The 121,896-nt window shown below is 40.5% G+C and overlaps 6 protein-coding genes across 8 annotated transcripts; 2 read left to right on the forward strand and 4 right to left on the reverse strand.

Moving 5' to 3' along the window:
- Positions 1-5,752: 5,752 nt before the first annotated feature.
- Positions 5,753-31,872, reverse strand: fam20b (FAM20B glycosaminoglycan xylosylkinase). 2 transcript variants are annotated; one of them, XM_025903129.1, is made up of 9 exons: positions 31,658-31,872; positions 30,272-30,624; positions 29,129-29,376; positions 28,946-29,032; positions 28,724-28,833; positions 14,337-14,508; positions 9,773-9,964; positions 6,971-7,030; positions 5,753-6,904 (listed from the first exon to the last, which is right to left on the reverse strand). In XM_025903129.1, exons 2-9 carry the CDS (start codon positions 30,398-30,400, stop codon positions 6,652-6,654), a joined length of 1,251 nt encoding a protein of 416 aa, XP_025758914.1. In that variant the 5' UTR covers positions 30,401-30,624; positions 31,658-31,872; the 3' UTR covers positions 5,753-6,651. The 2 variants fall into 2 exon arrangements, with proteins under 2 accessions (XP_025758914.1, XP_003439940.1); XM_003439892.5 differs by having other exon boundaries at positions 5,753-6,883; positions 31,658-31,871.
- A 984-nt stretch (positions 31,873-32,856) lies between these two features.
- Positions 32,857-103,652, reverse strand: ralgps2 (Ral GEF with PH domain and SH3 binding motif 2). 2 transcript variants are annotated; one of them, XM_003439891.5, is made up of 21 exons: positions 103,299-103,652; positions 82,741-82,845; positions 81,402-81,532; positions 81,025-81,132; positions 80,265-80,315; positions 71,470-71,553; positions 68,551-68,640; positions 68,355-68,447; positions 67,663-67,789; positions 44,840-44,977; positions 43,723-43,813; positions 43,434-43,501; positions 42,993-43,131; positions 42,743-42,894; positions 42,606-42,660; positions 41,897-41,974; positions 40,707-40,812; positions 39,357-39,449; positions 38,434-38,539; positions 37,109-37,200; positions 32,857-37,025 (listed from the first exon to the last, which is right to left on the reverse strand). In XM_003439891.5, exons 3-21 carry the CDS (start codon positions 81,459-81,461, stop codon positions 36,996-36,998), a joined length of 1,761 nt encoding a protein of 586 aa, XP_003439939.2. In that variant the 5' UTR covers positions 81,462-81,532; positions 82,741-82,845; positions 103,299-103,652; the 3' UTR covers positions 32,857-36,995. The 2 variants fall into 2 exon arrangements, with proteins under 2 accessions (XP_003439939.2, XP_005479000.1); XM_005478943.4 differs by lacking the exon at positions 41,897-41,974 and having other exon boundaries at positions 103,299-103,650.
- Positions 46,877-65,496, forward strand: angptl1a (angiopoietin-like 1a). Its single transcript, XM_005478942.4, has 6 exons — positions 46,877-47,189; positions 56,253-56,500; positions 56,624-57,244; positions 60,133-60,326; positions 61,463-61,733; positions 61,823-65,496. The coding sequence occupies exons 2-6, from the start codon at positions 56,311-56,313 to the stop codon at positions 62,008-62,010; spliced, it is 1,464 nt and encodes a 487-aa protein (XP_005478999.1). The 5' UTR covers positions 46,877-47,189; positions 56,253-56,310; the 3' UTR covers positions 62,011-65,496.
- A 554-nt stretch (positions 103,653-104,206) lies between the features above and the next one.
- On the reverse strand, positions 104,207-105,988 carry coa7 (cytochrome c oxidase assembly factor 7). The gene is made up of 3 exons (XM_003439890.5): positions 105,594-105,988; positions 105,352-105,492; positions 104,207-104,863 (listed from the first exon to the last, which is right to left on the reverse strand). The coding sequence occupies exons 1-3, from the start codon at positions 105,697-105,699 to the stop codon at positions 104,418-104,420; spliced, it is 693 nt and encodes a 230-aa protein (XP_003439938.1). The 5' UTR covers positions 105,700-105,988; the 3' UTR covers positions 104,207-104,417.
- Positions 105,989-106,025: 37 nt separating this feature from the next.
- zyg11 (zyg-11 family member, cell cycle regulator) lies at positions 106,026-116,032 on the forward strand. The gene is made up of 18 exons (XM_019351829.2): positions 106,026-106,477; positions 106,566-106,731; positions 107,001-107,212; positions 107,298-107,615; positions 107,759-107,872; positions 107,978-108,094; positions 108,178-108,318; positions 108,572-108,748; positions 110,577-110,641; positions 110,865-110,964; positions 111,069-111,119; positions 111,251-111,412; positions 111,602-111,649; positions 111,757-111,954; positions 112,049-112,101; positions 113,087-113,184; positions 113,285-113,485; positions 113,557-116,032. Exons 1-17 carry the CDS (start codon positions 106,454-106,456, stop codon positions 113,473-113,475), a joined length of 2,235 nt encoding a protein of 744 aa, XP_019207374.1. The 5' UTR covers positions 106,026-106,453; the 3' UTR covers positions 113,476-113,485; positions 113,557-116,032.
- On the reverse strand, positions 115,941-121,687 carry echdc2 (enoyl CoA hydratase domain containing 2). Its single transcript, XM_003439889.5, has 11 exons — positions 121,351-121,687; positions 119,367-119,434; positions 119,165-119,252; positions 118,995-119,081; positions 118,778-118,870; positions 117,864-117,920; positions 117,695-117,757; positions 117,472-117,596; positions 116,553-116,603; positions 116,433-116,480; positions 115,941-116,206 (listed from the first exon to the last, which is right to left on the reverse strand). Exons 1-11 carry the CDS (start codon positions 121,589-121,591, stop codon positions 116,129-116,131), a joined length of 999 nt encoding a protein of 332 aa, XP_003439937.1. The 5' UTR covers positions 121,592-121,687; the 3' UTR covers positions 115,941-116,128.
- Positions 121,688-121,896: the final 209 nt, after the last annotated feature.

Raw genomic sequence — 121,896 nt, forward strand, 5'->3', positions numbered from 1 at the left:
TCTTCCGTTCAAAATTGACGGAACGAGTTCCGCCTACTTAAGTAGGAGATTTGATCAAATGATGTGATAAAAATAAAAAAAATATTATTAGGGGTTTTTTTGGTTTTTTTGTGTGTGTGTTTTTTTTTTTGTCTGTTTGTTTGTTTTAGTAGCAAAATGTGCTGAAAATAAGTCCAGAGATCGATCATGCAGAAAATATATCTGCTGTTATCGCCCGCCGCCGTGTAGTTTAATGTGACAGCTGCACATTAAGGGTGAGAAGTGTTAGACCCGATGCATTTGAACATCACAGGGCATCTGAGCTCTCAGATATCACGCTGTAGTATACTCTAATGAAAGATAAGCGGAAAGCGCTTCAGTTATGCGGGCAGATCAAAGACGAATATTATCTACAGAATATTATCGGGTACAAATAGCCTAAAAAAAAATAGTCTGAGCAGTTATCTAATCCGTGCTGTACCACCTGCATTTCCAGCTGTGATTAATTCAGCCAGTTACTTGCGCGGATAAAGGAAACTTTGTGAAAGTCTTAACTAATCTCGCTCCGTATAGTTCACCCAGACACAAGGGGAAACTTAAGATAGCAGCAGGAGCATTCATAGCAACTTTCCAAACCTGATAGTGCATTTTAATGGTAACTCTTATCTTTTAATCATAGTTTGACAGTTTGTTTCTGCAATCTCCTTTCTCCTCTGAGTACATGCAGTCCCCACACTGTTTTAAGACATATTAATAAAATTGAAATAATAATAGTATAATAATAGTATCAAGCTTTCAAAAAGAGCTCAAGAGCTAGAAAACGTCTGGATGAACAGAGCTGCTTATAATATTAATAGTTAATAGATACAGGAGCATTAAAGAGTTTTACTCGGTATTGAACTGCAAGCGTTTAAAAAATCATCCAAAGTGTTCTTAAAGACAAACCAAGTGTGCGCATCCTTGCCCACGAGCTCTCCACTTAACCTCTCCGCTCACAGCGTACTCACATCCTTCGGGAAGTCCAAGTAAAGGAAAAGAGTGGCAATCAGGCAGGCGGCCACGACCACGTTCTGCACGGCGACCACCACCGCGAGCGTCCCCGTGCGCTTTCTCCGGTGGATCACACGGCCTCCCTCAGCATCCATCATCCTCTGTTCCATCAGTGCTCTGAGCTCCCTGCAGGAGCTCAGCGAGGCTTTAAACGCGAGTGGGCAAGAGCAAAGGAGGGGAGTGACTGGAAGGAAATCGCTCACGGTCTTAACTTTATTGTGTCTGAGATCGTGTGGGTGGGGGGGTTGCAGCGCGCTCGTGCCATGTACACGCTGGGGATAGACGCACACGCGCACACGCTCACAACGTGAGAGAGAAGCAGGAGCGAAACCAGCGCACCGGGAGCTGATTGGTTGTCAGTGTGCCGATTTGCGCCACGACGCTTGCGATCCTCAAACACGAAAGGAGCCGAGTGAATCCTCCCACATTGTGTGCGCTTCAATTAATGTTCCCATAATATTCATCAGAGGGTTCTGAGAGATTTGAGCACGCCGAGGAAGCAAAGAAAAAACATTGTTTCTGGGAAACGAGTGATACAGTAATCTGGCGCTCGTGTCAGTGATAACACACCTGATTAAACTAAAAAAAAAAAAGTAAACAGATACTTTATTCAGCGTCTGTTTCGGGTCTCCCAGACTTAAAGCCACTGATGAGCAGAGAGAGAACAGAAACGGCTGCTGCCACCTCTCAGTTCAATTTAAATCGAGTTTATTGTTCTACATGTGAGAAGGCAATGAATAATGAAGCTAATAAAGCTCATTAAACTCATTTTAACAGTTTTAAAAAAAAAATTGGGCAAAAGTGTGGGCTTTACTTTGAAATTGACGGAGACACGTATGCCTACCCCACCAAATTTGCAAATTTATCTTTGCATGTCCTACATTTTTACAAATTACACCACAAATATTACGATTATTATTATTTTCTTAACTAAGATTGTGCACTGGTCTGCCTTTGCTGTGTCTGAGGTGCGTGTAATTTCCAACATCGTCCTGAAAAATTAAAGATTTGTTGATGGCCTTGTGAAAAAAAACAAGAACAGAACAATGCTATTTTTGGTGTATTTAGTATTGTCCATCTCTCTGAGGCCTATATGATCGAGCGCTATTTTAAACATCGAAAGCAGACGAACTGTCTCTGTTGGGTTAAATTAGAAGTGGCAGCAGTTTGAGGTATTCAGAAAAGTGGTGTGGACATAGATCCCCAGCATCCTTATCACTGACTTTTGAGATACACATTAAAGAATTGTACAGTAAACGGACTGGTTCTTATATAGGACTTTTCTATTCTTCTCGAGCATTCAAAGTGCTTTATTACAACTTTTAATAGAATTCACACAAGCACCTTTTGCAACATCTAAGGGCTTTCTATCTAACACTCATAAACATGAATGCATCAGAGAGCAACATGGGGTTCAGTATTTTGCCCATGGATACTTTGGGACACAGATTGGAGCAGTCAGGGATCAACCCACCAACCTGCCAATAAGTAGATAACCAACTCTATCTCCCATCACCCTCCCCAAATGAGAAGACTGATAAAGCAGCTGCTGAACTTGGCATAAAGATTGAAAGAAATGGGAAACATAGCTTGGCGGAGGTGGTGTGTGGGGGGGGAAATCCTTGGCCTCTACAGTGAGGGTATCTTGTAGCTCTTTAGTGCTGTGGGAGACATTTTGCTGAGGTGGTTTAGAGTCCAATAGTCTACCAAGAAGTAAAGTTATTGTTAATTAATACAAAATCTATACCTTAAAACTGTCATTAAAATTTCCTTCCTGATGGGTGTTGGTTTCAGTGACAATAACAATGGCCTTATTTGTAGAGCACAGCTTTCATGAAAAGGATGTGAATCATATGCCATGGCATTTACTAAACTGATCACTAGCAGTTGTTAGAGCGGTAACTTTCTCGCCATCATCGCCATATATTTGGATGAATGATGTTGAATCAGTTTCGCACAGATGCATGATCAGTTTCTGAAACACAATAAATGTGTCAAAGTGGGACAACAGTCTATATTGGTTTGCCCTTTGTCACTTGTCTTTAACTTTTTAAGTCTATAGATACTAGGCTCTGCGCTTTTTCTATTTAAAATGGCGGAAAGTTTGAAAGCACGTTGTTTAATTTCACTTCTACAGTGAAAGCAGCGTGCAGCCACATCCTCTTCCTGCTGACCCCTTCAGGGGTCATGACAGCAGATCATCTGCCTCCATCTCAGCCTATCTGCAGCATCCTCTTCTGTCACACCAACTCTCTACGTGTCCTGCTTAACTACATCCATAAATCTTCTTATGGAAATCTCATTCTTTGTGATCCACATGTTTGACTTGCCCAATATTTTACACCAGATGGCCTTTTCCTGATGCAGCCCTTCCCATTTATCTGGGATTGGGACTGGCATTAGGGGTACACTGGCTTGTGACCTCCCTGGTTGCTGGGTTAAAGCAGTGTGCAGCACAGTTATTTTAAAAGAATGTGCTCCTACGAAGGGTAACTATTGCTACTTCTGAAACTATTGTTGTGGTGTTGAAGTCTTAAAATAGCATATAGCCCTTTCATTGAGGTTTTTTTTTTTTTTTAACGTTGAAATGATGTCCTTCCCACTCTCAGGCTGCTCTGGGGTCATTTTAATCCAGAAAGTCACTAAGCACAGCCAGTGGATTTATCATCTTGGGACAACCACTCAACCGGTTTCTGTGCGGCATCGATCAGCTCAACAAACTCTAAACCTCAAATGACAAAATATTCTGATGAGAATACAAACTACTTAAAATGTAAAAAAAAAAATCGATGAATTCTTCTCTGCGCTAAAACTACACGTTGACTTTTATGTGAAGCTTGAAGATGAGTCAAAATGCAGTGCATTTACTTCAATATATGTCGATTTACCGCAAACTAGCCGCTGCGCAGTGGGCCTGGAGACCCCAAGGGTTTGGAGCCTACTTTATAGCCCACCACCTCATCATCTTGCTGCTAGTGTTGTTTCCCCACAAAGTCATTCGTTTAGTTTGACTTCAAACTGTTGTGGTTTCCTTGCAAAATATCCTATGTCGCTAACCTCGCTGCCTCATTCAAAGAGTAATGTACAGTGTGCTTGTGGTACTTACAGTGACTCAGCTCTCACACTTTGCAGCTTTATCTTCATCTCCTACACATTTAGGTTTTGATATTCCTGTAATAGGTGTTGGGACTTCTGAAATGTTTGTGACATTCAGTGCCAAGTTTGCACTGAGAATCTATAAAGTTACTAGATTATCCTAGAGGGACATCTAGTGTCAGCTGTAATGAGTTAAAGGACTATTTACTGTATATTTGTTCACGTTACGTTCACTGTAGGCACAGGTGACGCAACAAGCAGGAGAATAACTAATCTGATAAGAGAAGTGAAAATTTGGGCTACCTCAGGAAACTTGAGCTGCTCCTGTGTTAGAGCATGCTCAGTATCTCTGACATAGCATGACCTGACATGCCCCAACATGATAAACATTGTGGTTTTCATGAAGTTTCAATGTTTTGGTATATGTCCCAAGTAAAACACCTGCTTAGCATAAACGAAACAGGTGTCCTATATCATCTGACTTGTTGCACACACAAACACGGAAGAGGCTGGATGTGGCAGCAAGACGAGAAGGCAGCTGACGGTGAACATCTGCCTGTGGGAGAGGGGGGGACCTGCCACATGGTTTCACAATGAAGTGTCCGCCCTTGTGGGTACAGAAAGCACAACAAAACCCAGACCAATCAATGGTTTAAGACGACACACTTGTCGACATTGTACCACCGCTGCCAGGACTAACAAAGATGAAGTAAATGTCAAGTGATAACTACAAGTAACAGTGGTGAAAGATGATCTGTAACAGAAGCATATGTGGACATGGGGAAATCCATAACCAAAAGAACCGCGGCAACAAGCATCAGATTCAGAGGGATTCTTTTTTGGACAAGCTGGGTATTTTGAGTTCAGCTCTCAGAAGGATGAGAAAAGCTCGTGAAGAGCAGTGCGATCATCAGAAGCCTACACACATCCTTTTACATCCCCCACCCCGGAAAATTTCTTCTAAAAGAAAAAGCAAACAGAGATTAAATGCTTGCTGGTGTGTATATAAGGTGAAAAGTTGAAAACAAAAACACAAGTCAAACATGTCACCTGCCCTTGAAGTCTTCACAGCATCGGAGGATCACAGAATAAAGGGAGCCAGATGGCACTTCTCACAGATGTGCTAACCACAACTGAAAATACCCCCCCACACACTTTAATCATTAAAATACCCCCCTCTCTCCCCTCGATGTGTGCAAACTGCACTCGCTCCTTAAAACCCAATATCTGTTAAAATCTAAGGTCACCATAAGCGAAACCAGCCTTTAATCAAAGCTATGGCACAAAAATCAGACAGTGTGACACAAACTGTTTTTTTTTGACTAATATGTAACTGCTGCCTTAAATTTGAACTACATTTAGGACATGAGAGGTGATTCAAATTTGAACAATTCAAAACAATCGTTTACAGAAAGTGAGACGAGGCAACACGAAAACCAAAACTAGTTATAATAAACTGAATGTTGGTGTGTTCCAGATATGACCTGTGACACATTTCAGGTCAAATCTGACTAAAAAAAAATATCCAAACTAGTAAGAGTAAAGTGAAAGTCCCTTCCACACATCTGACCACAGGATTTGAACTTTCAAGTGCTGAACACAGAGAAGAAAGTTTGCCTGAGAGAAATCGGAATTAAATAACCCATAGTTTATTGTTAAAGATGAACACACACACACACACACACCCACACCCCACATATCTGACCTCTCCGTCATGATCCTTCAAGTCGGTCATGTCAGTAGCTTTCTTATTTGTGACACAATATGGCAGTTATTCATCTACACACACGCGTACCCCCGGACACAAACACGCAGCTTTAACATCATTTAATTTATAATCCACAAATTTATATTCTTTTGTCTCATAATTCTACATCACTAGTTACTTAATTATGTACACAGAATTGAGTCAGTTCTCTATTTCTTCGAGTTATTTTTCAATTCGAGGAAAGGGAGAAAAAAAATCAGCTCAAAAAAATATTTTTTTTAAATTTCCTGTCATTTCTACAGAAAAACATTTTCAGTTTCCTGGACTGTAAACTCCAAACTGCTTGAACCAACAACAACACACAACTGGCTCAATTTAACATTCCCTCCTCCTTTCTCGAGTATGTTCATCTCCATCCTTTCTCCTTAGTCGACTGTCAAGGAGAAGCGTGACCAGGAGAGAGGATTTGGCACAAGGCATGAGTGTCATCTAAACCAGTAGTAATAGAAGAAGCGGTCCTTACAGCAGATCATGTCCTGTAGTGCACAACACAGTCCTGAGAGAAAGTTTAAATGGTTAACGGTGACACAGTTTCAACTCTTTGAATCCCATGATTTTGCACCTTTTAGAGAATCACTTGAGTGCGAGTGGTCAGTGTGACAAACAAGGGACAAAGAGGGAGAAACTTTTATTCCACCCTGTCACTCTGCTGTCCCTTCTTTAAACACCAGAGCTGATCTGTTTGGTCACTCGTCTCCCTCCAGGTCCAGGCTGGAAAGTCTTGGCTTTTTTCCCCTTCCTTTCTCCTTTCCTTCCTTTTAAGGATGTGGTAGGTTCATTCGGTCCTCTATTAGGGTGTTATCAGGGCCCTGTGCCTCCATGCACTGCTTTATGGTTGCTATAACTCCAGATAGACGCCTATCCAGGGCTGCTAGGTGTGGTTCAGCTAGGACTGGGTGAATGGGATCAAATGCCAGAGCCTGCCGCATGGCTGAACTCAGAGCTCCACTTCGCAGCAGGTTTAATCTATTCCACGTGGACACACGAACCCTACCGACAAAGGGAGAGAGACTACAGACTACAGTAGAAAAAAAATCTGGTAAACAGGAAATTATATTTGGCAATTCTCTGACTTACATGCAGCACTGGTAGAGTGGTGCCAGAATGCTTCGCTCGTCCAGAGCTGGGTTCCCGAAGCTGCATGAGGACCAAAAAGAAAAATCACAAAAGATTTTAAAAAACTAACATAAAGCACTTGAAGCCCCAGGCCTGTCTGCTCTATGACAGAAACACACACACTGAATTTGCTAGAATAGCAGTTTCCCTGTTTCTGAAGAGCTCCTGAGGAGTTATTAGATTCTGGGACAATCTAAAACCCGCAAAGCTTTCCAAACTAGAGTCTGGATCTGAGTCCAGCCATGTCCAAAACTAGCATGACCTTCAACAAACAGGAGCTGTATATTTGATATCTTTACATACAGTTAAATTATGGCTAAATGCATTTATTCTTTTAAGCCTGAGAGTGTCAGGCTTTTAAGCCCTTTTCTAATTAAATTTGAATGTAATACTTACAGTAACACAGTAATGTGAAAATAAATGTGCACAGTTTTTTCAGTTCTAAGGTTTTATGTATCAGGACATAATAAACAAAATCATCTGGTGTTTAAAAAGTTCTAAAATTATTTAAATAACAAACTCAGATGAACAACAACACTTGACATATTACACTGTGTCATCATTTATGCAACAAAAACTAGGGCGGAATGCAGAAACAGTGTGTGTCTTATTGAATTAAGAGAAATTATGAGGGCAAGTAGTCTGCTAGTCAAATGCACTTGATTAGCTGATCATCAGCGACTGTGAACACCTACAAAAAAAAACAGAAGTCTTTTTAGTTTTCAGGTCTGGAGCATTTAGGCGTGTGATGCCAAGGAGGAAAGACATCAGGTATGATGTTAGGAGAAATTGTTGCTTCCTGACGATCTGGCAAAGGTTTAAGGCCCCCTGCAAACAATTTGAAGCCCATCATTCTGCACTGAGAAAGATTCACAAGTGGAAAATGTAATTTTTCATTTCAAGTTTATTTATATATCTCCAGTTTGCCACAGCATTTGCCGTGAGGGATTTTATACTGTGATGTAAAGATGCTACAGGCTCAGGGAGAAGCCATCATCTGCTGCAACTGGCCGATCATCGGAAAGAAAAAAAGATCACAGGGAATCAGGACAAAGTACTCAACAATATATGTGTGTCAGAAACAGGGGTGGACGTCGCAGCAAACTGCGAAAAACACAAGTGTTACAACTCATAATCTACATGCCTCAATTAGTATGTTACATGTAAATGTAACTTAATGAGATATTTGCCCATAATGCACAAAACCACGTTTGTTGAAAATCAAGCATAGCATATGAGAACAACCACCTCATAACAACTGACAGCACAGTGGTGGAGGGGCAATGACAGGAAATGGGGAACTAGCAGTAACTGGTATACAAAGGAGTTCATGCTTGACTCAAAGTATTGCAGAGTCAAAGGTGATGCCATCCGTCCAACAGCTAACGCTTGGCCTAAACTGGGTCATGCAACACAACGAGCAGAACAGCAGCAACTCTACAACACAATGGTTGAAAATTCAAAGAATCAGGGTGTTGCAGTAACCGAAAAATCCAGACCTCAAACTGATTGAAATGCTGTGGGGTGGGCGTTTTTTTTTTGTTTTGGGGGGGGGGTTAGGGGGGCTAGGCCAGTTGTGCATAAAAGAATGCATTTAAACCTCAATAAAGTCAGTCAATGTGGTAAGCCAGTGGGCTCAAATTCCTGCACGATGAGGTGAGAGACTGATAAAGTCATACAGAAAACCACTTCAAGTTATTACCGTTAGAAGTGGTTCTACCAGCTAATGATCGATGGCATGCAGAGTTTTTTAAACACGGTTTCTGGGCTTGAGCTTAGCTTTTGTTAAATAAATAAATAAATGGCACGCCGTAATATGCCATGTGCTGTTGAAAGAAGGTGTAGTTTGTTTTGACCAAGTTGGTAAGAACTAAAATGAATTCCACACTTAGCCTTACCAATGCTAGTCAGCTATATGATAGAGAGCAAGAATCCATTGCTTCCAGCTTAATCTGAAAGAGTTCAAATAAAAATCCAAGAACTGGGCCATTATTGGCCTGCAAAGAGTACCGGCTGCAGGGTATTTTCACTGCATAGAAAATATAGATTATACTCTTCATTAAAAAAAGGAAAGACAAGAAATTACTCAGCACTTCTATTGGTATACATTATTCCCAGTAAAAGGTTTGTTTCTTACCACACTTAACCTCATCCTGCCAATACTGAAAAATGCTGCTTAGAAATTTTCCACTGCTGGGTTTTGATCAGCAAAAACAAAAATAACTTCAAAGACGGGTTAACATCTCAAAGTCCTCACTTCATGGAAGTGGGTGTTCTTCATGAGTCAGTTATAAAGTAGCTTCAATAGTGATAAGTGAATTCTTGTAATAAAAAAAAAAGAAAAAAGAAATAAAATAAAATATAAGACGAGCACTGGAAAATGTCAAAAAAAAAAAACAAAAAACACCCTGAAAATGAAAATGTAACTAATAGTCTGAAAAATATTCAGACTATTGTTATGAACAGAGTGCAGAATTTTCCAGTAAGTCGGTGACACTGATTTATTTCAAAAGTTATTGTTCTGACAGAATCAGCTGCAATTTTACATAAGATTTCTGGTGAAACTTGCAGTTTTTCTTTACTGGATGGACAGTATTCCCACTTAAGTTTGGAAATGGTTAAGTAATTCTAGCCAGTGTGAAAAAGTAAACATTCATCTGAGAAGGGAAAGTCCCATCTTGGATTCCCGTTCTCATGAAGAGCCCCCCCCCCACTAACTAACAAAAACAAAAAACAAAAAAAACCACAAAACCCACAGCTCACCTCTTGGCGTTGTCAAGAAGGATAAGCATGCTGGCACCTCCATCATCCTGGAAACTTTCGTAGTGATGACGATCAGCATTTCCAATAAGGTAATCAAATATCGCAGTGTCAATGACATCTAGCAGCCTTGGCCCTGCATCATATGGGGGCATCTTCTTCACTGCCTCACAGTAGCTCTCGTCATACTCCCACCTGAAAAATAAACACACATTCAAATCATCTGAAGTAAAATTTTCGCAAACCACCATATTGTCAAACAGGCAGAGTGCATAACCACGCCCCTCACACAGGAAAAGAAAAGAAAAACCACTTCAGCTCATTTCAGGTTTTTATAAAGCAGGTAAAATAGCCAGAATTATTAAAAAGTGAAAAGATCCTAAAAATAAGACCAGGTTCCTTTTCTTACTGCTGTTAATTTACTCACTAATGCGGCATCACAACGCCAGACGTTCTCCAGTAAAGTGAAACATTTAACAACACTTACATGTAAGAAAATGCACGTGTCAAAATGTAGAGTTAATTTGCTGAAATGCAATCAAACCTCTGGCATTGATGGCAACACAATCCCTTAATTTCAGTGGCATTCACACAATATTTTGAGACCAGTGAGAGTGACCTATCATAATGAAAGCCAACTCCCTGTTTTGGTTTCCTTTGGTCAATGACTCTCAAAATGTGGGGATGCCCCCATGAGTGCAGCAAAAACAACTCATGGGGGCACGGATGACCATGGCGGGAAAAAAAGGGAGTGAAACCAAGCTTTATAATTTCCTTCAATATATGACAGTCATGTGTTGTTACTGGCATGTGGAACTTTATTTCACTAAAAGTTCCACATGCAAAAAGTTCCACATCCAAGTTGGATCCTCTTTTATTGTTAATAATTGACAAAAAAGGGCAGTGCAATTTATTTTGTTTCATGGGAAGATACAGTAGTTGAAGTGGAGAAATTTCTAGTAAGTCTGTAGCACTGATTTAATTTTCAGGTTAATGTTTCCATCAGAATTTGTTGCAAATTTCATACAACTGCCAGTTAAACTGAAAAACTAAAAACGGTTCCCCACTTCAATCTGGAAAACCCCACTGGTGTGGAATAAAGCTGCTGCAGGTGGGACATGAGTGACCACTGGGTGGAAAAACTGACAACTGCCAACAAACTGACAAACTAAGTCAAATGAATATGATTTTTCTTTTGAAAGTGCAAATAAACTGTTTTCAGATGTAATCATTCTGAACTTTACTTCACTAAAACTCAAGTAGCATTTTTTATTTTGGGGGGATAATGATAAAATGTGGTTGGGATCCAATGGATGGCATGCCAGAAGAAGTTTGAGGACCATTCTTCCCATTTGACATTGCATTGTCAATATTACAGTAGTAGAATAAACTGAAATAAACTGAAACAGGAGGAATAATGGGTCTAACTTGAATTGAGCAACAAAACACAGACACAGTGCAGTGTAAAATTCTCGAGCAAACCCTCATTTCTTTTTGAGTTTGAAAAGGCTACAAACTACACGATGAACGACTGTTGTGTCCACACTGCACCTAAGACAACTTAGAATATCACACTGGTTCTTTGCTATTTTTAGGCACAGTTTGACAGCATGAAACAGTATTTATGCACCACCAAGGTGACTCCCAAAAAAGCTAATACCCCAAAACTTGGCATCTCTCTGCAAAGCGCTGTTAAAAATTTCAGAAAACTGGACATGTGGAGGACTAAAGAAGAAGTGGCAGGCCTAAATAAAATCTCTACAGCAGAACAGTATCTGAAAGTCATGTTGCTAAGAAATGAGTAGGGGGGGGAAAAAACTCCAGGAAAAACCTGATGCAGGACCTCAATGGTAAATGGACTGGCTCTTATAGTACTTTTCTACTCTACCTGAGCACTTAAAGTGCTCAGAGATGCATCTGAAATTTCAGTTGATACGTCTACTGTTCATTGAAGCCCCAAGCAGCCATTCTCATGGAAGGGAAGACAAAGAGAAGAGGATGAGGTATACAAAATTACACAAGACCTGGACCAAAAACAAGTAGCAACAAGTCTTATGGAGTGATGAATCACATTTCTGACATTTTTAATCAATGTCTCATATGTAAAACTTGATGGATTTACGTCAGACATATACAATCATATTTTAATCCACCACGCAATACTGTCTGGAATGTGTCTGTCTGGCAATAGCTATGCAAAAATAATCATCTTGAAAGAGAACAGAACAAATAGCACTAAACGTCCAAAGAATAGCTTTGAATGTCCTTCAAGAAGCCTGGCAAACTATAAAGAAATATGAGGTAGCTCAAGACTTTTGCACATGAGTATAAGGCTGCTAAGTGTGAAGAATAGATCACATAGCTAATCTTCTGATCAAGCTGTATGATGATCTAACTGTAGGATGGCACTGTTTAGTAGGGCTGGGCCATATCATACCGTTCACGGTAATACCGGTGTAATTTTGAGCAACAATAGGAAAATGAAATATCGCGATAGAATATGGGTAAAACGCGCATGCGCAGTGCCTATGTTTACATACGCACATGGCGGCGACGCAGAATGAGAAGAGCGAAAGTGGATCGTTAAATGAAACGGATGAACCAGAACTGGTTTGTAAAAATGTTGCAACTTCAGTGGTGTGGAACTGGTTTAGCTTTCGTCCGTCAGATACACAACAAAGCACTACTTTTGGTAGCGCATGCTAGCGGGCCGTCATTATTACCGTGTTGTTTGGAAAATACGGCACACTTAAAATCAATCCTTTGATTTTTCTGAAAATCGACAGTGTCCCTTATAATCCCGTGTGCCTTATGTATGAATTCTGGTTGTGTTTACTGACCTCGAAACGATTTTATGTGGTGCACGGCGCTCGAAAATCTGTCAAATGTTTTAGTACGACTTTGCTAAGCTACGAACCCGCACCACTTGATGGATTGTCGGAGCATTACGGCTATTGTAGGCAGGAGCCTCGCGGAGTGATACGTACTGTGCTTCAACATAACCTCTTTTTAAGTTTTGTGGATATTATACATGGTTATGCTGAGGATATGTCGGCCAATTTCCACTGGAAATGCCTTTTGGTTAAACTGGCAGCAAGGAATTTGCACTGTTACATTTTTATATAACTTTAATGCACATAAAAAACAGCTGCTTGTTTAAGTGAAAATACATTGATGGGGTTTTTTGCACTAATAAAGTTGTGGAGTTGTAAAGTATTTTGTCTAGTGTCAATTATATCGTCAGTTATATTGTTATCGCAAATTTTCAAATATATATCGTAATAAATATTTTTGGTCATATCGCCCTGCTCTACTGTTTAGCATTATAATTAGCTTGCTGATGTAATCTACTCTGACTGTAGAAATCCCGTGTGCTGTATTTAGAGTTAATAAACATTTATGAGCAATAATAATACTTACTTATCAACTAGTCTAATTTTCCCCTACTTTCCCCTACAGTTCTCCACACAGAGGTTCAAAAATACCAAGTGCTTTCATTGCCAGCTGAAGCTTGTTCACTCATTTTTTCACACCAGACTAAGTACACCAAAGCTCTGGAGCTGAGCTTGCTTTTGGTATCATTTTGCTGGCTGAACCGTCAATGCAAGGTCCAAAAAGAGATAAGCAAAATGTGAAGGAGGCCATCATTAGGTTAAAAACGTAAAATAAATCTGTCTATTCTAGAGCAAAATTTTGTGGTAAAATCATTGTAAAATTTTACAAACAATGATCATAAACAACTGATTAATGAAAGCACTGGGCAGCTCACCAACACCAAAAAGCCTTAGAAAACACAGAAAACAACGAAAATGCGCGTATGCAGAATTTTTTTCCTTTTGTTAAGAAAACCCCCCAGTCAAGAACACTCTTGGGGAGGTAGGCGTATCATTGTCAAAGTCTTCAATCAAGAGATGCCTTCATGAATGGAAACACAGAGGGTTTACGAGAAAGTGTAAACCACTGATTATACTCAAAAGGAATGACACCCTACACTTTGCCAGAAAACATCTGAAAGAGCCAGAACAGCTCTGAAAAAACAAACAAAAAAATAAATAAAAAATGTCAAAAATAATCTTTGGATAGATGAACTCCACATGGTGGAGGCAATGTAATGGTATGGGCATGCGTGACCCCTAGTGGAAACGGGTTACTAGTGTTTAGTGATGATGTGACTGCTGAGAGCAACAGCAGGATGAATTCTGAAGTGTGCAAAGCTATACTCTCTGCCCAGAGTCAGCTAATTGTTCCAAAACTAGTTAAAAGACACGTCCCAGGACAAACAGATAATGACGCAAACATACTGGAAAAGCAAGAGTTTCTCAAATCAAAGAAATTTGATATTCCTCAGTGGCCAAATCTGTCACCTGATTTCCTGCAACACGTGCTTTTTAGTAACTGAAGACATAATTGAAAGCACATAGACTCACAAACAAGCAGCAACTGAACATTTTACTATTTAATATGTTGGCAGCAACAACAACATCGAAATACAAGAATTAATTGAAGTCAGAGGATTTCCCCTAACTGTAAAAACCATTGCTTTTTGGGACTCACGCTTGACACCCACCTTGCGAGTTTCCCCTCTCTGTATGTGCGTCCCCAAGGGTGTCTGTGTTTCTGCAGTGGCCAGACATCTGGCAGCCAAAGGGTTAATGACCCCTCCATGATTTCACCCTCTGCACATGCTGGCTCACTCTCCCGACAGTAGTAACACTTCCCATAGAAACATGTATTATTGCCTGGGGACACAGGGAAAAAAATTGAACCAATAAAAACAAATCAGCTTGGCAACAATGACACAAAAAATGCAAACAAAGAGGTAAAAAGTAGCACAACGGTGGAGGGTGGGTGGGGGACAAAATGCTTAGGTTAATTGGGTTAGTTCTTAGTGTGAGCGCGCACACACACACACACACACACACACAGATTAATCAAACAACCTTATCCTGTGCTTTCAGATGTAAAGACCTCAATGACATTTGACAAAGCAGTTTTGCTTAGGGCAAAAACCATCAAAACATCCCTGAAACTGCAGTGCTAGTCAGCACCTTCAGGCACTAAAATAAACCATGAACAAGTGAAACAGGGTTTCGCTGCTAAAATCTCACACAGATCATGACCCCAAAGTTTCAAGTACAATAATGAGAACCAACACTTTTTGTTTTAATGGAAAAAGATGTGCTGAAGTGCAGTCTCACCTTGAATTCTTTGGTTATAACAAAATTATTGCTTTAACTGTTCAGAATTTTCTTTAATGCATAGTGCCCCATTCTTCACAGGCTTAAAATTAACTGGACAGACAAACATAATTTTTATATAAGGATTGTTTTTATTATTTGGAAAAAAAATTCCATTGCAGTCAGTGACCATCTTAAGTCTAAAACCCATGGACATCAACAAATGCTGTTTCTCATTCCTTGAGATGCTCAGTAAAGTTTCTACTGCAGCTTCCTTCAGATGCTGCTTGTTGTTGGTCTCTCTGGATTTATCTTCATCAACTGGAAAGCATGCACTATTGGGGTGGGATCAAGTGACTAATTTGACCATTGCACATGATCCTGTTTCTTTGTCATAAACTGTTGGGTTGCTTTGTTTAGTTTTGTAGCATTTATCTGAATCTGAGCAGAGAGCATAAAGCTGTATACTTCAAATGTCGTCTTACTGCTTCTATCATCATCCTCATGAATAAAGATTTGTTGTCTGGATCCATACATGCAAACATGCGTGCTCTTTCTGTAACATTGCTATGTTTGACGAATGGTGTAGTATACTTTCAATTATTTGAAGATTTAACTGAAGGCAGAGAGACCCACAAACAAGCAGACAGATCTTTTCAGATGTTTTCTGGCCAAGTTTAATCTGTCCTTCTTTTTATTGAGTATCAAAAGAGATTTTTCTTAACCAAGGAAATCATGTCCTTATCCTTATCAATTGTCTTCTGTGGTTTTCAAGCCTTTTGCTAGTTGTTAGCTGGCTAGTACATTCATTCTTTTTAAGAACATAAGAGTGGCCAAATCAACAATCAGTTAACATTTTTTTCTATCTTCATGATAGCAAAAATTTCGCTGGGCTGCAGACAATCCCAGAAAGAAAGATACCAAATGCCAATTCAACAACAACAACAACAACTAGAATCAACTCCAGACCTTTTATCAGTCGCATCTGTAGTAAATCTCACATGGCCATGAAACTGTTTTTCAGTCAATTGCCCAATTACTTTTAAGCCTCTGAAAATGGGGACTTGAGCAGTTAATGCAGTACTTTGTTAACTGCTTGAATTAAAGTTCAAAAAAAAGAAAGAAAGAAAAATCACATCTTGTCATCTCTTTCTGAGCCTGGTTCTGCCGGAGGTGTCTTCCTGTTAAAAAGGAGGGGTTTTCCCCCCCCACTGTCGAACACCTGTTTCTTTGTATTATTGTAGGGCAGGGGTCTAAGGCTACGTTCACACTGCAGGTCTTAATGCTCAATTCCGATTTTTTTTATCAAATCTGATTTTTTTGTCTGCTTGTTCACACTACAAATAAAATGCGACAGCAAACGCGCTCTAGTGTGAACGCTCAAAGCGGCCCGCATGCGCAAAAGAAGACGTCACATACAACGCACTCTGTTTAGACCCAGAGCAAACAATATTGTTTGACTGATGGCCCTTAATATAAAGACTTCGGACTTTACGTTTCCCAGTTTTTGCTTTAAATTATTCTGTTATTTACATAATAATGTAAATAACCTAATAATTATCCTTATTGCTGTTTTAGAGGAGCGGTGCTTCAAAGGATAGTTGCAGATTTCTGTCAGAATCTGCAGATTATACAGTACAAATAAAATGTTCACGTTGTCTTCCCAACAGTTTCACTGACATCTACGCTGGATGGCCAGGAAGCGTTCGCGATGTCTTCTCGGGCGCTTCTCCGGCGCTGATAATTGGCGTCTGTCTTGTGTCAGTGACGTAAAAGACGGATTTAATGCGACATGACCGTTCAAACAGCAGTCGCTTTCTAAAACATCAGATATGTATCGGATTCAGCACCACATACGAAAGTGACCCAGATCGGATTTGAAAATATCGGATTTGTGCCGTTCACACTGTCATACCATGATCGGATATGGGCCGCATAGGGTCAAAATTCAAATGGCTAAATTACCTCCTCAACATGTCTTGCAGTTCTCCAGAGGCCTGGTAATGAACTAATCATTTGATTCAGGTGTGTTGACCCAGGGTGAGATCTAAAACCTGCAGGACACTGGCCCTCGAGGCCTGGAGTTGGAGACCCTTGTAAGGTCTTTACCTTACAAAATACAGGCAACCATTGTTATTATTGGCACTATATAAATAAAAATGAAAATTGAATATCATATCATGAATGTAAACATAGGAAGCCTGAAAGCCAGAAAAGGCTTACCACCACAACCCACTGGATGGCTCTGCATGATGAAAAAAAAAATAACAGAAGAGGAGAGCATATTTGATCTTCTCACTGTGACTTGCACAAGGAAACATGTTGCCACCAAGGAGGTGTACTGATGTCTTTCTCTGTGATGACAGTATACTGAATGAATGTGGAAAGAAAATTAGAGGCATGTTCTGTAAGATCTCTTAAGCTGTTCTCACCCATTTTATAAATAGACAATTCAATATATGTATATGATTTCAAAAAGCTGTGCTTTTTTCAGTACATAAAAAAAATATACAAAATGTGTTGTTTTTCTTTCCTTTTTTTCCAGTTACTTTGTAAAACTTTTAGTAGTCTGACACGGAACCCGACGTATTAGCCAGAGGTCCCTTTACTACGGTTCGGAGCTGCGGACTTGTTTTATATATGGGCGGAATAGTTTTCTATTGAGATCGCTGCAAAAAGTGCAGCCTTACCTCATGTTCACCCTACTGTTACTCATTTTATATTAAGATTTAAAAATCTAGTTGGTATTGGTATGGCGAGTAACCTTCAGTAATAATAATAAATCACACAGCAATAGTACATTCATGTAGTTGTAAAAAGCATGATAATATATTAAGTAATCCAAAGTATTCAGAATACGTTACTCTCATTGAGTAACGTAACGGAATACGTTACAAAATACATTTTGGGGCATGTATTGTGTAATCTGTAGTGGAATACATTTTAAAAGTAACATTCCCAACACTGGACATAAACCGGTCTGTGGCGCAAAAAAGGTTGGGGACCGCTGATCTAGGGAATTCCAATCATTTTCTTTTCTTTTTTTTGATGTTGTTGTAATTTTGCATATCCTATTAACAGATCGGACACTGTATCAGACACATGTTAAAAATTGAGGGACTGAGAAAATGCTAGACACAGGCTATCAGCAGTCTACAAACCACTGTTAGGTAGTTCTTACGAAAAGCGAAAAAATAAAAGTGAACTACATAGAACACGCATTTCCACAGCACGCACAGACAGATTCATAAATAGATAACCACTTGAACTTTATTCTGTAGTTTCAAATGTAATGACCTTTCAGATATTCACACCAATGTAAAGTATTAGGGGCATACCTTTCCGAATCATTTCAAAACCCTAATTTACAATCAAATGAAATACAAGGAATCCATTTTCACTTTTAAAACCAGAAAAACACACTGATTAATTTCTGCTGGGTATCTAACAGGCAAATCATAAAGGAAATTTCTGCAGAAATTCAAAGAGATACCAATAAGACTTTAAAATATTCATTTCAGTCTACCAAAGCGGTAAAGCGGTTGGTCTTAGAGTCTGGTATTAAGTTCTGAATATTTAAACTATTATTTAAACTACCATTGAAAGTAGATTAGGAGGGCTTAGAAACCACCTATAAGCTAGTCTACTTATCCTCCTGGCCCAAAGCTGACCTTGTGGTACAGCACAAAAAATCTACAGTTTACACAGGCTTACCAAAACTGGACAGTAGATTGCCAGAAGATTTCCATGTTGCCTGATCTGATTTGTGCTGCAATTTTGGATGGTGGAGGTGTTAAAAAAGATGAAATTTAAAAAAACAAAAAAAAACAAAAAAAAAAACACACATGGACACAAACTTACAGGCTACCCAAGTATGCTACCATAAGATAACAAGGCATGTCACAAAGCTCAAATAATCTTAAACTGGTTGCTTCAACATGATATTGAGTTCACTGTACTCATATGGCCTCCACAGGCACCAGAGCTCAATCCAATAGGAGAGATTTGCACAGTAAAAGTCAGCAGAAACTGTGTGATACTGAGGAATGTTTTCAGCATCTCGTTGAATCTATCTCACAAAGATTTAAGGCAGTCCTAAAGGCAAAAAGGGAGTCCAACCTAGTGCTAACCAGTGTTGGTCAAGTTACTTGAAAAAAGTAATCAGTAACTAATTACTGATTACTTCCCCCAAAAAGTAATCCTGTTACTTTACTGATTACTTATTTTCAAAAGTAATTAATTACTTAGTTACTTAGTTACTTTTTAAAAACACGATTTACAACCTGAATAGGTGATAAAGCGATAGATCTTTCAGCCCAATTCTACTTTTTCTGCATAATCCATCATACAAAATGTAATCAAATGGAAAAGTCTCTTTTTAAAACTTGTTTTATTAGTTTTAATCTTTTAACTTTATGCATCAAGCAAAAATTAAATTATATGCAACATTCTCTGACTGGAAGAAATTTGTTTAACATTTAAACCTATTTTCTGCACATTCCAGCACATAAAATAAAATATGTTTTTGTGTTTACACTCACTCTTTCAAATAGATGAAAGTAAAACACAGCAGAAAATAAATAAAATCAAAGACTAGCGGTCCTGTTGCTCTATTTTCACCTATAAAGCAGGAGTGGGTTAGGCGGAGGTTTACCCTGGTGCAGGTGTGCCGCAGCGGTCAGTGGAAGAATCCGCAAGTTTCTCTGTGAATTTCACATTACGTTGTAGCGCACTCGGTGCTTGCTTGGAAGTTTATGGGTTTAAAAAGAAGTTTTCTTCCCACGCAGTGAACAGTGGACACTAATGTTTTTGTCACTTTTTATGGAATCAAACTCAAAGTAAGGTCAGTACTTCCACGCTTTAAGCGCTGCATGCTCATACTCTCCCGCACTCGATATATTATCCATTGTTGATCTGCAGACAGCTGTTGTCACGAACGTCGCACTCGCTTACGTCACTGTCATGAGACATTCTCGCAAAAAATCACGGATTTAGTAACGCAGCGTTCCTACGTGAAAGTAACAGTAATCTAATTACCGTTTTTGCAATAGTAATCCCTTACATTACTCGTTACTTGAAAAAAGTAATCAGATTACAGTAACGCGTTGCCCATCTCTGGAGCTAACTAATTTACATGTTCTAATGTCATTTTTACATGGCAAGTTACAAAACTCAAGGAAAAAAACCCTTATTCTTCTTGCTTTAAAATAAATTAAGATAAATTAATAAAGCTGTATTCTTCATGCTGAATGTGTGAATCAGTGTCAAAGAGAATTACACTTATCTGCAAGGTCACATTAAGCTTTTATTTTTTTACTATTGTAAAACTAAATGGAACAAATTAAAACTTCCAAAAGCAAAAACGTATAAATGCATATAATTTAAAAAAAAAAATTCTAAAATTATTTATAAATGCCCACCTGTCTACCAGTAATGCCATGACTGTTTCATCAACTTCCCCATATATGATACAAAGTTCACACTAGTCACACTAGGATTTCGTTCCACAAGCACAACATAAAAACTGAGTTAATATAACTGTTCAAAGGTCCAATTTTATCTCCATTTATGTCAAGGTCTGAGCTAACAGCTGCTGTATGATGTGAATCATTTACTGCTGTTATTTTTACCTGTACCATCTATGCAAAATCTGCTGCTACATAGGTGTGAACATTTTAGTTAAAGCACATTTATGTTTAATTCACTGTGAACTGATGGTGTGTGATTAAATAACACTGTCTCCACTTCTGTGTGCTCAAAGGCGGCTTTGTGAAGAAAAAGTCTAACACTTGGTGATGTTTGTGTACTCAGCTCGTTTAAGACAGGCTTTTGACAATGAATTCTTAGGACAAATTATCTCAATTACGAGATCAAACTTGTACTCTTAATGTGGTTTCAACTCTAATAGATGTTCAGATATCGACTTCTTCTAGCATCTATGTTTGCTGATGCAGCTGTAAAGGTTTCGCTCACTCACATCAAAGACTAATATTTTCTCACCACGGCTCTTGGTAATCGAGAGATCATTTTGCAAATTTTTAGCGGGTTTTTCCTACAGAATGAAATTCCATTGAAAGATGTCAGAAAATGTGTAATGTTTGTACAAATCTGGACAATAAAACCAAAACTTCATACATGACTACATGAAGGTGGGGGCAGGCCTCTTTAGCATCAAACAACTCTTTGAAGTTCTCCTTTATTAAAGACCACCAGTGAGAAGTAAATGACACATCTGTGTAGCTGCCGTTGCCCCGAGTATGCAGCTTTTATGCTGTACCATTCAGAGACGACTCACGATGAGTTCATTGAAAGAAAGAATTGGCTTTACATTACAAAGCCAACTATATGAATGGCCTGAAAAGCTGGTAATGAAATATGGGGAAAAAAAAGAAACCTAAACAAAAACAAAACACTTTTACACCGTGTTAATGACAAAACCAAACAAGACACCAAATTATGATTTTTCAGGCAAGAAAATAAATAAATGAATGAATAACTACAAACAGAAACAAAGGGTCATTTATCACACAAACTACAGACTTTTGGGATTTAGTTATTAATTTAGAATTGATTACCCATAAAAAAAAGAAGAAGTTGTATACTACCAACATAAATGACTTCCAAGCTGTTTAAACACTATAAGTGGCTTAAAAAATACAAAGAAATGTTGGGACATGGGTAATAAAACAGCTGGTTATGACTGGATATATAGAAAAAGAGAATCCCAGAAAGATTTATTCTTTCAAAAGTAAAGATATTCTGTTAGTGCCTTGTTGACACTGGGCTGCACACCCTTTTGCCTTCAAAACTACTTTAATTCTATGTGGAATAGATTCAACAATCCTAAAGGTGCTCTGCTGGAGAACTGATGCAGTTCAGTCATGTTAAAGAAATAAGCTTGTATAGTATAGTATATCTCTATGCTGTAGACATACCTCCCGAGGAATGTAACACATCGGCAGCCCACAACAACTCTGATTGGCGTGGAATGTTATGGCGTAGGGTTAAGAGGGGTCGCTAGCAACGTTCTAAGTTGTCATGTAGATTTCAAACTGCAGCCTAATTCAGGCATAAGGCACCCAAACGCTGCCAAGAAAATATCTCTACACCATTACACCATCACTGTTCATATAAGTCAGGATGCATCCATGCTTTTGTGTTGTTTATGCCACTTTCTGGCCCTACCATCCAAATGTGCCCCTCTTCAGAATACCTTGGTTATGGTATCCTGGTTAGTAACTGTTACCTTCCTATCAGTTCAAAGCAGTCTCCTCATTTGCCTCCGACCTCAACAAGGCAAATCCAGTGAGAATTGTTGATCACTGGATATTTTCTCTAGAGGTTGCTCTGCAAAATTCCCAGTAGATGAGCAGTTTTTTAAACTCTAAAGGTGTCTTTTCCTAGCCATTCATGCTTATTTTGAACTTACATTTTACATTTACATTTCACTTACAAGCTTACATGCTTAATTTGAACTTCAGCAGGTGACAATATCTACATGCCCAAATGCAAAGAACTGCAGCCATTTATTTATTTATTTACTTTTAAATTGCTAAATGGGGGAGTAAACCAAAAACCAAACTTGTACCTCAGTGGTAAACCATTATAAACACTTCACCAAGTAGGGGAAATCAATGCATGGCCTGATGGTCCATCTGTAAACACATTTTGTTACTGCAGCCACAAAACCAAGTTTAAAGTTATGCCAAACGTGGAGAAAACATACCATTTTTCCAGAAAGTATTTACAGTAGTTGACTTGTTCCTCATTTTGTCAGTAAGTATTTACAGCCTTTGCCATGACAGTTAAAACTGACCACAGGTGCATCCTGTTTCCACTGATCACCTTGTAGATTTTTCCATAACTTAACTGATCCAAGTCCACCTGTGGTACTAAGTCCACCTGTGCTAAATTCAGTTGAGCGAAGATTATTTGAAAGTCACACACCTGTCTAGATAAGGTCTCATAGGTGACCGCGCATGTCAGGGCAAGGAATTGTCTGTAGACCTCTGGGACTGAATAATATCAAGGCACAGATCTGGGGAAGAGTACAGAAAAAAACTTGCAGCACCGAACGTCCCAGTGAGCACAGTGGCCTCCATCATCCATAAAAGGAAGAAGTCAGAAAACCACCACAACTCTCACTCGAGCTGGCCACCCAATCAATTTGAGTAATCAAGGTAGAAGGTTTAGTGAGGGAGGTGACCAAGAACCAGATGCTCATTCTGTCAGAGCTCCAACATGGCTCTGTGGAAAAAGGAGAATCTTCCAAAAGGACTATAATTTCTGAAACATTCGACCAATCCGGCCTATACGGATGGACTGGCCAGACAGAAACCATTCCTTAGTAAAAGGCACATAACAGTCCACCTGAAATTTGCCAAAAGGCATCTGATGATCTCATAGACCATGTGAAACAAAGTTCTGTAGTCTAACGAAAAAGCTCACTGGTCAAGCATCATGTCTGGAAGAAACCAGGCACCGCTCCTTACCTGGCCAATACAATCTCTACAGTGAAGCATGGTGGTGGCAGCAGCGAATAGCAAGGGGTGTTTTTTGGCAGCAGGAACTTCAAAGACTGGTCAGGGTCGAGGGAAAGATTAATGCAGCAATGTATAGAGACATCTTTGATCAAAAACCTACTCCAGAGCTCTCTGGACCTTGGAGTGGGGAAAAGCTTTATCTTCCAACAGGACAAAGACCCAAAGCACACAGTCAATATAACAAAGGACTGCTATGACACCACTCTGTGAACGTCCTTAAGTACACAGCCAGAGGTCAGACTTAATATTGAGCAAAAGCTCTGAATACTTTATGTAGATAATTGATTTTTGTTTTTTATTTAATTTAATTTTTTAATTAATTTGTAGAATTTCATTATTGAAATACCATTAACTTGCTTGGAAAACAAAAATGTAACTTCAGAATGGAAACAGCAGCAGATAATTTATTAGTAAGTGAAAGATAATCACATTTGAGATCTCAGAACAAAGCAGTGAGCCACAGAAAACACCGTACATCTGCTTTCACAGGTAGGTAAACTGACTTTTGTGGCTTAAATTTCTTGAGTTCCCAGTTTACTAAACGTTTTTAAGGCGTGTCTGACTTTGCATCCAATTTATCAATCATCTCTGCTGGTTCTCATCTTCCAATTAGAAAACGACAGTAATAAATTTGATCTGATTTTATGTGACTATGTGGCAACACCAGCAGACCGGACTCGGCAGGACTGTGTCCTTGTTTAGTGCTCTGAGTGCAAAAGGCACACACACACACACACACACACACACACACACACACACACACACACACACACACACACACACACACACACACACACACACACACACACACACACACACACACACACACACAAAAAAAAATACAAGAAAGGTGAGTGAGAATGAGAGCAAAAGTGATTTACAAAGAGTAAAAACTGAAATCATAATGAAAAAGAAAGTGGACAAATGAGTCAAATAAAGAAAAATTATTCATTCAATAACACTGCATTTAGCAGTGGACGATCTGACCAAAAGATTATATTAAAATCTTTTGCTGTACAACTGCAACTGACAGATTTAGCTGACCAAATGATTAGTCGTGCATAAAGCTGTATGTATGTGAATGTATCTTAAAGCTAAATGTCAAGTTAGCACATTTCTGCATTGTGTTGTGATTTTATCTGAAAAAATTCTGGCCAGAAGTGATGATTCGTAGCTTCATTACAACATTCGCAGCAGCAAAGTCACTATATCAAACTGCTGGTTTAAAATTAAAAAACCCCACACATACACACAAAAAAAAACCCAAACCAAAACATTCGTGACTTACCACTCAGCTATGTCAGAAAAGGATAATGGTTACACACAGTCATCATTTTTCCTATCCTCCCTGCTGTGGCTAATGTGGGTAACACTATTAGCAAGGGTGGGCTGTATCTATTTCAGTCTCTCACTAGTTTACAAGAACATGGCAAATTTTTATAAATACAGACGTGATACAGTGAGCTTTCATTTTTGCTTTTTCGCAACAACATTTATCTGATAAGTGTGCTCTGTTTGTGTAGAACATGATAAGACCACATTTCCACATGCTGAAATCGGCTGACAGGGTTTGATAAAAAGCTATTACTTTTTCCTTCCAAAGACACGTCTAACCCTTCACCCATGTTCACTCATTGCGTTTCAGATCGCCCACTTATATACCTATATGCTGTTTTAAGTGCATGTGTTCCCATTGAAAAGCACTGGTATATACAATATCATCCAAAAAGTTTTGATCCAACATCACTTCTTTACAGTTTCTTAGGAAAATTGAAAATATGCCCCGTTTTATACTGAAATATGTGCAGGCAAATGGAGATGCGGTACACGAGGCAAAAACAGAATTTGTACAGTTCTAATGAGATTCAAAGTCAACACTCGGTATGACCAAGTACACAGCAAAGCCTGAAGCAAACGCCCCATTAGACAAGAGAAGACTACTTAAAGACTTTAAGTAGAAGTACTGTTTTACCTCTCTCCTGACCACCTCCAATTTGAATTAAAAAAAAAAATTTAATTACAGTAATGTACTGAACTTGTGTAATTTGACATACCTCAGGCCTTTCCCCCCCCATTTCCCCCTCATAAGAATGGCTTCCTGACCGCCACCCTTCCAATGAGACCATTTCTAATGAGGTTTCAGTTCATCTACTTTATTTAGGTTTCGCTTCGACTGTCGCTTCTTTTTTCCCCCTCCACTTGTCCAGTTTCCTTAGTTTTTTTTTTAAGAACACACTGCATACCGTGCCAAGATATACCAAGCTAATAGCTCTTCAGAAATTCAAGGGAAAAAAAACAGAGTTTAGATCACTTTAAAAACATTACAAGAAAGCATAGTACTGTATAGTGCATGACAAGTACCTGGATTTTGTACTTATAACAGCCAATAAAGATAAACTGATAGGCTGTTCACTGACCCTGAATGATCACCACTGTGTGTACATAGCAGAAAGACCATGAACATATTTAAAGTAGGAGTGGAAGTCATCGTCAGTACTAACAGAGTCAGTGGATGACACTTTCGTAGACTGATCTGGAAGTTTGTATCGTTATGATTACCTTGACAAAAAGCCAAAGGGGGGTTTCCATAAGTCGTTGGAATGGAACACAAATTAAGCTCAACAGAAAATTAAAATGGCATTGTACTGACACATTCTGTTCAGCAACAGTATTTTCACTGACACCACTTTTATGATGTTTAAACAGTAAATGCAAGTTGCCAAAAAAGTAAAAGCCTAGCATTAGGAGCTGAGAAACAAATATAAACTTAATAAATAATAAACATTAACATTCCACTAAGTGTCTTCAACTCGTATACACAAATTCAGAAACTTATTATAAGAGATCATTTAAAGAAATTACTATGAGTCTATTTTGAATGATCAGTGGAAAATTCATATAAATTCATTTAAGTTTGCTACATGGAGGGAAGATTTAGGATTGGTAAGATTGGAAAATAGCCTGTGTTATAAAAAAAGGAGTGCTGTCAGCGTTAATCTCGTTAAAGTGACGTAAACGCCATAACCGCATTAACGCGACAAATCTCCGTTAGCGAGTTATCGCGGATCGCCCCGTGCTTAGGGCTAGACGGCGCTAACGCGTTAATGAGCTAACCATGCTAACGCTCTGATGCCATGCACTTTAACGAGATTAATGCTGACACCACTAAAAAAAAAAAAAAAAAATAAAAAAAAAAAATACATTCCTGCAATACAAATGAATAACCTAAATATATGTAACACAAAATAAATTGTACAGATTTGCCAAAAATATTCCAGATATTCTTCTTAAATGTAATCGTGTCCAGGTGCACAATATTAGGAGGATGTGCAGATTGTAATGAGGAAGAATCATTTCTCAACATCTGCTGGCTCTTTGGTTTATACTCAGAAAAATATAAATATAGTAAGAGTGAATAGTCACTGGTGGCCTGCTAAATGCAAAAAGAATGACAGCAATGCTACAGAAGAAAACAAATGGACCAAAAAGTATTCAAAGGGCAAAACAAAATACCATCAAACCTGCCACTAGAAAAAAATGTATTTGTGTTCTTAAGGGTAAGCTAGAAATCTCTGAGCATGCATCGGTGCCATTTATGGATTTTATCAGAAAATACCGACTTATCTGAAGAGGATACTGAAAACTGTCTGTGAACACAAGACTGATAAGGGCAGAAGAAGGAAGAGTTTTTTTTTTTTAAATCGGTTGTTTATGCAAGTCTTGTTCTCCGGTTTGTGGCTGTAGAAAAGGAAAATTCAATAAAGACATCCATCCATTCACTTCCGCTTATCCTTTTCAGGGTCACGGGGGGCGCTGGAGCCTAACCCAGCTGTCATAGGGCGAGAGGCGGGGTACACCCTAGATAGGTCGCCTGTCTGTTGCAGGGCTAACACAGACAGACAACCATTCGCACTCACATTCACACCTATGGGCAATTTAGATTGATCAATTAACCTATCCCCACAAACTGCATGTCTTTGGACTGTGGGAGGAAGCCGGAGTACCCGGGGAGAACCCACGCAAACACGGGGAGAACATGCAAACTCCACACAGAAAGACCCCGGCCTGATGGTGGAATTGAACTCAGGACCTTCTTGCTGTGCGGCAACAGTGCTGCCCTTAATAAAGACATTGTTAGGAAAAAAGCCGAAAGTCAACATTCATGAGTGGGGTATTTACTTACTGCATTTTATGAATAGAGTGAAATCAGAGCCGTCCATATTATTATTACTGTGCTGCTGGAGCCTTCTGTAGCATTTTTAACGCAGTAATTTGAAGTAAAAAAATAATAAAATCCTTTGTATATTGTGCCAAATTAGAACACTTCATGCCACTTTATATTGTAAGATAAAGACCTTGAAATAAAACAGAGAAAACCCCAACATTCAGATGACCCTCTATGAGCAAGCACTGGGTGACAGTGGGAAGGAAAAAAAATCCCTTTTAACAGGAAGAACCCTCCAGCAGAACCAGGCTCAGGGTTGGTAATAACTAATACTCAGTGCATAATGGGAAGCCCCCCTGCAGCCTAGGCCTATTGCAGTGTAACTAGGAGAGTATTCAGGGTCACCTGATCCAGCCCTAACTGTATGCTTTAGCAAAAGGAAAAGTCTTAAGGCTAATCTTAAAAGTAGATAGGATGCCGGTTTCCCAAATCTAAAATGGGATCTGCTTCTACAGAAGAGGAACCCCAAAACTCAAGGCTCTGCCTCCCATTCTACTTTTAAATACCCTAGGAACGACATGTAAACCAGCAGTCAGAGAGTGAAGTGCTCTATTGGTGTGGGGTGGTCTTTATGGTCTTTAGTTTAAGATGGGGCCTGATCATCTCCTTTTACATCAAGACCTTATATGTCCAACGTGTCACTTCTTGTACACTGTATACGTGTCAAACGGAGAGAGGAGGTGGCAGGTTGATGACATCAAAACACAATGGAGGAATAGAGCACATAGTGTTCCAGTTTTTCTGGTTCTGGTCTTGTTTAAAGAAGACGAAGACACACACACACACACACGCACACACACGTTACAGGTTTTATTGGTAGGGAAAATTCCGAAGTAGAACAGTTAGTGCATCACTCTTTATTTAATGTCACTGCTTTTATAATTTATCAGAAAAGTAGACCATCTGTGATGTGAAACTTTCAGCTGTCCACCCTTTAACCACATTTCCTGTCTGCTATGTCAATGATTCCATTTTCTGAAAGGAGACACAGTAGCTCACAGACACTCACCCTGCATGAGAAAAGTGCTGAGAAGCTGGTCTGTGGCCACAGGTTTGATCTCAGTTCGCAGATTGACATATCGACCAACCACCAAAGGTGCTCTCCTGAACCCAAGGATTCTGCATAGAGGACAAAGATTACAAAACAGGACCAAAGATTATGACACGCTTGACAGACCACAGAATGTTTTAAAAAAAATGACAAAGAACTCAAAAAACCATGATTACAAACCTGTCCAGGTGAAAAGCAGCTACCTCCGCATTGTGTCTGTCATAGCCTGCGTATGGCTCTCCTTCGACCACATAGTCTCTGTTGTACCTGAGCCAGGGTGGAAATAAAAATAAAATAAATAATAAAACAAAAGTAAGAAGAATAAATCAGTCTTTGACAGAAATTTTTTTTATCAAGCCTGACCTCTTGGGTTTGAAGACCACTTTCTGTCCTCCGTCTAGCACCAGCAAGGCTTTGAGCTGTGTGCCCTTATAGCCCACATCTGCCCGCTCTATCCTGGCAGAGCTCAGGGAAGTAAGCACAGCAGCCAGCTCTGGAGTCTCCTCAGGGTACACCTCTCTGGGGCCCACCCATTGGCTTGCTATCTCCCATGGAGACTGGAGGGTGTTGGTAAGGCGAGCGCCCCGAGACAGAGAAAGACCAGCTTCCATCTTTGAGGGATTAGTAATATTAACACAGCGCATGAGACAACATAAGATAAGATTTTAAGTAATGTAATTTAATTTATTATTCCTTAAACTTAAACAAGACAACATGTTTTAAATGCTTTATAACACTGTTGGCTATGACTCTGCATCCAGTTAGTGATCCCAATGAAAGCACAATTTTTAATGTACAGTTAAGGTCAGAAGTTTCTATCCACTCATCATGGGCATGAGTGACACAGTCATTTATGTCTTTTAATGATTTCTTTGAGCTGTTCTTTTTCCAGAATTATTTATTTTGGAATTTCTCTAATCCACATAGGATTAAAAGTATACATACACACATATATACACTCAAATATATACATACACCTTGGCTAATATTTTGCTAAATGTCCCTTAGAAACTTGCACGTCAACCAGAGGCTTTTAGTAGCCAGAAGACCTTCCCTACCTCACAAATCCTCAATTCTTCTGAGTTCCTCAGACTTTTCCACTGTTCTGAGTATTAGTCAATTCAATGAGTGGTGTCAAAGAAATCCTTTTTATGCTGGCAAAGAGAAACTACCAGTCTATAGGTCTTGGCCTTGTCAAGTTCAAAGACACCATAGAACCAGCTAATTAATTATTTAAGTAAATGTATGTACACATTTCAGCCTGTATGTATGCCTTCGACCTTGTGTGGATTACAAAAAAATCCCAAATAAATTTAAACTTGTGCATCCAGTTCCTTTTTAAAGTCATTAAAGATGTATGCTAAACAATCACTCCATCCTGTAAAAACAACAGCTCCAAGAAAATAGCAATATTAAGAAATCTAAATTACCATAGCATTCATGTCTATGGCGAGTGGAAACTTCTGATCGCAACTTTAACATGAAACAGCCCACATGCATCCTGACCTTGCGAAACGCTCTGAGGTCCCGCCGGCTGGCTGCAGTTCCTTCACCTCCATCCAGCAGGAAGATCTTGGCCAGGCCCAGCAGGAGGAGCACGGCACACAGCACCACCATGCGCTGTTTGAGCTTCATTTCCACACTGACCGGCCCTGACCTCCTCCTTGCCTGTAGTTGTGCGTTTCCCCCACAGCGAACACCCCTCACCCTTGATGCATGGCCCCTGCAGCTCACCGTCACCTTCCCGCCTGCCTGCACTGTAAGACCAACTTGTCTGAAGGACGGGAGCTTTTCTGCCTTTTCCCTGGAGCTGCAGTCTAAGCAAACAGGCAGTCACCAGCAGGGAGACAGCAGGAGAACTAGGAGAGGGAGAGAGAGATGAAAGATGTACTGTCAATAATATGTGGAGAGAAAACTGATTGATTCGCTGCCTCTCTGGCTCGGTTCCCCTCAGGGCAGAGGATGACCCAGTACTGCAGCACAGCTGAAACCTGTCCAGAATGTGCAACTACATCACGATGGCAGAGTCTGGTCTGTGGAAATGTGTGCGTACGTTCAAAAGTAAGCTTTGTGCCAGCAACAAGCTTACTTACTGTAGCTGCTGTTGCCAGCTGGGCTTTGTTAAAGGTGAGGGCACCACATTTACAACAAGGTGGTTCACATCCCTTCCTCTCCTGCACGAGGATGAGGAGATAGGGTGGTGACGGGGTGTTGTTGTTGAACCTCCCTTTTCTCACTGAAGAAATGATGGACATGTCGTCCTGCTGTGGTGCAGAGGGGGTCCACTCCTGCTGCTGCTGGTTGACACATTACAGTGGCTCTGCCTTTAACGCAGAGAGGAGTTTCCTGAACCACCGTGATGTTCATCTCTTTATCTTCAGCTACACACAAACGAGGCGTTACGGATCACAGCAGCTAAATTATCCAGCTGCCACGTTCACCTGCCCGTCACTTACCTGCCTCTGTTGCTCTCGTTGTGGCTGCCGAGCTGAGGTTAATGTTACCAGGCAGTGACATAATGACAACAAACCGGCCACGAACGAGCTACATTACAAACACCAGTTAAAAAGCTCTATCGACACAGGTTTGGCCACGCAGGCATCGGCGTCTCCCATACAATTGCTCTTTCATGCAGCCACTGAGGAAACGGCTGGCGAGCACTGCCCGCATAAAAAAACACCTAAAATACCCGAAAGCCACTTTTCTACCGGAGACTGCCCCCGTTATGTATTTCTGCCAGGTCACCACGGGCTCGTTCACATCCATGACAACACAGCCAGTCGTTTAGAAAACCGCTGTACACCTTGCTGTGCGTGTTAGCTAAAGCAGCCCGCTAGCAGCACACAGTACGTCGTCTGTTGTGTTTACTGGGTACAGACCGAGCAGACTTACCTTATGCTCATACGCGGTTCACTGTAGATTACGTAGCACACAGCTGTCCCTTCAGTCTTTCAAAACGAAAGTTGATGTTAGTAAATTGGCTAGGTGCTAGAAGTCGCGATGATTTCTCTTTTTTTTTAACCCCCCTCGGAAGCTCCCTTTCCTCCGCCCTTTTCTTCGATTCCTTCTGTGCCCTGCCGTGTCCACTTCCGAAATACTTCCTCCTCCTGCATGACAGCCAGGTAGCCACCAGGTGGCAGTGTTGCCCTGTAGGGCCCGCCCCCAGAAACTGAAACACCGCGTGTGTGCATAGGTGTTGCATATGCATAAGTAAAATGCAAATAGGCTCCTTGTATATTATTAATGACGGATAAAGATTTGTGTGGGATAAAACCTATGAGTGGAACACGACCTTTTGCTGACTTCTGAAGTGGGAGATCCCACAAAAGGTTTGGGAACCACTAAAAAAAAAAAGTCCCTAAACCTTTTTTTGTTTTTTTGGACATGTGAACCAGTATTATTATAGATTTACACTATTCTTAAAAGCTATAGGGGGCATTTGTCAGGGGCCCAAGTTAAGATTTTGAGAACAGTTTGGGGTCCGGGTTTCAATTAGAAACTGATGAGGAAAATAGATTTGGCAGGGTACTGACAACGACCTGCCTTTGCTTTGATGCAAATCTGAAGAAAAATGTCTATCATACAGCCATTAAAAGCTCATAGGTTTAGTGATTCCTGGTCACCTCTTTTTTCCCTCTGAGCAGGTGTTTTTGTTTGACTCGCTCTCATTTTCATTTTCCACCTTGGAAAATACCTCCCTCATACTACTGACGGCAACATTTGTCTATATCTTTTGCATGTGTGATAAACAGGAAGAAGTACGAACGGTCGCAGGTATTCAGATACCTAAAATCACTAGCGATAATGGAAAACAAATATAACACTTCATGAAAGTAGCTGAGTCAAGCCTTTTGGCATGACTTTAGCCTGCTTGCAAGGTGCATGGCGGAGAGGCGAAACTCTAAAGGAGCCAAAACTCAACGGCAACATCCTGGATGAAGACCACAGACAAATGTGTTGCACAAGCAATAAAAGTTGCTCTTCATGCTACAAGTGTTGCAGACGTTTTGACCTTTAAAGACAGCAGACTAACGGTCGCATTTACCCCCCAGTACCAGTAAACGCATGAAGCAACACCTCCACATTCTTGTTGTTTGAGCAAAAACTTTATTTTTATTATGAATTTTTTTTTTCTTGGAAGACAGACCACATAAAAAAAGGGATTATTTTAAATCATTTTATTTGAATAATTAGGAGGCCTGAGAAGTAAAAACAAAAAAAACAAAAAAGAAAAAACAAAAAAACCCCAAACATTTAAACTGTACCCAACAGACAAAACACCTTAAACAAAATAGTTAATACTTTATGTATGACTGACACCTCAGTGCGTTATTACTAATGCAAAGCCAACATCTATAGTGTAGTGGATCTGACTGTAACCTAGCAATGATTAAGAAAGTGTAATAAGAATACAAAATAACCAACACAGAGTAACTGGGGTGCTCCGATTTTGTTTTTCGATATTTTGTTAGACTTAAAAATCTAGATTGCTTTAAAAAATATATGTTGGCATCACTACTACGAAGAAGCCATACTACTAGACATTGTGCTCATCACCAGTTCCAGAATTTTTTTTATTTTATTTTTTTAAAAAGGAGAAGGGAGGAGTGGTTGGAATTGTCAAATAGCACTGTGACATGTAATACGACCAAGACTCACATTCACCTGCACAAATCTGTGCTTCATTTCACAGTCACACACAACCTTCAACAGGACAACGAGCATAAAATTGATGTGAAGTTTAAAAAAAGAAAAAAGAAAAAAGTGTTTATTGTTACTCAGTCTTCACACTAGGCAGCGCATCACTCAGAGAGGTCATAGCACTGGCCACAGTCATGATGCAGGCAGAGACGACACACACACAGAGCCAGGTAAAGGGTGAAGGTAATTTATACATCACCCCCATCAGCTTTGATGACTTAAAATGCAGGCTGCCGTCGTTGCCGTCCTCGGTAAACGCTGAATGAATGCCTGGCTGGTGCACGTGAGGCACCATTTCACATTGAATACACTTCTCCAGCCAACCGAAAGAATAAACATCCTCCCATCGAACCCTCCGTCTCGACAACGAGACCATTAAAAAGACTGATTTAGAATGAGCTTCGCCCAGAACAGTTAATACAGGGCAAGCTGTGCATGTGCAGACAGTATGGTCAGTTTGAAGGAAACAACACAAGCTCGTAACGCAGACACGAAAATGTTCAAGCATGGCATCAAATTTCTTCATAAAAATCTAAAAAGATTATCTTAAAGGGAGCGTGGCTATATTACACTCTCCAAAAACAGAAGTAGTAGTGGTTGATCTTGAAATCCAACTCTAAATTAAACACCTGTTTCCATTACTTTGACCATATGCTGAACAGCGAAAAAAAACAAAAAACCCAAAAAACATGTAAACTCAGATTACAGTGAGGAAAACCACACAAAAGAAGAAAAATGCCTGACATAATTTGGGTTGCTCTCAAAGAGATTATTGTACCCAGATTAATTAAAAAAAAAAAAAATCTGTTCTGATGTCCACAGTTACATTTGCCTTTTTCTTCCACCATTCTCATTTAACATCAGATAAAGCTAATACAAAGAAAGGAAACGTGTGACGGGGTCGCTGACCATCAAGACGGGCTTTGTTTAACATCTTTGCATTTTCTCCTTTTGCACAGACCACAGCTTTAATTCTTCCATAGATGCACAAACTTATTTGACGCACTGCAAATGACATACTGTCTGATTATGTCAGTTAAGACAGAGTAACCAGCATCTTTAGACAAACACAGGTAAATCGTCTCTCAGCCACCCATCCTGCGTCTCACATTTCATCCATTTAATTCACAGCCCTCTTTTGTCCCTTTGGCCAACCAGCAGTACTCAAACATCAGTTAGCCTCCATGGTATGTCACTCTGGGATTTTGTTGCTTCACAAAGTCTCTCCTCAGTGCGCAGCTCCAGCAACAGCGGACACAGATGAGTTCCACTTCCTCTCTCCTTGTGAGTCACCTTTTCTTCAGAATTTCAGCACAGCACAACTCAGTGTGGAGCCGTTGCATGAACTGGAAGTTAGCCACACACACGATTAGGTAGCTGGTTAACCCCACTGCTCAGCAGCGATGGCAGCCTCAAGGGATTGCCTAATCTGGCTTGAATTACAATGTTATTATAAAAATAGAGACGTATGCACAGGCACACATATGCGCACACATACTTTAAGAGACTGTCACATTACACAGGCCTGTTTTTGGCTCCCTCATTCATTCTTCCACAGGTTTATCCACTACAACGTCTCCTTTAACAAAAAGGACTGAAACTCAATGAACCGGACATTAGCCTGGAGAAGAAGAAAAACCCATTAGAAAGCCGTTAGTATGGAACGTGTCCACCCCATTATCTTTTATCAACAGCCTGAAACCTCCGAGTTTAACACACCTCACTAATAGATGGGACAACGGTAGGCTTCCTATTAAATACAGTATGTGCAGTGAAGGGATTGTGAAACTGGGCATAGGATTGTGTAAACATACAGTGTAAACAACTATTAAAAAGGAAAAATTTGATGTTTGACTATTACTGAGCAAAAAAAAGCACCTCACTGTTGTGTACACCACCATCACTCCGCTCGTGTTTTTGCAAAAACCGCAAAAGTCAGCCTGTGGCACACTGACATATACGGGATGTACAGCGGAAAATGTAAATCCCCGGTTTTTCCCAACTGAAACATACCAGTAACTACACGTAATTGCACTGCAGCTCTGGCTTTCATTTCATAAAGCAGTAGAAAAACGTTGATGGCGGTGTCACTTTGTACTACTTATAACCTCGGTGCTTATGCCATTTCCAAAAATTCCGAAGCCGGGCTTGGATACGAAGATGAGGGTCAAAAATAGAAAAACTAAAATTCACATGTACTTAAAAATATTCAAAATAATTGCAAAAAAAAAAGAAAGAAAAAAGAAAAAAAGTAAAGACATTCAAATGTAACAGAAACAATGTTGCTGTGCAATCATCTACTACATAGTAATACTGTGAACTGCACCATCCCGCCCAAGAGAAAAAAAAAACAAAACAAAAACCCCAAAACATAATAAACAAAGATTTAAAATAGACTCTGTATGGCTCCAGGTAGCTTTGAGTGTCTACTCTAAACCAGAGGAGATAAAATCATGTATCACAAGTTTCTGTTGCTCTCTTTCTTTGACTCTTTCACAGTTTCGAGTCTTTAGTGTTTGTGTGTGTGTGTGTGTGTGTGTCTGGTGGACAAAGCATCGCCTTTCTGAGCGGATGTCAGGCGGCAGCGAGCAGACAGCACTGGAGGAAAAGGAGCAACTCTCATCTACCCGACCGTGAACGCGTCTTAGCTTAGATTCTGGGATTATCGTACCTCTGTGGAAAACAGACAAGACTCCTCTGATTAAAGTGAACCTCCCACTCAGCGCAGTTATACCACCGCATACTGAACCTAGACACATTCAGGAAGTGTGGGAATTGTTTCTGCTGGAATTGATTGCGAATAAGAGCCCTTACGTTTGCAACGATGCAATCAAATACGTTTGTTTGTGTATGTGTGCACATGGCAAATATAAATAACCATGTGACTTCGAGCCAATGCAAGTGATTGAAGTGACCAACAATTTAAAGTGTGAATCAAGTAAAAATAAGTCTAAAGTCCGGTGAGTTAGTCTGACAACGTGTGTTTGTTTGCGTGATTGTGTATCCACCTGAATAAAAAGATGGAAAACTTGCTTTCAAGCATGGGGGGTGGATAGTTCACATAGTGAAAAGGAGGTGGGGGGACCACAAAAAAGAGGGGTAGGGGGGTCTGTCCTTCCCCCAAAAAACAACAACAAAAAAACAAACCAAAAAAAAAAACCTGTCAGTCTGTCAGCAAGGAGAAGTCAAATGGCTCCAGTGAAGGTGCTGAACAGAAGACACCGAAAGCCAACGGGAGACATGAGCAGTGGTGCAGGTCCTTGTTCAGTAGTTAATAAATCCAAAACAGTCATTTTCATCCACACGGATTCGCATTCACTGTCAAATACAAACACACACACAGGGTACTCTGGTTAAGGCAGTGGTGGCAGGTGAGGCTGCAGTGAGGCCAGGGCAAAGAATCGGAGAATCGGTGGTCAGGGCTGATGGCAGTGAAAGCTCCCATTACTGAGTCGGCACTCCTTCCCCACCGTCCTCGTCTGTCTCCTCATCCCTCTCTCCTTTGTTCAGCCGCACTTCTAATCACAAGTCACTCAAATGACATCAGATTGGCTGGCACCTGTGAAAAAAGTCAGATTTTACAAAATGCATGTGTTAATCAGCCTCATGTATGTCTGTGTGTGCATATTCGTGTCTTCATACCTGTTGCCTATTGCTCTGACAGGCAGCACTCAGATGTTTGTACCAGAGCAAAGCATTCATTCTGTTCCCTGCCTGGTACTTGTAGGTGTTACCTAGGCAATGGAGACAAACAGAGTGAGGTGCCAGGTCTCGTTTCCACCTGCTCTCTCAACAAGCTGGAAAGACGGCTAAAAGCCTCACTTGACTTTGGTCTGCCTGATAAATTCAAAGCAAAGTCATGTGAAAAAAATCTATGACAAAGTCAGATGATTTGTGTGTGTAAATGCACATTATTAACACCTGTGTATGAACATTAAGGATGTCAGGTATGACTAATCTGCAGGTCTTAAAGCAAAAACAAATAAACATTTTTCCTCCGCCCTTTAGAGATATGTACTAATCTGGATAATTTGGATGTCAACTGCTCAATTTTGCATAATGGCTTTGGAAAATTACTGCCTTCTCTTAAATATAATGAAGCTGGATGGCACTTGACTTACATGCACAAAAGATACATCTAAAAAACTCTGCAGGTAAGTGCACTCTCTGAAATGTACAAACCTTTTTGTAAGCACTTTCAAGTGTTTAGTACATGCAATTTTTCATGTGGGACTATTTTCTTCCAAACTACAAAACACGCTGAAAGCTTAACAGATGCAGCTCAGTCACAAGCTGGATGGATGTAGAAAAGTCCCGCTCAGGTTTTCAAACTTGTTCTTTGAGGTGAATGGCTGTGTAAATAAAATGTCCCCTTTAGTTCACAGACAGCCTCACTGTTCAGCAACATTGTGGACACCACCCACATGTTTGCGTGCATCGGTGCAAAATTTTGATCAAAATGACTGAAGAAAGAAAAAAAATTGTTACCACCTGAATTTCACAATGAGATTGTGACATTTCTAATCTTAGCTTTGGATCAGTTGGCAGGACAGCTTGTATTCAATATGGTTAAGCAACTGTCATTACTGTATGAGTGTTATCTGATTATTTAGATTCCTTCAAGTTAAATTTATAGTCATTCAGAGCATTACAGTCATTCAGTGCATGAAGGTGAGCAAGAATAACAGATAAAGACTCAGAAAGAAGAACTAGGCCCCTCATGAAAAGGACAATAAAATTGACAAAAACAAACAGTTTAACAAAACACAAACTTATTTTGGTCTGGTTTTTCGCCTTCTGTATTGTGAGCATGAAGAGATGCCAAAAATAATAACTGACAAGCTTCAGCTTCAATTTAAACCCCCTGACCCACTTTACAATTTTAATGCATCCTTTTCACACATAGACTGCTCCTTGTATTAATCATTTCCTCTTTGCTTTCTCCCTCTCGCGTGTTCAAGTCTCACCATGCTCAGAGTCGGTCAGCAAGAAGACGTCAGGGTGCTCGGGATCGTCAGCCATCATAGCCATCAGACCGACCACACACACGATCTTGCTGGACGTGGACTTGAACTGGTAAGAAGCAAAGCCAAAACACAATCAACCTTCTCTGTTTACACACGGAAACGGAAGAATTATTAACACAAGCATTGTGTGTATGTGTGTGTGAACTCCCAGCATTGCATTTGCACTCCACAAGGTTCTCATTAGCCTGAGTGACACACAGGACTGCGAGTGATGTCACTGGCCTCATTATTCAATGAGTGCTACCATCTGTCCGTCTGTACCCCCGCTGCACCACGGTCCAAAAAACTTCCTTGCACACTCAAACTCACACTCCCTGCATTTCCTTCTGCTTCTCTGCCTCTTTTGAGCTTCTGTAAAGTTTCAGTAAGTGCTCTTGACCAACTGATGCTACACCAAACCGAACACACACTTACACACCCCAAGCCTACTTGTTTTTGAATAATGTCGACATGACATGAAAAATGTACAGCTCTTTGTTTTCATTTCCCTTTTCCCTCCCTGTGCATACCAAGTACAAAGCACATGAAAAAGAATCATTAAGTGTTTTTCTCAGACTTCATTTTGTAATTAAACTTTTTAAGACTGAGTAAGTAATGGCTATCATATGTCGTCTCCTTATAAAACAGAGTGTGTTTTGGGGTCATTTGGTACGCCGACTCTCACTTCTATCAACACCTGCAGTTTGCACAGTGGACATCTAAGACGTTAGGACGTCTCAGTGTCATTACATTAAGTTCCATCTGTTGTCCTCACCTGCTTGAAGAAAACACCACCTCTATAGCACCTGTTGCAAAAACGCTGCCCATGCATGCGTCACCAGAGTGTTAAAGTTTGTGTATGTGTGTGCGCTTGTGTGTCTTACATGTTTTCTCTCAGTGGCCTTCAAGGATTTGGCAGGGTAGTAGTAGAGTTGGGTTCCACACAGAGCAACCCAGTATTTGGTCCAAGATGCCACCTAGAGGCACAAATTGAAATCTGATCACACACTCTGATTCAACCACATCAAGTCAATGAAAAACTACATAGTGTGACACTAACGTGGTAACAGACTTGATATTAAAGCCACAGGCAAGGAAGCAAGTCACACTCATCTTCATTTACAATGTAATCTGATGCTTGTCATTCACACGGACTTGAACTAAGAAGCTAAAAAACTCTTACAGACTAATCACACCTCCAAAATGGCAACGACCTCTGCTAGCTGGACAATACAAAGGAATGGCTCAAGAAAAACGATACAGAGCCAAAGGCACTGACCCAACCTCTCCAAGTCTCCAGATCCCAAATACTGGGAATGGACATTAGACTCGTGGAAATCTGGAGTTTGGCCCAAGAGGTTCACATTTTAGACTTTTGGGTCCAGCTGTTAGCTTTTTGTGAGATGCAGAGAAGGGGAATGGATGGCATTTCCATGTGTGGTTCCCACTGTGAAGAACTGATGAGCAGCTTTGATGGTGTTGATAGGTGGGTTGGGGGCTTTTCTGGTGAGTCAAAACATACCTTTGGGCTTTGTAAGGGTTACATTCACCCACGAATGCCAAACTGGGATGAGATGGACTGCAAAAGGAAAAGCAGCTGACAAGTGCTCAGCATATGTGGGAACTCCTTGAACAAGCATTTCAGGTGATGACCTCATGACGCTGGTAAAGATGTTGCCAATATTGTGCAACGCTGTTATCAAAGCTAACAGAACCTTAAAATATAAAAACATATTTTAATAAAAAATAAAAAAATCCTTTCTTGTGCTTGTGAAAGACTCAACATGCAATCTAAGGATCTTTTCCTGCAAACTACAAGAAGACTTAAAATTAATAGAAACGAGATAAAGAGAAAACACATGAAAGAAAATGGGATCAAGTGAAGCCATTAATTAACACGGCAGGTGTGGAGCACCAGACTATAAACCATCATCACTACCTATGACAGTCTTTAGTTATTTTAAGTTCATATAAAGCTCCACATTTATTTCCAGCCGAAACAGAAGGGGGTAATCTCAGTGTCACAGGGTCGGGAGGGTGGGGTTAATGAGAAAACATGTGGAACAAACAGAGAAAGATATTCTGCAGGTTAAGAAGCCTCTGAGGTCCCATCTGTGATTGACAGTATATATTTCCCATGTGCTCCTGCTTAGGAGTACATGAAGGTATGGGCAGCACATGAAGGCACGTGTGTGTCTGGTTATCTAGACAAATGTGTGAGTGTGTATTCTCACAGTTGGTTTCTTGCCCTCCTTGAGCACAGTCTTTCGCCTTAACACTCCTTGCACTGTGACTGCTCCAGGGTACAAGTGAACTGCAAGTTCCTCTGACTCAGCTGAGCTGCAATGGGACAAAGACAGACATTACCCCTTAAATATGAAAACATGCATACAAGAAAAAGAACATGCACATCATACCATATAGATTTAGAGATAAACTAATAGTACAGCCAGATGCAATCTGCAAAGCTACCTTTACCTCTGCTTTCTGCCTAAGTAGCCCCCTTTAAAAGAAAAAGAAAAAAAAAAAAAAAAAACAACTACATGTTTGTCTGTCTTGCTTTGACAAAAATGAATTTCATAGATATAAATCTCAACACTGCTATCACAAAAAAAGAAGAGCAAAGACGGGAAAAGTGGTGTGCAGATTGTGTCTGTCTGGAGGATCAGAGCAGGAAGCTCAGTGCAGGAGTCTAGCAAAGCCTGGTAGGGGGGAAGGGAGGAAGGGAGGGAGGGAGGGGGGGGGGGGGGAGAGAGAGAGAGAGAGAGAGAGAGAGAGAGAGAGCGCGCATCCCTAACCACAAGAGATGCCTAATATGCAATGTCCATGACAACTGGACGTTAATGCTCCTGAATATTCTGCTCCTGTCGACTATAGGAATGAGGATTTAACAGTTTATTTCCAGCGACAGCACTGTGACTTTGGAAATTTGCTTTTACCTCCAAGCTGTGAAATACTTTGGAAACTAATCACAAAAAGAAGTCTAGGTTGACTATAAACTCAGGATCTGGAAAGATGATATCTGAAGCATATGGTAATATAGATTTTTTTAAAGGTTTTAATAAGGTGCAGCAAGATTCATCCTCAGACTTCTTGTCTGTTAAGTCAACGCTTTTAGCTTTAGCTGGCTGATGTGCAGACTCCAATACCTTGACTTCAACCTCACTAAGTCTGAGAATGAGACAGGCATGCAAGAAATTCGAGAAGGCAGCAAAAGATAAAGAACCATAAGAATCCTTTTCCCTTCACCAGATATGTGATTTCACCAGCACATACACTCTTATGTCAAACTACAAGATTACCCCAGCAGTACACACACTAAGCACCAGCACACAGCAGCCCCTGGCAGGGACTCAAGGGTGGAAAGTGAGGGCAAGAGAGGCTTTGGCTCAGATCAAGTTTGTTCCGGTCGAGATGGGTGTACCTGCTGGGCCTCAGGACGCCTTTGTAGGGGATGCGGGCCACACGGGTCACTGGGCCCAGAGAGTGATAGAACCGAGTCCTGTTCAGAATAGCATAAGATAGGATAGGACAAAATAGGGGGCACGGGATACTGTTAAGGCTGTGTGGCTCTCTTTTTCCCCATTGTTTTTTTTTTTTGTTGTTGCCTTAATTAAATAGCATGGATTAGGGAAAGATGAGGAGCAATTATTTGGTTAGAGGAGTTATCGATGGATGTGTTTTTTTGGGTTACTCAAAACTTTAAAAAAGGAACAGTGCTTTAAAAGAGGTTAAGATGATTTTCAGGCAAGTAGATTCTTCAGCTGAGCATTTTTTCCCTCATAGTTTTGCTCCAGACACATGTTGGCACGGGGGCTGCTAGACTTAAATGTTAAGCAGTTAATACATTTCAGGCTGCTGGAGAAGCAGAAGCATCTTTACATCTTTGCTAAAGGCAAAGCGCAGCAGTGGACGGATGAGGCATGACTGCCTTGGCTGCAAGGCTAAAAGCATGGCGCGTGTGAGAGGGTTTCAATGGCAGATCGTTTTGCATAAATGTGCCTTGAAGCCAGAGCTTTAAAATTTAGATGATAACATCCAGGCTGGGGATTTTTTTTTTTTTTTCCTTCAATCTGATTTTTGCATGTGGTTATGATGAAAAAACATTGAAGACATGGATGCATTAGCTTTACCTCTCAAAAGCTGGCCAAGACATCTCTTCACTGAGCTCCGAGCCCTCACTGCTCCCTGTATACATATAAAAAACATCACAAAAACATCCACTGAACATAAAAACTCTACTTCATAACTGTAGAGGTGTAAGTATTACCAAGTGAAATGCCACTGGACAGTGTCGAGCTCTCTGCTTGTCCCCTGGTAGGACTGTGGCTTTCCATCACGCTATCATCCAACAGATGGCGAGAGCCAGCATTGGGAAATGTAGCACTTTTAAACTCTACTGTATTTGTCTTATGGATAAAGCTGTGGAGACACAACAAAGCAGACAGGGAGACATAGAAGAGTGGCACCAGTATAAATATGAAAATTATTTCTCATAAAAGATAACAATAGAAACTGACTTGTAGCCCAGACTGTGGCACTTCCTGTGTCCGTAGGGCAGAAGGTTCCTGGGGGATGGAGGTGTTGCTGGGACTTTGGTTCCGTCTGGTGCTACTGCACATTTACGTCCACAGAGAGGAGATGCTGACGCTTCCTGACCTGTAAACAGAGTAAAACCACAACAGAAGAATAGAGATGTTTTTTTTCTGTACACACCATGAACATGACAAGTTAATTCTTTATTATTCTTATTATTTTAAAGAACTTTTAAATTCCACTTTAAGTGAAAAAATGTAGGACATTGAAAGTGAAAACAAAACAAAAACTATAATTTTTGTTATAACTGATATACTAATGTCCAAATTTGAAACTACTTGGACATTCAGTTCAGTTTAAGTGAGACTAAGCAGTCGTTGTGCATACAGTTCATTCTACATTTGAAGATCTGCATTCAAACTCACCGACAAGATCCTCTTTGGAGGCGTTGGCTCGTGGTGTGCTGGTGCCCGGCTCAATCTTCTGTGACAATCTAAAGAAAAAAAAATGCAGCATAAATCAATTGAAAAATCAATTTCAGTACCCTACAATATACTTCTGTAAATTCATCATGATGAAAAGAAACAGGGATGATGTTTTTGGGGGTGACAGAGAAAAAGCAAGCAGTACAATTAACAGCACGAACATCTATCTTTATCACCTTGGCAAGAAATCATAACTATAATTCAAAAGCCTTGTTTGTTTGCTTCTTACTTGTAATTGTCATCCTCCACAAACTTCTGCAGCTCCTCAATATATCTGACTGAGTTGAGATACTTCTGTATATGAGGCAACACTGGTATATCTGAGAAAGAGAAGATACAGGCAGACATGAAATTAAAAACACATGTGTACATGTGAGCCTGTGTAACACAAGCTGCCAGCATACTTTACGTTGGCTAGAATAAGGGTCTGGAAAAAGGATAACATTAGTACTTTAAACCAAACACAGCTCCAGAGCAGCAGCCGCCTGAGTGTAGCTAGGAAATAGCTGTGTCTTAGTTTTAAGTACTTAAATGACCAACACCTATTTGAAACATCTGCATATTTTTAAAGAAGATGAAAAACAACCGTTTTCCAGTAAGCTGTAACCCGCTGTATATAGAATCTTCCTCAAAGGGTATTAGCCAATTTTAAGCAAATATTTGTACTAATTCAAGTGACTCACTTCCTGCTTCACTTTTAGTGAATAACCGTTTGAATAAAGCCTTATGTGGGATTTTTGGTGCTGCAAATGTGCCGGTCCACATACGCGTTTCTGGTTGGACAGGGTTTTCACCTATCCCAGACACGCTCGGGGATGGGAATTCAGACTGTGCAACGCTTAAAGTGGATGACGTAAATGTGTGCCGAATGTTAATTGGTTGACAAGAGGGCTGGAGAGAGGGAAGAGCGAAGTTCACCGCGAAAAAAAAAATCCTTCAAAGATCAAAAACTACAGGATGAACAGCTCAGCCAGTGGCTGCAGTGGACACTTTTCAGGGTTTTTAACAATCAGTTTCACTTCAGCTCTTCGTACGTTATAACTTCTTTGCTTTCTGCGGCTGGCTAATGGACCAACAACAGCACAAGTTAGAGTGGCATGTACCAGACACTTTGTATACTGCCTCCATCTGACAACAGTGCCCTCTGCAGGCAGACAAACAGTTACCAGATGGGACAAACCCTACCCATGCCGGACAAGCCTTGCTTTATTTATCCAACGCTGGGTCTTGATGCAACCACCCCAATTGTAACCACAGTGAGAAACAATCTGCTTTAACCCTTCTCTATATATACACATAAATATACATACTACACCAGCATAGGCATGTATCTGTTGAAGTCTCACCGTAGGTACAGGATCTCTGCAGGTCCGATATGATTCTGAGAATGTTATTCATCAGGTTTGATCTCTGTTCGTTCTCCAGTATGCTGCCCGTGGAGGGGTAGGCTGAATCTATATATGTCAGATCAGAAAGGTACATTCCTGAAAAGGGAGAAAAAAAGCAGATAGAAAGAGATGTCTGTTAAATTAAGAGAATCACAGCACAACTCCCTCATGCACTCATCCTTCAGCAATCCAAGAGCCCCCTGCAAGCCAAACGAGGACAGCGTCCATCTGTTGGAGGTGTTATTTTAACCCTCAGTGGAGAACACAGGGAGTTTTCCTGACCGAACGCAGAGCTCAGCTCATTAGAAAGCAAACATGTAGACACAAACAAGGCTGGACACTGCAACAGAGCCAGATTTCCTTGGGTGCATGATGCAAGTGTCATGCAGCTGTGGGGTTCTTGGAGTCAAATTCAGCTGGTAATTGCACACTGCTTGTTTGATATAGCAAAAACAGACAGGAATAAAAACCCTGGAAAAACTCATTTGCATATACTTTGCTCAAGCTTCAAAAAGACTTTTTCCCTCTGATTTTTCTCCCAGTGGATCTGAACGAGTGCTCCGAGTAGATCTTCTCTTTAGCCTTTCCAACTCATGGCCATCTCTCCCCCCTAACTCTCAGTGCCTATTTCTGTTAGACTTGGAGAAAAGCTGAGATTCTTACTCTCATTAAATAAATATTAACATTAAAAGACAAACCCAGAAGCAGCTTCCCATCATTCTGAAGAGAGTTATTAACAAGTTGAACTGATGGTGCACATTTCCTTACAGTCCCCTCTTCTTTTCAATTTTCTTGCAGAATGTTTCTTTGCCACGCCAGGGTCGAGATTGGGTGCAGATGTAAGAAAACTTATCACACAGCAGACTACATGACACCCATAACCCTCCCCTCCATGGAAAATGGTGTAATACACACAGCACTGCTGACACAGAGCCTAAACACACAATGGCAGGAGATCCAACAGATAAAGGAGGTCACACTTTGTTTTTGGGATATCTCACAACACACACACAAGCAGCTGATTAGAATTAGAGGGAAAGGGTGAGAACAGAAGAAAAAGTTTACAAGCGTTTTGCAACTCAGCAGTGAGTTGGGGAGAAGAGGAGGAAGAGAGAAATCCTAAAGGCTTAACCGCTATAGCTTCTTGTCTGAGAGTATGTCAGGGATAACAGCAGTTAGTCATGCACAAATCCATACTGCCTGGAACACGCAGACAGAAGCATGAGTACAGAAGCTGTGGTTTGGATACACAGGCACTTTATATATATTTACTTGTAGCAAAACTTGTACGAGATGGAAATAAATAAATAATCATGGCAAGAAGGAAGAAATTCAATCACAAATCAGGGAGAAAATTCTTCCAAAAGGGTTCAAGTAAGATCTTTTAAACATTACAGCTTAAACATGTATAAATAACACATTCAAAGTAAATCACAATGGTGATAAAAAGCAAGTTAAGTCCAAATAAACAGAGTAAACCTGGAGTGACCATTTTGCACCAGTAGTGCCACAAATCATTTCTATCTGCCTGCTTTGGTCTCCGACTCTCACATCCAGCTGTTCTCTACAGGAAGAAGCTCCGAAACCCCAGCAGCATTACAATCAGCTTTTCTCGTTGCTACAGGGAAAAGCAAAAGGAGGGGAACTTCAAGTTGTAATTGAGGATGAAGAGGTCAAAGCAGTCCTGGACTCAGCAAAACACCTGAATTCAAACAGGCCTCGTCTCTTTTCTCCCTTATACAAAAACCACACAGGTCATTGTTAAAGATGGGACATTTAATCAGCAGCTCTGCCATTCTCTTTTTCAGTCTTTTTTATTCTTTATCACTATGACATCAGAGGTAGGCTGGGCAACTAAAAAAATAAAAATAAAAAAAATAAAGGAGGGGAAAAAAAAAAAAAAAAAAAAAAAAGCAATCTTCAACACCCACACCCTCATCCCCCTTCTCCTCCCTTCTCTTCCTCCTTCCCCTCCCTCTTCTAGTCTCCCCCATGCTTTGTGAAAAACTCAAGGCATCAGTGGTGAGAGCTCATTCTGTTGAAGTGGCCGGCTTTTGAACCATGCCCCAGTCTGAGCACCAGGAAAGCTAAGTCCACAGGGAGAAGTGCAGCTTTGGGAACTAGGGCCTTGCATTGTGATTTATTGCTACAGGAGGAGTGAGTAGAGGAGAGAACCTCTGAAGACTTGGACAAAGAGAGAGACAGAGACATGAGTCCTGCGCACTGCAGCCCGGTGAAGACAGAATATAATATACACGTGAAACCATAACTGCAGGAAAACATCCATCTCACTACTGGTAACAAAAAGGTAAACGCTGCCCCAGTTTTATTCTGTTTTCAATTTTGATATTGGAATCAGTGAGTGTGTGTGTCTGTCAGCAAGATGGTGTTTTGTGTGTGTGTCTGGGCAGCTGTGAGAGCTCTGGCTGAGAGGTTGGAGAGGTTAGGACGTTTCGTGACTGGAGGTTGCATCTGCAGACAGAAACATTTAGCAACGCTTCTTTGGCTATCCCTGGAGTCTGACTGGGATATACCGTGTACAGCATACTGAGAAGTGTATCGTGTGTACATTTAACATATGTAATGTATATGAGGCCAAGAAAGAAATCTGGACAGAATTTATGATCCTAGTTGTATTAAGAAAGGGCAAAAACAGCTGAAGTCAGAAAGTACAACTATTTCTGGTGTGCAGGGCCATGATTTACATCAGTTATGCAAAACTATTTAAAAAAATATATAGTTAATGAGTTGTTTCATCTAGATGTGAGAATGGAGAAACATCCAAGATCTTAAACTTGCTCTGAATATGACATTAAACCTTACCTGAGGAGAAAGAAAAAGCCAGAAAGAAGACAAAAAAAGAAAAGAGGAAGAAAACTGGGACATTCCAGCAAAACACTTGAGGGAGAGTGATCAGCTCAGATGGAGAGATTTGAGCTCTGCTCCTAGGCCTGTTTATTTTTTCTTGGCTTTTGGTTTCCTAATACAGTCTGAACCTGGCTGCTAACAGGGGTACAGGGATGTAGCCGAGTTAACCTGGTGGAAATCGGGGTTAGGCCAATAAGTTCCATCTGTACATTCAGACGTGGTGACATCTCATCTCATCTCACAGCCCCTTTTGGAAGGTTTAAAAGTGAGCAGATTGTTTCTACGACAGTTTATAACACGACCCTGAACAGGGAGCTTAAGGGAAAAGATAAAAATGCACTGTAAGCCAACCTTAACCACATCCTCTATCAAATAAACCCCATGGACATTAGACACTTCAGTCCCAACCTTGTCATGATGGCAAAAGCTTTGAACCCTAATAACATCAATATGGTGCTCTTCCATATCAACAACTCACAATTATCTTCAAATGTTTTTGCTCACGTCCTGGTCTGTTGGTGGTATCTGTGGAAACATTCTGCTCGCTACAAAGCCACATCTGTGAATGCTGTAAAGGTCCGTGAGAGACACGCAGACCTTCAAAAAGCCAGTGTTTGAAGTAAAAGGCAAAATGAGCGATGGCGAAAAGGCTAAGAAAACACTGCACGAGCATGCTCATTTTTCCGCTTAGAGTAATAAATCATAATATCGATACCTCTAATAATTCAGGCTGGAAAAATAAGGGGGAGAAAAAAAAGATAAAAAGATAAAGGGGAGGCAGGAACAGCTGTCTGAGAAATATCCAGAACATTCCATGCTGAAGCACCAGCATTCGGCTCTACCTGAACCGTGACTGCACAAGGGACAGGCTTTAAAAAACGGGTCATTACTTACAATCCACGCATAAACCAACCATTCTCTTAGCCTTCACCTTAAGAGTTTTAAATCACAGCAGAAAATCTGTTTGATGTCTTTTCTATTTAAAGTTTGCAAAAGTCCCACAACAAGCCAGTCAGGCAGTGCGTGGTCCATCAGAGCCAGTTACCTGCAGCCCTCCCCACCAGTCCCTTTATAGACTACGCTGTAACTCAGCACGAGACTCATAGCTCACCCAGCCAGCGCCAACAAACAGCTGCGGTGTTTGGGCAGCAGGCACGCATCCAATCGTATCTTGCATTTTTAACCCGTGTCAATGCTAGTCTCAACTGATTTTATCTGCAAAACGCAGCCAATTAGACAAGCGGACAAAGATAACATCCTGGATAAAGTCTTATCCAAAAACACTGCTCCTGCACTACTGTGTGCACATGTTAAACCCAACCACAGAACAACAAGTCTGACACATTACATATCTCTTAAAACTCAAACCGACATTATGAGCCACACAAACTTTTAGACTTTATAAGGACATACAAAAACTAGTGGAGGATAAAGTCAAGGATAGTCACAGCAAAGTTTGTTTGAACTCTGAAGCTCATTAATGAGAGCTTGGACACAGCTGAACAGACTGGTCACCGTAGGGAGGAAGAGGTCAGCCAGAAGGTCAGGGTAAATAGACGGGTGAAGTGGAGGCATGTAACTAAGTAGAGCCAGTGGACAGCAAGCGTGTAATGCAATGTGCAAATTTATGTGTTCTTCCTTGTTGATTTAGCTAATAGAAAGCATGTGTAGTCTGAGGTATGAGTTTAAGGCTAGGTGTGACTCAGAAGAGAAATAAAAACCAAGGAAAAGTATGCACGAGTGGCCAAAGAATGTAATAAATCAGAAATTTTTATCCATCCAGCCAAACAAACATTCATATAAATTCTTTTTAAAAAAAAAATATTTTCCCCCTCCTTGCTCTCCTGGATCGCCTGACCTTCCTGAAAGTAATTTTTGCTCCACAAAACCTGAAGCAGCAATCCAGATATTCATTTATTTATCAGTTATGAACCAAAGAGTACGCCAACCAGGACAGGTGAAGCTACAGCTTATCTATCAACCTAGCTAGGTGACGGGTGGGAAATTAATTTTCACCAAGAAACTGGGACTGTTGTGGAGGGTTACATAAATAAAATAAAGATTCAATCAATCAATCAATCAATCAATCAATCAATCGACGAAATTAATACCGAGGTTATTGGTGGAGCACAAAACAGTCCCAGTTTCTCACGTGATCCATTGAGAAGATAAATTAGCCACCTGACTGAGAGAATACACTACAAAGGAAGATGCAAGTTTATGGTATCATCAGTTGGTTTTTTCATGCACAAGAATGAATAACGCCAAAGATGTGTGTGTGCATCGTCTATCCTATAGCAGGGGAAGCAAGAGGAAGAGTGTCATGTAATAACGACAGTGTTGGAAATCTCAGTCATTACATTAAGCACAGCACAGACAAAAGGATGACCCTGTGTGAACAGAGTTTCTGTGCATTTAAGTGCATGTTATGAACGCAGAGTAAGACGGGGAACCCGCTTTCCACAAAGACCAATTGATTTCAGGGGGTTGAGTGGGTGGGAGCAAAGTAGAGGAAGGGTGGGACTGTACACTAATCTACAAATAGACCTCTGACCCCAACAACAGTCTCAGCCCACATGTTTATAGAGTTTCCCCTACAGAAGAAGGAAAACAGATGGGGGCCCGTGGGGCCTCAGGGTGGTTTTGGGGGATCACGCCTCACTAACATAGCATCATCAAGGACGACAGTTTAGTAGCTAGAAAAGCAGGAGGTTGAAATAACTTGTTGGTAAGGGTTGGTTTTATTACAAATACAGGCCACCATCAGCTTAATATGCAAGTTATAACGTTTAGTGGATTGACTTAAGTTCCAGTAAAAACCTCCAGTATCCGTTTGTGGCTCAGGTTTTCTAATAAAAAGAAAATCCTACTGTAATTCTTTGCATCTGCCCTCATTTCCCTTTCAGTTTTACACCATGAACTGATATAAAACATTCCCATTACTTACTGTACCACAATGTAATTTGTATTCCATTTTAGAAGCAGCATTTAAAGTTTCTTCAGTTTTGATGAGGCTTTTACGAGTTTTCCGTGTTTTTAGCACTCCTGTGTGAATGCAGTTTTTTTGTTTTGTTTTTCTTCTCATTAACTGCTTCATAATGTCAGCGCTTTTACTACATCCCCGCTCATGCTGAGTTATCCTCCCAAAGCCATTTATTCACTCACATTTTCATTCTATCCTTCATTAAAAGCAAGTTAGATTGTTTCTTTGTTGGCCGTTCTGCATACGCTTCTGTAACCTATTGTTTCAGCAAGCGCAGGAAAACGTCTGACTTCTCATGTAACTCAGCTCTGTGTGATGTCATGAACAGAAAAAAAGCTGCTGCTGTTGTTGCTGTTTCCACGTTGTTCCTTGAATGAGAATAAACTTCTTTCCTTCACTCATCCCTATTTTCCCTATTTTGTTTTCACGTTCCCTTCTTTTTGTAACCAGTGATGAGGTGTTTGGAGGTATTTTGGACTTATTGTGGGAAAGTCTGAGGAGCAGATGAGGGAGTGGAAGCAGAGGATTTTGGAGGCTGGGAAAAACATTGACTTTGAAAATATAAATAAATTCTATCCAAGTCATTCTCTCCCACTGGCTGGACTGCAATCCATCAAGTGAGAGACTGACACATTAGAAAACCACCATGGGTGCTGAAACAAACATGCTGCAGACTGATATCATACATATGTACAGGAGGTTACAAACTGAAGCAAAAACAAATATAAAGTTTCTCATTCAGGTATTAAGCTCCCATGTGCCACCAACACAGCCTTAAAGGCACCACAGATTTTATTTTCCAACTCTATGGAACATTAAATGAGGGATAAACATCTTCATAGTCATCCCCTTGTATAGAGTTTTAATAGCGCTGCGTAACACGTTGGCTCATAATGTTCTATAAGCTTCAAATCTAGTGACCTCAAAGGCCACAGCATGATTTACATCAATCTCATACGTAAACCCAAACTATGACATCTCCTCATGCAGGGTTCAAGCACTTAGGCCTATACTTTTCTCCTGGTTTATGGAACATGTACTTCTCCACTAGCTGAGACTACAGTTAAACTACTTATGTAACCACTTGAGCAGACACTGAAGCTCATACCATCTGTGCTCCAACATTGAACCTCGTTTTCACTTGGATCAGTTCCACCATCTTGACATGAAATCACAATCAACTGGCTCTTCTCAAAATTTCTGTACATGACGTAGAGCAAGACTTTATGTAAACAGCCTAACAAACAGCACACTTGTAATTACACATCTAACTTTCTCCACGCAGTTGTTCAGATTTTTCCTTTAATTTATCACTTGTCTGTTTGGCATTCCTTCTAATATACACATTCAAGTCACCTGCAACCAGACACCTACAGGTGTCTGACAATCTCCATGCAGGCAGTTTATACTAAATATTTGTAATCGTTTTCTTCAGGTGACAAATGTGTATGTTTTTTGCAATTATGCACAGTGAAACCCAAGGTTATAAGAGTGCCTGCCATATGGCCATCTCTGTGAAGTCAGCCCTAACAATCATTATGCTGTGGATCCAAATATTACAAGCTAATTTTTCCCTACCAGGAGTAAAGTAAGCAGATGTCTTTCTTAATGACTTCTCTGGTCATTTCCTCTCTTACAACAATCATAATATAATTATAACATCAGCCTCTAGATGAACAACCTTAAGGTAGAGGAAACTGGCTGTCATTGTGCCGTCATTGTAAATATAGTACACCAAGACCAATTTGAAAAGCAGTTATTAAGCATGACGCCAATTCGCATTTTGTAATTCGTAATTTTGTTTCTATATAGAAATTTTTCATATGTGTGCAAGTGTGGTGAACACCTTTGTAAATGATCAAAAAAAGAATAAAGTGACTAAAAAACATAAAACAAAATATAGTGCAACTACAGCTGAAGTGCAGAATTTGCATTTATAATAGTGTAATGGTTCATACAGTGGAATGACTGTGGATTGAAAATACATTAACCCACAGCACAGACAGGGACATACAAAAAGAGACATGCAGACAGGGGAGTGCGGACAATTAAAGAGATACTGTAAGATAGATAAGGAAGTGCATTCCCTGCAATGCATGACAGAGGTGCATGAGATCATACTACTGCCAACAAGATGGAGAAAAAAAAAAAAAGGCATGCAGAGGTGACCGTTTCAAATCCTTTGTCAGTCCTTCACTGGTTTAAAAAAAAAGGACTACACATGAGTTTTTGCTTGTAAGGCAGCGCCAACAAAAAAATAACAATCCTATTCATATTAAAGTAGAAAATTGGTTTAAATTTTTTTTATTTGGTATACTACTTACAGTCTAGTTCTCCCATGTGCTTTTAGTTAACTGTGACTGAAAAGGGTGGAAGGAGCACTAAACAGAGGGAGCAAAGAGGAAGAAAGCAATGAAAAAAAAAAAAAGGGGGGAAAGTCAAGAGGATGGGGCTTTCACATTGAAAGAAAGTGCCAGAGAATTCTGTTGAGAATAAAAAGGAATGAGAGTAGTTTATGTATGAGAGGATTTGCCTCAGGTTATGTTCATGATGACTGACCTGAAAGGCAAAAAGGGCCATGACCCATTTTCTACCACCATTACTTTCTTCCATCTTTAACCTCCTACTGTCTCTCAACCACCTGACGATACATTTTAAGTGAAATAATACTTGCAGCCTATAACTTGCACATCAAGTTTGTGACCTTAAGCTAACTTGGTACTACACATTCTTGCTTCCTAACTCCAAAAACACAATGGTTAATGTCCTGCATTAACGGCTGCATCCATTTTTTTATACGCAATGCAGCCTGAGGAGAAACAATCAAGGAGTGTGAATTCATGCATATATGGACAGATGTGTACTACTGCATAAGTATAAAAAGATACGTTACCAGATGTTCTTTAAACACAGGTGAGCTTTGTGTTTTTCTTTTAACAACCCTTACAGGCCTGAACCAATTTAGATGGGTTTTTTTCTTCTTACTCAAAGGGCACTCTGCTTGTTCTGGTGAAACACTCTCAATGTTGTACCTTTACAACACACTACTGACCTCTCAGCATCTCCTGGAATGTCTTTGATATGCTACATTTCCATGAAAAGAGACTAGGCCCCTCATACTCAGAACCACCACACAGAAGGAAATAAAATGAAGGCAGGAGCTGAGAGAGCAAAGGGAGAGAGGAAAGGGACTGTAGGTAGGCGCTAAGGCAGGCAATAATTGATAGATGAGCTGTGACGTTACAGTTCTGTTCATGCCCCGTAAGCTTTTTGAATATGAAGACTTTGTGGAACTGATAAGTGTAAAAAGTCAACCACAGTTTAGGAGAGAAGACACTTGAGGACTGATAGTGCTGACGCTGCTGGTAAAGTCATTAGCAGCTCTCACCAAGGTCAGCAAGGACACAGTACCTGGTTACGCTGTCAGACACACAGGCTGCTGGAAAAACATACAACCATGAAAATGAATAACATCTCTGAGTAGTCATGCACACAGTAGTCAATCATACAGACAGACAAACGAACTTACACATACCATTAAAAAGGTACACACACACACACACACACACGCACACACACACACACACACACCCTGCAGATCTACAGTACTAACTGTAATTCTGTCCGCTTTTAACATTGTTCCAAGTGACATAATTGCCAGAATTCCTGAAGAACCACAATGGCGTCATATGGGAGACATACAGCGCCTGAGTTTCAGGGTGGAGGGTAGGCCTTGGCATAGAGAAAAGACTGACTGTGAAGAGTGATGGAGTGGATTAGGAGGGATAGACAGTCTTGGCCTTGCATAGGACCAGGTCGGGTGTTAAATTGAGCAGTATATGAGACTGTGAGAGCGCTTTTTGTGTGCTGATGAGAAACAGAACAAAACAAACAAACAAAAAAAATCACAAGGGGAAACAGCTTTGCACGTATTATTGATTGATTGATTTCTGACTTAATCTCACATCCATTAAAGCATGCATGTTTGGAAAATATAATTTAAATAAAATATAAATAGTACCTCTACCCAACACCCGTGCTGGCATGTTTAACTGTGTCAAAGGAAACTGCATTAGAGTCGATTTGTGGTTGGTGTGTTTCAGGTGAGGCCAGTGCAAGTAGCCAACCTAGTTACAAAGGACAGTAACATTATGTCTAAGCCGTGGACCCTGTGGACAACTAAGAAAAAAACAATCCTCAAGTAGTAAGTCAGAAGCCAGGTATTTATATTTTAATGTCATGGTGGAACAACGTGGAACAGACTTTATATCTAAAAAAAAACAAAAAACTATACAGCCAAGGGGCACTGAATTTCCTACTGAGGTGCATGGCCACAACATATCTTTTACACCCTCTTAAGGCTGGAGTATTCCCTCAATTGTATGCAAAAGGTTTTTACGCTATGTTAAAAAATGCCAGCAGCTTAGTGAGGTGCTTTTTAGCAGCCTGTGCTGCATGCTAACCACCATTTCCTGTTGCTAAGAACTGAAAAATCCTCAGCTACGGATGAAATCTGTCTCATTACTGTAACTTTACGTTCACACTGGAGGACAGGTGAGACAAATACAGTAACGATACAATAACCATGGAGTAGATTATACTCCTCTATTCTCAAACTACCCATGCCTGTAGCAGATGACATCCCCAGCATGGCACATTATTATTAAAAAGCTTGTTGATACATTTAGCTTGATGTGGGTCTGCCATGTAAGCATCAATCAGCAAGAATCAGGTAACTGTAACACATTAGGTTGCCATTTTCTGTCATATCAATAAAAGTGTATCTGTTGCGGGGAAAAGAAACTAAGAAGAGACTGTGCTTTGCAAGCATCCAACTTAAAATAAATGAAGTTACCATCCATTTTCTGCTGCTTGCTCCAGTATCTACAGTACAGTCCAGAAACTGGAAGTTGATTCCTGTGGTCAACTTGCTGAGAAATACTAAAAAGGGTTCCTGATTCCTACAGTTGGGGGAAAAAAAAAAAACAAAACAAAAAAACAACTTTAAGTAGGATCTTATAGAAGCCGGGAGGATGGGAGTTTGCCAAGTCTCTGTCCAAGACTAAAGAAGATAAACTAAATCCAAGGGCAGGATGAAGATAAAGATAAATCAGCAACAGTTAGATATCATACCTCCTTAATAGGGGGAAACCAAGAGAAACTCTGAAAAATGGGGTGTCTGTCAGCAGGGGAACTAACTAAGACAGAAAGCAGACGTAAGCCAGTTGGCTGGACAGAAAATGTGTTCTCTCTTTCACCATTTCCACACAAATAACAGTCTGTGGGAGCAGTACGTGACAAATTCTCGACTGGATACTTTCCTAAACAATTACAGATTGTCTGCTGATTTTTTTTTTTTTTTTAAGAAAGAAAAAAAGAAGAAGCTTCAAATACTATTTCATCAAAATTCTATAGCCCTCTGCTCTGGAAAAGCAAATAATTGACAGTCCTGGTGTTTTTATTCCTTGTACACAAAGAAAAGGTTGTTTCCTTAACTCCTAAGGTCTTGTGTTCTTTCAGGGAGGCCTGGAGGGAGTACCAGTAGCTGCCCATCTATCCATTCAGTCAGCCAGCAGCAATGCAAGGGCTGATGTGGAGTCTGTGCGCCTTGCTCTGCCTCTCCCTCTGGCAGGAAAGTTACTGCAGGAGCTCCAGGGAAGCCCGGAGGACCAAAGAGCCTTCTCTCCACAGGAGTAAAAGAGCTCCTCTGGATCCTGATGCCAAAAAATGCTCTTATACCTTCCTTGTACCTGAGCAGAGAATCACAGGTAGAAAAGATGCTATTTTTCGAAAAGTACCCGTAGTACAATATGGTTGAACTAGTCTCTCTTTTGCTTTCCATTACATCAAAACAGCTTCTTATTAATCTCTTAAATCATATCTGTCATCAGGTCCAATCTGTGCCAGCACCACAGGCCCAGAGCCAGACAAGGAAAGAGTGACCCGTATGGAGATTGCAGATGTGCGGGAAGTGCTCAACAAACAGCGCCGTGAGATTGAGACGCTGCAGCTGGTGGTAGATGTGGATGGTAACTTGGTGAATGAGATGAAGCTGCTGCGGAAAGAGAGCAGGAACATGAACTCCAGGGTGACCCAACTATATATGCAGCTGCTACATGAGATCATCAGGAAGAGAGACAACTCCTTGGAGCTTGCCCAGCTGGAGAACCGTGTCCTCAATGTGACCTCAGAGATGATGCGACTGGCTTCAAGGTATAGGGAGCTAGAGGCCCGTTTTGCCACAATGGCCGGAGTGGTCAACAACCAGTCCATTCTCATATCTGCACTGGAGGAGCAGTGTATGAGGACGCTGGGACGCAGTGAGTTGCCTGCAGTTCCCCCTCTGGTGCAGGTGGTACCGCAGAATATACCAGTCAACAACCGTTTCACGAATGAGATACAGAGGGACAATAACAACAGGGAGTTCTCCCGTGGACCACGCATCAACCCACCTACAATAAGCCCTTTTGGGATTGACCCTCCACCACCGCAAGGAACGCTTACCTCTGATGGTAAGTACAAATTTAAAATGGCAGGCAAAGACTGAGGAATAACTGAGGACTGTAAAACAGTCAGGAATCTAATGACTTTTAGTAGACTGACGCAGGCTGAGCTAAAGTAAGATGTCTTAAGTAACTGTCAGAAACCGTGCTAATTGTACACACAACTACTAAAGTATAATTAGCTAGGGATCGCAATTCAAAACCTAATTTCTCGCAACAGTTGGTACTGTTGAGGCACAGTTGGCTCATGCTTGGCATGCTACAGAGGCAGTGAAATCATACATTCCTATGATCCCACTTGGCTGCTTGTATTGGCAGCATGACACTGAGCATATGCACTAAATTAGTGGGATGGGGATTAGGCCTCTTTTAACAGCATTAAGAAGACTTGGTATAATGGGAAAAGATATATCTTCAATTGGATAAGTAAAGGGGCAGGGTATAGTTAAAGTAACCATCCACTGGATTTGCCCAACAAGTCTGAGAACCACTGAAACAACTAATCAGATAAAATCCTCTAAATAGACAATGCTCCTTTGTTCTTTTCTTCCCCCCCCCCAAAAAAGTTGACCAATCCTGACATCTGAGAAAGATAATCGCCAATGTGAAACTAATTTGCAAGGTAGACTGCTACTTGGAAACGGCTCCTAAAACTTGGTCCGCGCACTTGTATTTTGACTGGCGATTAAAGTATGGGGAAGAATGTTGAAAGGGGTTATACAATCCCTGAAACGGTGAAACAGACAAAGGGGAAAGCAAAACAAAGCCTGTCTGAAAAATGATGGGTCAGAACCAGACAAATTTAAGGGCCAAGATAAACGTATTTTTGACAGGGTCACAGTTTAACTACATTATCGTCTTCATCATCATCATCTTATCAAGTTTAAACCAATACATTTCACAGCTTATTTGTAAGTTACCCTTTACTTTCAGTCATTTGGTATGCACGTCTATGACGAATTATAAGGTATATATCTATATATATATTGATATTTTTTCTTCAACCTATAATAAACAATGGAGCCTGAACATCCTCGGCTGAACAAACTGTATGAAAGCACCATTTAAAAAAAAAAACAACAACAACAAAACAAAAACAAAATTTACCTTAAAAAAGGTTATCAGAATGAAAAAAACCCCCAAACAAACACATTTTTATATCAGGAAATATTTGAGAAAACATGCACCAATGCCATAAAACTGCATCTAAGATATGGCAAAGTATCCCCTATTCTGCGCTTTACATATGGCAGAGTTTAATAATGACATAAAATTCAGGTGCATACCATTTTGGAAATAATTAAGTCAGTTTTTCTGTTTATGATCATTCGGGCAGTATAATTAGACCTTAGCATTAACATATTTTTGCTTTGTTTTAAAAAGGCATCAGCTTACAGCCACTGCCCTGTCATTGCAAAAAGGAAAAAAAGAAAGAATGAAAGTCTATACAAGAGTTAATGCCTATACAGTCATTTTAAATGTGCGTTAATCAAAAGTGTCTGGTTTCTCATGAAAGCACACATCAATCAGTGAAACACCGTTCTTCTTAAATCACGACCTGTCGCCCCCTCCACTGACATTCAAATAATGACATGCTTCTTTTAAGCTCAAAGAGCAGAGAAGCATATTTTAAAAGCCTCCACATAAAAAAAAAATAAAAAAAATAAAAAAAAAAAATCTCCAAAGAAACACAAAGGTAGAAGACGGCATGAGGTGAGGAAGTGCTCGTGGGAGGTAAAATTGCAGAGACTGAACTTGTAAATGACAAGAAGACCGCGTATCCTTTTAACTACCTCCAGCTATGTACAGTTCCTCATCTACCTCACCAAGCTGTAACTGTCTGCTTAGTTATCAGCCGATTAAAGTGTATTTGAACTGACAGACATACTACAAACAACATTCTGACCATATCCTTACTGACCTTATCCACCAGCTGCTGTTTTCACAGACTCGATTAGTGCTGCTCCTTCATGATCGAGATAAAAAGTTATAATAAGAAGATATAATTTTGTTTTTTCTATAGAGTTTTTATGGATGAGTTTTTCCAGCAGACAAGATAGATCTAAAACAAGGAGGGAAAAGTGTAAAACAGAAAGCCACCACAGGTCCTAGCAGGCCCTCTCCCATGTAGGTTCCATACAAGTATAAATACGCACCGCTTCACCACAGTTTGGTCTAGATGAACCAAACTACTATGCATTATACTGGGTACCTATGTGCTTTCAGAGTCTACCACAGGCCTGTAGACTAGACAGACAGACCCAGCTTGTGTTGATACTGGTTTAATAAATATTCACAGAGAGAAAGAAGAAATGTAGCGGGTTTAGATTCAGCTGCTTCAGCTCAGCTCTGGTGCAGCGCCACCTCATAGCTTTGACTGAAGGTGGAATCTAGGTGAATATTAAATAACAGCTTTGGTGTGCAGATGAAAGCTTATGCAACTTCAGACTGTGGGATGTTTGGGTGGTCTGAGCAAAGATGTTAATTCTCAGCTTTGTCTTCCCTTTTAATCTAGTTTATAATGACTTTCTGTATGAGAACTACAAAGAGTGACATTTAAATCAAGACATATTCTGGTCTAATTACTCAGAAGTTTCCAACTGTGTGCAAGTCAGATCATTTGTGTTGTTGAAAAAATAAAGAAAAATCAAGATTCTGTAAGTTTGTCAAAGATATGGTAATACATGGCTTTTTGGTGCAAGTTACGGCTCATCTTAGCATCATGCGTACCCTTGACCTTAAAATTATCACCTATTAAAACCCCCACTTGGGTTTCTCAATATTAACAATATAATTTATATGCAGATTAAAATATTACAAATGAGTGTTCATCAATATTAATGTTCAAATAAAAACCGCTCATTTATCTTCCTTTTCTACATCATTTACAACACCAGGTCCCTTCAAGGACTGCTACCAGGTGCGAAAGGCAGGCTACACCACCAGTGGCATGTACCTTCTAAAGGCAAACGGCAGTGACCGACTGATCCAAGCCTGGTGCGAGCATGGCCTCGACAATGGAGGATGGACAGTTTTGCAAAGGAGGAAAGATGGCTCTGTCAACTTCTTCCGTAACTGGGAGAACTACAAGGTAAGTTTACTGAAAAGGAGTTTAATGAAGTAACAGCAGGTCTAACAGGACATGTGATAAGAATTTTGTATCTTTCAGAAGGAAACGCCAATGTACAATAAGGGTAGGTTTAGGGCCATTAGCCAAGAATATGTAGCTTACCCAGCAGATAATCATAAAATATATACTGAACCTATGTCTCGCTAGTTGCTTATGCCAATGGCCCAAAATTAAAGTGAAAGATAAAGACAGACTCTGTATCACTCTTTTCACAAGTGCCACCTTCAAGAGAGCAATGCCAACAAAATTAGTAAGTGTGTGCAGCCCACCCCTTTCCTTAACAGCCCAGTCTCTGCGGTTCATTTTAAGGTCACTAAGCAAGCACTTGTTCAAACAGTGTAAATAGCTTAGTGGTGGATTTCCTCACACTGAAACTGCAGCCAAGAACTGAATCCAGGGACAAATGTATGCAATAAGAGAGCCCCAAGGGCTGAGAGGGAAATGCAGCTCTATTCTCAACCCCAGTGGAAATGACCCCTGTGTCTCTACTTCCCATGTCTCAGCCTTATGAGAGAAGATGACTTTATTTTTCCTGTGTCATTTCTACCAAAATACCTGACCTCCGTTTTCTCTGTATGTGATGAAGGCAAATTGCAGGAGTTCTCCTTGAGTCATAAAATTTGGATTCATGTATTAATACGGTCATGGTGATTGGATCAGGGACAGAAAACACTCTTGCAGTTCTCCACTTGCTGCATTCAACTCTCCATCTAAAACACTGCCAAATCACCGCTGGCTTTGCTGTTCAACAAATTTGTTGAGTGAGAAACCGCAGATCACAACCTTAACACATTATCATTTCAATGGGAAACAGATTTGATTTCAATTCACTTGATTGCAAGGAGAACACTCTTATAAACACAGCTCCCTGGCAAGCAATCTTAATAACCTCACTCCATTTTAATGTTTGTGTTCTTTGGAAACGATTTGCCTTCACTGACCACAGAAGCAAAAGATCTATTCATTCACCATTCAGCTAAACCGCAGTATCCAGCTTACGTAAATTAGTACTACTCGTACAAAAGTAGTGACATTGAAATCACAAGTGAAACTGTCGTACTGTCATAATGTCATAATGTGGTGCCTGTCCCCTGCAGAAAGGCTTTGGTAACATAGATGGCGAACACTGGCTCGGACTGGAAAACATCTACAATCTTACGAAACAGGGTGATTACAAGCTGATGATAGAGCTGGAAGACTGGACAGGAAAGAAGGTGTATGCCGAGTACAGCAGCTTTCATCTGGAGTCTGAGAAGGAGGGCTACCGGCTCAGGCTAGGCACCTACCAGGGCAATGCTGGTGACTCCTTTAGCAGTCACAACGGCAAACAGTTCACTACACTCGATCGTGACAAGGACTCCTTCTCTGGTAGGGGAACATATTGGTTACATTAGTTTGAAATAATTCACGCATTACTCTGATCTTATTTTCTGAGCCTGGGTTCTTCTCTTCATTAGGTAACTGCGCCCATTTCCACAAGGGCGGCTGGTGGTACAATGCCTGTGGACAGACCAATCTGAATGGGGTGTGGTACAGCGGGGGAGTTTACCGCAGCAAGTTTCAGGATGGAATCTTCTGGGCAGACTACGGGGGCGGTTTCTACTCCCTAAAATCAGTCCGCCTCATGATGCGGCCAATTGACTAAGACCATGAACCGTGGTTCTTTCAGATGCATCTCAGTCTCCATCCTTCTCTTTCTCTACCCATAAATAAATAAATACTGTAAAGGCAGAAGCAGGAATCTCTGCCACAGCTGAGGAAGAGGTAGTGACATGTTTATGGCCAACAGTCCACTCTGTGGCTAGTTAACTGTTACGCTGACATGAAGACTGATACCACTGCCTTCCCCAAGTAACTACTCTCCACCTCCTATCAGTGTGGACAGTCCATCAAGTTCCCTGAGGCCTTTTAGTATGACTATGTCCTATTTTACTCACTCTTCTTGAGATTAAGTATGTTATAAAGGGAAATTATTATTTACTACAGTGATGAGATTTCTTCTGAGCAGCTAATGGTGACTTATTGAAAGTAGTGTTCCCCATAGGATGGGGCATTGAATAAACTGCGATGTTTAATCGTGGTAGCATGAAAATGAATGCAATCTAAAGTAGTGCTGAGAAGACCTGACCAACAGTGAGAGGAAATAAATAGTTCACCTACTGTCTACTGTTTCTACTGGATTTTCTGGACTTCTGGGGCAACGACCGACCCCCAGCATCCACTCACAAACCCACCGACCGAACAGAAACAGAACCTGTGCAACAATGTGCTTGTTCAATGTGCATATGGCTGAGACCGCTTTAGTATGTAAATATCTTTGGCTTTATTTGTGAAAGTTAATTTAAAAAGGTTGTGATTCTACTCAGGCCAAATGTTCACAATGTCATCACTCTGCCATTCTTTGTTATTTATCAGTGTATTTATATTTAATAATAGTCATGGTATTGTTATATCTAGCCCTGTAACAGTACAATTCTTTACACTTTTCTTATCCAGTGTAGAAATGCATTAGTAGCACTTCAACACACATACACACACACACATGCAAACACACAAGACAAAACTAACCTGGAGTGGATATCTAGTTGACTTTAGGATGGACAAGTTGTGACATGAACTACCAGCCATCAAAGAATTAAATTCTTTCATAAACAAACTGTCTCACTTTTCACTAAGCTTCTTGTTCTAATAAATAGCAGGAGTTTCATAAAATCATTTCCCACACGAATACAACTGCAAGTGTCAGTGTGTAAAATATTAGCACAGCAATTTTATTTATAAAGGATGACAGCATCGCCTAAGATAAGCCACTTTATTGGATCTGATTTAGTTGCAATCCAAGCTGTCATAGCACTGAGTAAGATCAGGGAGACTTCCAATTAAAGGAAGCGAACAGAACAGAAATTAGCTCTGACCACACACGGGGACAGCATTTACAAATTTACAGTAGGTCAGATGTGAGACAAGAATTGTCATTTATGTCCCGTTTAGCCGAAGATACAAAGCCATCTCAAATTTTTCAGAAAACTTAATAAAACAACATAAACTGCCATCATTAAACATCTTCTAATTTGGAAACAAGTCAACAAACTAGTATTGACCAGTCATCTTAAATTATGGCTCCACTAGACTTTTCTTTTAGAAGAACTGTAAGTCAAAGCAGACCGAAGCTTTGCACTCTAAAGGTCCGGGGCAGATGAGGACTAGCCGTACTAGAGCCTGACGCAGAGGACTGTAGGTTACAGGAATCGGTTATGAAAACCTCCCGGCCCCAACCCCGCTGGCAGGATTTTTGATGTGAGATATTTGACACTTTAAACCTGCTGTTTTCCATTACATTAGTTATTCCAAACTCTGATGCTCGTGTCCCACAGCTACCACTACTCAGCAACAGCAAGCTGTTGTTGGAGCACCACTGAGCTTAATTCTGGCATTCTGTAAAAATCTCTCTCCCCTAACAAGAGGCCAAAAACAGAAAATACATGCTACAGCATCACGTTAATAAAATTACACTGGGACTATCATAAATATTAACAAGCTCTTGATCAGTGACATCCTGTTCAGAGAAGTGTAGCACCAAGTTACACGAACACAAAGGATATTTTTAATCTGTTTGTGCAACCAAGCAGATCGCGGCCAACAGCTGTTGGTTCAACTGTGTAATTGAAATCGAAAACTTTATTATTTTTAGCATTTAAAATCAGATGCAAATCAAATAGGTTTTATTTTCTTCCATGTGTACAGTACCTATGATCCTGTATTAGATATTAGATCACTTGTCGAGCAGTGTTTAGCAATACCAAAGACATTGGTGGCAAAGTTTTGCTACTGGTGTACTGCTTTTGCTAGACAAGGTAGAAGGACAGGAAATATTTTAAACTACATGAATGGTTTTATTCCTAGAGTTAACCCATATGTTTCTATGGGCTCTTTGTCCCTACGTGATTTGCTAGAGATCAAGGATGTGAGCTTAGACAGGAGGCAGCAGTGTCTGCCAAACCTAATAGTAGGTCAGAGATCAGACTGTTGCACATATACACAGTTCAGCACAAATGTGTCACTGTAGAGCCAACACATGGCTCTTTCTCCAGACCGTTTATTGCCAGTGATAGGCATCACACCCAAAAATAATGGAAATTGAGCACAGTCACAAACATGTCAAGAAGTCATTCAAATATAGTTTAGAAAACGAAACCTTTTGGTAAGAAAAAAAAAACCAACATGGTCATTTTAGCCCTCTGTTCTAAGTCGGGACTTTAATTTACGGCAACACCCAAATTCAGCAGGTACTGTGTTTAGACACCAGAGAGGTCAATATGCGAACATCAAGAGAAACCAAACTCAAATTTATTCCTTAAACACACCCAACACTTAGCTGGGAGTGATGCTCTGGAACAAGCACTGCGACTCTCAGTCTCCTGCTCATTCATTCCCGTTTTCTCCACCCTCGGAGGAATCGGGAGAATTTACGATTAAGGGAAATGTGCAGGAACAAGAAAGTGGCAATTTCTCTTTCTCTCGAGCGCCAGGTTGGCTCGATCCAGTCCTGAGGCAGCCAGCTGGTCACACATCCACAAGCATCATAGACAAGTTTATACTGTAAGTAAAGACCATGCAAATCCCACATATATGCCCTAGAAAACTCCACCCCAAGACAGAGCAACAAATGACGAATGACAAAAGCTTACCGAAAAGTAAGTTTCCTTCTGATTAACATATACACAATGACGACACAGTTTAGATGTGCATTTGTCTTATTGTTTTACAGACATCCATGATGGAGCACAGTGTGGGAAAATGGGTGACTTAAACTTTCTTTAATGGCAAACAGACTCTTGCGCGCTGCGTATTTGCTTGTGTCTGTTTGTTTGTGCATACTTGAGTGTCCAAGTCTGAATCGCACAGGGGTAGCTGTGATACGAGGCTGATTGAAAGGGAGGGACTGTGGCAGGTTAAAAAAAAGTTATTTAGCCAACCTGAAGTCAAAACAAGAACAAACAGTTCAGCTATAAAACCACACACATGGGCATGAACGTTTTCCTTGCAAACTCGTAAGGGATTCCTGTGTGATGTCATACTGTGGAGCCAGGGGGAAAAAGGAATATGAATATTCAAGGGAAGGAAAAAAAAACACAAACTTTTTAACGTGTCCTAGTGATTCATGTGTTTGTTCCTGCTAAAGGGAACTTTGATGTTTCATAAGAGAGCAGAAAATTTATGCTCAACATTCACTATTAAGCCAAATGGGGGAGGGCGGAATGAATGATGTGTTACGAAGATGCGAAAGCTTCTGAGAAAACAGACATCTTACCGAAACAGGAGGGGAAGAGAAGTAGAAGAGCAAAAACACCAACAATAAATGCAACTGTCTAACAGACAAATGATTGTCGTAGTGACGTAAAGACAAACGCAGGCAGGAAGTTTGGCTTTTCAAACCCAGACGCTTGTCATTAAAGTAACCTTTAGCCCATAAAGATAAGGTGAGTGCAAGGCATCTTAATGGATACTAAACTAGAGATTATTTATTTTTGTTTATTTTAGTGTTTTCCATTGAGATTTTTATAGACGATGATAAAAATCCCAAATATGTGAGTCACTAGAACCATTACAGCCACTTCTGCAGAGAAGGCTAAATTATTGAGCAAGTTCAAAGCTATTTAGAAATGCATCTTCAATCATTGTGGTTATATGGTACACACTGCGTCAAACACAGGCGATTAAAAAATACTACTGCTAAAAAAAGTCTTTAAAATGTACAACATCTAGTCTCCCATGGTGTAACAAACTATTGAGATATACAAGGTTTGAGGTTACCCAAGAACATTACTCACACTCAAATGTTGGAATAAACCACCTTGCACCTGTTGTACAAGCAAATACAATAACTTTCTAGTCACCCATTTATTCCTCGCTTTATATCTACATGAATCAATTTTTAATTTACAGCATATGAGCAATTTGGATAAAACATGTGGTGTTGTGTTGAGTCGGCAAAATTGCTAAAATGGAAATCTGGACTTCCAACTGACTTTTTTTTTAATCCAAAGTTTATGGTTGGAAATAAAAGTGCTTTCAAAGCAAAAATCCTACATTGCATCAGCTTCTCTAGCTTAAACCAGACCAACATTAACTTTTATTTCATCTTTTGCCATTATTGATTTCTAGAAATCAAAATCAGGCAAAAGTGCTAAGCCTGATCATTTCTTTATATTTTGAAAGGAAAATTGGAAATGGGTGTAGTGATTTTTTTTTTTTTTTAAATGAGCAAACATAAGTGGAAATACAGTATAAAAAGACAAAGAGGGTTTGTCTTCAAAAATCAGTATTTGGTATGACCAGTTTTATTCTTCAACACAGTCTGAACTCCTCTAGCTCAGCTTTCTGGTAATTTGTTTAAGTAGTCTTCAGGGATAGTTCTCCAGGCTTCCTAAAGGACTGTTGTACCTCTTGCCTAACCCTAACCCATCGTACAAACCGCAGATGATCTGAATGAAAGTTTTCAAGTTTGGATTCATCACTCCATCAGACCTGTTGCCACGGATTTTCAGTCCAGTTCCTGTGTAATTTGGCATGCGTCAGGCGTTTCTCCCCGTTTCTCTTTCTTAAGAATGGCTTCTTGACAGCCACCCTTCCACTGAGACCATTACTAATGAGGCTTTGGCAAACAGTAAATGGATCAACTGAAAGGCCAGATGTACTTCACAGGTCCTGTGTCAGGTCTTTGCTGGATTTGTATTTCCCCGTTTCATGACTTTCAAATACTGTTCATCTGCTGTTCATCTGAGATATGCGTTTGACTAATAACTCTTTGGATATCAGCTTTGGTGCAAAAGATACTGTCAAATTGTTATCTTTAAGCACTTTTCTACAGGCAGTTGTCACAGCAACACAAAATGTATCCCCATCTCTTTAGTTGAAAATGTTATGAAAATGTTCTGTTCTGTATAGACAATATTTGTCCATCCCTTGGGTTGGATGCCTTTTTGTGCTTACAGGATTCATAGCTCATTGGTTTAACCGGAAAAAAGAGAGAAGAAGAAGAAAAAAAAAATCCATCTGATCATAGTCTGATAGCAATTTAACTAATTATTCCTCCAACTACTATTTCTTCCTCAACACTACTAAAAGAAAAAGCTTTATTTCTTGGAAGTAAAATATAAAGAAATGAGGGGAGGTGCAGGCTTTTTTTTTTTTGCACAGTTGTGTACTTATATTAGACTAAAACTTCACCTTTCGTAAGAAGGGGGGAGTTGCAGTAGTTACCCGCTATGCATGCATGTAGATTTGTGTCTGTTACCTAGGTATGGTATACAAGAAACCATGCTCTGGCTGCTGATGTAGTCTCTCAGGCGTTTATAGTTGTCTTCTTTGGACATCAGGTAATCAAGCCGGTCAAACGTTGCCTTGTCCTTCCGATTCAGTAACTACACACGAAGACAAGGATAAGGAGGGAACACATTAGGGCTAAGATGTACAAGTGGAAAGATTTTACCATAAAAATATTTTTAAAAGAACCTCCTGTGGTTTTGCAGACCAGAGTTCAAGAAATTTCCAGCATTACATCACAACATCATTATGTTATTATGTAACTTCTACATCTTCACTGAGAACACTGACAGACATGTTTGTAAAACAGACACTGATTTAAAATTGAATAATGAATTCAAAATGTTCATCATCCATAAAGATCGTGTCAATTTCGTGTACAGATACTTGGCATTTCACTGAGACGCTGACATCTTTCTAAAAGTAATCAGAGTTCAAGGGAAATGTATTTGTATTTGTTAACGTCTCATTTTCCTTGTGAAATTAAAGTTTCTGAAAGTTTTAACTCTTCTATTCATCATGCCATGTCACTTGTGCTACTTTGTTCTATTATTCTCCGTTTATGTGTCCAGTGTTTTGGTACAGGCTTTAGGGAAATTCCTGCTTATTGACAGAACTCTACTAATAAACTTGTGACTTCAAAGCACAGCAAATATTACTCACCGCCCAAGTTTTGGTTAGCCTGAAGATGGGAGCACTTTGTAACGCTGACACCACTGCCATTACCGCATGGAGGTTGTTCATGTCACACAGTTTCTGTGAGTAGTAGTAGAGTACATCAAACATGCATTAAGTTGAATTTGTACTGCAAACATTCGTGTGGATAAAACAAAGTCATGTCCTGGGTGGACTTGTGTACCTTGGCAGTGCGAATATACAGACTCAGCACCTCGGCTCTGATCTTCAACGTCTGTGCATGGAGGATCTCTCGTACCACCCAGAAACTCGTCTAGAAAAAAAACAAACAAACATAAAAAAATACTCACAAACAAGGACTACAAATGACCAAGTATTACAGAAAACCCATTTCAAGTAAGGACAAAGGGTAGTTCTGCTTCACAAAATCTCCTGATTTTGAATCTAGAGCCAAGACCTGAAGACCTGTGTGACAACTCTTAATTAAAACGGTTATAAAGCAGAGCAGCAGAGCGCATGGCAAACTGCAGAAACGCTACATTAGTCAATTGGAAATTAGCTCTAGAGTAAAAGCAAGACATTCAGAGGAAAATCCAGCTGATACACAAGAGATACACACCACAACTCCTGATACTTCAGCTAAGAAAGTAGGAGGAAACAGGGAATACGTGTGTTTAGAGTATTTGGCTAGACTGAGAATGATGTCGGAAACCTGTCTCTTTAGGGAGAGCGCTGGCAAACCAGAGCTCTGATTGCACATGCACGCAGACAGAGACAAGTCAGTGAATCAATCAGTGTTTAAGCTCCTGGGAGAAGAAGAGAATGGAAAGAGGAAAAAGGAGAAGAGTAAAAGAAGAAGAGGGGTAAAGGGAGGGAAAGTTAGCTTCAACGCCACAGGGCTCTAAGGGCTTCAAAGCAAACAGCTGTCTGCACATTGTGTTCTGATAAGAGAGGAAGACTGACCATCCCTACGAAACACAACTCTTCATCTCTTTCAGTTTCCGAATTACTTTCTGACTTTTCCACTTGCACATTAACTGGCTTTGCCTATGTGGTCAACATTCCTCTGTGTGTGTCCATCTACAAATTAAGTGTGTGTGTGCGGCAGCTTCACTCTGCTTTTAAACAGCCAGGCTGTGCATAAATCCTAACCTATAGCTGTCTCTGCCGACCTTTTCCTGGAAACAGCCCTGAGATTTTGTTTTTGTTTCAAAGATGAGGTGAGGAGCTCAGGAGTGAACAGATAAATTCATTCTCCCTCACCCTGTCCCATCTTATAAACATATTACTATGAGGTAGTACTGACAGGAAACAGAGCCATGTGCTTTTAATTCTCACCGTTTCACATTAAGCTTTATGGAAAAGGATGATGAAAATGGACAGAAGACACACAGCACAGATGGTGGACCCCGACTCCACTGGCGTCCACTTTAATATTCATCTACTGCTTTGAGGAAATGACCTCCCATAAAGAAGCAGCACCCACTTTCAAAATGAAAAACCGAAATCCTGTTACATTTAACGTTTGCCTCATCTGTGCAGTAGAAAAGACTTTCCAGTAAATGACTAAATTTGGTTCCAATCTGGGAGCAAAGCATGCTGTAGCTTCACATTTAGGTTCCTCAGCGGTCTAACTTGATATCTGAGGTCAATCTGGACGGAGCATGGCTCCAAAAATCACGATCCCTTTGGGGTTCATTACAGAGCATGTGCCTGTGTCTGCTTCGGCCTCAAAAACTGTGCAATGATGAGATCACTCATGACAACAGCGCTCCAGATAGTTGCATTCACAAAGTGCTCATGTGTGCCTGAGAGAGGGCTTCCCAGACAGGGCCGTGTCTGTAAGGGGTATGCCTTGAAACAACGATGATGTTTTTGGGACTGTGTTTATGAGCGTATCAATGCCTCCAGATGGAGCTACAAGGCCCCAAGATCTCAATAATCATAAATAAGAGGAAGCAGACAGATCCAAACATAAGCTGATATGTGGAGTGACCAACTAATGACCCGAGGAGAGAAAAATAAAGGATGGAGACGAAGATTTGGCAAACGATGGGAACCGCAGCTGATTATGGTAGGATCCAGTCACTGTTCCATAGTAAAGAGGAGTTAGGGAGGGGGGGGGAAAAAAAAACAAAAAACACAACAATTCTAATTTGTTTAGGTTCATAACCATTACATCTTTATTAACCGTCTGATTCCTTGTTTATTGAATAAAAACGTCCCAATTTGTCTCTAATCCTCCTTTAGTTTTCTGTAAAGTGCACTCATCATATTGTATTAAATGAGCTGGCCAATTCTTTTCTGCTTCACTGGCTCCGAAAGCAGAGTGCCAACAAAACAAAGGCCGGAGGACAGAGAATATGGCTTCAGCTCAAGCAAAGGGGCTTTCTGGGACTCTCTGTCCTCCCAGTCCAGGTCCCATTATCCAAAAAGCTCATTTTCCTTGGCTGCCGGCAGCTGTGTATGTGCAGCTAACATCTTGAATCACCGTTTGGGGTGTGCTATACATGGAGAAGTTTCCACAGCAACGCATTCCAGTTAGATAATCTCATATTTGTACTGGAGGGCAGTAAAAAGGGTCCCAGAGGAATTTGGCAAAAACACTGGAAGTGGATTAAAGGGCACTGCTACCCCTTGAAGCATTACCAACAACTTCCTGTTTGATGATGTCACGGGGTACTGAGGGATCAAGCCAGATGCACTCCTACAAGCACACATGAAAAACCCCATGCATGCCAGAAAGAAGGAAAAGCCAAGGACAAGAAAAAATGAAGGGGGGGGGGGGGGAAGCTACTTTTCCTCAAAGCAGCATCACCTGGGGACCATTTATGATATATATAACTCTGTCACTAGCAGGGAGGAGACATAAGGGACTATAAAGAGCTGCCATGACAAACAGCTTAAAACAACCACCTCTGGGAAAGCAAGGTTGATGATTTGGTACATGGAAGAATGAAAGCAGGGGATGTGATGGAAAGAAGAACTTTATTCCCTCCATTCCTTGATAGCCAAGACACATAAATCTATAAACTTAGAGCAGGACTGTTTCTCATCCTTTTTTTTCCTTCTTTTTCTGCTGAGGCTTTAGAATGACTTGAACTAAAAGGGCAGTAAGGGTAAATGGTGTTCCCCGTCTCACCTGGTTGAACCTGCAGGTAAAGGCCACAACATTTGGAGCAGAGCTGTGCTTCTCCTTCTTGTTCCAGCCACAACTTGACAGCTCCTGAAATCACAGAATCGGGGAAATAAAGATTATGTAGCGAGTCACAGATCTTTTTTTGCATACACCAGCATTTTACTCAATGTATTTAACAGTCTAGTCAGGGTCACACTGTGGGGAGAGTACCAGAGGTAGGGAGCACAACGTAACAGGAGAGGAACACAGACGAGAACGGGAAAACCGCTGAAGACAAGATCGAGGCAAAGGTTCGGACAGATTAATGAACTGCTGCCCAAAACAACATGTTCTTCATCAGTAAAGTCTGCGCTTTCCACTGATACACTTTTTCATCTAGATGAGGAGTAATTGTTGTTGGAATTTCCCCCGCAGAGAAAACAGCTGGCTGAATCCTCAACAAAATCAACCAGATTTTCAAAAATAATTAGTCTCCTGAACAATAAATTGATGGATACAAATTACCTGCTGGTAGGCTTATCCATGTTCTTAACTCACCACTTTCAATATTGGACAAACAACACCTCAAGGAAGGTATTAGCAACAAGCATGCAAGGATCCAGTGAAGAATGAGGACAGAACACTGTAAACAATTGCCTTTGACAACAAATGAGTGTAAAATGAATAACGTCATGCAAAATGTGTGCCTCTCAATCCAGATAAATTATCAAAGTCTTATCAAAGACTTAAAAGGATTCTTCGTAAAGGGGTGCAAAGACAGTCAGGACAAAAAAAACAAAGTAGCAAAAGAGAAAAAAAACTTAAGTGTTAGCTTCTAATCATTATTTTTCTAGTCATTTTTCCTCTTTTTGTGTCATTAAAAATAAATCTGATGCTCACTTCAACCAACTGATGGCAGTTGTGCTGTGGCAAAACCAAAACACAGAACAATGGTAACAATTTAAATTAAGATATTTAGGTGCATTTGTTGCACACTGAGGATTTAAATGAGCACAAGCAAAGCATTTTGCTGAGCTTAAAAACAGAAAGACGCTAAAATGTAAAAGTAATGATGTAAAGAAGTTAAAGAAAAAAATAAATAAGTACCAGAACATACATGTAAGAGGATGTAATTAGCACTGGACTGGCTTTTGTCATCGTGGATAATTTTAATGTGAGCAACTGAAATGCTTGCTCACCGATTTTCTGTCAAAACTTTCTCAATTCATCATTTCAGCACAAAGAGGAGCAGCAGCTTCAGCTGCTTTGGAAAATAATTAGAGTACACGTTATCGAAAGAAAAAAAAAAAAAAAGTGATTTTTGGAAGGTAAACACAGAAAATCCCCTCCTAAAAGACTAATTTCTTTCTGAATACCAGGCCAGAGTGAGCGTGGCTTTCAGCTGATGTCCTCAGCGGTTAGGTAAAGCTGGAGACCACACACTGCACTGCAACAGGAACCCGGGCCCTCGTATGGCCCCTGCAGGCTGTCCACAATCCAGGGACACTGACATAACAGTAGGAAAAATGTTGTGCAAGCTCTCCTGCTAATCCCTGCCAGCATGGCTGACTTAGGCTACAATATAAGCAGCTGAATGAGACTGCTGCTCCCCCACACAATACCCCCAGTGAGGCAGTCAGACTGTCTGGAAGTAGCAATCTCCACCCAACTGCTCGCAGCTCCCTGAACTGGACCGTATCACCGTGTCTACTTCTAAAGAGAAGCTGTGCTCATTCAGCGGTGAGTCTCCAAGCTGAAGCCGCCAGTGGGAGCAAAGATACAACATATCAAATACAGATGTTAAAAGCAGACACTCGTGCGTGGGCGAGGTGATGCTTGGGATCCATTTTGCCTGAGTCAGGATGAGGATACGAGTAAAGGAAAAAGGAGTGCAATGGAGCGAAGATGCAGGCACAGCAGTGAGACTGTAAAATAAAACACTGCAGAAACCTTAACACAGCATCTTCCCACAAGGTTTTATTAGACCACGCGGGGACTCTGGTGTTTAACTGTGCCGTCCCTGTCACAGGATACAGCTAAAATAGTGCCCTAATTGTTTATTTTACATCAGTCCTTTTCAAATAATTGCTTCCTTTTGTCCTGCCATAATGCCAATCATTTTTCTCTCTCCTTCACTTCCACATAACTTTGGTGATGACTCCTAAAACAAACACAGTTAGGAAGTGGCAACGTTAGTGTGCTCAAACCACCACTTGCCCACCCAGGTAGGCTGAACACCTGAAAAGGGGCATACAGACAGACTTTGGAGTTTTGTCGTCACTCAGGAAAGCTACAAAATTTAAACAACTTGTACTAAACCTTCATCACTAAACCACCTGGGGTAGTCTTCTAATTTAACCACCCATCCATGTTTGAAATCATTTAAGTCCAGTTTCCTCATATGAGACCATTAGGCCATTAGGATTTTATTTCCTTTATTTTTCCTAGGTCCTTTATAGCCTCATTTCACACTAAGGCACCACAAACTCTGACAACAGTTGAGTGTTTGGAGAAGGGCTTTCACAAAGCAGCTCTGGTAAAGAGAGGGTTTAAAATTCTGCAGTAAAAGAGTGCAATAAAAGAAAAAGAAAAAAACGTCTGCTACGCCAAACCACAGACAGCCTGTCGTTTCCACATGCTGGTCTGGCTGAGCAGCATTTTCATTAAAGCACAGTCCCGTGGGGCTGATAGGAGCCGGATACATTTACATTGTTGGGTCTGTACACTTAAAGTAAGAGCTGTTAAAGAAATCTGATGTCACCTCTGGCTGAACAATTGATTATATGACCTACAAGTGACAAACAATAGCTGAGGTGGTTTAAAGGGCATTTGTCAACCAAAGACATTAAAATAAATTAGACACCATCATCAGCCACAACAAAACTTTACACAATCTTAAGACTTCTTGAAAAAAGAAAAAGGAAAAAAAAAAGAAAAAAAAAAAGCGGACTATATACATCTTCATAATCACCAAAATTTGACTTGGTTTGTTTAGCAAAAGCTAAATAAAACGATAAGCTGCAGCAAGGCCACCATTTGCGATGCGCTCGTGTGAGCCATCACAGCACTTCCTTTTTTTATTTTTATCTACTCTGTTAATGGAAACCTGTGTCAAGATGCAAGGAAACAGTTAAAGCCCACAGGCCAAGAAAGGAAGAGCTGATGAAGATGAGAAACAGAACGGAAAGAAGAGATAGGGGAGGCAGTGAAACTGAAATGAAGCTTGATAAAAGTAGAGAGGAGACTGTAGAAATAAGCGTTTAAGTGACAGGAGGGCTGATACTGGACTCTGGTTGTCTGTGTGCCTATCGATAATTTAGGATCTACTGATTTATTGATTTGCCATTTTGTTTCTGTTGTCTTAAGACAAAAAATTAAAAATACATTCATCTCAGACAGTCATGAACTATAGACTTGGCAGGAACTCAAGCCAGCAGCAGCGGCCCCCATTACCTGGCTGTGCACACACCATGGAAAGAATTACTTTTCTAAAAGTACGTTTATTTATGTAATTCAGTACATGCATTTTATGCTTTATTATAGTCAAACCAGAAGAAGCAATGTTGCTATAAAGAAGACATCAAACTGCATTTGTTAAAGATGATATATGCTTACACAAAAATCAAATATAATTAAGACCATATTGCAGTGAGACTGGACTAAATCATCTCTGACAATGGAAAATCTGTCCATGTGGTTTTTCTGTCTCTACTACCAAAGCATTATTTTCTCCAGCTTTCACTGTGATCAACATGTCCAGATCATCGTGCTGACAGGCTGCAGTGTAACAAAGATTCCCCCCGGTGTTTGTTGTGCAGCAATTGAAGTTTAATCTCTACATTAGTCCTGTGCAGATCTACAGGGGCCTACAGAAACCTTTACGTGATGCTTCTGTTATAGTTGTAACTGTATGGACAGCAAAAGGGGGGGGAAACGTTTTAGAAAATGTTTCTTTATCTGAAATCCAGTGCTGGAAGAGACTAAGCCAAGATAGGCCTGAGAAAGACAAACATTACTTTGGTCCAACTACAAGTCAGCCTGTTCTGAGGATTTCTGCTCTGGGTTCTCAGACGTGAGGATCTGACATACTTTTCAGCGGTACGTAAAATGCAATCTGATAGTTCCCTGAGAGTTGGAGCAAAACCTGCCAGCCAAAGCCACAAAATTACGTACTTGGCTGTTGTCATGACTGTGTGTTAAAAACAAAAAGGCAACCCTCTCCCTCTCAATCCCCTCTGCATCACTCAACTAGTTTTTCCCCTCAGCTTTTATTTCATAATATCCAGCTGGAGATCTGATTATGAAATTAGAAATACCCTGCTAGGACTGAAAAACTGAGAAAAGGAAGGGTGAAAAAGTCAGCCACTGTCGTTTTATTTCACCTAAATTCAACTATAATTTACCTTTTTTTACTTTTTTCCCCCCCTTTTGTCAGCTGATCAACCATACAGCAAGCAGCTATACATTCCAGTTCAAACAATAAACACCAGCCAATGCTAAAATCCATTAGTAGTCAATACTTCAAATGAGAGAAAAAGATTTGCTACAAGACCCCCACATTCATTCCTCCCGCTCTCTCTGTGATCCATCTTGTCATTTTAATGGCAAACCAACAGCCAAGGAACATAACAGAAATTCATTTGGGGGTTGTAGATCAGTCTGGTGTGCAGTATAGATTATTTTACCATCAAAAAAATAAATATCTTCTGGTGTTTCCATTATTTATACCTGTGCTCCAAACTGAGCACAAAGACACTGATAATGCTCTCAAGCTCTGTTAATTTCTCTTTGCACTTTCCAGTTTAAAAAAAATAAATGCCATTGCATTGATGAGGGTCCATTACGTAGTGGAAGTAAATTACAACAACCCTCAGGTCTGGCAGAGGTTTATGAGCTGTCACTTACGCATCATAAGAAGCAGATGTGTTTAGATTCTGTGTTTGTCTCTAAAGTCTGCTGTGAAGGACTGACATGTTCAACTCTGATCTCTTAAACCTGACTCTCACGTACTTTTCCAATCAAAAGATAAATAGAATAAACTGTTTCCTGTTCAAAGGGGCTGGCCAGACATTATAGCATCTCTCCACACCATTTTTGCTGTATATATCTACGGGTCCCGTGTAATCTTTTATTGCTATTGTGACTTATCTTTTCTTCTTCATCCAGATGACTTGGCTATACCTCTTAGGCTCCTCTCCATACATATGCTTCAAGTCATGACTGAAATACTCAAATTACTGAGAAGCTCTGTTCTGCTATAATCTTGTCTGGGGCAAAAATTGCAAGGTCATGCCAGAATATCTGTTTGTGTGTCATGTATGCATGCAAGTTTCTCTCTGTGGCCTCCTGTCTCACATAAGCGCTCACATTATTATGTTAAGACAGTTATGATGTGTTTATGGAGAGAGGAAAGAGAAAAAGCTAGAACAAAAACACCAAAAGGTCAAGTCACAGCTACTTTATGGTCATTTCAGCCATTTCATGTAGTTGGGGAAGTTATTAGTTAATTAAGTGCAGGACTGGAAGAACAGAGCAGCTCAACCTTGAAACTTCTATTGGACAAGCTTGGATTATCTAAAGTAAATCTGCCATAAAGACATCTATAGGAGATTAAATAAAAAGGGCCAAGGAGAAAACATCAAGTTAAAAGGAGGTCTGGGTCAAACTGACCCACTGAGAATCACTTAATGACAGATGATGAGATAAGAGAGCTGGGTCTGTGGTTACGAACCAGAATGTAAACAACTGTTTTCAGAATCTACATCCTGAGACATTTCAGGTAGAACCTTTACTTCAAATTACTGGAATTGTGGCATAGGTCATTAAGCCGTCATGCAGTATTGAGTCATCGCTTGCCAAATTTAGCTCTTTTCAACTCTGTCCTGTTCCTCAAAAGGAAATGTAAGTTTAAGGGCAGATGAGATCCAGTAATTAGTGCAGACAGGCATGTACAGCATGCAGTGCCCTGCTAGAGGTCATTTTGTAGAGCTCATCCTGTTCCTCATTGAACAAAGGAGCAAATACCGTCCCACTGATGGGTTTTGACCTTCTACAGACCTGTCCAGCTCAGACACGGCAAACCTTCTGGCGATAAACCGAATATTGATTTGCCATCCTGGGGGGCTGGAGTACCTGAGCGCCTCGTGACACTGACGCTAGCCAAATGCAAAACTAGTGAACACTCAGAATAGATGAGAAGGGGAAAAAAATGATAGTGGCCTCCACCCGTAAAGCCATTCCTTTTTTGGGTGTTGTGTCTAGTGGACCTGTTGTTAATTTCATTAAGACCAAAACAGTTGAAACAAATTAACAACCCCCTCTGCTACTTAACTGACCAGATCAATATCCCAGATGTTTAACTGAGTTCATGCTATACATCGATTAAAACGTTTTCCTTTAATTTTCTGAGGAGCGTAGGTTTGGGGGGAAAAGAAAAAAAAAAAGAAAAAAAAAAGGCAAGATTACACAACTTAAGAAAAAAAAAGTAATTTAACAGTTTCCTATTTGGCTAGTGAACAGAGCGAATTGGCAGGAGTGCCTGAACACACACGCTTGTTTTTTTTCCTCCATCATGTGTCTGTGAGGAGGGGAAGGAAGGTTGACAGCACTGGAAACTCTCAGTTCTGTTCAGGCTTGGCCATGTACATTTTTTTTCAGCAAGTTTCCTGAAACAAAAGCACAGTGAGAGCATAAAAAGCCTTACTAGTCCACTCTACCACCTGCCAAGATCCTGCTGGGTCACTCTACATATGGTACACTCAGCTCCCTCTCTCCCTCCAGACTACAGCATTCATCACCCTCTCAGCACGCCCCTTCAATCAGGGCAGTGGCTCCTTTCCAAATGCCCCCTCTAGTTCACTTTCCCTTCGTTCCCACTTCACGTCAGTCTGCAAGGTACTTCACAACAAACCAAACAAGACAGACAAAGCCTGCTGCTACTAAGGAACTTCCGTCTCTGTTCTTTTCCCTTTTTCCACTGCTCAAACACAAACTATTTGCAAGACTCAAAAGGGCATGTTGTACTATATGAAGCCTAATTCATTAAAACGTGGCTTGATATCAGGCCAGAAACGTTATGAGCTGTTAGAAATGCAAATGTTGCACATATGCAGCAGCAGGAGTCAGACTAAGCCACGCTACAATGTGCTTGTGGTCTGTATGCAGTTTTTATAAGATCACTGCGGTCAACCTTAAACATGGGTTATCCATGCATGCTGTCAGGAAAGGGCCTAACAGCCAACAGGGGCGAAGCATGAGGTCCATCTTACACAACAGAATTGGTGTGCAAGAATACGTGAGATACAGATGGCCTTTTTTCGCATAACTGACATATGACAAAGCGTGGGAGCTGTGATCACAGTGGCTTACTATTGCAAAACATGACAGTTAGACATAAACCACATATACCCTATGTATGAAGGGGAAAAGCAAAAACATGGCAAGGGGGAATTCCTAATGTATAATGTGGTTTAAAAGTCTGGGGGCACCAATGGAGAAATTGACCTTGGCCACCACCGCAATTTTCCTACGTTCATTTTTAATTTATTAATCAGTTTATCATAACAAATAATACACTTTAAAATTTTTCTAAAATTGTACACCGAGTTCAAATTTGCTCTGTCCCCTTTTCCTTGATGACAGTTTTCACTTGAACTTACACGGATTCAAGTTTGCACAAAACCTAATAACCCATGTTATCCCAGCATGAGCTGACCATGACCCAAAGCGCTTGGCAGTCTGAGTTTAAGTGCTCCATAAAATCCAACAAGTTTGTGGTCAGGCAACTGTGGAGGAAAGCCCATGACAATCAGCACTCCCTGGATCTATTTTGTAGCGAGGGACTGATATTGCAACAGGCCAGTGACCCCAAACAACACGAAAATGCAAACCAGAGGCAAGAGCATGACTGATGACAGGAATACTGCTGCTCCTTGGAATATACTGACTGCACACTGGCCAAGTGTCTGACTCCAAATTAGGCAAAAAATATCGACAAATTTGAATATTATGACTAGCCTTTTTATCACGGGTTTAATAAATAGTCTTTTTCTTTATCTCAGTCATCTCTTTATAAACACCCTTCTGTTAATGGCACGAATCTCCTGGATTTGTTAGTAGACTACTTTTTTCCAGTCATCCACTAGAAATCCTGGTTAAATACCAGCCTCTCTTCCTAAGAAGCGGTTAAGAGGTCACTACTACAGGGTTTTTAACTCACTGAGCTCTCTATCTGTGATGAAGTAATATTTCTATCTTTCAGTGAATAAAATTAGCACATTCACGTTGTGTTTGTGTGCTCATTTTTGGTTGGCTTTGAATACAACTGATCCAGCTGCCACACCCCTCTGAGAAACCTGTCTATTGTCTTCAATTTTCACTTAAATAACCACCGTTAGTTTTGATGCACCTTTTTTCAAATTGCTATTCTAAACTAAGTGAATGTCAGAAACCAAATACGACAATGCTAAAGTCTAAGATTAAGCTATTTATTATAAACAACAAAGGGCACAAGTTCATTTGTTGAACAAGGCACCCAAGTGTCTCCCGAAGTTATAAAAGCCAAGTAAACTGGACCCTTTAAGCAAATTTGTGGCACTGAGCATGTTAGCCAACTTGGATAAATTAAAACGCTGACAGAGAGTGCAGTCTTACATTTTCAACAATATATGTGAGAAAGTGTGTTTTTAAAGATTTCAAATGCCCCAAAGGACTGAAAGTTGCTCATCAGTAAGGTGAAAAGTTCCCTTGAGTCCTCCCACTCAGTTTAAATAATTGTCATTCCGTTAACATCGTTTTTCCTCTCCACATTAACTGCTCACCTCTGGCTGGATGGCTTTGAACACAGGAGCATCCATGAGTGTAATCTGGCCCTGAAGGAGAGCAAAAAGGCACCTGTTAGATATACTTTGCTCAAACTGAAATATTTATATAAACTAATGTTTGTATCATTTCCTATAAATTCCATGTTGCTATAAAGAAGGTTGTAAGGTTGATGTAATAACAATTCAACAACTGAAATGCTGCTTTTTCTTGTGTTTTTTTTGTTGTTGTTTTTTTTGTTTTTTTAAATTGGGCTTGTGATAATGCCTAACACCACCTTGAAAGACATTAATATATCAGGGATTGATTAAATAAGACCAAGAGTGACCTCTTGTGGTGGAATGGGACACAACAAGACACAAGCACAAGTATTAATAAAAGAGAAACTTTGCAGACGTTCAAAAAATTATGTTCGTTTCATGTGAAAATCCTGTAAGATAAAGCTAGTTCGAGAAAAATGTGACTTTGTTCTGAGTTTCTTTTTGTTTTATTATTATTTTTCCAGAGATGACACTGAAAAGTCGCTGAAAATGGGGCAGAGGCAGCAAAGGGAACTGTCAGCAGCTGCTTACCACTGCCAGACATCATCAATTATTACTGATGCAAACTCTGACCCCATTTCCCCCTCCATCACCCCATCTCCTACTGTCTTAAGTCAGCACATCATATTTTTGCTTATATGCACGTTTATAACCCCTTATTGATGCAGGTTAATCAGAAAAGAAGAGACTGTAACAGAAACACAGAAAATTCACTTACTGCATATTCCTCAGGAGTGACCTTCAGCACATCGAACACAACTGCGTCAAAACTCTTCTTCAGCTCTGAAGATCCCTTATCACTGAGAGATTCTGAGCTGCTGCTCTTCTGGAAGTCACACACACAGAAACATACAAACAATCTGATGGCTGGGCTTCTGAGAACTGGATTACCAAATGACGAAGAGTGGTGATGCTGGTAAGGTTTTGAGATTTGTAAAATGAACACCAAGAAAAACTAAAACATAATATATTAGAATGTTATTATTTAATATGTCAGCTAACTAATACTAATATATAATAGTTATACATGAAAACCTTCATAGTTGAAGTATACACAGGCTGCATTTTAAAACACTGACGTGGATGAGGCCTTACCTCAGAGACTGTGGCAGCACTGGTGGAGATACTGGATTGGCCATTAGGGAGGTCCATCATTCCCACACCATCTAGCTCTAATGCAGGAGACCATTCATCATCCTCAGCTACAGCAAAGCCCGCCCGGCCCTCTGACAGAAAACACATACAAAATGTATGACAGTGAGTAAATCGCGCACGATATCCTGATCATTAATAGAAGCATTCAAACTGCTCATCTTGCAAACAGAGCACCATCTACTGGTTGAAATGGGTTGATTTAGACATACTGTTGCAACTACAAGGAAAAATGTACTCTCTCGAAATTAGTTATGATGGTTAAATGGTTGTGAGGTTCAGCTATTGGTCCAGAATGCCTGTGCACACCATATGGATGTGCACATTTACAGTCTGCCTTTACTACGCTTGAGGAAAGACGGGACAGAAGGAGCTTAAGGTGAGCATTAGGAAAAGATCTTCTGTGAAAGGGGCTTGTGGTCCGTGAGTGTAAACAGCTTACCCGACCAATTCACTGGCTCCCATCCAGGCCAGATTTGCTACCAAACATTTGTCTTTCCTGTTGTTTTCTCTATGCATTGTTCTAAAGTCTTAAATCCATTCTACACTTTTATTTTCAACCTACACAGAACTATGTAAACGTGTGTGTGTGTGTGTGTGTGTGTGTGTGTATGTGTATGTGTAAAGGGGTTATTTAAGCGTTTAATAATAATATGAATTGTAAATATTAAACTGGAGACAATCTAATCCTCGTACAGACATCACTGAGTGATATCGTATTAATATTCTAGCACAATTTAATATTCTTGTCTGCTCAGCACTGAAAACACCTTGGAGACCATTATTAGCCAAAAGCACACTGGGAAGCAATAATGAAAAATAAGGAGCTGCTCAGAATACTGAAGGCCAGCAGAGGCCAGCAGGTGTGTGAACGCCTGACTGCCTACTTGTTTGTCTTTTCATCCAGTGGCCTGTTCCATTAACTTCCTTATACAGTTCTGCCAAGACAAGACAGATATGCCGGCATATCATGTAAACTATCCTCACATTGTTTGACAAAGTGCATAATCCTACAGGAAGCAATAGCTGGCCTGTGTTTACAAGTCTGAGTCTGCTGTATATAAAAATCCTACATCTGTAATTATCTTATTTCCTGGCCCAATACAGATGTGTGTGTGTTGTCCTTTTGTCTGGGTTCAAATTAGACATTTATTAAAAATATCACTTGTGAGGTTAAGCATCAATCTACGTTTTCATAGACTTAATAAAATAAGAAATTAAGTTGATCCTCAGGCAACTTAAAAAGCTAGACATTCTTTAAAGGAAAAAAAGCCACACTTACCAGATGGGTGTCAGATGTACATAATGCTTGAAGTGAAGTTAGGCTGTTGTTCTGTTTTCGTTTGTCTATCGAGTTTTATCGTTCTCCAAGGCTGGTCTCTGCTGTCTGTGTGTCAATGAAAGGAACAAAAGAAAAAAGGGGGAAAAGAACAAAAAGCAACATGATTGTTCTGAACATGAGTAAAAACCCACACAGTTGAAATCCCGTCTACCTCTGTGCCTCCAGACACTTTCCATAACTCACACCAGCCAGTAGGTGTCTCACTACGATCAGGAATAAAAGCATGTGCTAGACTGTGGAACATGGTATATCTCCTATTCCCTCCAGGTTATAATGACAGTCAGTATTTCTGTTTGTTACCTTTCCCTAACACTACATTAAGATTTCCACGATCCAAAATAAACTTCGAACTTTGGCTAACATAAGCCTATAAAGACATGACCCCAAATAAATACATAAAATCAAATAAATAAGACAATGAATGTTTGTCTCACTTGGGTTTTGTTTTTTTTCCCCCCTGCTTCACACAGCCCGTTAAAAATAAAAAAAATAAATACAAACATCTCTGTGCTAGGAAGACAGAAATAGCATCTGTGTACACAGCTTTAACAAGCGCTCACATCTGTCCTCGGCGTGTTATAGTCAAAGTGTTATCAACCAAGAGCAGTGTAAACAGCCTCTGATAACAGCAGGTTTCTGCTCATCTGCTGTCGCTCATTTTGTTCTGTTAGAAGAGCTTAACCATAACCATCCTAGCTAGTTTACATCTAGTTTTACAGCTTCTTCCGATATTCACACCTCCTGCTATTAAGAATCACTTCTGAGTCATTGCCTTTCCCTATCCAATCCCAACTAGCTGGTGCTCCTGATATAAATGTCCTTGTGTCTGACACACCTGACAGTCAGCTGAGCTGAAATGTGCTGTGTTTGGTGACATAACTCCACATAGGCGTGTCGTAATGCTGGGCTTTCTGAGGTTCAAGCCCAGGGAATGTTTATAATGTCAGCTGGCAGAAAAACATGTGTGCACTAATAAGGTACAGGTGTGTGTCTGGGAACAAGACGGGCTGACGTCTCAATATCACAAGTATAAGCCTTGCAGAGGGCACGACTGGAATAAGAAGAGGAAGAGAACAATAACAGAGGAAGAGTGACAGAAAGTAGAACTACTCGTGTTGGAGCTTGTAGGAGAGGACGTGTCGTTAAGCTAAATGTGACTCATAATACTGAATAGCAAGTGGCGTTGATTCAGACTTCGCTCTGTGAATTGGCTGCCTCTCCCTCCTTGTATTCACTGAATTCCAGACTACCTTCTGACATTCACACACTGCAGTTCACACACAAAAGACCCAGGCTGCCTCAGTACTGAAGGGCATAATATGTATTAGCGAGTGTTTTTGTGTGTGTTGTCGTCATGCACATGCCAGCGTATCTGTGCACGTGACAATGCATTCCACATCGTGCACTGACCTTTAACATTCCTACCTCCAGCAGCCATGAAAACAGGTCTTCCATGACCTCCATTTGACATGTCCTAGGTCCTCCTTAAACTGCTCATCTCCTGTCCTTTTAATCCTCACCTCAACCTTATTTTATGGCAGCATTATATCTTCAAGCTGGAAGCGCAGATTAGTAAGAAATGCAAACATACTCCAAGATAAATAAATCTGAGGGTTTGCGCTGCACGTGATAGTTTGTGGGAGTGGAGTGAGAAATGAAAATTTATCAACTATTGATAATCAGATCATTTTAGTCAGTCATTCGTTAGAAGCATGGAAAGTTCCACGTCTTGATCTGGTGAAAATATGATATATACATAGGGGTGGCTGTAACTCTGTTACAGTACCCATACGCCCATGGAACTGCTCTAGATGTAAGATGTATTGTGTAAGACGCCCATGACAAATCTGTAGCAGTGCATCCCAGATGGCCCAGCATCATGGAAACAGTAAACACCTGGCATTAAAATACTCCATGCAGAGAGTGCTTAGACTCACATATGTGTCCTATTTACTTTTGTCGTATGTTGTATGTATGTTTACTTTCTTCTTCTCATTGTAAGGTGCAAACTATCATAGGGACAGGGCTATAAAGGCTCGTTTCAGACCACGGATAAACTGAGGGGCCACTCAAGGTAAGATTAAAAAAAAAAGTTCTTTTGAACAATCATGCAAAGCTACTTTAGTGAAGTCCAAGAATAAAAAGAGGGAGTGCAGGACCGACACAGATCTGTGTGATCAAGGAAAGGTCACAAGCTGTGAGACTGAATAAAGGATCACACGAGACTTGTGTAGCATTTAGGGTTAACAGAAACGCTGAGCCAACCCTGCCAGTCCCCGTCTAAAGAACTAAAGGCCTTTTCTTTGACACCCAACAGTCCTGCAAGCCAAGCATCGTTTCTCAATTTGTTCTCACTATTAAACATTAAATGTGTGCGTCTCTCTCTCTAAGGGAGGTCTTATTAGCAAACAATAATGGAAGCATTTCCTCTGAAGCGCACAATCATTTGAAAACAAGTCTTTTTCTCCTCCGCTGTGCTTTATAATAAAAACTGCAGTACCTCTTCTTCGTCACGGTCTACATGCACAGTACAGACGTGCTTTCTGCTCTGCCTAGCAGAAGTGGGGCTTGATGCGTTTGAAAAGCATGCCGCAGATGCGCCAAAGTCAGAGAGCCAAAGTGGGTCAGTGTGTTGAGGTGTGTACTGAGGGATGTGACAGCCCATTAAGCTGTGCTGCTGTCTCCTTCTCTTTAGTACACAGTACGCATACATACCATTCATGCCGTCCGAGTTTAAACTCTCAGGCAAATTATCCCTCCACCATTCAAATATTGTCATAGGCCTCTTTACCATATGAAAAGAAAATGTTCTGAGTGGGTAAATCTGTAGATGAAACACTTCACTGCACATTCAAATTTTAAGACATAAAACCGCAGGACCTACGACCTGTATTTTTAAATTCACTCAAATAATCTAAACATTAAAAAGAAGCTATAAAAAGCAGCATAATATGGCATCAACAACAGGGCAAATTATACAAAAGCAAATATGCTTTGACAAATAACAGTAACATAACAACTACTCAAAAATACAGCAGCACTTAGCAATGGAAGTTATATAAATTATTACATGAAATAGCTCTATATGGCTGAGTTCTTGCTGCAGTATAGTTTTAAAATATTATAAGTAATATCTTGTCAGCCTTCTTGATTACTTATAGTCACTCCTCAAAATCGCATATCCTCATAAACTCCTATTGCAGACCATCTGCAGCCGAGCACACACATCAAGTGCAAAGCTTGTCTTCCGTCTTGCCTCCAGACTTCTTACATGACTGTACTTCCTGTTCACTACTGCTTTACAGAAACAGAGAAAGTGTTACTTTTAATTTTGCTCATGCATTTTGTGAAGCTTGCTAATCACCAGAGAGCTTGTTGGTGGCATTTCATTTAACGTAATGCCATGGAAGACTGAATTGAGGTTGGTCTCGCTTTCTCTGGGCTCTCATCAAGCCTGCTGGGGGACAGCAGGACAGTATTGATCTGGAGCTAAGAGAGGCCCGGACGATCTCCCTCTCTCTCTCTCACACACACTCTCACACATGCATTACAGCAGCGTGTCGCCATGGATCGATATACACTGCTTTCACTCAGCAGGTTGGCTGTATAAGCAGAAGTTAGTGACAATGCCTGCGGAGGGACAATAATGTCTGTGTGTGTTGTCGAAGGAACACGACTAACAGCCCCTTCACATGATCACTTAACATGCCAGTGATGTTCAGCCCTTCATGAAGGTCAATAATGGGACAGTGGTAACGCCATGGCAGTTTAGACCAGCAGAAGTGGATGAGGGAAAATATTTATAGGAACAGGAGGACCAAAAACTGTCATAACACTACAATTACACTTTGATGTGAACATAAAAGCAAAGTTCTCCATCCACTGAAATTTTAAACACCAGTCAGGGGTGCAGGGAGTTTCTGCATTTTATGACACACACACACACACACACACACACACACACACACACACTATACTTTTGAGTAATTCCCCAGTTTGCTATTACAGCATGCGGTATTCCCGTTGCTCGGTCGATACAGTTTTTATTAAGTTCGCACAAGAGGAAGTGAAGATAATTCTATACCCCAAATACAGCCACTCTTCCAGACAATTCCCCCTGCATGTATCTGATTTATTATTGCAACATAATGCAAACAAAAAGAAAATAGTTTAATGGTGCCGTATCATCTAACAAAAGCATGTTTTTTTTGTTTTGTTTTTTTTGTTTGTTTTTTTCAGAAAATCAATAGGCAACGAACCCAGTGACACCACAGATTTTCCACAGCCAGTGAATTAACAGCAATGTACCATCTACTGTAGTGGGCCATCATTTTATGAGCATCTGGCTCTATTTGTGAGGGGAAATTACCGTGATGTAGTGGAAAGATAGACAGCCGAGGACAAAGAGGGTCTTAAAAAGGTAGGAGATGAAGCACAAAGAAGTCATGATCACTTTTACACTTGTAAATAAACCTGCACTTTTTCAAAACATTTAAACTTTTAGCCTTATTTGAGTCAAATCCCCCCCCCCCAATCCGTGTGCAGTGTCTGAATTTTAAAAAAGGCCAATATAGTTTCATCAGCAACAACACAAAAAGTGTATTTTATATCAGGTAACAAAAGGTATTCAAGACAACTGTCCATATAAAAATTATTTCTGAATTATAATGAATATATCACAATATAAAAGTCATTACCCTCTGTACGTACAATTAAATGCCTTCAACAAGTCTTTCAGTTGGCTAAACATTTTTATGGCCGTCAGCTGATTGTGATTCTGCTCAGCTGATCGGGTTTTTGTTTTGGGGGGGTACATGTCACACATCTAAACCTAATTCTAAGCCAGTGTTGTTGTTGTTTTTTTTCCAAAATAAATAAATAAATAAATAATGTTTTGGATAAACTTTCCTCCCTTGCTCTTTCACCCCTGCTTGCTTGATCTCTACAGCTTTGAGGGGGATAATTAGAGCTCACGCTTTAAAGACAGGCTGTCTTCTGTTTTTTCCTCATTGCACATCCCCCAGTGACACAGGCAGGCTCTGTAGGTACAATGCTCACAGACCTAGATAACACCTATAGTTAACATTTTCCAGTGACCTAGCTTTTACCAACCTTTGAAATCATGAAATACTACAAAAACTACAGCTGCCAAAAGCAAATACAAGGCCCAACTGGTCTTTATCACTGTATCTGACTATCCATCAAATGAACCGAGAAGAGGATAGAGTGCCAAGCTTGTGAGTAGCGGCATGTGGCAGGGCCTCAGAGCGGCAGGCTGTCACGTGTGGGCAGGGAAAGGGCCTACAGTTTGAGTGTATCTGTGTGTGTGTGTGCTGACTTCAGCCTGATTTGTGGCCCAAATGGGAGCAGGCAGGCTGCCCGGACCAAGTTCAACTCTGCTGCTGAGGCCTGGGCGACCTGAGCATGGTGACAGATGAGTGGGGGGAGAAAAAAAACTGGGAGAGGAAGCAGGGAGGGAGAGGAAGCAAAGGAAGTGAGAAGCTGGCAGCAGTACATTTGTCTGTGGTCATTCCCTGCATGGACTATTAACAAGGAAAGGACATGGTAACAATACAGGGCAACAGAGCAGTCAGTCAGCGGAGTAATGCTTAGAGGAAACTGATATGATCTCTATGTCTTCCTCTATGAGTCTCTGAGGGCTGGCACAAGAGTGAAACCTCTTGTTGGACACCAAGTAAAGACGCAAGTGCTGAGTGAAATCGTTATATTAAGCAATATACACATTAGTGATCCTGATATATTTAAAAAAAAAAAAAAAAAAAAAAAAAAAAAAGGGGGAGGTGTGGGTTAACACTAAGCTACTAGTGAGGTCATTTTATCAAGGTTTAAGGTTTCTGGTTCAGCATGCTTAGGTAAAAATTGTATGATTTAATGCTATTCAATACAGTTACCCTCACTTTTTTCAACAATGGTCCTCTTAGCTTCTGTAACTACAATCTGCAAAATCACATATGAATAAGGTTAGCCACTTTCTACTCTCATCAGTAACAACATGGACAAAAAAAACATCTGATAGCTGCATGAACAAATTTTCAGTCAGTATGAAAGCCTCACAGGATTGATAATAAATGTCTATCAATCACAGCTTAGTGACAGACCCTGGTGCATCACAATGAGAGGCATTCCACCACAGATTCTTGCTTAAGGACATGATGACACATCAGTGGGCTGAGCGGAGATGACGTGTGGGTGGTGGCAGTCTCAGAGCTGAATAAAATCAGGTGGCTAATAAACTCCTTTTGCAGAAAGGAACCATCTGTCTGGAGCCAACATGTGGTGATAAGTTGGCTTGATCAACTCTGCCATCTGAACTGCATAATGCAGAGGCATTTTAGTGTCTTATCATGAAAAGACACTTTGGGACTAAAGCGATATTTAATTGTGTCTGCAGAAGAAAAATGATGATGCAGTCTCTTATATAAAGTCATAATCTATCAGTGTGTGGTAATTGGTTTGTGTAAATTTGTAAAAAAGAGACACATGAGCAGGGCCCAAACTCCAGCACAGCGAGCCACTGCACCTGCAATGTTGCACATGTAATTTTTGACCATTTTCAAAAGATGGGTGATTATCCAACTTCTTATTTTTAAAAAAAGAAGCACAAATCCTTCATTCTCAAACTTGGTAGCTCTAAGGTTAAGGTAAAATAAAGCGGCACTATAGATCATAGGATAGTGATCATTAGGCATATGTTGTCAATCCTTTAAATTAAGGCACATCTGTGGGAATCCAGATCTGCATTTTCTTTTGTTTATAGTCCAGTATCATCTTCTCAGACAGTTTCACACAGTTAAAAGGAAAAGAAAAAGTCTTGCTACCTCCACTTCAGGTCCCGTGCTCTTTTAAAATGGGCTGAGCGTTTTCTCAATGTGAAAGAAATGCTTGGTTTCCAAGTACCTCTTCAACGTGGTCCTGCACGAGTATTAGCCAACTTCTCCTGTCAGATGATGAAAACAGGCTGAGGGCTGCTGACGTCACGTCACCAATAAAGCAGAAGCAATGAGGACAGTAGCAGTTTCAATAGTTTCCACTGACTTTTTCCTTTTTCCTTATTCCCAGGTATTTGATTTGTATTGATGGTTTGCAACACTAATCGTTTCATTTCCCCTTCACAAAGGTTGTTATTCCCCTTGTTATCATACAGGGCCAATGACGCATCACGTTGGAAACAATAAAATAAAATTTCCATCATCCGGAGATTGTTAATCTTAACCCCACTTCCAAACTGACTCAAGTTCACATTCAAAGGAGGTAATTGTAGATTACAATCATATTGAAAGGTGGACAAAAAAAATGCATTGGAAACCATTACTTTAGGATGCAAGGTGTGACAGGGTTTTTGTTTTTTTTAACCTTTATTAACCACATAAAGATCTCATAAAGTCTTTGGTTCACAAGTTTATCGGGTAGCTTTGCTTTATCACTGTATTCTCTGTGTGTATACATGATGGAGTCTGGCGAACCTGCTGCATTAAGAGAAAATAAGAACCATTTCAAATACAAGTAGGAACATATATTCTATTATTATAGACTAATTTCATGCCATTAATGTTTCTTAGTTGTTCCATGAAATGTAAAGTAACAGGCTGAAAGACTGGAGAAAGAATTCTAGTCACATGATAAAAAAATGAATCATTTACCTTCAGGTACGCAAGCTTTCAGTCCAGCTTGATGTGAGCACTAAATTTGAAACTACAAAAAGAAACCATCTCCTTCTCTTAGCATCTGTTTTGCCTATGCACAGTTTTAAGTCAGTGCTGTAAATATGTCATCTGAAATTTTAGTCACAGGAGTTTAGTGTAGCGTTTTTTCCTCTCCCTCTCAGTCCATGGCTCCTATTTGTTGTTTTTTTAAAAAGGCCCTGAAAGTTTACTTAACAAAAGGACAAAAACCTGCAAAAGGAACAAAACTGTAAGCGCTGTGGGCGCTTTACTGATGACAAAGCAACACTTACTGTGGCCGATCTTCAGAGCAAAACTTGAGCAAAATTGCTTGGCTTTTATGTTGATGCCCAGATATAACCTGGGTAATAGTTCCTGCCTGAGTTTGAAATATTTCAGTCAAACCTTTTCCTAAAGGTCACCTGGTGTTTGAAACATTAAGTGAACTACTGTTAAACTGCAAGAAAAACTTGCAACCCAGATGCTGAATCTACGATTGTGAGGATTTAATGAAAATCAAATCACACACCAATTCCCATCTTTACAACTTGTTAACCCAGTCTATGATGTTAGTATTAAAGCTGTTGTCATCATTATTACTATAAATCTCTTCCCCCCCCCCCCATTTTCCCCAGAATGTTATGACAAAATGAGCAGTTTGTGGCTCTCTTGACTGAATTTCTTGCAGTCAGATCCCCATTGTGAACATATTTTCCTTCTTTAAGTTGAAAATGCCACATATCAATGGTGGAGCAACAAAGAAATGGTCCATGCACAAAAATGAGACTCTGCCACATCTACACTGATGGTACCACAAAAAGAAAAACACAGCCTTTCCCAGGACTGGATACCGGGTGGGCCCTCACAGCTAAAAGACACTGCATGCTGCAACCTGACAAACCATACAATTATGTCAGCGCAGGAATACACACAAACTCCCACAGTGCTGGTACAACAAAACCTCCTTTTAGACATGCCAAACTCTATATTTCTGCACAGGAACCATAAATGCAGAATCATAGTTACATTTAAAGGAAAACAAAGGGCACAAAGTCTTAATGCGTCTCCATCAACAACTGTTATAATTTGAATTTAATTTGTGCACACGCTCCAGCAATCAGCTTTTGGTGCCAGTTTTTTTTTTTTCTTTGTAAGTATGGCTTTATAAGTGACTGAAATTTTAAATTAATTAGAATTATCCATGAAGGATAATAAGGATAAAACTATTATTTTTCTGCATTGCCTTTTGCAGCACCGCTCTCATCTGGTCTTTTGTTTTTGTCTTTACAGCAAGCACCAAGAAACACTAATACTATTTTTCTATAAATTTCAACAAATGCATATTTCAAAAGACGCAAAAGAATTGTGATCTATACTGACCAAACAAACCATTCAACAACAAACAAGCATTGTATTTTCAGCCCTAAGCGAGCAGGCCTTCCTCATAGCCAAACTTTAACCACAAAAAAAAAGTGCCTTTATGAGGCAGGATGAGATCAAAGATCAAATCAGTGAGCTTCTTTACTGAGAGCGTAAGAAGGATATTCTCCTTCACTGTACTGTACAATCCACTAAATAAGACATTCCAAACAAACAGAAGATTTTAGCATCCTTGCAACAATGAGCTCATCTTCCTCCTACAACCCCATCCTCTTTTAGTTGTGCCTTATCTGTTCAGACTATTGACACAAAAGAGCTGCTCCGAGCCAAAACTTAACGTCAGATTCAGCAGGCTTTTCGAAAACAAACACTCTGCAGGCTAGCTATTGTCAGAGGTACATCCTGTGTGTGAATAAGTCTGCAAAGCCAAGTGTTCGGTATGACAAAAGAGGAAAGGGCTTTGGCTTTAAACACAGACCTTAAGTTTCAGTTTTTATCTACAATTCAAGTCACTTTGAACTTGCTTAACTGAGCAAGACTGAGGTAGCGGGCTTCCCATACAGATTAACACGTACTCACACAGACTGCTGCACGCATGATTTCCCCTTAACATGGCACTGCCCTATCTCCAGGGCCTGATAAAACGAGTAATTACAACTTAAAAAACACACAAAAAAGGGATTGCTGCTGAGAGAGAGAGGCTGAGGGAGAAACGAACAAGTGTGCCTGTGAACACATACACAGCTGTTCGCTCTAAGTCACTAGGTCAGAGGTCACAGGGGAGACTAAAATATGACACCCACACACTGGCCAAGGGGGAGAAAGATAAGGCAATAGAGGACGTAAATAACCCGAAAAAGAAATAAATAAATATCAAACTGAACCCATCCGAATTATTTGCAGAGATGGAGACTCAAGCAGCAGAGGCAGATTTTGCCAAATCTGGTCATTGCTGTCTCTCATACTAATATGGAAAGTACTCTGTATTCCCATCTGATAGCAGCTATGAAAGATTGATTATTTTATCTTTTACTCACAAGACAGAACAATGCAGCGCTGTGCTTCTAGTTAGGGTGTGTGTGTTTGAAAGGGGAAAAGCAAGCCTGTATCAAATGGAAGAAGAGCAACAGCTGAGACTCGAAAAACAGCTGTATCTCTTCAGTCCCCTCCCCCCCTCCGTCCCCTCATCTCCGCTCTCCCTGAATGAGCCCCTCACACCACTTTTCTGATCCTCCTCTCTCTCTCTCACACACACACACACACACACACACACACACACACACACACACGGCCAGGGGCTAGCTGCACACACAAATTATAATATGAAGTGCCTGAGTTACACCGGCACTGTTGGTTCGAGCCGCTATTCTCTCCGAGGACAAGTACAGACAGGATCCATGTGGTACTAAACATTCATCTATTGACTATAAATAGGAATGACATTGTTTCCAGCGGCAATGTCACCCTCCCTCTTCTCTTGTAAATCCTTACAACTCTCCCACCTTCATGAGATTCCAGCTGTAGCACAAAAGACATCCAAATACACCTTTAAGTTTGTTTTTCACGTGAAAAACAGAGTCAAACACAGCCGTGTCCATCGAGGCAGCAACCATTACTGTCAGAAGAGCCAGTTGTGAGGGAAAGAAAAATCTGTATACCTTAAAATGATGGTGACGCATCTTATTACATATAAATGAGTCTGGCATTGCTCACAGGTGTAAATAATTATAGGACAGAACAATTGTGAAGGGGAGGAAAGCTGTATATAGGTTTGGGCCTTCTTTGAAACACAGTACCTGTCGGCACGTTTTTGGACAAAAGTTATTCTTTCAGTAGGGCAAATTTTGAAAACTACAGTCTAATTCAAGTCTACTTTGATAATACATGAAGACATACTGCAGCCTTGGGGTGTTTAAAATAGTAAAAAGCAAATAAATAGGCTACCTTCAATTTAATTTTGACTCAAGTCCAGCTGTAGATCAAGCATTGCAGCAAATCAGCATGCTTAGACCCCTAAATTCTCAATTTTCCTTTCTTTAGATTTTGATCAATTTTGTAAATCCTGGTCTATGATAAGTTCAGTGGCTTGTGAGTGCCAAGTTGTTTGGGCATGTTTGTTTCACAATTTAGACCTGCCCCTTTTCTCAGCACATCTCACTCCAAAAGCCTGAGATGGTGACAGCAAAAACCCTTTCCTGGAGGCTTCACAGTAGTGACAGCCATCTTTATATAGTCTTCTTTACGTTCATATTTGTCTATTCGATCCATTTGTGTCAAATAAAAAACTCCTTGTGACATTAAGGTTTACCATTTTGTCAGTTTGCCTTTTAAAAGTACTGAAGTTTATCACTTTATATATTAAGCACATTTCTGATTTTGTTAAATTCCACCATTTGCTCTCAGAGCAGAAATGTTAGATGTTTTTATAAAAAGCTAAAAAAAAAAAAAAAAAGAAGAAAGAAAACCATCCAAAATATCCATTAATCTCAACACCTGCAACAATTTCGCATACATACAAAGAGGCTGCATAGAATGAATTAATACCCAGACTGACAGTTGGTGATGCAAGATGTGTAACTTCAGGCATATGCAAGCAAGTCTGTGTGCAAGCCTAGACCCAACTTGTGGGAAACCTGACAAAGGCGACAGGAAAGAGATCATTCTCAGTACCACAAATCTAAATGGATTCTTTGAAATGATAGAGAAACACATCTGCCTGGGATATGAATCATCTCTACTCATTTATCAAAGAGGTGCTGGAGAGTTAAAAAGGAAAAAAGAAAATAACAGGTGGAGAGGATACGGCACCTTATTTTCATAGTGTGCTTGAGGTCAAAAAGCCCACCTGCTGACTATCAGATGGGGAGGAAAGAGTAGAAATGAAAACACTGGGAGCAGAATAAAGCGAAAGGAAGATGGAACAAAACACAGAGCTAGAATCGTGTTTGTCTGTATCTGATCTATCGTCTTTGGCCGGGTTCAGGACCAAGTTCACAAGTTTCCATGACATAGCTGTGGCTCAGCTCTCAGTTTTGCTCCCAAAGCCAAAAACACTCAAGGTTCAGACAGATGGATGAGGCTCTGTTGTGAGACCACAAAGACTTGTCTTCAGCGCCGATACAGACCGGTGGATCAGGACAATATGCAGGGGGAAGTGGAAGGGTGAGGCATCTGTCTGTTTATGTTCAATTCAGCCTGAGGGGTAGTACATCAGTCCTGTTTTTGGGGTTTTTTTGGAGAACCAAACATCACAAGTCTGTTTACACTCTTTACTTAAAAAAAAAACCCCTGAGTATACATAATGATCCAGTTTAGTGTGCAGCTTATGGCTGTGGGGATTTTGAAAGACAGTATAAAATAAATAAATACGTTTTATTATTACACACCATCAGCAGCAATACACTTTGCTAGCTACATACTTTCTACAAGTAGTTTAAACTAAAATCGGCGTCCTCAATCTCAACTTCAATTGTGCCCACCATTCCCTTACCTTTGGTGGTTAAATTAATTCTCAAATAACAATATTATCGTGCTTTAAACACTGCTCTAGTGCAGCCAGTCGGTCTTCCTGGTTTTGAATAAACTTTTATGTATCTCCACTTGTGCAACTCCTCTGAAATCACCAGCAACATTATCGCCACAAAATCTTTCAGAATATCTTCAAAGATCTCTCAATTCCTCGTTTCTGAGCAAGAACACGTGCCAATGCTTTGTCCACTAACTAACATTCTGTCTTATTAACATCATAATCCTCAGGCTCAGCAAGCATCGCAAACCTGTTACTCCACCCCGCCGGCATCTTGACACTATGGTAGCTAATGCTATTTGTGAAACTTGCCTATAATAAAGTAATTTTGAATATTTTGTCCTACAGAATCATATTAAAAGAAAACCCTGCTAATGAAAGCTTATGAAGAGCCAGATTATTTCCTTCAGGGTTATTCAAATGTAACCCAATTCCAACATCATAACATTTACAAAGAAATCTTCACATAACTCTTTAAGCAGATCAAGGCTGCATTGCATTTCATTTTGCATTTAGTCCTCCATTGTATTTTTTTAGTTAGATTATTCAGGATATGCTACAACACAGAGGTTGTGGAAAAGTCTCAAAACTGCTTTTGAAATCAGCTTTTAAGACTAAGGCTTTTTATTATAGGATGTCCCTGAACCCAGTTCAAGAGTTTATGACTCCAAATGCCTATAGCCTGACACACCAACCCAGACCAACACCCATGAGTTTTGAAATAATACTGGTCATGGAATAAAGAAATGAAAAGGAAAATAAGTTCAATGAAAATTAATTGCATAACTTTTGTGAACAATTAAGCTTTTGTTTTTTTAATCTTGTTCTAAGTCTACCAGGCCTCTTTCCTTCACAGCGGTGCATTTTTGCCTCTTCTTAATAGCTCAAAGTCACTTGCCGTTTAATATAATTTTGTGACTAACCAGCTGTTAACCTCCAACTAACACAAAACTCAAGGTTTTCACATCTGTGTTTTTCCATTTTTTCTGAAGTTTGATTATTTTTTGCCATTCAGAATGGATGATTTTTAGTTTAATACTGTCCACGATAATAGCACTATAAATGTTTACACAGTACAAAAATGTCATATTGCGAGTGCAAGACCATGCGTTCATGTTCCCCAGTGCATGCAGCAATGAAACAAGCCAAGGTGTGTTTTTGAGCCACAAGTCAGCCTGTGATGACGAATTAGTACCTAAAAAAAAAAAAAAAAAAAAAACAACACTACTCCCACTTAAGTTGGAAACAACAAACGCGTTTTATCACTTAATGCAAAATCACTAGGAAGTACGACCAGGGCCTGAACGGGGAGATGCTAGGCGCTAGTGATGTGCAACCCAAATGTAAACAAATGACTCAACCGGGAACCACTAGTTGCACTCACTTGCTGAGCTTTGTATGACAGGAAGAGCAAACAGTGGATGGAAATTACTGATGCAGTTACATAGTGGAGGTGCAGGGCTTTGAGCAATTGGTTATTATTACAAGCTACCTTTGTCTTATGCTGCATGCACTATAATACTCGAGCTGGTACTGGCACCCTGTTTCAATAGATTCACACTTCAAATTAGGAAGTGTGTCATCAGTGACAACAGCTATCTGCAAAACACACTTGCTAATTTTGCTGACTACAAGCATCATCCTCAGAAATATCATTACTGCAACTTCTATTCAATTAAAATTCTATGATAATTCTGAGGCTATACACATAGCATATACCTTCAGTAATTAGTGTTTATAGCTGTTTAGTGACAGGTATAAAGGAAAAAAAAATTAAAATGTTCCTCAGTTTTAAATAAATAACTATTTAACTGTCATCCTCACTGCAAATGGAGCCATCTCGATTGGAAAAACATATTGGAAGTGTTACTGAACAACAGTGAGAAGGGCCCCAGTCTTTCAGTCGATGTGAGTTCTACTGTAGGCCGGAGAAGTGACCAGTATAGTGCGTACAGAGCTGGAGCAACTGGCACATAGAGTAGTATGGACTGCACACTGAACATATTGATTAAAACTGGCACAGTGTATGCCCAGATTTTAAGTCTTGTCCTGCTAGTTTGCTTAATGATGGACAACAACTAGTGTACTAACAAAGTGTCTCAGGTGGCATTTGAACTCTGAATTTTTGTTCCTGTTCCTCCTATTTAGCTTATAGGAGCTAAAGCATTAATACATCCCTTATATTTATGGAAGTATATTCACACAGATCAAGAGATACACAAAAGGCACTGAAAGCTTACCTCAAAAAACAAAAGCCTGTCTGATTATTGATTCAACAGGTTGCACTTCATATTTCTTATACTGTATTCCAACTGACAACAGCTAAGTGGAAATACTGAAAAAGGCCGCATCTTCAAAACTTTAAGCTGATAATTCAATGCCTGCAGCACTTACTTTGATGATTTCAGCTTTAGGGTGACTTACTAAAAATACGATCAACATACTCAAAGCATAGCAAAAGAGAGATGAAAGCATCTCAGCTCAGTCCCACGCTAGAATGGTTTACGAGAACTAATATTGTGCCGTTATATTGCTAAATCAATAGTCTGTGCCTCAAGAAAGGTCAGAATGAGTCTACATCCACACATGCACTGGTATTTTGCTCAACATTGCTTTTTCAATGCATTTTGGCCTTTCATCCACATATAAACAGCATTTAGGATCACTGAAAACAGAGCTTTTGGAAAACTCTTGGCAGGATAAAGACCTTTGGAAATGTGTACTATTTTTTAACATAAAAAAAAACCAAAAAAAAAACCACTGTTGTACGAACGGATGTAGCCTTAAATATCCATGCAGTGCAAGAAGGCACAAACAAAAAGGACAATCATCAGTTTAACATATTCAACACTGATTGCTGTGTCACAGCTGCAGTGACACAGCAATCACAACGGGCAAGTCTCAACACTCTGGTGAAAATTTCTTCTACTGCAAAAAAACTAATAAAGAAAAAAAAAAAAAAAGATTACCTGATTTCCTAAAAGTCCGAAGTTTAAAATGAGAGTTGTCTTTAATAACTTATTCCAGGTTACTTAAGAATTTATAATCATTATAGTCAAGTAACGGGTTAAAAATATTAATACTCAGCAGCACCGTCAGTAAGACTCCAGCTGATGAGCAGCAGAGCTAGTTTCAACTTTTTGTGGCCTGTTAAGTCTTATCTTCATAGCGTAATATTTATTCATAGAAGGAAAAGGGATGAGCTCATTGTTTATTCAATTTCTAGCAATGTAAGGAGGCATACTGTAAGCAACAGTCAGAGTGCACTCCAGTGGACAAGCTATGGGATTTTTACATTACCAAGTGTCCACTTACGCCCTATGTTCTGTTTAAAACAAACAAACAAATAAATCTTCATATGATATACTCTGATACAGTTATATCTATGACAGGCCGGTGAAATCAAAATCAATAAAATGAGTCACACTCAACAACAATGGATGATAAGTGATAGACATGTTTACGAGCTTCATATTTAGAAGAAGACATAAGGAAGCAGGAAGTGGAGGTGGTGGGGGTAGATAAATGAAAGTAATACAACACACAAGGTACTGGAAGTCTAGCTGCCAGATAACTGGAAGAATGAAACGCAGGCTGACGAGGCAGAACTAAAATAGCGTCATGTCCACTCAAAACGTGAAAGCATAGTGAAAGAGAAAGTGGGCAAAGTTACACAACTAAGCAGCAAGGCACTAGTAGTGTTGAGAGAGAGGGGTGGACACCAGCCTAGTCTTTCATGTGTGAGCCACTCCCATGAAGTGGTTAAATCTCAAGGCCTCCAGCAGCTGCTCGGCCTATTGTACCGTGTGTTTAGCAGGGGGGGTGTGTGAGAGATACAACCACCAGCCAGTTTCCGTTTCAATACTGCCTGTGTCCAATGGCCCCCAGTGGCCTCTACTTCTCCTAAACAAGAGCTGTGATTACAACAGAGCAGGAACCACATGGCAAACACACTCATAACAATAAGAGACACTTTTACACGACTTCCTCAAATGTTGTTCGGTATACAGCAAAGGGAGAAAAAATAAAGGCACGTTGCTCAATCCTACGCAGTGAAACACGGTGCCTGCCTCTGAGATTCTGCATGCATTATCCTCCTCTCTTATCTTCTCACGCCGTGATGTACGCAGGCAACTAGTCAGGCTCTAGCCAAGCTCATATCTACAACACCCACTTCATCAACTAACTGCCAGTAACATTCAAAACACCTCATGCATATAAAAGTTTATCAAAAACACAATATATTATTATCAGTGTTCCAAAACTCCTTGTCAAGCACAACGACCTGTTATATAACTCCCAGTAGTAGCACAGATCTTTGGTGGCTTTGTGGCGTCTGCATGCAATGCAGAAAATGAACACGCACATAACCAAATTTGTACTTGCAGTGACGGTGCCAGGGCTGGGGAGGTATCAGAGGAAGAGTGTGACGACATGTGACTTCGCAGTTCCATCTGCGCTGAATGGATGTGCCAGACACACGCATAAAGTTACCCTGGCAACTGAGCAACGGCGCTGGTTGGAGGTCAGAGAGAGAAAAGGAGAGATGCAGACCAAAACGCTCCTAGAATATGTAGAAGGAGCCCACAAGCCGACTGCTTATTCACTCAGAAAGCTGCACTTTACATTTTCTTACACAGACGCATGCAGGCTGCATCTAGGAACGTTACACATAAACAGCAGCCAACGTGACGCAATGTAAAGCAGAGACACACAATCTGAGAAAGACCAGGGGTTACACTTGATGACGCAAAAGCTCTACAATGCTTATCCCTTTCTCCTGTAAACACACGGCTCCGATTCTGAGAGGGGAGTTTTATTTCACCCACACAGATGTAATCTCCAACTAATCACATTTGCAAGCCTTGGACGGAGCAGTTACGCTGCAGAGCTGAACAGATGGGCCCACGTAGATGAAGCATTTCTGGGATTAGCCTGGCCCAGACGGTGGAGGTGGCATGTAGAGTTACCAAGGGACAGTTTCTAAAAAAAATAGCTGGGACTCAAATTACATTACAGAGAGTCGCTGAATATCAGTGACTGGAAATGGAAATGTATGTGATGATGTTAAAAGTATATCCTCAGTATAACTGATTTTCTCCCTCAGACTGTAAAGGCACTTTGTTTAAATTGTTGGCTTACAGCTTGCTAATGCACAAGATTAAATGGAATATATAAACTGAAAGCAACATGATATTTTTGTATACAGACAGGAAGACACAAAGAATCAGATTAACCACTGAAAAAAAAGAAAGAAAAACTCCCAATAATCATTAAATACAGCATTTGTAAATAGGGTTGCAGATGGACCAATGCAAAGCTCCATGTAAGGTAGAATAGTGGAGCAACTGTATTTTATTGGATTACATTCGTAAGCCCTAGGGATGCACTGATTGTGAAATTCTGGACTGACACCAATGATTAAAACATTTCAGCCGTTAGACTGTGCAGATACCGATTTTGTTAGTTTGCATTGTTTTTGTAATGATTTATTCTGACTTCTTGTGCCAAGGAAATTTATCTTTGTTATAAAATTAAATAAATAACCGTCAGGCCTTGATTACATTATCTTGGATCAATTCATTCAAATTTATTAAACTGGACCCCAGATACAAACAAAAGAAGAACACGAGCCACTGTCATCAGTGAATGTCATCTCGGGGTTTTACTACATATATAAAAGTTAAAAAAAGAAAAAAAATCTGGCCCAGTCACAGAGAATTTGCCCTTCAACTAAAGGGAAAATCACCAGGTCTATAATAATTTAAAAAAAAAAATAATAATAAAAATTTATTAATAATAATAATAATAATAATAATAATAATAATAATAATAATAATTTATTGGTTTAAATGTATTTTAATGTTGAGTAAACTCAACATAAAACTTAAAATATTTTTATGTTGTCAAATGGTTTAAAAACAAACAAACAAACAAACAAACAAACAGAAAAACAACAACAGGAAATACTTAGATTTCTGTTAAGTAAGGTGACAGACTTTTTGCATACAAAATCATGCTCACACACATAGCCAGCTGCCCCCCACCCCCACTCCAAAAGGGCTGGTTTGAGCCATGAAACTCCCTTTTACTTATAGGCCGATGGCAGTCAAGACAAACACAGTCCTACTAAGCCCAACATTTAAGAGGAGCTGACTAAATGATTCAGATGGACCCTTTAAACACACAGACTACTGTCTTGAAGACTAAACTTTCACTGTTCTCAATGCTTCCCCTTTCTTTAATTTGAATTAAAATGAAGTCAAAAACCAAAAGGAATTCCAAGCAGTTTCTTTCTTTGACATTTGGAAGTCTGAGGATCTCCGGCATTTGGAAGGAAATAGTTTTCCAAATGCCAAAGACTTCTCTTCCTTTAGGCTCAACTTTAACTGTAACTACTCAATGACTATGGTCTTAGAACTGGCATGACTGCCACAGTAATACTACCCAATGGATAAAAAACCTTCTGCATATATTTAACTGTTACAAAGGGCTAAGGCAAACAGGACTGTCAGTCATTTCCCCTTAATGCGACACTGCAGCACTGCAAAGGCATGCTAGTCATGTGCGTGAACCAGTAACCTCTGGGTCATATGTTAAGTGTTGGGAACAGCAGCCTCACACAGCCACACCAAATATCATATGGAACATTCCTCAGAGTCCTTTAAAACAGGGCGAGAGAGGCGAGCAACAGCAAAGGGTCACAGAGGACGCTCACAAAGACTGTGCTGCACAGGAGGACTGAGCAGAGGGAGGCTTTGTTTAATAGTGACTCGTGCATGGATTCTGTCTTTATCTCTGGATATTCCCAGTCTCTCAAATGAAAGAACACTGAAATATAAAAATCAAGCATGATGGGCAGCTCTCAGTCCTAGCTTTCAACATTTCAGCTGTGAGCCAAATCTACACACTAAACTTTGGCGTATGATAGCTGAAGCCTTTCACTGCCACACAGACAGCCTTGATCCACAACCACTTTACATTAACGGAGCTAGACAGTTACTTGGAGCATGCAAAGCAGCTTGCTGATTTTCAGTGTGGAAGATAAGATGTAACTGCTTGATTTAAACCTCCTAACACCTGCACTTCCAAGGTTTCCTATCAGTTAGGTTAAGAACCCCGGTTGCCCCCTTTTCTCAGACTCCAAATAACCTCCATGTTCTTCTTTTGTGATTATTCTTAACTAAGACATGCTTTAGAAAAGACAAGATAGACGTTGCTTGTGCACTGTATTGTTCGTGGGTGAACCCACACCACACCCAACGCACTCCCCAGAGGGGTGCTTTGCAGGGGGTTCACCGCCAATGAGCCATCCCGAGCAGAGAGTCTGCAGTGGCCCGTGGCTGCTAAGTAAGCTGTGCTGGTTTAGCAGCACAAACGGGTCGGCATAAACTCCCTGCCCCGAGAGAAAGTCAGAAACACTAATCGCTAACTACCTAGCTCTCCCCACTCTTCTCAAAGGTTTCCATATGAAGTAGCATGATGCATTTACTGTCAACTAGCTTGCACGTTGATCTATTGTTAGCCTCACATCAAACTCCTTGGTACTGCTTCTTGATGTGTGTATTTATGTGTGCGGTGGGGCGACCTGTACATTCACGTGGGTGGATGAGATAAGAAAATAACAGCTAAAATACAATACTGCACCCAGCTACAGAGAGTCTGCGTTACAAATAAAGACGACCAGCCTCACTCGCGCTTTGCTCCAGTATCTCCGCGTCCGCTCCTCGCGATGGATGCCGATTTACTTTGATAAGCATCCTGCATTTTAAAACAAACACACCCAAACCGCTCGTCAAGCTTGACGCTACGTTAGCTAGCTTACTCGACGGATGGGAAGGGATTTCTTTGCAATTGTGTCGCTAACGATGGCAAACTTTGTTTCGTTGTGTTCTGTAACTGTAACTCACCGACGTGCGCCGTTTTGCTCTTTCTTCTTCTGGTATTCCAGCGGGCACATCAGCGAAAGGCAGGCTGCTAACCGTTTTTGTTAGGCTAACACTCCCGGACACGACGATGCGCCTCGCAACAGCTGTGTTCTGTTTTGAATGAGGGCTGAGGAGGAGAGGAGACGCCGCTAACGGGCGGAGCTTCCAGGGTGCACAGCGGGCCGATCTGCCCTTTATCCTCTGCAGTAGCTCTTAATGTACGGAGACCTTTTGCTACTGTTTATATCATCCGCAGGTTGTCAATGCACTGCCAGTTAAAGGCTTGGCAGATGTGATTCACACAGCCCGCCCTCTATTGTAGTGCCGGACTTCTGTTTGAAGGGCTGGTTGGCTTCAAAAGGGCTAAAAGTTCACGGGTTCTCCTCTGACTCCCTCTTGTGGACAAGACACCATTGTGCTTTTCAAAATTGTTGAGAAGACTATTTTTTCACTAGAGTTGTAGTGTTTGTGTCCCCACAGTGGGAATTTTATTTTATGTGATACAAATGGAGTTAGTGATGACTTCTCAGCAGTTTGCACACTTTGCAATGGCATCTGGGCAGGCTGAATTAGACCCTTCGGTGGGGCAGTTTTAGCCCAGGCCACATGTTTGACGTCTCTGCTGAGAATAGTATAAGCTTAATATAAAATCTTCAAAGCAACACTAAAACTAGGTGTGAAATAACCAAAAAATTAGACTTTAGGGGAAAAAGAGAACTAATTGAAATGGTATTAATGATATAACTAAAATAAAATAAAGTGATCTAAAACTTTTTTTATCTGATGGGTATATTTCTTTCAAACTTCTAACTTTATAGGCTCATGTTTAGTCATTTATACACCACAAATCACAGAAACATGGAGAAAAAAAATCAACACTTGCACAGAAATTAGATGAATGTACCATTTTTATTTTTTATGCAAATGTTTTGAATGTACTGATGCATAATTTACAGGCTGTAAAAGGGTCCACTTAATCATGTTTTTAAAAATAATATACATTATCTTCAATCTTTGAACCCTGTGAACAAGGTGGGTTTATTCAAACAAACTATCTAACAAATAATCTAAACCAAAACAACGATGATTCAACAAAGTGTGCTACTCCCCAAATTTAAGCTGCCTTTCCTTTTCTAAACCATGCAGCTCCCTTGCTCGATTTTTCAGCTCCTCTGCTTTCTTTTCATCCTTTTCTGTACCATCCCCAAGTCTGTACATGCGACTTGCATTGGCGCAGCCCCACACGTGTCCCAGTTCACAAGCCCTGTTAGCGTATTTTAGAGCGAGAGCCATATCTGGTGCCAGCCCTTTGGAATTGCCCTGAATGAACAAAGCGCTGAGGTTAAAGCAGGAAGGAGCGAATCCACCTGCGCACGCCTTCTCATAGTACTGCCGAGCTGCTTTCAGGTCAGGTCCTCCTTCCATAGCTTGTCCGTCATGGGCTAAAAGACCAACATTATGGCAAGCGTCTACAGACTTCTTTCCACCAGAATTGCAGGAGCGCAGAAAACAAGAGTAGGCTGCTTTCAGACACTGGGTGACTCCACCTGGTGGAGAAGAAAAAAAAAAAAAGATTAGGGGACTGACTTAGAATTTTGTAATGACATTACTTACGTAGAAGTAACCTTAGAGGTCATTCATGCTAGTAACAAGCTGCAAAATGTATCAACGGATCAAAATTACAAGTAGTACTTAAATGACTGGTGACGATATGTGCACTATATTGTGCACAGTTGCTTCCATATGTCATCACTTCAGAAACTTATCCTGGAAACTTTTCAGCTTTTACAGTTGTGCTGACACAAAATACTGTGACAGGTAAAGAAACCACGGACCAGTCAGGCTTAGTCATTGGCCTTTCATGGGCATTTCTTATAAAATCTTAATTTGAATAAAATAAAATAGCACAATAGTTCGATTTCACATTGAAATGTAGTAGGGTAGATATAAAAATCTAACAGTAACTCAAAGCCTTCAGTATAGTGTTTAGTATTTAAAACTTCAGAAAAGGTAAATAAGGAGGTTAAATATCCACCTTTGCCAGTGATGTGGTAAGCACCGAGTTTATAGCAGCTCTCTCCATGCCCATGCGTCTCACAGTTATGTTTGAGCACTTGTGCTGCAGAATCGTAGTTCTTCTTGACCCCTTCCAAGTAGTCAGCGAGCCTTTGGCACCCTAAAAGCATGAAACAGGGGGCAAAGAGTGAGGAAAACAGAACTGCATAACTACCATGTGTTTCAGCACCACCGATCTGTGAACAGCTCAGAAACTTTTACCTTCAGGATCTTTCTCCTTGTAGCACTGGAAGCTGTACTCCACGCCTAAATTATCCAAAAACTGCTTCACTTCCTTCTCGTCTTCAAAGTTTATAAGTCCAGCCATTTCTCCGCTTTACTTGAACTAGTTTCACCTCTGCAACAATCACATGTGCTCAGCTCCTCACGGCATCCACCGCTGCTGCTTGACCTTGATGACTGACTTTGATATGCGATGCTGAAAAGGGTTTTCCCAAAACGCAAAAGTCTATCTGGATGCTTAACGCTAAATGTGGAGTCATTATATGAGCAAAGAGTGCTTAATGGTATAATAGCGCCCCTTTGAAAAGCAGAAGGACGCGGTCACGTTTGTCTTTCTTCAGCTGATCGCTTCCTGGTTTTGTAACCCTTCCTTACGGGCTTCCGTAGTCCAGCCCCCTTTGTTAATGTACTTCCAGTGCTATGACCTTTGTTTACTGTCTGTCTAGTCGGTCTAGTTAAAAATAGATCCAACTGCTCACAGTGGAAACTACATGCCAAACAGGTTTCTAGCTTCAGTCTTTCGGTCGCTTCAGCAATTGGTCGACATGAATTCCGCCGCATCCGTAAGCTTTCGACGTTTTTGCTCCAGGGGTGATTTTCTACCACCGAGACAGCAAGTGAGCTAGCTAGCTGGCTCCCCGTTAAGCTCCGTTGTGTTCGTTCGTCGTCACGTTCTCCTGGTACCTCTCAGAGTGATCAGCAGCTCCTCAGACTCTCACACAGGTGGACACTGTAAACTGAAACTGAAAGGGAAAGAGGTGTCCGAGACGACGAGCAGGCTGGTTACATAATCACAAGTCTCGGTTGTATAAGCTAAATATATATTTTCTTTTAAAGCCATGGCCTGCAGTTTCCTAAACACGGTAAGTCTCAGGTGATTTATTTGCCTTGACAGTTGTAAAAAATTGTACCCGGTGCATCCACATCTCCACACATCCTCTTGGTTTTCAGGATGAGGCGTCTCCAGCGGCTCTGACAGACCTGTGCCTCACCTATGTGAGCCAAAACCTGGAGTGTTTCTGCGTGAAGCGCCCTGATGGCTCCCTCTGCTTCAGGGAGGCTGTACTCTTCCCGCAGGAGCTGGCAGACCAGCTGCTGGCCAAAATGGCCACTGAAGGTAAACCTTTAAAGACGTTTAGGAATAGTAAAGAGTATTGTTGCAGCTTAGCGCTCTACTTTTCTACATACATAAATTATTCATTAGATCTTCAAAGGTCATCATGATACTCATGAGAATGAAAAATCTTAACGTGCACTTGGGGGAAATATTTGAAGTGAAAGCCACTTTAAATTGATGGCCAGTAAACTATATCCTTGCCCTGGGTAAAAAGGCAGTGTTGTGTAAGGTTGTGCTTGATTCCAAAAGATAAATTCACTCTGCTATAGGTCTGCTGAACGACAGCACAGTGGGTGTGTTTCGGAACTGTGAATACTTGCGGTTGAGACGGGCCTGCATCCGTACAGCGCGGATCTCTGCAGAAGCCTTCCAGAAAGCCCTATGCCCTCATAGACTGCTGGAGTTGGATGCTGCCCGGGTCAATGCAGACCTTACCATTCCTGATATCCTGCAGGGGCTGGCCACTAATAAATATTGTCAGGTAATATGAGAGTGTCTCATTTTTTTTGTGGATAACTGCCCTTTATTTCCACAGTATGAAAGTAATTTAAACTTTCTCCCTGCAGGAGTCCCTCCAGCGACTTGTCCTTACAGGTCTCACCATGTCCTCTCTGGAGGAACCAATCTGGTATCGCTTCAGCGCCCTCCAGGGCTTGCGTTCCCTCTCTCTAGCTAATGTAGACTTCTACGACTCTGGGCTAGGCGACGTGTGTTCCCTGCCTCGGCTGGAGAGCCTCGATCTTTCTAATACGTCAGTCACAAACCTGAGCCCGCTGCTGGGCCTGAAGGAGCGGCTGCGCTCACTGACACTGCATCAGTTGAAAAGGCTGGAGATGAGCACTGCTCAGCTGCTGGGAGTCATAGGCCAGTTGAATGTATTGCAGGTTAGTGGTTTGATTGTGTGTCTAGTATTAAACCTGTTTCTCTGTTTTTGTTTTGTTTTTTCAAAAACATTTTAAGAAAGCTCCATCGCTGAGATTTCGTAAGCCGTGCCTGTTTGTGTGTGTGTAAACCTTTGCACATGCAGCACCTGGACATTAGTGATGATAAACAGTTTACCTCTGACGTGGCTCGTCAACTGCTCGGACAGCCGGGGATTCTGCCCGCCCTTGTTTCCCTAGATGTCTCAGGGAGGAAACAGGTGTGTTCATCTGCTTTAACATTCTTATCGGTTTCTTGGTTAAACCGCAGTCAAAGCACACATATTTTAAAGTTGAGTAATTTCTTATATCTGCGAATGTCACAGGTGACAGATGCAGCTGTTAAGGCATTTGTTGAAGAGAGGCCAGGAATGACCTTTGTGGGACTTCTGGCCACAGATGCTGGTTTTTCAGACTTCCTATCAGGAGAAGGAAATCTAAAGGTAAGTGTAGAATAATCATTAATAGGCACAAAACAAAAAGTGAAAACGTCAGGTTTGCTAAAGTATCTTCGGTGTGCCATCAGGTGACTGGAGAAGCTAATGAGACTCAGATCTGTGAGGCACTGCGGCGCTACAGTGAGAGAGAAGGTTTTGTGAGAGAAGCTCTCTTTCATCTGTTCAGCCTCACTCATGTCATGGAGAAACCAAGACCTGACATCCTAAAGGTAAACACATTATCATTGAACCTATTAAGTTGTACTTAATCTTTAAAAGAAATTATAGCATCATATCATGCTTAAGTAGTGCACATAATGTCTTAACCTTTATCAGTGCCATGTCAGCCACAGATATTCTCCTCATGTGAAGAAGCACTATACCATCATTGTACCTCTGCACACTTCAGTTACTCATCATTCTCGGCTTCCCGTTTCTTGATTATTATTTTTTTTATTTCTTCCTCTTTCTTTTTTTTAATAGCTGGTAGTTTTGGGAATGAAGAATCACCCGTCCACTCTGAATGTCCAGCTAGCCGCGAGCGCCTGTGTGTTCAACTTGACGAAGCAGGACCTGGCAGCAGGGATGCCAGTTCGACTGTTGAGCACCGTCACTCAGCTTCTATTGGAAGCCATGAGGACTTTCCCCAACCACCAGCAGGTAGCTTCGTGGCTGGCTGCTTTTGCTCATTCCCAATAAACAGTTAGTTTATAACAGAGATTTTATTTAGCAGGTTGCAATTGGCTGATACAGTTTACACAGGGAACTTTTCTTTCTTCTTCTGTTTTTTTGTCCATTATGTCACAGTTTCTTAGAAAATGCCTCATTGCATGTTATGATGGCTGTCACTGACACAATTTTCCTTTCACACATTTGTGGATTTCTTGATTTTAAATGTGTGGGTTTTGTAACTCGTAACATAAAAGGATGAAATGGTCAATTACAAAAAAAAAAAAACAGCTAATAAGGAAAAATTGGAAATTATAATTATAGATTATAAATCTTTTTAAAGGGCACAAAGTTTTTCCATTTTAAAAGCATCGAGATTGTCGTTGCTCGACATGGATTTTATAGCCAAGTTTTCTTTCTGTTGCCTGTTTATACAGTAGACATTATTACTTTCACTCTCACAACCTGCTTCTGCATACATTAATAATAAATCAAACTTGGTCAACTAAGTTCCCAGGTAGATGTGCTAAACAAAAGTAAGAAATCAAGTTTGAAGGTGAGCACAGTTTTAGTCCAGTATTCTCGAGGGTAGTGGCGGCAGCGTGTCAGCTTTGGAGAACACTGTGTTAGCTGGGTCGTTTGGTAACACCTGTGAGTGTTGCGACAATATGAAATTTAGAAAGATTTGAGGAACTTCCCACAACCACAATAAGTAGTTTCCCTTTTTTCACAAAACAAAAAAACACACGTAAATAGTGCACTGTGTAACATTACATTTGTTTGTTCCTCAGTAACAAGATTTCCAAATCAATACAGCCTGTAATGGAAACAAATACAGGGATCTGGTCACCAGTAGGAATTAACCATTATAGGAAGTGACATGCACAGCCTGATATTGGACAAAAGGATTTGTTAAAGCGGTACTCATTTTATTCTAACATTATGGGGGAAACGTGCTTTGTGTGATAACTGTTCAGTGTTGTGATGATGTACAGTTTCGGTTGGGTTGTGTTTTAGTCACATGCTGAATAGGCAGTTTTTATAGATTGATGGATAATTTATCTATAGAAGCATAATAAAGAATAAAAATGAGTTCACAGTAAATAAACAACACAGTTAAAGTGCCACAGGTGCATAGTGAGTAGAACTTATGCTGTGTGATAGTACAAGAAATTTTGCTCTTATATAAAAGAAAATAAAAATGGGGTCATTAACAGGTAAGACTGAGATTATGTGAGAGAGTGGTACAAATTACAATAATAAATAATATCTACACTATAATTCTTAGAAATATGATTTGAACGTTACTTCTCATGTTTTTTCTGTCAAACATTTTCCCTTTGGGGTGTTTCAATTAGACACAAGTCTTTGAAAGGTTGTGTTGGGAATCCAGCATTTAAAAGAAAAAGCTGTATCCATCCACTGTGGTGACCTTTTATAAATAAAAGGTCACCAAAAGAACCTTTGTTACTTTTGTTGTTTTTCACTGTGTATTTTCCCCATGTCGTCCACTAAAGAGACTCTGTCCACAAAGTAAAGAGGAAAAAAAATGATTTAGCATATGCTTTCTAAACTAGCTCACATGTTTGCATGCGGAATTAATGTTTCTCCTGCTGTAGCGAGCTTGAAAATGCAGTTTATCTGTGAGCACTGTTATATATTAATTTTCCATTATATTTTCCTGCACAGGCTCTAAGTCAGATATAATATTTAACCAGCCTATTGTGACTAAACAGAACTGATAAGAAGATAAAAATATGGGAGCAGCAGTCTGATAGCTTTTAGGTTCTGCAATCATGACTGTTTTCTCTTTTTATAGTTGCAGAAAAACTGCCTGCTGTCTCTGTGCAGTGATCGCATTTTGCAGGAAGTTCCATTCAACAGGTGGGAAACACCACATTTGTTGTGTAAATATTGATCATTTTGTTATTAGTTTTATTTTTATTTGAATTTTTTAATTTTCATTTTTTTGAAAAGTTGTCAAAGATTTTAACTATAAACATGCCAAAATGTGATCAAAGTTAATTCGTAATTCTCGGTTTGTGACGTAAAACATTTTCAGTAAAGGGAGAATTTAAAATGCTCTGCTTCCTTTTACTGTTTGAAGGTTTGAAGCTGCCAAACTGGTCATGCAGTGGCTTTGCAACCACGAAGATCAAAACATGCAGAGGATGGCTGTGGCAATAATTTCCATACTCGCTGCTAAGGTACATTTGGTGTTGTATTAGTACCACATATGCGGTTATTCATGCATTGAAAGTACATCTGTAGGGTATTTTCTTTGAGTGCTGCAACATTTGCTTTTTTGCAGTTATCCACAGAGCAGACGGCCCAGCTGGGAGCAGAGCTGTTTATCGTGAAAGTATGTTTTTTGAGTTGTTCTTTTTTTGTTGTATTGGTTTTTTTTAATCTTGGATGACTTTCATCTGCCTTTACTCGTTTATCGAAAAAAAGGCTGATTTTCATTACAAATGCATTCTCTCTGCCCTGCAGCAACTGCTCCACATCGTGCGTCAGAAGGCAACTCAGGGCGTGGTGGATGCCACCCTCAAATTTACACTGAGTGCACTCTGGAACCTCACTGATGAATCGCCAACAACCTGCCGCCATTTTATCGAGAACCAGGGGCTAGATCTGTTCATTAAAGTTTTAGAGGTACATGGAAATTATGTGAACATGTAAAGAAAAATATGCAATGCTACATACAGGACAAATTTAAGCAGATTTCTATAGGAATTCATCATTACTCTTAATGATGTGTTCCTCCGTATAAGTACGCATGGCTTCGGGGCAAGATGACTCACTGTTGTTTTTATCCCTACCTCCCCCTCTCTTTTTCTGCAGTCGTTCCCCAATGAATCTTCTATTCAGCAGAAGGTTCTCGGGCTTTTGGTGAGTTTACTTCTCTTTTTTTTTCTATCCCGAAGCTAAACTGAATCTAGAATGCATTAACAAAATTAAGGAATCATTATTCCCTGCTCGCCTCTTGATTGTTGTAGAACAACATAGCAGAGGTTGGGGAGCTGCATGGAGAGCTCATGGTGCAGGGGTTTCTGGACCACATCAGCAGTCTGCTGCACAGCCCGGAAGTGGAGGTCAGCTACTTCGCTGCAGGCATCCTTGCACATCTGACGTCACGAGGAGAAGAGGCCTGGGCGCTCAGTCCCAGTCTTCGGTCCTCGCTGCTTGAGCAATTGGTAGGAATGAGCAAGCTTAATGGGAACTCTTGTGCATAAATACGGTTATTGGAAATGTTGGTTTTGAGCGTGATGCGTTTGTGTGTCTGTGCAGCATGCTGTCATTATGAAGTGGCCCCCGCCAGAGTGTGAAATGGTGGCCTACAGGTGAGATACAGCTTCTATTCAATAATGATGGAGTATTATAAAAAGGATGCCAACAAACTTTGACTTTTACCTTATTTGTCTGTTATATATGACAATTTTACCATTTATACCCTGTGACAAACCTTGGCACGAGGGGGAGCTTATGGTACACTGTGGATAGGTTGCCAACAAAGGGGTTAGCACAAAGAAACAGACACACATTTCCCACATTCATACCTATGGCCAATTAAAATCACCAGTTAACATACCAAACCACAGAGGACATGCAGAGTCCAGAGAAAAAGGCTCCTTCAAAACAGGAAACCTTGCAGAGAGGCGACTATGCTAACTATTGTGTCAGCAAAATCTCAAATTTATAGATCTCAGAGAGCCAAATCTTCCAAACCTCATGTTAATATGTTACATTCAGTTCAGTGTTTTGTTTTTCCTTAATATATTTGGAGACAGATCCTGTAATCTCAGGGCACCTAATATTATAACGCCAAGACCCTACAAACCAATAAATTCAAACATTTGGTGACAGTGGCGGGGAAACCCCCTTTAAACTCTAAAACACCTTTAGTAGAATCGGGCATCCTTTATCCTGAGACAGACAAAATAGGAAAAAAAGGTGCACAGACATGATAAATTACAGACAAGGTAAAGCACAAACTGTAAGCAAGTGTAAGCAAAATTAAATGCCAGTAGTAATAGTGACATTTCAGTATAATGTGGATTTAATGTAAGACATTAAGGACAAGTGCATAGTGCATCCCAGCCTCCAGAGCCTAGCATAACAAACGAAAGGTTCAGGGTCACCTGATCCAGTCCTAACCATAGTGTTTATCAAAAATGACCATTTTAAGCTTGATCTTAAATTACAGATGGTGCCTGTCTCTCCCAAAGTGAGTAGCTGGTTTTACATGTAAGGGGCGCGATGGCTGAAGGCTCTGCTTCCCATTCTAATCCTGTCACACAATAATTGTCATTTTCTTCCCTTCTTTAGGTCATTTAACCCCTTCTTTCCCCTACTGGAGTGTTTTCACACCCCTGGTGTCCAGCTGTGGGCAGCCTGGGCAATGCAACATGTCTGTAGCAAGAACGGTGAGACACAGATCCATGCAAAAATAAAACCAAAGCTTATTCTAGCTTAATGTGATGCCTCACCTACTCAAACCCCTTGTGGATACTTCTGTGTGTGCAGCGTCTCGCTATTGCAGCATGTTGTTGGAGGAGGGTGGTCTGCAGCAGCTGGAGCATGTTCACAAACACCCACAGACCCACAGAGACGTCAAACTGCTGGCTGGGAGCATACTAGAGAGCCTACAGCGCCACAGAGCTCGCACCGGCCAGCCACTACACACACACACAAGTCGCCGCCCACCGCCGCAGTAACCTCACAGAGGTAAGGCACGAACAGCAGCTAGCTCAGCCTCACAGAGGTTGAAGATTGATTATGCTTTCATTCTCTTTCAGAAAATCAGAATCTCTGTTGAAGAAGAGGAAATTAAGCTGGGTCCCACCGTGGATGGGAGGTGGTGGTCACGTGTTTGTGTGTGTGTGTGAAAATATATCTCACACACAAACACGGACTTACAAGAATCTCTCAAAATGTAAACTGAACTAAGGACAGAGGCATTGCAGTTCTTTGCACACAGTAACCTTATTTATTTTCTCGCTTTTTTTTTCTCTTTAAAAAAACCATTTCTCTATGTGCTAATCAAAGAATAAGGAAAAAGTAAATTATGATAAACTGTCTGTCACTAGAGCTCAAATCAAATCATGAATTTGTGTTTGGGCCTTTTTCAGTCAGCTTTTGGCATCAAGAGGAATTGTTTTTTTTTTTGTTTTGTTTTTTTTAACCCGAAACATGTCAGTGCACACTTACAAATCTCAGTTTGGGAATAATTCCCCAAAGCTCAGCTGAGGGCCAATACCCTGATACCCTCATATGTTACAGAGTACTATGGATGTCTGAACTGGTTGATTAGCTCTTAAATATACGCATGCCATCGCCCTGAGCTCAAGCATGGGGGTTAGGGTTTGTCTGAATGCTTATACTGTTCGTTTTAGGAATGCCTGCTTGTTTGTTTATGGCAGTGCTCAGTTCACTGAAACCCCCGCCTCTGGGTCTGCAATACTACTGCTGCTCTACTCGTCATTTAGTCTTTTATCAGCTAATGCCTTTGATTTGATGTGACAGCACGCTTGCCGAGGGTGTAGTCAGTGGGTTCGGGCGTTCCAAACATTCAAACGCGATAAACTAAATTATAGAGAAATCATCTTTTTGAGAAACTCGATTGCATTTTTTCTTTAAATTTTCTAAACATTGGGGAGCCCTAAATCAGTCCACTTGGTGGCAGAGCCAGCAGTGCAGAAAGCTCAAGAGGACAATTTACATGATAAGCTGAGTACTACAGTCACATGTGTCTGTTTACGTCCAAGTATACTTTCCTGGACACAAATGGCAATAATGATGTGGCCAGCATAGTGAGGATAGGTGTACATTTGCAGTGAGTCGCATCTGTTTTCTCTTTGAGAAACTTGTGTATATATTTATATATAAGTATCTTTTTGTTATGCGTCTGAGTGTCTTAAAGACAGACAGCACTTCAGTGTGAGCATGTGTGCATATATGCGCTTGTACAAGTGTCTGCATCTCAAAGAGTGTATGTATTTGTACATAAGGATACTGAAGGGGGTGGGGGGGGGGGGGGGGGGGTCGTTGTTTAGGAGTGATTGCATGGAAATTATTCTACTGTATGTTCCGATGTTTTTTCAGTTCCATCTGATTGAACAAAGGGAAAAAAACTGCTTATACAACAATAGAGTGGAAACATTTAAATTATTTAAAGGCATTTCTCTGTACTAAAAGTGACCGGCTGTGTGATATCTGCATCCTACAGGCTGCCATTTTAACAGTTATGCTTCTGCCGTCTAGAGACTTGCTGTAACAGCTTATGAGAATGGCTACATTTTTGTTGTTCATCTCTTATTGCAGGCCTTGTCATTTACTATGCTGTCAACACATACCTACGAAAGAGTACTGGGGAGACATGAAGCAGAATAAAGTACAATTATTTTTGCATTTTGAGAATAAAGTCGACTCCCTTAATCCACAAACTAAAGGTAGGAAAGTGACCACTAGCTGCCAGAATGGAGGTGATTTTCTGGTCAAATTTTATTCTCAAAATGCAAAACTTTTGCTGAAACACTTTGATAAATAACACTTTCTAGATAATGTGAGATAAATTTGTTTGGCAGGAATGTCAGTGACAGGTCAGGAGATTTGAAAAGATTACTGGATGTATGGTAATATAGATAAATATAGAACATTAGGCTCCAAAATGATACTTAAGCAGCTGTCAGCGAAGCATACACACCTCATCAGCTCAGTGAATTGTGGCCCTATTGTATTCTGTAAATCAGTTGTTGATGAGCTTGCTAATGACGCATGTGTCCCAGGCTAATAGTGATCCGTCTCCACAAGGATAGTCTTAGATGACAGAACTTTTGAGTTTTTTTCCCCTTTCACTTTCTTCTGACAAGTCGTGTAGTTGAGTTGAATATCTCCCTGCATAAAAGGCCAGTTTTTAGTTTTTTCCACAAGCGTTTTAATCAATTGGAAGATGCAGAAAGTCAAGGTACTGTATGTCTGCTGTGATTGTGCCATGTTGCTGCTCAGAATCGTATTTTCAAATTTAGAATTAAAGAATGTACATTGCCATAAAACTGGAGATGACCCATGTGCTGTTTTATTTATTTATTTATTTAGTTTCATTCCAAAGATGACCCTGTTACCGATAAAGCAGCAAATATAACAAATTATAAACAATCAGCACTTGTCAGTCTGATCCTGATCCTGTCACAAAAGCAAGCGGCCACTATTGAGGACTTGCATGGCCTAAACTAATGTACTGGCACCGGCTGGGATTCACACAGACAATCAATAGATGTTAATTGTTTATCTGACATCGGGCTATAGAGAGCAGTGTGCTTCTGCATTCACATGTCGGTACGACAAAGAAATCCAGTAGCTCAAAGGAGTTTATTCCCCAGTGTACCGCGGAGCTCTCTTCTGTATGAAGGCTGCCATACCCTCCTGTCGGTCCCGTGTGGGGATGACCTATAAAGAGAGGACAAGTAGATGAGGATTTAAGTGGAGCGAGCATCAAAAGGTCAGTGTCAAAGCTAGACCCAACTAGAATTAAATTGATAACAGCCTCGGCATCAGCTACCGGTTGGGTTGCCTTAGAATTTAGCTCAAAAGAAAATTCCTGAACCACAACAATTATGCCAAATTACAACGAGTAAGTGTTTTGGAAACAATAAGCAAGAAGTGGAAGACTTACTCGGGCATAACACATCCTCTCTATCGCCATTGCTGAACCGATGTCGACCTGCAAGAGAGAACAGTCACTAAATTCACTGATGTAAAGACCTTTGAAGAAGATCTGGGATTCATAATGTACCTCCATGCCTCTGTTCATTGCCTCTTTAGCCATCCGCACCGCAATAGGAGCCTGAGCAACAGAAACAAAAGGGGTTAGGTGCTGATGGTATTATCTCCTTCCATCCTAAACCACCTGAATTGGCTCTACTTTAAGTATAGGACCTTTGGAATAAAAAGGCCAATGATAGACACAAAAACGCTCACCTTCCTTTACGTTTTTGTCTCTGATACTTTATGCATTTCACTCTACCGCTGACGGCCCTTTATGTTGTTGTTTATTCTACTTTTTGTTCAAAAATTACAAAATTAAAATTTGAGAGAGAATCAAAAATCAAAAAATATTAAACTGTTGATCAATCAATTTAAGCAATGCATTTCTACTGAAATTTAACTGGAGGAACTCTTTACAGTTTAATCACATGCAAGCAGCAGTATATTTGTCTTAAAAATTCTGGGAAAACATAAGTGCCAAAATAAAGATCTACAGCCTCTTATTATTTCCTCTGTGCTCCCTCACTTTGATTCAGTGCAAGATCCTGTTAATCAATCAATCAATCCGTGCTAAGTCGAGCATAAATGTGTTGGAAAATGTGAGTGTATGGTGCTATTTGTGGTCCATTTCTCCACTTGACTGCCACTCTAACCCCACTGACTGTGGGCATCTGAACTGGAGTGAAAGATATATGGAATGACAGAGGCCTGGAGAGAGGGACAAGCAGAGGGAGATGGTGAGAGGGAAGGTGGGAAGAGGGGAAAAAAAACAAGATGGAAGAAAGGAAAAAAGAAATGCATTGTTTTTGTTCCCTCCCCCTCCACTGCATCCAGAGGAGGGAGAAGGAAGTGAGAAAAGGTAAGGGAGCAGATCCCCCTGCCTGAAGGAGGAGAGATGCAGCAGTATCTGAGCTGTAGCAGCATGAAAAAAGTGTTTGTACTCTAACCTGGGGCAGTATCTCCCTGGCCAGGCTTAGCGCCTCTCTGTAGGCAGCGTCTCCTGTCTGGTTCTGTTCTACTACTCTGTTTATGAGCCCCATCTCCAGAGCTGTCTGTCCTCCCACACGCCTGCCTGATAACAGACAAGGAGAGACAGTGACACACAAAATCCTTGCTCACTGATGAGCATTCAGTGCCACTAAAATCACATCAATATTTCTGAATTACTACCTGTGAAAATGAGCTCTTTGGCCAGAGTGACTCCGATCATCCGCGGCAGACGCTGACTGCCCCCTGCAGGACAAACCACCTCAAGGTCAACTTATCACAGCTGCTTTATCTCTATTTACATACAGTCAGTGCAGTCCAGGGTCATTTCAGTGACCTCTGTTCGTCTTACCCGCTCCTGGGAGCAGCCCCCGTGTCGTCTCAATAAGACCCATCTGTGCCGAATTTGCTGAAATACACACACACACACACACAAACAGAGGACAGTTGAAGGTCCAAGTGCCATTAAGCTGGAGAGAGTGCAAAATCTGACTGATGTCTCTGTCAGAGCAATTGACACAAACACCTGCTCACCTAGCTCATCTGTGCTCAACCAATCACTGAGCTGCTGCGCCTAATATAACCAATCACATGAAGGTTCAAACGCATGAACAGCTGGGCAGATGTGGCTTCATTAGTCCCCAAGCTCATCAACAGATCATTAGAGCTCCATCGCCTCAGGACTTTGTTTTTAGCTTGACCATTGTGCATATAACACATTTACATTTGTTCAAAGCTGTTTAAAAGCTGCTAAGACAGTTTAATTTCCCCCCAAGTTACTTATATAGAGTTGAGAAAGTTTTGTTTCATTTTAGAAGATATTGTTTCAGTAAATTACATTTTCATTAACTGTGATAGCTGAAATTGTGTAAATATTGTGTGAATAGTACAACATATATGCGGTTAAACTAAATAGTGCTATAAAAAAATTAATGTCAGTCTACATATAATGGAAACTTTAAAAATACACAGTATTTTGAAATCTTTTGAGAAATCTTTTCTTATTTTTTCCTTACTTAATAACTGTCTTTGTGCTATCTAAGATTATTTTTTGACCCCCTGGGGAATCCTGTGAGTCCAATGAGGAAATTGTAAATCAAGAGAATTGGCCCCAAGTTGAAACTGCTAATCTCCACCACTGATCTGATATGAGTGGATTGGTAACAGCTGTAAAGGGAAGAGCTGTTCTAACCTGATTAGCATCACCTGAAGGAAGAAAGCAGATCCGATTCAGAGTTGACAGATGAAGGTTCAGAGGTTACTCACCAGCAGCGCGAAGGTCACAGGCCAAGGCCAACTCCAATCCACCTCCCAGTGCAACTCCATCCATCGCTGCGATGGTCGGCGTGGGCAACAATGCTGCCAGGTTATTGAAACAAAGTGAGCAAAGTTTACAAATGGATAAACACATTTAGCTTGAAAAAAAAAAAACTAAGACTGACTAATCACCCAACCTTAATGTTTTTTTTGTTTGTTTTTTTACCTATTTGAGTCATGAGGGAGCGCAGGCCGTGAACAAACAGATCGGACTCAGAGTTGTTCATCAGAGCTCTCTCCTTCAGATCGGCACCTAACCATACATCATAACGCACATGGTCACACATCATTACTGCACACTTTGATCACACTTTCCTGGCACCAGAGATCACTCACCTGCACAGAAAACGCCTGGCACTAAACTCCTGAAGATAACCACACGCACCGCTGAGTCATTGTACAGAGTGGAAACCACCTGCCTCATCTGCACACACACACACGTCATCATGTCTCAGTGGCTGCTGCAAATGTGTTTAATATGTGTGTGTGTGTGTGAGGAGAGAGAGAGAGAGAGAGAAAGACGTGGAAGTCTCCTCACCTGTGACACAAACACATTGCCGAGAGCATTTCTGGCTTTGTGCCGGCACATCAACACTTCTACGATCCCTGAGGAAAAGAAAACAACAACAGGAATAAAGGGCAACAGCTAGAAATTAATCTTGCTGAGTGTTTATAAACGTGCCGTTTACAATTCAGTAGAAATGTGGGTTCATTAACTATTTATTTCCACCGTGACCATGATGGAAATCAAGCCTATCAAGCCATGGAATCGGCTTTCTACACTCATCTTAGTCTGGAAGACACCTAGCAGGCCTAATACATAAAACATATCCTGAAACAAAAATATTTAATTTGTAACAAAAGCCAGTTGAAACCTAAAACGCTCACATATAAGTGTTAAAATACTCTGCTGTTAAAAGAAAATTAAAGAAACACATCAGATTCTTGTGGGATATATCTACTGATATGCTACCATCTACTGATGGCCTGAAACAATGTTACAGGCAGCATAACGTTCACCGCGACTTTTCCAATCCCTCCCATGTCTGTCACTTGTGCTCAGGGTGAACCTGCTATCATCTGTGACAAGCACAGGACGCCAGTGGTGGACCTGCCTATTGGGCTCCACGGTGCTGGGCAGTGAACACAGAGCCCATCCTGACCTTCATAAAGTCTATTTCTGACTCCTTGGCCAGAGATATTCACACCATATGTCTGTTGTAGCTCAATTTGTAGGGCTCATCCTTGCATAAAGGAACAGATATCAGTCCTGCTGATGAGTTAAGGACTTCTATGGCCATGTCCAGCTCCCCTAAAGTAACTGCCTGTTTCCTGGAATCCATTCCATGTGCTGTGACTGTGCTGGGAGACAACACAACCCTTCTAGCAATATTGTTGTACCATCCTGGAGGATTTGGACTACCTGTGCCACCTCTGTAGGGTGCAGGTATTGCTCATGCTAACAGTGGTGACACTGACCCTAGCCTTATGCAAAACTAATGGGAAAAAAAGTCAGGAAAGATAAGAAGGGAAGAAACTGCTAGTGGCCTCTACCTGTAAATGCATTCCTGTTTTGGGCATTGTCTCATTGTTACTCTTCTGTTGTATCTGTTGTTAATTTATTTAACACTAAAGCAGCTGAAACTGATTAACAAACCTCACTGCTACTTACGGTAATTGACCAGATCAATATCCCAGAAGTTTAGCTGACTTGATGCTACAATCTGATTAAAATGTGCTCCTTTACACATTACTCATCCCTGACACGTGACATGTGTAAAAAATAATGTCAAACACACAAAATAAACATGGAAACAATAAAACTACATAAAAATATGTTCGCACAATGCGAAAATGGCTCGATTGTGCGCATGAAACTTATTAAAAACACACATTACTATGCATTTAACACATAACTCGAATAAAAATGTATTAAGAGTAGCAAATTAATGATATAGTCAGTGAAAAAATTAACATTTCGTGCAAAATTAAAGAAATAAGGGGGTGAAACACTACTTTTCAACTCCCGGCAGAATATGGTTACTTTCTCCTTTCTTTATACTACTACACGCCTAAATAAATGTTTATGGATACTTTGAACTGACTCGGAGTTCTGATAAACAGTAACGCGTTATGCAACTATACTTAAACAATTGTTCTACTAATCAGTAATAAAACAGTACTGGAGCTCGGTGTTAATATATAACCTAATTACTGATTTGTTTAAGTCTCCATATAGTCGGATCATTCATGTGAAGTCTCCTTGTTATGTTAAAAAGTACAGTTTGAATTCATGAGAATAAATTAATGCCCTTGAACACAACCGCCCGTTTCAATAGTAATCTAGAAATACGATAACCTGTGGGAGTTATCGACCAGTTACCAGGCAGCAAGTAAACACAGAAATTTGACATCTGCGAGGGGTTCCGTGAGACTAAAGCGTTGAGAAGATGTAAAACACAAAATATGTTTCTCCAAACTTTCGTGTTATCATCATACAGTTATGCAAAAAGTGCTCCTACCATCGTCTTTCCCCTCTAACCGCTTTAAATCCACCTCTACGGCAGCTGCCGCCTCAGTGTGCTGCCTGCGGCTTTGTGCGCGACTGTATCCCGTCAGAGGCCGACCGCCGCCGGCCAGGAGTCGCGCTCTTCCCTGCGGAATCACATGGGAAGTTCGGCTGTGAGTTTCCCTCTTAATCACAGCCCCGTATCTCCACAATGAGCACCTCGGCCCTGTCAGTCTGCAGAGGATTGTTGTCATGCTTGTCTTTTACTTTGCTGTGCAGCTTCTAGAAGCAGGAAGACCGTGCAACAAAAGTTAACGCTGCAGGAAGTTTAATGCTGCTTTCTTCCTGTGAGAGGAGGGACTTGGATGCTAATGACCCTTTTTAACGCCAGCATACTGGAAGCAAAGTGCAAGAGTGGCTGAAACAAGGTAGTACCCACGAGGGTCACTCTTTTATAATGTAACAGTGAAATGTTTGAAATTAGTGTCATATTTTTAAAACGTGGGATTTTTATACTTCCTGATTACAGTCATTATTTCCTTCTAGAAGAGTAAGACTG

This window comes from Oreochromis niloticus, linkage group LG23 (genome assembly GCF_001858045.2).
Source record: "Oreochromis niloticus isolate F11D_XX linkage group LG23, O_niloticus_UMD_NMBU, whole genome shotgun sequence".
Classification (NCBI taxonomy): domain Eukaryota; kingdom Metazoa; phylum Chordata; class Actinopteri; order Cichliformes; family Cichlidae; genus Oreochromis; species Oreochromis niloticus.

Bases quoted from the DNA above. Each gene is read 5' to 3' on its own strand.
- fam20b (XM_025903129.1), bottom strand. From the start codon at position 30,400: ATGAAGCTCAAACAGCGCATGGTGGTGCTGTGTGCCGTGCTCCTCCTG. The intron at 29,377-30,271 runs GTCAGGATGCAT...AATCCCTCAAAG, and splicing joins ACCTCAGAGCGTTTCGCAAG to ATGGAAGCTGGTCTTTCTCT. The intron at 6,905-6,970 runs GTAAGTCAGAGA...TGTAGTCTGTAG, and splicing joins CCACTCTACCAGTGCTGCAT to TCTCTCTCCCTTTGTCGGTA.
- angptl1a (XM_005478942.4), top strand. From the start codon at position 56,311: ATGCAAGGGCTGATGTGGAGTCTGTGCGCCTTGCTCTGCCTCTCCCTC. The intron at 57,245-60,132 runs GTAAGTACAAAT...TTACAACACCAG, and splicing joins AGGAACGCTTACCTCTGATG to GTCCCTTCAAGGACTGCTAC. The intron at 61,734-61,822 runs GTAGGGGAACAT...TCTCTTCATTAG, and splicing joins TGACAAGGACTCCTTCTCTG to GTAACTGCGCCCATTTCCAC.
- ralgps2 (XM_003439891.5), bottom strand. From the start codon at position 81,461: ATGATGGACCTCCCTAATGGCCAATCCAGTATCTCCACCAGTGCTGCC. The intron at 68,641-71,469 runs GTGAGACGGGGA...TTTTTTTTCTAG, and splicing joins TTACCTGCAGGTTCAACCAG to ACGAGTTTCTGGGTGGTACG. The intron at 44,978-67,662 runs GTAACAGACACA...CTCCCTTTTCAG, and splicing joins TTCTTGTATACCATACCTAG to GAATGTACCTTTCTGATCTG.
- coa7 (XM_003439890.5), bottom strand. From the start codon at position 105,699: ATGGCTGGACTTATAAACTTTGAAGACGAGAAGGAAGTGAAGCAGTTT. The intron at 105,493-105,593 runs GTAAAAGTTTCT...TCATGCTTTTAG, and splicing joins CAAGGAGAAAGATCCTGAAG to GGTGCCAAAGGCTCGCTGAC. The intron at 104,864-105,351 runs GTGGATATTTAA...CTTCTCCACCAG, and splicing joins TTACCACATCACTGGCAAAG to GTGGAGTCACCCAGTGTCTG.
- zyg11 (XM_019351829.2), top strand. From the start codon at position 106,454: ATGGCCTGCAGTTTCCTAAACACG. The intron at 107,213-107,297 runs GTAATATGAGAG...TTCTCCCTGCAG, and splicing joins CCACTAATAAATATTGTCAG to GAGTCCCTCCAGCGACTTGT. The intron at 113,185-113,284 runs GTGAGACACAGA...CTGTGTGTGCAG, and splicing joins ACATGTCTGTAGCAAGAACG to CGTCTCGCTATTGCAGCATG.
- echdc2 (XM_003439889.5), bottom strand. From the start codon at position 121,591: ATGACAACAATCCTCTGCAGACTGACAGGGCCGAGGTGCTCATTGTGG. The intron at 116,481-116,552 runs GTACATTATGAA...TCTCTCTTGCAG, and splicing joins CAATGAACAGAGGCATGGAG to GTCGACATCGGTTCAGCAAT. The intron at 116,207-116,432 runs GTAAGTCTTCCA...CTCTCTTTATAG, and splicing joins AGAGGATGTGTTATGCCCGA to GTCATCCCCACACGGGACCG.